General features: G+C 36.1%; 10 protein-coding genes and 2 pseudogenes across 16 annotated transcripts; 6 read left to right on the top strand and 6 right to left on the bottom strand.

Annotated features, from left to right (window-relative positions):
• Positions 1 to 11,711: 11,711 nt before the first annotated feature.
• On the bottom strand, positions 11,712 to 12,763 carry LOC127790366 (transcription repressor OFP15-like). Its single transcript, XM_052319847.1, has one exon. It carries the CDS (start codon positions 12,592 to 12,594, stop codon positions 11,896 to 11,898), a length of 699 nt encoding a protein of 232 aa, XP_052175807.1. The 5' UTR covers positions 12,595 to 12,763; the 3' UTR covers positions 11,712 to 11,895.
• A 16,008-nt stretch (positions 12,764 to 28,771) lies between these two features.
• On the bottom strand, positions 28,772 to 33,662 carry LOC127790162 (probable CCR4-associated factor 1 homolog 11; annotated as a pseudogene).
• A 4,303-nt stretch (positions 33,663 to 37,965) lies between these two features.
• On the top strand, positions 37,966 to 41,731 carry LOC127791128 (uncharacterized). 2 transcript variants are annotated; one of them, XM_052320916.1, is made up of 3 exons: positions 37,966 to 38,128; positions 39,016 to 39,103; positions 39,390 to 41,731. In XM_052320916.1, exon 3 carries the CDS (start codon positions 39,390 to 39,392, stop codon positions 41,529 to 41,531), a length of 2,142 nt encoding a protein of 713 aa, XP_052176876.1. In that variant the 5' UTR covers positions 37,966 to 38,128; positions 39,016 to 39,103; the 3' UTR covers positions 41,532 to 41,731. The 2 variants fall into 2 exon arrangements, with proteins under 2 accessions (XP_052176876.1, XP_052176874.1); XM_052320914.1 differs by lacking the exon at positions 39,016 to 39,103 and having other exon boundaries at positions 37,983 to 38,128.
• Positions 41,732 to 48,336: 6,605 nt separating this feature from the next.
• LOC127790468 (protein GL2-INTERACTING REPRESSOR 1-like) lies at positions 48,337 to 49,274 on the bottom strand. Its single transcript, XM_052319997.1, has 2 exons — positions 49,076 to 49,274; positions 48,337 to 48,955 (listed from the first exon to the last, which is right to left on the bottom strand). Exon 2 carries the CDS (start codon positions 48,951 to 48,953, stop codon positions 48,624 to 48,626), a length of 330 nt encoding a protein of 109 aa, XP_052175957.1. The 5' UTR covers positions 48,954 to 48,955; positions 49,076 to 49,274; the 3' UTR covers positions 48,337 to 48,623.
• Positions 49,275 to 59,481: 10,207 nt separating this feature from the next.
• LOC127789548 (40S ribosomal protein S17-like) lies at positions 59,482 to 60,199 on the bottom strand. Its single transcript, XM_052318453.1, has one exon. It carries the CDS (start codon positions 60,106 to 60,108, stop codon positions 59,683 to 59,685), a length of 426 nt encoding a protein of 141 aa, XP_052174413.1. The 5' UTR covers positions 60,109 to 60,199; the 3' UTR covers positions 59,482 to 59,682.
• Positions 60,200 to 62,431: 2,232 nt separating this feature from the next.
• On the bottom strand, positions 62,432 to 65,960 carry LOC127789674 (secoisolariciresinol dehydrogenase-like). Its single transcript, XM_052318621.1, has 2 exons — positions 65,805 to 65,960; positions 62,432 to 63,342 (listed from the first exon to the last, which is right to left on the bottom strand). The coding sequence occupies exons 1-2, from the start codon at positions 65,843 to 65,845 to the stop codon at positions 62,550 to 62,552; spliced, it is 834 nt and encodes a 277-aa protein (XP_052174581.1). The 5' UTR covers positions 65,846 to 65,960; the 3' UTR covers positions 62,432 to 62,549.
• A 3,973-nt stretch (positions 65,961 to 69,933) lies between these two features.
• Positions 69,934 to 73,374, top strand: LOC127789536 (IAA-amino acid hydrolase ILR1-like 3). Its single transcript, XM_052318428.1, has 5 exons — positions 69,934 to 71,157; positions 71,600 to 71,725; positions 71,865 to 72,179; positions 72,251 to 72,379; positions 72,870 to 73,374. Exons 1-5 carry the CDS (start codon positions 70,786 to 70,788, stop codon positions 73,254 to 73,256), a joined length of 1,329 nt encoding a protein of 442 aa, XP_052174388.1. The 5' UTR covers positions 69,934 to 70,785; the 3' UTR covers positions 73,257 to 73,374.
• Positions 73,375 to 74,540: 1,166 nt separating this feature from the next.
• On the top strand, positions 74,541 to 87,172 carry LOC127790404 (uncharacterized). Of its 4 annotated transcripts, none has more exons than XM_052319916.1 (5): positions 74,541 to 74,885; positions 82,525 to 82,613; positions 82,704 to 83,315; positions 83,384 to 83,768; positions 86,765 to 87,172. In XM_052319916.1, the coding sequence occupies exon 1, from the start codon at positions 74,648 to 74,650 to the stop codon at positions 74,834 to 74,836; it is 189 nt and encodes a 62-aa protein (XP_052175876.1). In that variant the 5' UTR covers positions 74,541 to 74,647; the 3' UTR covers positions 74,837 to 74,885; positions 82,525 to 82,613; positions 82,704 to 83,315; positions 83,384 to 83,768; positions 86,765 to 87,172. The 4 variants fall into 4 exon arrangements, with proteins under 4 accessions (XP_052175876.1, XP_052175877.1, XP_052175878.1 ...); XM_052319915.1 differs by having other exon boundaries at positions 74,545 to 74,895; XM_052319917.1 differs by lacking the exon at positions 82,525 to 82,613 and having other exon boundaries at positions 74,543 to 74,895.
• On the top strand, positions 82,460 to 83,748 carry LOC127790161 (UPF0496 protein At3g19330-like). Its single transcript, XM_052319458.1, has 3 exons — positions 82,460 to 82,589; positions 82,704 to 83,315; positions 83,384 to 83,748. Exons 1-3 carry the CDS (start codon positions 82,460 to 82,462, stop codon positions 83,746 to 83,748), a joined length of 1,107 nt encoding a protein of 368 aa, XP_052175418.1.
• A 616-nt stretch (positions 87,173 to 87,788) lies between the features above and the next one.
• On the bottom strand, positions 87,789 to 97,681 carry LOC127790022 (serine/threonine-protein kinase PBL34-like). 2 transcript variants are annotated; one of them, XM_052319235.1, is made up of 7 exons: positions 97,285 to 97,681; positions 97,011 to 97,206; positions 95,514 to 95,851; positions 95,277 to 95,412; positions 90,584 to 90,720; positions 90,387 to 90,510; positions 87,789 to 88,570 (listed from the first exon to the last, which is right to left on the bottom strand). In XM_052319235.1, the coding sequence occupies exons 2-7, from the start codon at positions 97,192 to 97,194 to the stop codon at positions 88,044 to 88,046; spliced, it is 1,446 nt and encodes a 481-aa protein (XP_052175195.1). In that variant the 5' UTR covers positions 97,195 to 97,206; positions 97,285 to 97,681; the 3' UTR covers positions 87,789 to 88,043. The 2 variants fall into 2 exon arrangements, with proteins under 2 accessions (XP_052175195.1, XP_052175196.1); XM_052319236.1 differs by having other exon boundaries at positions 95,514 to 95,848; positions 97,011 to 97,679.
• Positions 97,682 to 99,939: 2,258 nt separating this feature from the next.
• On the top strand, positions 99,940 to 102,311 carry LOC127789795 (uncharacterized). 2 transcript variants are annotated; one of them, XM_052318792.1, is made up of 3 exons: positions 99,940 to 100,509; positions 101,632 to 101,754; positions 102,177 to 102,311. In XM_052318792.1, exons 1-3 carry the CDS (start codon positions 100,120 to 100,122, stop codon positions 102,183 to 102,185), a joined length of 522 nt encoding a protein of 173 aa, XP_052174752.1. In that variant the 5' UTR covers positions 99,940 to 100,119; the 3' UTR covers positions 102,186 to 102,311. The 2 variants fall into 2 exon arrangements, with proteins under 2 accessions (XP_052174752.1, XP_052174751.1); XM_052318791.1 differs by having other exon boundaries at positions 102,146 to 102,282.
• A 337-nt stretch (positions 102,312 to 102,648) lies between these two features.
• Positions 102,649 to 103,985, top strand: LOC127789794 (uncharacterized protein At5g41620-like; annotated as a pseudogene).
• Positions 103,986 to 123,976: the final 19,991 nt, after the last annotated feature.

Raw genomic sequence — 123,976 nt, 5'->3', positions numbered from 1 at the left:
CATGTATGGGTATGGCCACTAAGAATGCACTACTTTCTTGGAACATTAAACATTATTCCATCTACTTTCTACTACACTTTTAACGTGTTATAAAAACCGACTTAAAGGAAACAAACAGCCCTTCTTAAACATCCCTTGAAAGGGTAACTCCTTGCTTCAACAGCATGTGGCTTACGTTCAGCATGAGACGTCGAGCTTCTACCATCTGATTCTAATCATCTTATTGTGATTTTAATACCAACAAAAACCTTTTAAATAATAAAAAATTAAACATAATATCCCCAATATTTAAAATATATATATTAAAAAACCTTATACACAAAAAAACCCATCTCTTGCGACGACTACACTCGCACAATTTTCGATATCCGTGCCATCAATTACATTAGAAAAAATAAATCAAATGTTAGACATTTAGTCCTTGCGCAGAACAAAAAATGAAGTCAAAAACTAATAAATTAATACTGACATATTACTCATTCGACCACTCAACCTATATTCTAAGAGTCAAAAAAATCGATCTCTTTTCTAGCCCTGTTCTTTATCTCTTTTTTCTTCCCACACACTCTTATGATTTTCCTTTTAACACCTTTTCCTTTGACCTTCACCCCTACTATCTTGGTAAGTTTCTCTTTCTTTCTTTTTTTTCTCTCTTTGTGCTCTAAGTTTAATTAAATCTAGATGAATTTAGATTTGAAAATTGTAGATCAAGGGTTTGTTCTTTATATTTGGGTTGATTTATTCAACCCTTGATCCAAGTTTGAACAAACTTAGATTGAACACAGATCTAAATTTAGGTCGAATCCTCAATTTAGGTTTGAACGAATCCTTATTTAGATTTGATTTAGTTTCAAATTAATAGAATTTTACTGAAAATCCCACTAAGAACCTAATAGTGTTTCTCTCTCTACTTTCAAATTTAAATTTGAGTTCATAATGAATTTAGGAGATGGGATTATTGCAAGCTGGCACAAAAACCTATTGGGTTCATTGTACGTCGGTTCATTATTTTTTATTTAGTCAAAATAAAAAAGAGAGAAGAGAGAAAATATATAAAGAATAAAATAATTATTTTAGTCCTTTATTTTAAGAAAAGAGAAATTATTTGTACTTTTAAAATAAAAAATAATTGGTATAATTACATCAGAAGTATATTTATTGTGAGATTTTTCCTAAATAATAATACGATTATGAAATAGTTTTGATATATTATATCATTTAAAAATAAAAAATAAAGAAGATAAGAGAAAAGGCGGGTGTATATGGCATGCGAGTGGGATGAATTCATTGGCTCCAAGAAGTCATGATCGATGATGTTGGGAGGTCAAGATTGGTATGTGTAGTTTGTGATGAGTTGCAAAGATAGGCGCTGGGATTTGAAATTTAATGCGAGGACAGTGATTTTAATGAGCTTTAATGATACTATTTAACAGCTCTTTTTGCGACTGAGACCGACTGACTTTTTCATTTCCAACACTCGTTTGTCATTAACGCTTGCCTTTCTTTGCTTATTACTGTGGAATTCCACAGTGTATCATCAATGCAGGTTGGTTTTCTCCTTCAATATTCCTTTTAGGCTTTAGCTAATATTTGAGGGAGTATATATTAGTTTACATATAAATTTATATATTTAGACATCAAAAATTTATATATTGTTGTTGTTGTTGTTGTTTCAATACAATAATTAATTTATAGTGTAGGAAAATGAGCCTCAACTTAAAATAATCCCCAGAGTTTCAAGTTTGAATATAAGTGATCCCAAAACCTGTAAATCTTGATGTATTAGGAGATTTATAAATCTGGATGTAAATGATAAGGAGATATATAAGTTTGGATGTAAATGATTATGAAAATCTGATGTAATCAGGTACCCTAATAATTGAGTGTCTTGTTAACAAGAACAATTGGTTAGGGGCTGAGTGAATGCCTCCGCATAAACTCTCCAATATCAAAGTTAGTTTTTGAGTGCTTGAGCACAAAAATGAAGTTTGAGTACTAAAATGAGCATACCTGAGGGGAGAGATGGTTCCGTTATTTATAAAGGAGGGAAAAAAAAAGGGACACATGCCATTCAACTTGTGTTTTTAGGATAGCATATTCTGAAAAATCTTGAAATATTCATGTGGGCTCCAGGGAGAGGCTTGGAGAGAAGTTCCTAAATTTGGCTTGAAGAACATCCCGAAAAGATCTCCTAATTGTGAGAGAGGCTCCAGGAGATGGCGAATCATGACCAAAAATAGAAGGAACATGACCCAAGTGGCATTCACTCTACTCAAATCATGACCAAGTGGAGTGCATGCCACTCGGTCATGGCCGAGTGGAGATCTTTCCACTTGGTCTTGTAGCTTTTTTGGTCATTCCCATTACTTGCATTCACTTTGATGACTTGTTCCTTGGCAAATTTTCTTTGAAAATGAGCTAATTGTGCACTTGAGGAGGTAAGGTCACTCATGACCGAGTAGCCTTACTTCCACCCAACCATGACCGAGTGAACTTGCCTCCACTCGATCATATCTAAGTCTTTGACTTCCCTTGGACTTTTGGCCCATTGAGTCTTGGATGTTCTTGTTTTTGGCTCATGTGTTTAACCTAGATCTATTATTTGGGTCTTCTTGTGTCTAAACTGTCTGCAGGGCGTAATGAATAGGGTATTCAATCAATCTAGTCTGGCTCTAAATTAGATCAGATTAAAATTGGAGTTGATAAAAAATTGAATAAAGGTAGAATCAAACTTCATGTAATTGGTCTAGTTAACGTACAACAGTACATACACTGTTATATGTATGTGTATGCAATATATATGCACTGGATATAGTATTGTATTTAGAAAAAATTTATTTGCAGCCAATTTTTTTACTCTTCGCAGTCAGTAAAAACCTATTTTTTCTCTTTTACTCTTTGCAGCCATGTTAATAACTTTTTATAACCAATATTTTTTAAAAATATCCTCTTCTGTTACCGTTGCACACAACCACAACCATCTTCAAGCAATCATTCTTGAAATACAAAATTTTAAAAAGAAATACAGAATCTTTTGAATGCTAAATATAGACCATGATGCTTGGGATTAGAAGTCAGTAACTCAAAACTCCATCCTCTTGATTCTAACTAGACCAATATCATAGTGGAAAATTAATGAAGGCTGGTTGGCTACCTTTAAATGTAGGTCTTAAATGCCAAAAATGATCGTCAATTCTTTACTACATAAGCTCTAGACAACAAAATAGTTGAGGATATTATATATGCATAAGTCAAGAAAACACACACATATAAATACACAGACATTCAAACAAACACACACATATATATATACACACACACACTTGGCGGAGGCGCCAAGTGTGTGTGTGTGTTCAGATGTGTGTTTGTGATTGTGTATCTATATATGTGTGTTTGTATATGTGTCCAGATACATCATCTTTGGCATGAATGGACGAGCACGTATAGAAGCTAATGGGCAATTTATTGATAGAGAAAGTGGCTGCAATAAAAAGAGTAAAAATAAATTTTTAAATAAAGATATTTCAGGTATATTAAAAGGTGATTGTGGAGAACAAAATAGATAACTGTAAATAAAATTTCCCTTGTCTTTATTCAGTCTTTGGTTTAAAACTTGGGTGGATCCACCGCGGGATTAAGGGCGACTGCCCCCTTACCTGGACAAAATTATAAAAAAATATATTATATTTATTTTAAATTTATATTCCCCCCACCCCAATCCCTCTCCTCCCCACCCATGACCTATCCTCCTACCAAAAATTTGGAAGAAATCGCCTCCTTGCGAGACAAAATTATTATATTTATTCAAAATTTATATTTTTATCGCCCACTAATCTTTCTCCTCCCCTTCTCACCCCACCATCGAAAATCTAGAAGGCCTTTCAAAATCTGGAACGCTATTCTCCTACACAATATCTCTCTCTCTTTTTTTCATTTTCTCTCGAGAATACCTATGCAACTCACTGATTTTGTAAAATTCAATCATCTAATCTTAAATTTGATCATATTTTCATCATGAAAGTGGCCCCAAATATGGATGATGTTTATGTTGTTTCAAGACGCTCAAAGCATAATGTTGAACATCATACTAATATGCATAATTACAGAGTTGGACTTTTTATTAGGTGATAGACAAATAACTCCATGAGTTCAATAATCGTTTCATAGAAATAAATACTGAGTTACTTCTTTGTGTATCATGTTTAAATCCAAATAATTCATTTCATACTTTTGACAAGGATATAAGTTGGTTCATTTTGTTCAGCCTTATTCATTAGAATTTTTTGTAGTTGATTTTATGGAACTTCATAATGAGTTGGAGACTTATATAATTGATGTACGATCTAATAATGAATTTTTTAAAGTTAATGGAATTGATGGTTTGTATATGCTTGTGAAGTTAATTTTAATTCTTCATGTTACTACAACCGTGAGTTTTCTCAGCTAAGAATTTTGTTAAGAATTATTTATGCAATCGAATTGGTGATCAATTGATGAATTATTGTTTGGTTATTTATATTGACAATGAAACATTTGATACAATTGACAATTAATAAAAAAATTATTTAGTGGTTTCAGAATATGAAGACTCGATGAGAATATCTATGATTTTGTAAAGACCTAAATATAAGTATAATATTTTTTCTTTTGAAACTAAAGAATTTTTGAAAAATATGAGTTTGATTTTACGTAGAAATACTATAATAATGTTTGATATGATATTTTAATGTTATATTATAATATTTTTTTATTAATATAGTTAATTCTTGTATAACTTAAACGTTTTCTGTCATCATTGTTTACTCCCTCTACTTAAATATCCTGACTCTGCCACTATTTAAAATTGAGACTAAATCAAAGACCAACTTTTTAAATATTTAAATTGAAAAGCAAATTAAATTAAATTGTTTAATCTTAAATCAGACAGAGCTTTTCAATCTAATCTAATTCAAAATTTGAACAGCCGTTACGTACGAAGGGCAAATCATACAAATATGCGCGTGTAATAATGTGCAGAAGGTGGGGGGCCTTCATTTAATTAATGTGTGTGTGTGTGTGTGTATAAATACTGATTGCTCAAAGTCAAGCAGGCAGTGCGTGCAATGTAATTGCAAGCACAGCAATAATGAAGTCCAAGTTGGTCTTCCATGATTTTAAACTATTTTTGCTCATCTGGGGATGAAAGCCTTTGGCCAAATTTTTCCTGGACTTCTACCAACATTGAAAACTAGGGTAAGTTAGGATCACCAACCCCACCCCACCCCACCCCACCCCCCCCCCCCCCCCCCCCCCTAAAAGAAAAAACAAAAAAACAAAAAAAACTAGGGTTAGGGTTTAGACTTTGCTGAGTTGTCGTTTGCTAGCATATGTTGAGATTAATGTTACACTATGCCTAGTATTATGATCCTGTCAAATCTTATATGGCTAGTTAAAAGTTGACTACTGATTCACATGGGTTCTGGAGGATTCATTTTAATTCTATATATCCTTACGGCTCTATAAATTTATTTAAAAGTCAAAATAAGTTTTTAATGAGCACTCACTCGCTCACTCACTCTCTAATAGTCTTGATTTGACTATAATACTAGCTACTTGTAATATTATGCATCTTCAATTGAATCATGAAATCAAAATAATATACAGTACTAGGGGATTTGTTCATATGATAAAATTTGAATGAATCGAATCCTGTTAATTTGCCAGACCTAGTGTTTATTCTGGATGCTGTTGGTTTTCTTCTTCTTTTTTTTTGACGTCAGACCTTATCCCCAGAGCAGAAAACCAGTGATCTATATGTTGTGTCCGAAGGGAAGAGAAGGTGAAGTAAAAGTTTGGGCACAATACATGAGATATCAATTTGAAGAAGAAGAAGACAAAGCACAGGCTGCTTTGTTTGGATCCAAATCCCTTGTAAGTGCAATAATGGGCCTCACGCTTCCCAACTCCAACACCTTGGACTTTCTCTACTCTTCCTTTTCACTGGTTTCTTTTTGGGGTTAGCAGCTAAATTAATGTGCGCGAAATCTTAAGGCCAGAGTGCAAAAGACAAGGTTGTAATGAAGCACACAGTACAACCTACTGACATGGAGACGTTGCTTCTTGTCAACCAATTTTAGCAAAATACAGAGCCATCCATCCTCTTGTTCCATAAAATATCGCACAATATTTGAAGCTTCAAACCTATAGATTCGTAATTAGCCAGGGTCGACTGCCCAAATTTACATATAAATCTTTTGATAAATTCTATCCGCAGCCAGTAAAATTATTCTTCACATCTCACACTTTGTAAAATTCTTCATTAATTTTAAAATTTTCATTTTAATTCCACAACCCATTATCTTCTCCGACCACCTGACCATCACCTCACCTCTCTCTTTCTCTCTCACACCATATATACACAAACACATATATATATATATATACACACACATGGATGACAACCATGATTGCTGACCCACCGCCATAGCCTCCCCCCCCCCCCCACACACTCTCTCATACTCTCACTCTGTGCATTAGTCACGAGCTATAGCAAAGAGAAGAGAGAGAGAGAGAGAGTCAACCCCCACACATATATATATAGACACATACAAACACACATATATATATACACACACATGGTCGTAGCCATGGAACCAACTTTCCCCGATTGTTGATTTCCCCGACTTTGAAGATGGTTTTATTTTTTTATTTTAATAAAATTTATTTTATTATAATAAAAAAAATTAAAAAATAATACAAATAAATAAATTCTAAATATCTATATTTTAAGTAATTATAAATTAACTAATTTTAAATTTTAAATCATTGTAATTAAGTGTTAAATTTTTTGTACTTAAATTTTTTTTAAATTAATTAATTTATCTTATTGAATTAGGTAAAGATACGTATATTTAAAAAAAATATTTTAAATGATGATAGAATTTTTAAATATGTGTATCAATAAAATAAATTAACTAATTTTAAATTTTTTTAAGTATTAAAAATTCAACACCTAATTACAATTATTTAAAATTTAAAATTATTTAAATTATAATTATTTAAAATGCAGATATTTAAATTTTATTTATTTGTATTTTTTAAAATTTTATTTTATTTTATTATAATAAAAAATTAATTAAAATAAAAAATATAAAAAATAAATAAATAACGTCTTCCCCTACTGCCAGGGGAAAATTTCTTTCCCCTTCTTATAGGCAGTTAGGGAAAGCTGGGTTCTTCGATTGCTAGGGAAAGCTGGGTTCCTCGATTGCCAGCAATCGAGGAACCCAACGTTCCCCGACTCGGGCCAGTCGGGGAACCCTGGGTTCTCGACTGCTACCATGGTCACGGTCATGCTTTTCGTGTGTGTGTGAGTATGTATATATATACAGGTATGTGTGAGTGTGTGTGGGGGGAAGGGTCGGTTAATAGCAGTAGGTCGACAACCATAGCTATCGCTCGTGTGTATATATGGTGAGAGAGAGAGAGAGAGAGAGGTGAGGCGACAATCGGGAGTACTCGAAGGAGATGCTGTAGGGCTAAAATGAGAATTTTAAAATTAGTGAAGAATTTTGCAGGGTGTGGGCTATGAAGAATAATTTTACGAGTTACGGATAGAATTTCTCAAATCTTTTATACCTGTGATGACCGTTCTTGTGCAATTCTCGTTCCTCGATTCCAATAAAGGAGGTAAATTACAAGTGTGAGTTTGTCTCATTGTGGAGAACGACAATCGAACTCACAATTTATAGATACGAACTCGACATATCATTTGTCTGACCGCTCAATCTTGTATACTTGTTTTATGTGCATGATGATTAAATAAAGGATATATATGTTAACAAGTGGTCCATGTTCTTAAGCTACATTTGCTCTTTACTAACCAAAAGCAATTGAATTTGAGACAAAGCTATAAGCCAGAATGTAAATGGTTATTAATTACACCTCTAAAGTACATCACGGGTCTTCCATAATTTTTAAAGGAAGGGTGGCCTTTGCAAATGGGGTTTGGAAGTCATGGTCTGGGCTGGTGCCAGAGCCCAACACTACTTGCCACCCTACTGCTTGGCCCATTGTGATCAATGCAACCAATAGAAAATACTCAATGACAGTATAGTTTTTAATAAATTTAATAATAAAAATGCAGCTTATCTATACTCACTCTCATCTATTAAACCTTTTATAGATTTAAAAGTACACCCAACTCAACGTCAAACACCAAATCGAGAGAGAAAATAAATCTAAATCGAATAAGCCCAGTTACATTTATTCATATTAATTCCCTTATCTGTACTTCAATCGTCGCATAGTGTATTTGCTGTCTCGTGAAAGACTGTCACAAGACACACATCCATCTGTATAAGTGCAGCATGATGAGGTTTTAGTTTTAAAATTATCAGAACATTAATATTAAATTATATAAAACTCTAAAATATATATATAAATATATAATTTTCCCAACTCTTTCTAGGAGAAGCAACCATAACATAAAGGGCCAATGTATATAGTTGAAATTATATGGGCCCATGGACCAAGTGACTGACAGCCTTAGGCCTGCCTGTGTTTGGCATTTATTAAATTGTCATGCCAAGGTTTATGATCATGATCATTATCGTCATTCATAACTCATAATTATGCATCACTGGTTTTAGTTTTTGATTATTACTATGCTTCTATTATTATCATGGTCGATCGAGGGAAGGTTTCTGGGTGTGTTAATAAGCCACTGATGCATTACTCCTAATTTCGGTTTTGGATATAACAATACAAACCGTCGTGAAAAAATCTAGTACATGTATATCTATCTCTACTTAGAACATACACATATCTTGGATGGATTGGTTGTTATTTTCTTTAAGATTTTTGTGCTCCAATCATATGTCGGTATTTTTCATTTGTAATTATCATCTTACTCTTTGTTGAAGTATGTCTTGATTTTCATATTTGAGTTCATTATTAGAATTTAATTCAACTTGAATAATTTAAGAAAAAAACTCGAATAAATATATATACACATACATACATATATATATATGGAGCTTTGGTTGGCCATTAGGCCTAAGATGGAGAAGCTTTAAACGGATAAGTATATATCTTTTTAGACAATTTTTTTCAGGATTTGGTGTGATCAGTAATCTGTATGTACTCCGATTTGAGAGATTCAACCATTGTATTGATTTAATTTTTACGTAGTGAAATTATTTTCTCTCCTCTTAAACATAGAGATTGCAGCAAATCCACAATTTTTTCTTGCTTTTCATCGTACGTTTTGTTTAAAACGGCCGTAGTTCTAACCTCTCTCTATTTTTGTAACCCTAAGCTCTTTGTCAGTACAATAGTAGAACTTAATTAAATCTTTATTATCTCTTGTGTATCTGTGGATCAAAGACTCAACTAATTAAATTTGACTTTAATTGAATCAGGTTTTATCTTATGATGATTGAAGGTTAGTTTAGGGTTTCAATTCCAAATAAAGGGGCTCACTTGCAAGTACAATTATTAGGTTGAATCTAAATATTTATAAAAAAAAAATGGATTAATTAGAAGCCAACTTCAAGGCTGCTGGCAGCAACTTTCAGGAAATTTAATTAATTAAACTTGAATGGAAAGCAACATTTATCTGATGGTCCAATCCAAGCAAGGCAGGCTTCGAAATTAACATAAAAAGAAAATGCGTTTGTTTACTTGAAGATTTTGAGAAGCTAAAAGCCTGCAGAGTGTTTGTTTGCTTGTCTGAGACAGTAATGATCAGATGCAATGCAATGGGTTGTGTGTTAACCATCTAAGGCAGAGGCAGACCCACCCATCATCAATCATCATGGAATGGAATGGAATGAAATGACTTCTTCAAACTCTTAAAAGCTCGTCAATTTTTTATTCAGTAAGGAAACGTAAGCCTAATTTGGGAGAATTACTTTAGTGGGCAGGTAGGTTATTGGGTTTAGAGGCAGGAAAACTGTACCATTGTTCTAACATCAATATGGGATACTTCGTTGAACCCAATATGTGAAAGGAAACCTTTTTGAACCGCTAATATGGGATGGAATGGGATAATCAATATTTGTTTGACAGACAATTAAGCAGTTGGTTGTTGTACGTGCAATGAATTTATTTAAGAAAGGTGTTGTTGGGATAAGGTTTAGAAGGTTCTTAACTGGCTGGGAGATTAAGGTTTGAAGATTATTGATGCTAATGTACAAATTTGTGAACGTTGAGAAGCGCCTAGGTTTTAGTACATTTTTCTTTGAAGTAATTAATGTAGTTCGTTTTAATAGACTTTATTTGATTAAAAAACTATGAAGGCAGCACAAATAGTGGAGCACATTGTGGTGGGATGTCTCCCCGAAATCGCTGCTGCTAGCTTTTGAGCCCCCAATCTAATATTATTATTATTATTATATGAATATGAATATGATTCGTTTGTTGCAATCGTAAGCCATAGTTATATATTTACCCAAAAAATAGTGAAATTAACTTTCAAAATCGCTCCTTAAAAACATCATTGAAATCATCTCCACTAATAAATGAATAAAACAGTCATAGCATAATAATAATAATACTATAATAGAAATAATTTTTAATGCTTAAAATTAGAAAAACACACATCCCAACCCAACTGGTGGAACTTGGAAGCTGGTCAGGTCAGGTCAGGTCCAACTTAATAATTGGGGATTGAACTTGAGTGCCATATTATTAATTATTATGTTTTCCTTGCTTTTAAAAATTAAACAATAGGTGGATCAAAGGCGCAGCTACAATGCAGTCTGTATGTCCCTTCTAGAACTAGAATGCGGCTCATCCTCGCACTCTTCATTGGCTTTTATATAAAGCTAATTACATGAGCTTGGTTTTGTACTCTTGGAATCCTACTTTGTTGGTTGCACTGGGATCTTGGACCGTGGGGCTTGTTCTGTAAATACCCTCCTGTTTCGTTCTTCTTGTGAACTTTGCCTCTATCTTCGATCATTAATAAAACAAAAAGGAAAATTGCCTTTTGCAGTGGCCTCGATCTTCTTCTTCATCCATCAGGACCACCCACCACTACATTTGCTACCATATATATATAGAACCATGAAAGCTTTTAATTTACTGGGATCTCTCTTGTTTTTCCATCTGAAAATTTTGGGTAGACAACAGAAATCTGAATGGCAGGGCAGGCGAATAATTTCCTTTTTGTGAGCTCTTAGCTATTTGACTCTTCTCACTTATTAATATTCCATCTTCCCTTCAACATCTCTCTCAACTGCTGTTGTGTATATAATAATGCTCATACATATATATAGGACAGGACCACTCCAAATTTCTGCAATGGACTCGTACCCATCAAATGAAAATGACTAACCAATTTAAAAAAAAAAACAAACGACTGTATATGACCACTTTGAAATTAATAAAACCATGAATCATGATCGATCATCGCCTGACTACGTATATATATGTTTATATTTCTTGTTAATTATTAATTCTTAGTTTAATCAACCCGCCGCTTTTTAATTCAGCAGCTTCTCTTGGAAAATAAGAACCCAATATGTAACGAACATATATATAGCAGAATGCATGCCGTTGAATTGAAGCAAACTCTTCTTAGCCTCATTATTCAAACACAATATTCAAATCAATCCCAGGATTCCTATACAAATGTCCCAGTGCTGCTGTTTATTTTTATATTAATTTCACTATTATCAAGCATTGTCGAACTCGAATGCAGTTAGCAAAAGAAGCTTAATTAGAATTAATGGCATTTGATATTTTTCATCAGTTTCAATTGTTCTTCGTTCAATGCAGATGACTGACTCAAAACATCAATATTGCAGAATCTCGGAGAGAGAGAGAGAGGGGGGGGGGGGGGGGGGGGGACCTTCTCAAACTAGAAATGTACATGCATATATAATTAATTTCAACTTCGCATAGAGTAAATCAAGAATCTGGAGATGGAGAATTTTCTGCTGCCTTTTCAATCTCATCCTCACCTTCTAACGAAGATAAGCAAGGACTAGTATAACAAGTACTGGAAGAAAAGAAGGACAAAGCAGAGGTTGGAGAGCGAGCAGTCGTACTGGTACTAGAACAACACCGATCATTAGGTTCAGACAAACAACAACAGCAAGAAGAAGAAGAAGAATCACGATCATCAGAAGAAAAGGCGGCGAGATCAACCAACAAATCAACAAAAGCTCCAATCACATACCCATGATTGTTCGGATCGTTGAACCTCAAATACCAGTTCAACAGCTCTTCAAGAAACTCACTTTCCCGCAAGCCCTGAGCCTCCACCATCTCCTCCATCGATCTCTTGAAGTCCACAAAAGGGTTTTCAGATTCCATCTCCACCACCACACTCTCCTTGAACGGAATTTCGCCTCTTTTGGGTTCACCCGTTATCGAGCTCGTCTCTCCCGGCTCGAAAAACAGCCTCTCCGCCGACCTCAGCCCCCGAATCACCGCCTCTATGGACTCCCCGCTGCCTTCGCCGTCGTCCTCCTCCGCCGGTCCCTCGACGGTGGCGTAGTTGTTGGCAGAGTTGGCGCGGAAAGAGAGGGTTCTATAGCTTCCGCAGGACTGCCACGGCCATGAAACTGTGCCCTCTGTTGGCCGGAAGAGAAACGGGAGCTTCATTTCTGTTGTTTGGATTGTGAGATGGCTGAAGGAAAGAGGAAAAGGAGGTTTGAATTGGATGGTTGTCTATATTGGTGTGAGATTTGTGGTTGGGGCATTAATGGCAGTCAAAGGATTCAGGAGAGGATTTTAAAGAAGCGGCGAGAGACGTTGGAAGAAGAAGAAGTTGGGAATACAGGGGTCCTTAGAATGTAATAAATATATTTTTTATTTAAAAATAAGATAAATTTATTATTAAGAGTAATAATCAGTATTGCTCATATATGTATGTATGTGTGTGTGCATATATATATGATTTTTTTTTGTAATTTTTGGAGCTTGTATATTAATCAATTAAATGTAATATTCCCAGAAAGAAAAAAAAATCACAAATAGGGGTTGGAAGTAAATGTTGTTTGGTGGACCAATTAAATGCAACGGAGGAACTTTTTCAAGCAGATATTTTCTTCCCCCTTGGGGCTTCAATTGTTTCCTCAAACTTCTTTAAAGGTTTACAAATCACAGTTGTGCATCCGTATGTTATAAACAACTCAATTTAAATCATTAACTTTCCATCAAAGACCATGCATGTCAGCAACTCTTTTTTTTTTTTGGTTTTTACAACTAAAAATAACATTAACATGGACGAAATGAAAAGAAAAAGTGCTCAAAAGATACACTCCTTTTTAACACCCCCTCCCCCCGCCCCCCACCAAAAAAAAAAAATGTCAATCATATAATAAAAAAAAAAAAAATCCCTACTAAGAATTATTCAAGAGAGACAGCTTCACCTACTCCTCCTTAAACCTAGAGCCAGTCTTAGCCACAACAGTTGGACGTGCCCCGCTAATTTAAGTTTTATCCAATGCCCCCGCCCCCGTCCCCGTCCATCTATCAAGCATGCCGGCACCTCAGACCCCACTGACCCAGAAAAAGGCCATTACCAGATGCCAAGATCTAATAGGAAACTGAAATCTAATTGAAAATCCAAGCATTATATGCTCTTTCTGAAATTCCAATCTCCGTTGCTGTAGACAGCTGTTCACAGGAAATCAACACTGTGCCACGTATTTGAAGGAACAATATTCGTTTCTTCAACCAAACACCAATCAAGACAGAGCATAGAACAAGTCTGAAGGGGCCTTGGATGAACATCTGATTCCTAGCTAAAAGCCTGAAGCCCTTGCTGTAACAAGAACAAAAGTTCAAGGATTAATATGCTGTAAAAATTGTGTGGCATAATATTTCAACATCTAAAGTTACACCTGAAAACCAGCTCCATTTCTTGACCTTTGTATTTTACTCGTAAGATCTGTCCTTGGGAAAATCCAAAGGTGTGCTTCAATAATTTCCTACAAACAACTGCATACAAATGAAACATCACAAATCATGATGCTCAATGCAGTGATATCCGTGTAGCCTTAACAAGCTAATCATTCTAATTTGACATTTTCCTCTCACCAAGATCAGAGGGGACCACCGCGGGAGGGTGGGGGCGCATATTCAGTGTTCCAAACGCGAGAACAAGTCACCTTCGTACCCATGTACGTACACCACCGCTGCTTCGCCATCTGAACTCTTCGACCATCAGTTTGGCATTAATTCAACGATCTCAATCTTATCATGAAGTACATATATAAGACAAGAAGTAGCCATGAATGAACTGATAGTTGATAAGAGAACAGAAAAGCACATTCACTCACTAAGTTGAGATGTAACACGATTTAACAATTAAAAAAACCTCACAGGTCTAGAAATCCAGATCAAATTGCCTGATATATAAATTACAGATCACCATCTTTTCCCCCCTTTTGCAATGACTTGAGCAATGCTTGTCCAGAATCCAGAAAACAGGGGCAACCTCTACTTCCTTTGCATGAGAAACCCTTGAAGAAAGAGGCTAACAAAAATCTAGAAAGAGGGGACCAATTTCCTAATTCTTCAAGGTTAACCAAATACGCTATGAAGTCCCCCATTTCTTAAGGCTCCTTGATTTCTTTTTACCAAATGCCCACTGCAACTTCCATCTCTCCTGACATCAACTGAACTCAAAACCAAATAAAAAAAAAAAACTTTGACAATATTTGATTATCAGTGGAGAGAGTGAATATTTGTAATAGCGAATGCAATCCAGAAGATGAGAATATTTGAAATAGCGAATGCAATCCAGAAGATGAGAAAGTAACTACCAACAAGATTGAACCAAACGAATTAAATTATCATTCAAAGTATTATCAGCTGGCATTTCAAGAAGCTAACACTAAAGCCAAACCATTGACCTCCAAGTACTAAAAATATTGACAGATTTTAAGCCTGCTGAAAACCACTTATTGCCATTCAGGAAATCTCTCCTAGGAATCCACAACTTATTGAATTAGGCTGCACTGCTTTACTCAGAGCAAGACCATGATAAGAAGTTTTCTCTGTCATAAACAAGATTAGAAGAGTTCTCTTCACTTACCACGTCTTATGTAATCAATGAGACAACTTCAAACTCTCAAATTTTCTAAAACCAAGTGATTTAGTAAAACCATTAGCATCCACAATAACTAGTTAAAGCCAAAGCTAAAACTAGTGAATCATCATAACAAAAACCATATCTTCACAATAACCACTTGTTAGAATACATATGAGTACGTGTACTAATATGTATACATATATTTGCATTGTTTTGTCTATAGTCAAATGTGGGATTCATGGTGAGGATAAGACCAAGTCCAAGTAATACATCCTCCTCGTTACAAGTATAAAGACCATCCACGTTAATTGGCTTGAAGAGGAATTCATTATGTTACGAAATTGGATTAACAACAAATTACAATCAAACCAATCAATCACACATGAACATAGAATTTAACGTGAAAATCCAAATCTAGAAAAACCACGGACATAAAGAATAAAATATCATTAACCAAATATTAGTAATACAAAAGTGATATTAACACATAGTCTGTATCACTCTGTGTCTGATTTCATGTGACCTAAGCACCTATTTATAGACCTAAAATCATCTATGGATGAACATATGAAATCATATTCTGATCAGAAAATGACGCATAAGAATATTCCTCCATATAAGATAAATCTTAGATAAAATCGAATTCGACAACATTGTAATCATAGTCAAATTCAAAGTTATAGTCACGGTCAAATTAAGAGTTCCAATCTCAGTCAAATTTGAATTCTAGGTCACAATTATAACAAACTCCACCTAGACACACAATTCAAATATGGAATTATCAAAAATTCTTTCTTCCAACAAAATCACAGAGACTTAATCTCCTGATAGATACCAACCAAAACTGCACTACAAAAAATACCACCCAAATCCATGCAACAGTTACAGTAGTGGATATCTTCAATCGCACTTAAAGTATAGCTAGAAATCAGCCTCAACATATCTTTGTTAATCTTAATAACTCTTTATTTATCAATATAAATCCCCCTTGATAACTCCACATTTATCTAAATCCATATCTGTCAAAATTGTGTGCATCTTAACCTACGATAGTGAGAATCAAGATATTTTGATCCAATAATGGAATATCATAGTTCAAGGTAGCCAATACAAAGATCAAATAACCCCAAATAATGTCAACCGATCGATAAAATAAATTCCAATAAAAACAAACCAGAATACTAGATTTGTGTAGTAAATATAGGCAAAAATAGATCTGGATCTATTGGATTTGGTTGATTGAATTTGGAGTGGGCTGGATGGGTTAGTGGGTCAACCCAAATTTGGGTGAGATCTGGGTGAAGCTTGAATGGCTGTTAATGGCGGAAACAATGACGAAAGTAGGTATGAAAGTGATTAGAGGCTGGAACGATGGCCGGCATAGCATGAGGAAAGCCGATGGTGGAAGGCTGAGGAGTAAGACGACAAAGGTTGGCCGACAATCGACTATGGAAGAGAGAGCAGATCTGCAACAAAAAGCTCAACAGTGACCGACAATGTTCCAATCGACAAATGCACGAATGGCGAAGGGTAAACGATCAATGAGGTGGAGAAAAACGATCGGATCTGAAGTGACGATAAGGGCAAGGGCAGTCGATGGTGAAGACGGGGTCGTCGGTGATAAATGAGGAGGCGGGCATGCGGTAGCAGCCGGGGCTGAACGTGACGAGCAACCTAAAACCAACTTATGCAGATGATGATGCAGATCCAACGATTGAGATCTACCAAATGTTGATGGTTTGATCCAACAGCTCTAATACCATTGTTACAACCCTCGGGTAGAACTCGCCCTCAAAAACTAGTTGTTAAGGGGAGGGTGCCCAAGAGGTTATAAACCCCACACCAAGAGCCTAAACTTCTAATATGGGACAAGTCACATACCCTATAGTAGACCATAACACACTACCACGCCCCGCAACTCGACGCCCACGATGGTAGGCTTTGCACTAGCCACTGCTAGTCCCAAGCGAACACTACAATGCCAGCATCACCTCCATCATCACTCACTTGCACTAAGAGCCATGGGGCCAGCTCTGATACCAGTTTGTTACGAAATTGGATCGACAACAAATCACAATCAAACTAATCAACCACACACGAACGCAGAATTTAACGTGGGAAACCCAAATCGAGAAAAATCATGGGCAGAAAAACCAAAATATCACTAACCAAATCTTGATAATATAAAAGTGATATTAGCACACATACTTTGTGTCACTCTGTGTTTGATTTCATGTGAGCTGGGCACCTATCTATTTACTATTTATAAAAACAAAAAATAGTTGTTATTTCATGTATTTACAAATATAGATATATGTTGGTTAATGTATTCCAATAATGAATCCTTCCGTTAAGGTGTCTACTATCATCCATGTCCATATTGTAACCAGATGCATGTTCTTCTTGGCATTTATTAAGTCTCCAGGATGATGCTAAGTGTCCAAATATGAGGTTTACCTATTATCTATTAAGGTGCAAGTCTTTTGACTTCCAAAAGGTGCAATTTTTCAATACAGTAAAAAATTGCTTTTTAACAAAAGTATATGAAACTGCTTAAGGTATAATCGCTTGTGCAAGTCTGAAGTTTCATTGTTCAACTCAAAAAATACAAAAGCAACCGCAAATGGACAAAAGATTGAAGATACGATATAACAAATCGCTTGAGGTAATAACCACTCATGCAAGTCTTTCGTCTCATTGATCAACTCAAAAAAAATATTGAAGCAAAGGAAAGCAAAGGGGCAGAAGATTGAAGATAGAATATATCAAGCACGAGTAAGCCCAGAGATGTTTTCTTACATGTAGGAATGCTTTTACAAATAGTGTAAGTAATACACAATCTGGTTCAATCAGAGCTCTACACCCTATTACAGGAGTTAAAGCTAAGTGAAAGTTATGCCTAATTGGCATGTAACCTTATTATTGTAGACAAATAATAGAAAATCATTTTGTAGATAAATATAATAATTAATCATTATCAATTAATATTCAAATGTGATCAAGAAGAGTCAATCTCATCAGGAATTAAATAAGATAAGGTGAGTCTCATCCTAAAACAAAATTATGTTTCAGTGAGATAATCTAATAATATTATCTCTAAGTGAGGTAATTTTGAAAGTAAAATTCTAAATAATCTTCATCTCTTTGTGCATTTGACCTACAAGTCCACGCAGGCTCATAGAATGACACATTTCGAAGATATAAATTTGTCACTAACTAAATATTTATCTTTGTAATATTTATAATTTATGCATAAAATGACTAACAAAATGGTATATGGAGTTTTAGAAATTTGTGAATTTTATTTGCATAAATTTTGTTGTTTATTTTATGTCTGCTTGTTGCTCATCTTGCCATAACCAGGTTTTATCATTGGCGGTCGAGTGCATGCCGGCCGGTGGGGCGAAGCCACTGCCGTCCGATCGCAAAGACTGAGGCTATGTCGTTGGTAGCCACATACGTCATGGCGGGTGGGACGGACCATCGCATCTGGGTTTGCCATGGCGTGGATCTTCTATGCAATCTCCATGGCTGTGTTCCGATCCATCATTGCCTTCGTCGAGTTGTATCCGACGTGAATGGGTGGTCGCGTCCTATTTGTTGCGTTGTCGGCGAGGGCGGGGCGATGTAGCAATAACCATTGATGACCGACGGTTCAAGCTTTTATCGTGGCTGACGGTTCAAGCTCCTTCTTCTTCATCATGCCCGTCGATTCCATTATCCATTCGCCGGCAACCATGGCTTGATGTGCGCGCCATGGTCGCAACCTTTTTTCCTTTCTGTTCATCGTGACTGTCTTCTTAGGCAAGGGTCGTCGGTCGGTCACTTCTGTGGCCGCCATTAAAGACAGCAAACTGCTGGAGATGAAGGGTGAAGGTGAAGATAAAGATGGCGGCCGACGGTGAAGGAAGATGAAGCGGCGACAGTGGCGCAAGCAAAAGGCAGAAAACCCTAGGTGATTTTTAGGGAAGATGATGGATCTTGACCCAATTAAGTATTAGGTCGACCCACTGGGTTAGATCTGGATCGGGTTAACCCGATCTGTAGTATCCCAAAAATTTGGAGATAAGAAATAATTATTAATTTTAGTATTTGAGAATATTTTGGAGTATTTGGAAATTTTGGAGAAAATATTTATTTGTGGTATATTTGAGGAATTAGGAAAAAAATGTTTAATTATGTTATTTTGAGAAAATGGGTAAATAAGGTAATTAATAATTCTTGTATTTATGGAGACTATTGGTTAATTGTGAGTTTAAAGAAAATATTAAATTATTTGGAGATTTAAGAAAAAATAATGATTTATGTTGTTTTGAGGAAATAGGAAATTAAAGTAATTAATTAATTTAATTGGGAGTATTTATGAAAGTAGTGGAATAAATTAATTTAGTGAAATTTCTAAAAATTTGGGGTGTAAGTGTAATAAGAGAAAAAAATTGGATGTGGGTGTAAGTGTCAATTCATGGAAGATCGGGTGTAAGGGTAATTATTAAAGGGGCGCATGTGTAATTAATGGAAAGTTGTGGGTGTTGGTGTGAAATCTAAAAAGTGACTGAAAGTCACTTTAAATTTAATTGAAAGCATATTAGGTTGAAGGTGAGCGCGCGCGCGAGCGGTAGCGCACAAGGGCGGTGCGCGGCAGGTCACGGGTTCGATCTGCGGGGGCATGCACGCGAGGCTGGGTTTTTGGCTGATTTAATTTGGCCAGGGGGACCAAAATGATGTCGTTTCGGCCCCAAAGACGGTGGTCGCATGCGCGGCCCAACGGCTGCCACGTGGCCGCGTCTCCTACCTTCCGTTTTTGCTAATTTAAGGCCAAATTTAGCCTTCTTCAACCCATTAAACAGAGAGAAAATAATGAGGAGAAGAGAGAGCTTGAGCAGCGCGAGAAAATGGAGGAAAATGGGAAAATTGGGGAAGAAATTCAGGAATCTTGAGATTATTTCGTGATTAAATTAGTCAGGTAAGTGGGTAAAATTATCAGAAGTATTATATGTTTAAATCACGAATTTTATATGGTTAGATTTAATTAATATATGCTGTAAACTTATTATTTTATGTTAAACATTTTACTTCGCAGCGAGAGTACGAGAGAAACTAGGATCGACTATTTACAGGCAAGCTCCCAACCCTCTCCTCGTGTTATTTATTTCTACTGAAAATCTCTGTGATTTTTTGTATTTTATTTTCTCCGTCACCGTGACTCGGTTTCATGCATTAATAATAATAATCCACGTGGTAATCACCCTATGACTTATATTTTATTAATGAGTTTATTGTTAATGGAATAAGCTAAGTAAGGATGTCATGGTGTCTTTCATTTCGACCGTCATGGAACTTCGTATCGCTCCACTTTCCTTGGGAATGATGCCGAACCCGTTGGGGTTAGGTTCTTAGAAAATTGGCTATGGTCAGGATTATGAGAATATGTTAAGAGTTTATTATGTATGTTGAGATGGTTTTCTACGAATGAGAATGGTATCATGATGTTATGTGGTTATGTACATGAAGATATAAAGTTAATAGTGTCAGTAAGTGTGTTTAAGGGTATGGGGTACAAAGTTACTGACTATCGATCGTGGGTCATGGCAGTTGATAGCTGGATGTATGGACATCAGTCATCGGTTGTTACGATAAGCGTTAGATGGGCTAGAAGAGCTAGTACTCCAGATTCCCACCTTGGTTTGTGCATATCATGATGTGTGTGCTACAGGGCTGGGTTGTATTCATTTGGGGAAGCATGCTTTGTGTGTGATGGGATGTGTGAGCATTTGCATGGTCTGGTTGGTCTAAGAGCCAATTTGGGTACCCTAGGTGAACATATGCATTTAGAGCATGCCGCATGTGTGTATTCCTATGTGGGCATAGCATGGCCTAATACTTGGTTTATGGGGGCCTTACCATCACGTTTATGCTATAGAAGCCATTACATTTCTTATGTGATGCATTGCATGGTACTATTGTTACTGTTATTCTGGGCAGGAGTACCATTCCAGTCCGGGTGTCGGGAGTAACGACTCGGGGGAGCTTCGGCTTGGCTTAGATATTAGCTCGGGGGAAACCCGAGGCCACGATCGCGGAAGGATATGACAATGTGATGAATGACAGGAAGAACATATGAGGGTATGATAGGTATTAGGAAGAGCATGTAACGAGTATTCAGGAAAAGCCGACTAATGTCAAGAAAATGCGAGTCTTTATGGATAATGATATGGTAGCCTATGTTAGGCTGCAACAGGTTTGTATGCGGGACTTGGGTGCCAATGTGTGGCTTGTGTGGGCCTCTAGTTCCTTTATGTGTAGTTAACTTTATGTTATGCATTTAGAAGTAAGGCACCTATAGATCATGACATGGTGTGGTTGCACTGGCATCAATTGCATGGGGTGTTATGGGAAGAGTCTTGTCTATACTCTCCAGTCTTTCTTTCATGAGCTTGCTGAGTCTCGCGACTCATGTTTGCTTTCCATCATTCTAGGTAAGAGAAACGTTTGTGATAGTAGGTACGCTCAGCAAAGTCGGGTCCAGATCGTCAAGTCAGGATAGCAAGTGCAGAACTCTCCCAAGACTAGGTCCTGGGTGTCATTGTGCCTATGTTAAGGTTAATGTTTTATATTTTTGAGATGAATGTGTATTATGTAAGCCCAAGTGGGCTCACGGTGCAAGCGCTTATATAAAAATAACTATGAGATGCTATGAGATTTGAAAGATATGGTTTTAATAAGGGCGGTGTCTGAGCTTATAGTTTGTGTTATTGTTCTATATTACTCAAATAATGACCCTGTCAAGGATCCTCTATGCTAACAGGGGCTCCGGGAGGCGAGCCGTTACACGATCAATCAAGTAATTCATTGAGTGGATCTGGATCAGGGTCAACCCAACCCATTATGGGCAGATCCACACGGGTATGGACCTTGCTCGACCCAGTTCCTGACCTATTACTGCAGATTCAGATCCAGTCCAGGTCCGATAACTATTTCCCCAAAAAAAAAAGGTTGAATTTTTTTTTTTCTAGATTTTTTTATAACATATCCAGAATTTCTTTTTGATAAGATATTTGAAATACTAATTTTTGAAAATTAATGATGCTATCTTCATCTCTATGACATGTTTTATAATACATATGGATGGATTAAATATTCTAGGAGAATTTTATTTTAATTTTTGTTTGAACCTAGAATGCATACTAGGGTGGTATGTACACTTTAATTTTTTTGTATAGTCATGAAAAATCATATTTGTTATAATAATTGCTTTAGTTGTAAATATTTATGTTGAAATTGAACATACATATGAGATAAATACGATATGACATTTTATGTGGATTGCGCAAATCATAATTAATTATATAATAGTCAAACATGTATATATGAATGATGATTGGAAGCATTGATGACCTTTTGATTCCAATATATATGTGACATTATTATATTATTATTTTTTTGGATTATACCCTATTATTAGCGTCCTTAGCCACCCCGCCCTTGGAGCAACATTAAAAAGGTAAATCAAGGATATGCCTCCCATGGCTAGGGCTCGAACACGGAACCTAGGGGCCCCAAGAGCATCACCCTAGGAAGTTCTTTCTTTTCCAACAGAGCTGTGCGCTAGGGGCGACATTATTATATTCTTGATTTGTTTTGTTACAGTTATAATGTTGTGATATAATATGCTAACTCATGGATTGTTATGTCCCTTGATTAGTTATCATGTCTGCTGCAATCGAAAATATAATTGTTGAACTGAATAAGGGTGAAAAATTGTCTAGAGGCAATTATGACATGTGACATCGAAATTTGCAATTTATATTGAAAGAAATCGAAGTTACAGAGACCTTGACTAATGTCATTGGAGATATCTGGAGGCATATAATGCCTGGAAAAGGAAAAACACCCTAGCTCCCATTACGTTGCTGAATTGTATGCTAGATGACATTCTTTGTCAATTTAAACAGTATGAAACTGCTATAAATATGTGGAATGCCATAAGAGAAAGTTATGGCAATACCTCGCTATCAAGGGAACGGATTCTCACAATCAAATTTGACGCTTATAAGATGCACCCAAATCATAACATAAGAGATCATCTCAGGGGTGATGTCAAATATGATTAGAGAACTCCAATTAACGGGGCACAATCTCACTGACGAGCAATAGGTTCAGGCTGTTATCAGATCTCTCCTTGTAACTTGGGAACATATGAAAGTAAACATGACACATAATGATAATATCAAAACGTTTGATGATATAGCATGTTATTTGGAGTTGGAAGATGAGCGCCTACAAGTTGTTGGAATTTCTAATTAGGCATATGTTGCTGAATCAAGCTCCAAGACCTCTTTTCACAAAAAAGAAAATGGAAAGGAAAAAGTTCTCAAGGCAAGAAGGCTAAAACATCAGACCAAGATAAACCTACGGCCAACTCAAGCCAAAGAGGCAAACAAGGTGGGAAGAAGGACATGTTGAAAGTAAAATGCTACAATTGTGGTCAAAAGGGTCATTTCGCTCGAGATTGTGCTAAGCCAAAAAAGGTAGTGTTGCATTCCACTCATATTGTTTTAGTCTCTAGTTGTGTCATGATAGCTGACTCTTGTCCTTTGTGGATTGTAGACTCAGCGACAACTGACCACGTAGTATAAGAGATCGTGGAGCCTTCGTGGAATATCGTCGAATACTCGATAAATCAAGATGGATATTAGTGGGGAACAATGTAAGAGTCAAAGTCAAGGGCATAAGCACTTGTCAACTCCAACGTCGTGATGGACAGACTCTACTTTTTCATGATGTCTTGTTTGCTCTAGATTTCCGACAAAATTTTATTTCCATTACAGTCTTTCTTAATTTAGGTTTCAGATTAAATTTCTTCAGTATGAGTATGGATTTTTTTTTAGAAACAATTTACTATGGTTCTGTTTTTCTTTCAAATGGTTTTATGGTTATGGATTGTGATTTTAGTAATAACAATTTACTATGGTTCTCTTTTGTTACATATCATGAAAATATAGATGTAAATGTGAATATTTGGCATGCTAGGCTAGGTCATATTAGGCAAGAAAGAATGAATAGGCTAGCTCGAGAATGTCTTTTATGCCCCCTCACTAAAGTTGACTTGCACACATGTGAACATTGCTTAGCTAGTAAAATAACGAGAAAACTATTTGGAAAAGGCAAAAGAACTGATTTTCCATTAGCTCATCTACTTTGACATCTATAGTCCAATGAGTGTGAGGGCAAGTCATGGGACCTCATATGTCATCACTTTTATAAATGATTTCACACATTATGGATATGTTTATTTGATTTCTCATAAATCTGAAGCACTGGGATGCTTCAAACGATACACTAATTTGGTGGAGAATCAAATAGAAAAAACAATCAAAACTTTAAAAACTAATTGTAGACGTGAATATCTATCTGACCTCTTTAGAGAGTTATGTGATGAAAAGGGGATTAAGAGTTAATTGACTCTCCCATATATTCTGAAACAAAATGGTGTTGTTAAGAGAAGGAACAAAACCCTTTTGGAAATAATCAGGTCGATGATGGGGCTAACAAATCTTCCAATTTCGTATTGGGGAGATACACTATTGATTGTTGCCTACATATTTAATTGAGTGCCCTCCAAATCAATGAATAATATTCCTTATGAGTTATGGACAGGAAGAAAGACTGACCTAACAAATCTAAGATCCTGGGGGTCAGCAGCATTTGTTCACAACCTTTCACATAATTTTGGAAAATTGTGACCGAGGGGTAAAAATGTGAGACACTCAAAACACTCCAAATGATATGTACTTATTGGAGAAAATGGAGATTGGAGCATTACTGAAATTGAATAATAAGATGCTATATTTTTGGAAAATGATTTTCCTAAAAAGGGTGAGGTCAATAAGGATTCCCAACTATACGAGTTAGGAGATCTTGGATGGAGTGTGCCTCCAATTGGATCTAATGAAAAGTATAATGCGATATCAACTCTTGATCCAAGTAGGAGTAAAGCACATGAATCAATTCCTCAAAAGGAATTAGTAAAAATGAGTAGTTGAAAAAACATTCCTCGTCGTCGTTTTGAGATTGAAGAGGAAGCTTTTATAGTAGCTCCTCATGACCTTAACGAGTTTAACAATTTTAAATAGGCTATGAAATCCCTGAATAAAGAAAAATGGATTAGTGCAATACAAAATGAGATGGAATCTGTGAAATCAAATCATATCTGGGACTTAATTGATCTTCCTCCTAACCGTAGAGCCATTGCCAATAAATAGGTCCTGAGGATCAAATGGAAAGCAAATGGAACGATAGACAGATTTAGAGCTCATCTTGTTATGAATAAGTGTATACAACAAGAAGGTATAGACTATGAAGAAACATTTTCTTATGTTGTAAGGATGACATCTATACATTTGATTCTAACCATTATCGGGCATATGGACCTTGAATTACATCAAATGGATGTAAAGATTGTTTTTCTCTATGGAGAATTAGATGAGGAAATCTACATGGATCAACCTGAATGTTTAGTCAAAAAGGGCCAAGAAGCAAAGGTTTGCTAATAGATTTGTAATGATTCAACAAGATTACTGTGTTTATATCAAAATGTCAAAAGATTTCTTTGTGATTTTAACCTTATATGTGGATGATATCTTATTAGATGGAAATAACAAAGAGTTTGTCTTAGCTATCCAAAGTTGGTCGGGTTCCAATTTTGAGATGAAGGATATGGGTGAGGCTGCTTATATTCTTGGAGTTAAGATCCATAGGGATCATTCAAGAAAACTCCCAGCATTGTCTCAAGAATCTTACATTGAAAAAATTCTTGATCGCTTCAATATGAGAAGATGTAAACCCATGGCTCCAATAGCTAATTAGGGACAAACTATAAGCCTAAAAATGTGTCCTTTGACTCCATTAAAGAAAGCTCAAATAAAAAAACATGTCATACTCAAATATTGCCATTGGAAGTTTGATGTATGTCATGATGTGCACTAGACCAAATATTTCTTATGCGGTTGGATTGATAAGTAAAAACCAAGCAAATCCAAGACCTAAGTAATGGAATGCAGTCAAAAAGATCCTTGGATGTGGTGACTTGGATGAACCCAACTCAACTTCAGGATATGCATTTTTGCTCAATCGAAGTGTTATATCTTGGAGTAACAAGAAACAAACATACACAGCTTTATCAACAATGGAAGCTGAATTCGACACATGTTCAGCTGCAATACAAGAAGCTGTGTGGTTAAGGAAATTTCTAATTGACCTTGGGATCACTCCTAACAATGCAAGACCTGTTACACTTTACTACGACAGCCAGGCTTTGATTGCATATTCCAAATATTTGAAATATCATAGCAAGTCCAAACACATTGAAACAAAGTACAACTTTGTGAAAGACATTATAACACAAAAAGAAATGGTGTTATAATATATCTCCACACATAAAATGGTTGTTGACCCTCTTACAAAGCCTATCACTAGAGATTCTAATAGAGATCATGCTAGATCTTTACGTTTACATAGATTGTAATTCATTTTTTTTTTTGTTGCATATGTGACTCTTCATTTATTTAATAAATTGAAGTATTGTCTAAAAATTTTTCAATTGTGTTTGGACTAAAAGAATCAAGAGCAAGCACAAGTATGTCAATCAAATAAGGATCGATTCCCTCACACAAATGATCACCTCATCACTTTAATAGTGAGTAGAGATGAGACAATATTTTTGGAACAAGTATACTAGAGGATACCATACACATAAATATTGGTGTCGCCTTGGATAGTTACCAAAATGAGGCTATCTTTGTATTAGCCGAACATGATAATTCCACAATCATGTAACTTTAATATGAGTCGGATCTAATACATAGTGGGAGGTGCGATTGAAAAGAGATCCGTAGAGTGATAGGAGTGACATATGCCTCTTAGTGAGAGGAAATCACCATAGCATGTAATTCATACTACATGTGTTTATGAGTACGATCAATAAGGGAAGTGAGTACAAATTGTGATATCCCTTATTCTCACTATGTGAGTCCCTTAAGACATTTTTTTGTGAATGTCTTATATTGTGACTTTTGGAATTCTTGATTATATTATGAAGTAACAAGTCAGTAAATGCTAATTTGGTATGTTTCCTATAGTTATGGACAAATTCGACTCATGAAACATTTATGGGAGAGCAATTGATCCAAAATAGACTAATATAAGTACAAAAAGAAGACTTAACCATTTTCATGAATATATGTATTCTTTAGCTAGGCAATTGTGATATCTTTGTGATACTTGAACAATTGTGATTACGTATATATGAAGTAATAATTTCTCCTTGAGGGAATGAAATAATGTTAAATCGGGACACAATGAGATGTTTCATCAGATTAGAGCGGAAGGCTCTCTAATGAATATTTTGCTCCTATTTTTCTCAATTATATCTCACAAGTCGCACGACCCATTTTATCGTATGAAACTCACTCTAATAAGAGATATTATACTCATACTTTGGGTATTAGTTGACCCATCATGCTCGAGTGGGAGATGTAGAAAAATATAATAATTGATAATTATCAATTAATATTCAAATGTGATTAAGATGAATTAATCTAATTAGGAATAAAATAAAACGAGATGAGTTTCATCCTAAAACAAAATTATCTCTAAGTGAGATAACTCCAGAAGTAGAATTTCGAATGATTTTCATCTCTTAAACCTTATCAGATAAGGTTTTTTCATCTATAAATAGAGATCCTTGCATAAGGTTTAGGACACACAAAAAAACACCAAGCATTATATATTGTGAGTGTTCTTATTAGTAGAGTGGGTATTTGGGTTGTGGCTAGAGTGCATTTTTCATATTGTGATTGTGCACCTGACGTGAAAGTCCAAGGAGGCTCATGGAACAACAAATTTCAAAGATCTGAATTTTCGTTGCTAATTAGGTATTTATCTTTGTGATATTTACAATTTATGCATAAAATATCTAATACATTCAAATACATCCCACCCCGTCTAGAAGATATCACATACTCAAGAAACAACTAAAGTTATTTGATGCTGGCACACATCATCTATATTGATCCTCGTTATATGGAAAGAAAAATAGAGACTCAACATATTCATCACATAATATAACACTTCGTAGCATTGTAGACTAGGCAATTTATAAATTGATGTTGCACTCAAGAAGCCATCCAAACAATGTTGCATATGCCCATCTGACTGAAAAGAAGAAAATGGGAGAAATGACAAGAGAAGAAAAGACACACACACCCCGCCCCCTCCTACAAATTTTGGACTTAAAAATGCAATTCCATTTATTAGCATTTTCCCTAATATATTTTTTAAAATATGATGATACTGAAAACAATACCTAATTTATCTATGGACATAGTTGCTTATCTCCATTCACATTATCATTTCCCATTTTGTAGTAATCATGATCATTCCAAGGTATTTACAATTCAGGGCTAATCCTTTATGCCACACCAAAAGTACACAACCCATCCTTATCACACAACTCTTGACTCTTGTCAAAACACAGCGCATCCTAACTTCATTCAACAACCATAAAAGACATACGATTGTACTCATGTGTAGGTAATTATACTTAAAATGCATATAGACAGAAATGCAAATAGAAGTATTCAAAAATCCAAATAAGAATGAACGAACTGTACTATTGATATTAGACCCACAATTTGTACAAATTTACTAGACGAGGTAAGTAAATTTTAGATGTTAGGTAATTCAAAAAACCTCTAAACCTTATAGAACACCAGCATACTTCTCAAGATTTTCTTTCTTCAAGTAAACCTCCTACATTTTCAAAAACATGTGCCAAGTAAGAAGGTTGTCAGAACTAGCTTGGTACGATTTCCCAACAACTCGTTCCACCTGAAGCGTCACGGAAACACGTTTTAACCCGCCATATAGGCTTTGGTAATACCTCATTAGATGTTTCAGATCATAAACCCTAAGCCCAAGAAAACAACCTGAGCTCATCTAGAAAATCAAGCAATTATTCTAATAAGGGCCGACGAGTAATGATTTTAAGCAGGTAAGCGTAATCATAAGCGTTCTGAAAAGTGAACCAACACATGGAATGATTGCAGATGACTTTGGACGTTATCAACAACTCGGTGAATCTCAGAGACTTGATCCCAAACTCTTGGTGTAATACCCAATAAATTTGGATTAGTTAAAAATAAGCGTTTTATTAGAGAAACAAAATTTTGGGGAAGATTGGTATCTAAATAGTCCAAAAAAATGACCAAATCGACTATAGGGAGTGCCCTAGAGTCGAGATACTAAAGGAAAATGATATGGACGTGATGAGTATTTCGAGGCATGATTTATGGCATCGAAAGAAATAAGATTGGAACAGTTTTCGATATAGCAAAAATGCAACTACCAATTAAGCTACAATACCGAATTATTATAAACGACTTCCAGAAAGTCAACAGAAGCTTGAGGGGGTTTCTATTTTTCATAAGGAACAACCCTTCAATGGTTTCAGGAAGAAACGAAAAGGTTTAGGGCCAAAACGAAGATTCAGGCCTAAGTACAGTTTTCTGAAATTGCTAGAGGGAGGTCAAAACAATAATTTCTTGAAATCTTCGGGGGTCAAATAGATGTTTTAGGACTTGAAGATCTTAAATGCAATTATGAAAGATTTAGGGACTAAGTGAAAAGGGCCATAAAGGTAAAGGCCAAAAGTTAAGGGGCCAAAGCGCAAAAAAGCCAAAAGTTTGGCCAATGACCAGCACATGGCCCGTCGGCCATGGCCGAAATGAACCACAGGGTTGCACGAGAGATGGTCGGGGGAGCATCTTTTGTAAAGGGCTTGGCCGATAACAACCAATGGGTTGGCCAGAAAAGTAAAAAAAAATCGGTCGAAAGTTGGCCGAATTTTTGCACACTTACAAGTGATGACGGTGGTCAGATAAGGCTTGCTCGAGGCCAATCTAGGGGAGGTTTAAGCTCCTAAGGGGTCAGGTAAGGCTGCCAAGGGCATTTGGTCGCTCAAAAATGCCTATAAATAGGCGTTGAAAGTGGCTGAAAGTTGCAAGAAATGGAGCTTCAAATCGGCCGTGATATTGAATGAATTGGAGCTCCAAAATAAGGGGCTTTTGTTACCCATAGCCTAAAGATTAATTCTGGAGAGTTTGAAGGATTTTCATGGAGGTTTGATGGCTATTCAAGCGTTGCCGGAGAAGAGAGACGGTCTGCCTGGCCGAGCCTTTGGCCGGAAAATCGGAGGCCTTTCGGCCATCCTTTCGAGGATCCAAATGCACCATGCTGATCGACTGGGAGAGAACGAACGAATGGCATCGATTTCCAACATCGCCGGCAAGGCCGGCGCCGGAAAAGTTGACCAGCACGTGGTCCACACGCGCAGCCCACACGCCAATGCTTTCGGGCGCGTGGCTAGTTCGAAAAATCTGGAAAAAAATTTCAAAAATAGAGAAAAATATTTTATTAAAGTCCGTGCAAAAAGATTTGGGTTTAGGCTTCCCGATGTCTTAGTTTTTGCACCTAAGAGTCTCGTTTTACGTGAAAACACACCATCCAAGTAAATCCAGTATTTTTTCCTTGAAGTTCATAGCCTATGATGAATTGTTGTGGAATTAGATTTGAGAAAAAAAGTCTCGATGGTATTTATTGGGATTTTTAGAAGGAAAAATGAAATAAATAAAATATTGAGGATATTTAGTAATTAAATATCATTTTTATGATTGAGATGTTCGAGATGATATGATTGGTGCAACTTGTGAGAGTTGGCACGAGCATCGAGGTCAGACACTCATATCAAGGTAATGCGCGCTTTTCGAGGTGTCATGGTCTTTGGGCAAAGGTGAGTGATTTTCTCACAAGAACTTATATTTATGATATGATTGTTATATTTGCATAGAAAGTCATGATAATTGCATGGCACAATATTATTAATATTTGTGCATGGGAATGGGATGTCGCCCCTAGAGTGTAGACGTAATTCTCCTAGGGTAATGATGAAATAACGTTAGGCTTATCCTGCAGAGGTTCGGGATTTGCCTAGAATTCCGTGTCGGGCTGGTGGGCTTGGGAAGTTATATTAAGGGCAAATATGGTTCATGTCATCGCATCATGCATCCATATATATGTTTTTAGACCCTCACTAGAAGTTTCATCTTTTAATAGATTATGCCCTTGAAACATTCAACGTTCTAGTTTAGACTTGCAGCTTAGGTAAGGAGCAAGTTGAGATGAGACGGCACGTGATGGGGTGGCCGATGGATTTAGCGAGCTAATTCGGATATGTTTTAGCTTATGCTTTATTGATGATTAGTCTTATTAGAATATTTATGGAATCTCCATGTATTTTATATTCGAGAATATGATGTAATATATGGTACGGATTCTTTATGATATAATATAAGGTGAATTTAGGTATGTACCATATCAGGTTTCGATTATCGCTTCCGCATTTTTAATGATATGCTGGGGGGTTTCCCTTTGAGATAAGGTATTTGATGTATGTGAAATGTAAGGGAAAAGATTATGTATGGATACGATGGGCCCCAGCATAGTGGCACGCTCGAAGAAAGCGGGGTGTTACACCCGGTTCTTGTTGAATCCATACCCAAACGCTTTAACATCCCAATCGCTTTGGGAGCGTGGAAGTCACGGTCGAATCGAAGTCACGAAAGTTGAATTCCCAAATATATTGCTTGTCGGTACCAAGATATGGAAGATTGTCATTTGCATCGGAGAAAGTGAAGCCAATCTGAATCAGATTCATCAGATTGACGTTGGCCTTTAATAGCAAGTAATGATTGTGAGGATTCCTATGCCATAAGCTATCATTCTTACCACTCTGACGAATCACAACTCCTAGGAACTTGGTGTCCATCGACACGAATGGGTATCGGTCGATGAATTTGCGGATTAACGCGATTTCGACTTCAAGATTATATGCCCAAACTTAACGGATCTCAATTGGCTTTAGGCTAGCCATTGGAGGCCGCATATTCAGCGATGGAAGAGGAGGTGACGATGGTGGTGCGTGGTTGGAAAACATTGCCCTTCAAGATCAAGAAAGACAAAAAGAGAATTCTAGAGAGAGAGAGAGGAGATGCCGTGGAGAGTTGGGTATTGAATTCTGATAGCAAGGCAAGCGGCTTTTCAAGTTGGGGTATTGAAACTAGTAATGTATCTCTTTTAAAATGAGGGACTATTTATTTATAGGTGAGTATGGAACTTTCCTAAATCTACTAGAATTAAGATTTTTTTTAATTATGTTTATTTAAATATTTATTGATAATTATCAATTATTATATTTATCTAAAGAATGATTTTCTATTATTTGTCTAGGATGATAAGGTTACATGCCCATTAGGCATAACTTTCACTTAGCTTTAACTCCTGTAATAGGGTGTTGAACTCTGATTGAAGCAGATTGTGTATTACTTACACTATTTCTAAAAGGATTCCTACATGTAAGAAAAGATCTCTGGTCTTACTTGTGCTTGATATATTCTACCTTCAATCTTCTGCCCTTTTGCTTTCCTTTGCTTCTATATTTTTTTTGAGTTGATCAATGAGACGAAAGACTTGCATGAGTGGTTATTACCTCAAGCGATTTTTTATATCGTATCTTCAATCTTTTGTCCTTTTGCGGTTGCTTTTGTATTTTTTGAGTTGAATAATGACACTTTAGACTTGCACAAGCGATTATACCTTAAGCGGTTTCATATACTTTTGTTAAAAAACAATTTTTTACTGTATTAAAAAATCAAAAGACTTACACCTTAATAGATAATAGGTAAACCTCATATTTGGACACTTAGCATCATCTTGGAGACTTAATAAATGTCAAGAAGAACATGCATCTGGTTTGTGTTAAAGGTTTATCCACATGCCTTTGGAAACTAATTCAAATTGGGCTTGTATAATGAGCGGATTAGAACAAATTTGTGCAACCTTTGATTTGTAAGTCTTTGTAGATTGTATTTTAACCATCTTTGCCTTTTGTTTATTTTTTTTTTTCAGATTTGTGTCTTCCCATTGATGTATACAGACAGACTTTTGTTTGGTTGGCATTTGATTTTTTAGGGTTCTTCCCATATTCATGTACATGATTTTTCCTCTTTAAGGCTGTTTTCTCCTACTATACATGTTTATCTATCAAAATGATAATAAATAAATAAAAGAAAGATAGCTCACTATCAATGAGATGTATGAAATAACAAGTTACCCTTGATTGCCCAATTTCTTTTTCCAATTTTTTGTAGTGATTGTTAAACAGGTCGTGTTTTTCATATTAGAATATCACCACACCAGGGAAATGCTTTATGGAAATTCCTTTTTCTTTTTCTTTGTTTTTTATTTTTCCAAATCAAAATATGCATGTTAATTTAGAAGTCCGAGCTATTAAATTGGGGAACAATATGAACCTTTTAAAGTTCCATTTTTATGTTCTTTGCTCTCATTTATTCTTCCTTACTGTCTTTCAAGTAGCATATGCACTTGATCAATTTTTTTTCTTGCTCAAGCTTACATTTTCTTCTAACAAAACCTTTTGGCCTTTACTAGATCTATAACTCGTTGCATCGGCGAGGAAGAGATCGACGGTGGCAAGAGTATTGGTGGAGTACGCCATGGAGACACAAGTACCCTAATCTGAAGATCAATGATTGCGTAGTGGCATGCTTGTTATGCAAAAGCAAACCCACAGTAGTGACCAAACCAGCCTCAAAGCCCAGCCCTATGAACAAGTACTCATGGCGTCCACCTCGTCCTATCCCCAAGGGTGCCAAGCCAGATCACGATGGACTCGACACCGTCGCAAACAACGAAGTCTCGGCACGCACACAATGATTCAAATTTCGATCTTTCTTTTGAAGTTAATATTCATTAATGTTGAGTCGAAGGATGGTTACGATGATTTGCCTAAACTTTCATGTAAAATTACATAAAAAGAGAGATGAGGGGTTTTCCTGCTATATGATTTGTGTCTGTGGGACAAATTGGTATTTGTGTTAAAAAGCTTTGTACGAAGCCTAGCTTGTAAACAGAGTGAGATTGAAAAGAATTAAATTTTGTCTAGAAAACTGGAATCGAAATGCTTGAAACCAAGCGTACCATGTTTATTTGAGTTCCTATATATGTCCTGCTATTTGATTCCAAATTTTGATTTTGCATGTTTTACATATATATTGTTTGTGTTCATATATATAGGCATATGGCTGGCTGAATGTTCCCTTCATTTGAAATTATAAGTTTATGTCGACTTTTATAGTATAAAAATGCTAAAAATTGCCCTCAACATCTTGGCTGATTTTATAAATTATTTTGAGGAAAAATACTTTGATAAACAATCGGGTGTATGGATTAACGCATATACTCAGAAGTTGAGGTAGTTGTTTTGTATCAGATGTTATTAATTTCATCAAGTATGTAAGTCGTCTCAGATATGTTAGAAAATCAAACTTGCCAAACAGAAACCTAGAAAGTATTCTAACAAGAAAATCCAAGATAGAGTCTTATATAAAAAGGGGCATCATTTTCTCTCTATACTCTTTTACTTTTTGATCTTTTTTTGTACATCTTTAAGCTAAAAACAAAAATTAATAACAAGTTACTTTTAATTTTTTTGAACAAAAAATTAAAAGTACAGTGGTGATGTTTTAAATTACACCATTAATGCTAGCGATGGAGGCGTTAGCAACAACTGCAACAACGACGAACAACGATGGAGATGTTGATGGCGACGACGATAGCAGTTGCGTCAGAGATGAATGACAACGGGTGCAACGATGACTAAAAGAAGAGTAATAGACATAAGCAAGAACAAGAAGAAAGATAAGGGTTTTATGGGAATTGGGGGCAGTGACACATGACAATTTCTCATTGGCGATTATTGCACAATCAGAATATAGGTTTTATTGTTTGCCACATCAATGTCACGTCACCAATTTCGGTGAGGAACTTGGCAAAAAATCTTAAATGTTACCACATTGTAAAAAATTTCAAAATTTTGTGATCACATTACAAAAAATTGAAGTTAGTTATCAAAATAAAAAATGCACCAAAGTTTTGTGATCCTTGATGTAATTTGCCTAGGGAACGTATGTTAAAATGAGCAAGATAAGAGGTATTAAGATAAGGTTGGGAAGCATTCCAAATTTTCTATCAGACTGTTTGTTAAATTTTTTGAAATCCATAGATAATTATACTTTTTCTTTCTATGTGTTTGTTAATGCATATATGATAAACACCGAGATAAGAGTTTTTTTACTAAAATATCTCTATTATCAAATTCATTTGAAATTGTTTGTTAATATCAATAACAAATTTATTATTAAAATAATATTTTATAATTAATATGAATTGTCAAAAAAATAAAATTAAACAATAATGTTTTATTTTCTAAATTCATGTTCAGAAATAGGTTTAAAAAGTGTTGAAAAGTAAAAATAATTATTGTTGGAATTATAATAATTCCACCTAAATAATTAAAAATGGCCAAAACATATTTTCATAATATATAATAAAATATAAAATTGAATAAAATAATTTAAAAATTGGTGAAAGGAATTGTAGTAGTTAATAAAATATATATAAAGAGAGAAATTTAAATTTTAAAAATTGATAAAAGGAATAATGTCATTTAAATTTTAAAAATTGTCAAAACATATGATAATTTAAAAATGTATTAAATAGCATTAACTATCCTACAATAAACATATAAGTAATTAAGTCTTATCTAAAAAATGTAAGATAAATTTATTTGAGGGAAGGTCAAATAAATTTATTTTAAAGAAATGAGATAAGAGGTCACGTGAAAGATTTTTTGAAAATAGTTAAATAAATTTAACAAACACGTTAGAAATATCAAATATTCAAAATACTTTCTATATATAAAATTTTCTTCCTCTTATCTTGGCTAACAAACACCTCTTAATGTAATAAAATAAAATCACATAATGTGTAAACTAGATAATTTAGATATTTAAAAATCCCTTCGAGAATCATATAAAAAAATAAACATTATTCATAAAAAAGATCTAATTTCAATTCTAAGAAGGACTTAGAATATTAGGATTAATATTATTCATAAGAATCTTAATAGCAGTTGATTTCAAAATGTCAAGATAGATATTATTCTAAAAAATCTTAATTCTAGCGAATTTAGGAAAGTTTCATTCTCATCTATAAATAAACAGTCCCTTATTTTAAAAAGGGTATATTTTTTTTATACTAGTTTCAATACGCCCTACAAGTCTTCATTATATTCAGTATCTGACTTAAATATCAGAATGTTTGCATAGGGACTTCCATGTGCCCTCTATAGTTTGTTTTCTTGTAGATTCTAAATGAGTTGATGACAATGTTTTCACTCGATAAATTTATTATTGTGTTCGAGCAACAACAATTAGCGCAATCTGTGAGAAATGTTTAAAAAGTCTAAAGATAAAATAGTTCTAACATGATCTCAAATTGCAAGTAACAAACACGATAAAAATAATCTTGTTGTCAACAACCTTCCTAATCTCGAAGTACTAGAGACTATAAGCTAAAATTCCAGGAGCTCGAATTGCCGTGACCAAGACAATTTTTGAGAAGCCAAAAGGTACCTTCGAAAAAATGACCACCAAAAAACATCAAACTAACTTCTAAAAAATCAAAAGTTAAAAATGACAAAGACTAAGAGATGTCGAAAAATATTATCCGAGAGATCGTGATATGCTAAAAAATAGTCTCTAAAAGACCGTTAGACTAAAGGGAAAAATGAAAAACCTTGATGATTTAAAGGCCGAGTCAAATCAGTTCAAAGAAAATAACAAGTCTACCTTCAAACAAGCACATAGTTGAGTTATTAGTGAAATTGCATTTTGGAAAGGTTAGAATGCAACAAATTTTGGCATTGATATTCTCCTTTTATATTACACGTTTAAGTTCTTGATCTTTGTACATGTCAACATTCTCGATAAGCATACATAACACAAACAAACACATAATTGTCTGCTTTTTAGAGACATCACCCAAAAAATAGCAGCAAATATAACTGGGCAACTTAGGGATTAAGTTTTTTTAAGTACCTTTACAACTAAAAACAATCACCAAAATTGACTAGTTAAAAGAAAATTTTTCTCTTTCTCCGCTGCTAAACTGTTCGTTTCCTAAATGTATATTTAGGAAACGAACTGGTTATGTAAATGAACCCGAGTGAATAACATAACAGTTCCTGTTATCCAATGGGAAATTACTCCAAGCCTCCATTTATTTTGACTTAAAATGGCTTTTCCTAAAATAATTCACATTATGTATTCTTTAGCAAAGATATACTACAAAAATATGTAAAATATATTAAACATAAAATAAAATAAATTCATTTTGTTCAAAATAAACTCTTGCTGGGCATTCAAACATGATAAAAGCCCGTTTAACAAAGCCCAAACTACCCAACCCAAATTCAAATCATAATTAAAGTTCATAAGAGCATATTTGATAGTAATCCTTTGTTTAGGATGAGACAATGTGATTTTAACCCATAAAATCATAATTATTAAAATTAAATTGACTATTGGATCGATTAGGCTATTGGCTTGCTAGTTCAGTCGGTAACATAATGGTACAATCACTGGTTCAAAAATTTGTAAATAAAATAATCCTTGTTTAGATATATGAATCACTAATTAAATATTTAATTACAAATTAGTGGTAAAGCCATGGGTTCATAAAGATGACATTTGTAAAGAAAGAGATTAGGGATTTAAAGTGAACATGGCAAGTCTCTTTCTATATTCTCAATCAAGCATTTTTTTTAAATACTTTATTGGGACAAATAAATTGCCAAATAATTTGGAGGAGATAAAGAAACTCAAAAATATTAAACCTCAAGACAATTAAATATAGGGGAGTTAGTGTGATATTTCAAAATTGAGGGGTAATGACCGAGCACGCGGCTTACTTTAGGGTTGCCAGTCGAATTTAGCCGAAATAACCCGAAAAACCTTCATCGGTGGTGCTTCTAGAGGGCGAGGGGAAGGTAACTGGAGAGGCAAGAGAGAAGAGAGCAGCGGATTCAGGCTACAATCCTTCTCCAAGTCTACTTAGTTACAGGTATATAACCCTTTGTCATTTTTATCCATCTGCATTATATACAAACGCAGATGTTTCCTTTCTGTGAATGTATCTTAGTCTAATGAATTTTTCTTTCGTTCTTTCTTCTCCAATTTTTTTTCTTTCCCTTTTTGGTGGGATAACTACCGTCTTGAAATTATTGGGTTTTGATCGGTTAGCTAGTTACGAATTTGTGGAAAACGTTTCGTTGAAAACGGGGTCAGAGAATAAGTTTATTAGTTACCCTGGAATCTTGATTGTGAATAGTTTGCTGTACGCGTATTAGGTGTTCGAGGAATTTTCTCTGAGATGATAACTTTTAACTATCTTTTGGTGAATTCTTGTTGTCGTTTGGAAATGACTTTTATCGATTGTGGGTAAATTTATATGTCCGATTCTTGGCAAATTTGGAGCTTATGCTGTTAAGAGTTTCATGGGTTGTTTTTGTGTTGAATAATGATAAAAAGAATCATTCTTTTTTAGATGTCAACAATCTAAGATGGCGTTTTGGAGAAATTTAAGAATTTATTTGATGTTGTTTTTCATGGGGGTTGGGGGAAGGGGGAGTGTCACATTCTTGAGCATTAGCAAGCTGCATTACTTACTGGACATTAGAAGTTGTTTGAATAGCCCATCACATGATTCAAACTATAATGCTTACAATGAGTATTCTGTTGCACATGTTTGGGATTTGCATAGATACCCACCGTTCTGAACCCCAGGCCTACTTAGAGTGTGTGTTGAATGCTCAACATGCTCAGTGGAGTGTGGTTTTATTTTAATACCAATAAGCATATTTTCTTTACATATTTAGGTTTAAAAAGTTTCAGACTTTAAATTTTAGCAGTAGTAATTTTCAGTTTTATCAAATAGCCTCATTTTTGTAGGAAACTCCTGCTCCATCAGCAACTTGGTAGTTGGGGTTGTTCCCCTTGGTGTTCACAGATGTAACATACATGCTTCTAAGTCATTTCCGTGAGTAGTTCTATTTTTTGTCATTAGGTTGTTATTGTTCTATTTCTATGTTCTATTTTTCCCATTGCTTTCTGACTTCTTGAATATAAATTTGTTGTTGTATAATCATCATCTGTTGCCTCATTCATTGATTCTCGAACTATTTATTTATTTAGTTATTTTTGCCTTTTGTTTCCTATTGAGCTTTTGAGCATTTAGCAATTTCTACACGGTAAATCAGAGGCCTTGGTTATATATTAAATTTGCAGCCATGCTCTCTTGTGTAAAAGGTTTTACTTTATTGCAGATGTCTTTGCACTTAGGCAATCTATCAGCCCATGTTCATAGAGATGAACTTGAACGTGTTTTTAGGAGGTACGGGCGGTGTAATGTGCAGCTGAAAGATGGTTATGGGTTTGTGGTTTATGACTTCCCTTCAAATGCAGAGAAAGCTTTGAGAATCCTTCGGGGAAAGAACATCTGTGGGGAACCAATTACTCTTTCATGGTCAAATAGACAGCCTAGACCCTTGCAGAGATTTGCAAGAGGTAACAGGTTCAATGACATGCAACGTGGAAGAAGAGGAGAAGATTATGTTAATCGAATGTTGAGTGTGAAAGCTCGACGAGATTACAAAGTTGGTTTCACCCATCAAGATACTGATGGTGGAAGGTTTAATCCTCCTGACACGGTTGATGAAGGGACGAGCTATGGTCAAAAAGATATTAAAGAAGTTGTAGATGAGAAACCATACAACTTTAGGGAAGATTTACTTTATGAAGGTAATATTGTTCAAAAGGATATCATGGACAATGACAGATGGGGGGAGAGAGTCAGTGCCCCATCAAATGAAATTGGGTTTGAAGCTGGGCTGGAATTCGACCGCTATGAACCATACCGTGATGATGATGATGAGAGGAGGGATGATGATGGAAAACAACTACTGACACATTCAGGTAGTTCACCAACATTCAGGAAATCTCAAGATAAAGCAGGGAGAGAGCAAATAGGAGCTCTGAGTCTGAACCATCCTGATGGTCCAAAATCTCACCAGGCTTGCTACATTTGTGGGCAATTGGGTCACAAAATGCGTAGCTGTCCTAGGGAAAATGCATCTCGGAGAAATAAGTTAAGGACATTTGATTACAGGCATGACAACAACATCAACTTTGGAGATACAAATCAAGGTGATATTAAAGGGCCTGCATCTAAGTCCCAGGGAAGGCTGCACTTAGGTGGAGATGCTGTATCTATGAGGCAACGCGAGAATGATAGAAAGGCATCTAGATCAAGGCAACACCATAGGTTGTTAAGAAGTGGTAATTCCAAGTTAACAGAAGAAAGACCTAGAAGATCATCGAGAAAGGACTATCTAGAGAAGAAACGGAGGAGAGAGAATGGGTCTGCAGAGAGACATTCATCAAAGAAACCGAGGGGTTTGGTGTCATCATCCATTCACTCTGATTATACCATGTCTAGATCACGTTTGTGTTCGGAATCTTCTAGGTCAAGTTCTCCTTCAAACTCAAGATCACTTTCTTCTGGAACACGCTCACAATCTTATAGGTCAAGATGTGAATCATTGTCCCAATATTCTAGATCTGAAAGTTCTAAGTCCAGGGCAAGATCAAGGTCTAGCTCTCCTACATCATTGTCTCTATCTGTATCCCTAGGGAGGCCTTTACCAACCTCTCCAAATAAGATGCAGATGAATCAGAAGGACTCATTGGTACATGCCACTTGTCCACAAACCAAAGAGACTTCGGTTGATGCCCAATTGGCAGATGGGGATGCTGGATCAGACAATTCTAAACTTGAAAACATGACAATTATTTGGGACAATAGTAATTCAATGGCACCGTTCACAGTAGAGGAGGATATAGAGAAGGGCCACCCTCCCCGGAGTAGTGATGAAGACAATTGTGCCATCACCAAGGTTTCATCAGGGATGAAGAATACTTGTGTCTCACTGTTAGAGAATGATGATACAACTATTAAGAGTCTGCCCCAACAAAGTCCAGAAGGGATCGACGACATTCAGAATTCTGATGTTGTTATGGAACAAATGCTTGCACCAGCTAAGAGGACAGATTCAGAAGCCCTCTTACCTGAAGATTTTTCTGCCTCAAGGAAGAAGCTAGATGCAGAAGCCTCTGGAAGCTCCTGTGCTAATACTAGAGACATCTCTTCTGAGGAGTTATATACGGTTCTGAAACATTATGGCCTGGATCACCCAGAAGAGAAAGAAAAAGATTTACCTGCAGGGGAATATTTTGGCAGTGCTCGTTTTTGGCCTTGGGAGATCATTTATTATAGGAGGCTTAGGAAGGGCCCTATTTCGACTGAGAATTATGCCCGGAGGATTGCTCAGAATCAAGAGTTTGGTATTGTTGATAAGTATATAAGAAGCAGCAGTGGTTGGGGAGAATTCAACCCAGATAACTTTTGAATGGTTTCATATTCTCACCTGCAACTCATCTGTTTTTTCTGTAGAACCTTGTTTCATTCAGCCAGGGTACTAGTGCAGTTTGCTGTTTACATGTGATCTTCCTTCAAGATTTCTCATAATAAAACTTTGAGCAGGTAAGCTTGCAGAATATTTTTGATTTGGTATGTCCTAATCAAAATTATGGGATTTATTTCAGTACAGCTCCACCCCTTAAGAATATTCAAAACAATAGCACAAGGAAGTTCAACACTGGATGTAAGTTTATGTTGTTAATCAAGAGGACCAAAGATTTGGTGGAAGCGTGGAAAACATTTTGAAATTATCTTGGTTGCTCTGATAATTACTAAACATCCAAGTTTCTTCATTCCAAGGGCCGGACTTGGTAGATAAATCATTCTTATAGATTTCTGAGGCTTTATGCACCCTCATTTTTGCTTCTAAATGGTTACCAATTAGGTTATACCATTCAATTATTTGAAAAATGTGCTCGATATAGAGCATCTGTTTTTTTCTGACAAATATTATTCCTTGCCATTAGGTTTGCATTTGCCAAATGTTTAAGAGGATTTTACCGACTTTGGAGTCTGGAAGACAGTTCTTCAATTAGCAAATAAGTTATCATCATCATCACAAAGCTTACTCCTACAGAGAAAAGATTTTTGGGGGGGGGGGGGGGGGGGGGGGGGGGTGCAATTTTGTGTTTTAAAAGATGGAGTGATAGAGAATAGAGGCAAGTTTTATTTCCCATCATTCAATCTCCAATGTTAGAATGAAATTAGGACTCAATTTCGTGTTTGAAATTTCACTGATGCTAATGGTTTCCTAACCCATGAATCTGTTGATCATGAAAATGAAAGATGCTTGGCTGTGGTATGAAACTAGGGTTTGACATCACTAGAATATCACAATAAATATTGCAGGTAGTATTAGTGGAATTGAAGGGAACAGTTGCTTGGTGTTATGCATTTTTATTAGCAAGGTAGGAGGTGTACAAAGGAGCAAACCTAGTGTGTCATGTAGTAAATGTGTTACATGGCGATCAGGGTTGCAAATGAACCTAGCCAATTCTGTGAACAGTGCAGTCTGGCTTGTTAAGTTGCTTGTTTGTGCTTCTTTGTAAATAAAATGTGCTGAGTTCTGTTATGTTAAGCAAGCTTGTCTATTTAATGAGTTGAGGTTGAGCAAGAGAAAGTTCATCTCCTTCCATGAACACAGGTGTCAATATTGTCAATTTAAGTAAACAAAAGCATAATATATCTTAACCTAATAAACTAATAAAAAAAAATAGAATTTCTCCTCCATCTTTAGCACGTCAGTTTTGGGGGGATTCAATATCAATTCATGTTTAACCTTGTTTCCATTGGGTCTGTAATACCCGAGAGTAATTTGAGGACAAAAATGATATTTGGTAAAGGGCACAAATGGAATTTTGGAAAAAAATAAGACTATAGGGTACACTAACACAGCTTTGGACGACTGAATTAGTTAGAGGGAGTACCCCGGACCCTAGATAGCCAAGGAAAATGGTATAGTAATGACAAGTGATTTAAATTATGATTTTTAGTTATAAAAGAAATGAGATAGGGAACAATTTTCGATACAGCAAAAATACACCTGACAGTTAGGTCGTATTACCAAATTGTTATAAACGATATCCAAAAAATCAACAAAGTGTGTCTAGGACTAATATTTGATGTATAGAACAACCCTTAAGTGGTTTCGGGTTGAATCGAATGGATTTGAGGTCAAATCGATCAATCGGATTTAAGTGTAATTTTCTAAAAATGCCCGAGGGAGGTCAAAACGGTAAATTTTCAGAAATTTCAAGGGAGAAATGAGAAGTTCTAATCTTGAGGGTCTTAGTGATGGTGCTAGAAAGATCAAGGACTTGAGGATAAGGGCCAAAATGCAAAAGAGAAATTCCAAGAGGCTAAACTGCAATTTTCATAAAGTTGTACATGCATGGCCGATTTGGCCATAGATTTGGCCGAAAAATCCGGCGATTAGGCAGCCTAGGTTCGTCAGGGCATGGCCTAGGGTAGTCTAGGAGGCGTGGGGATGAAGCTTTGGCCAAAAATTGGCCACGTAGGGGTCGGATTTTGGCTATAAATAGCCAAGGGTTTCGGCCGAATTTGAATAATCAAATCGCTCAAGTTTGAGAGCGAATCGAGGGAAACCAATAAGGGTCTTTTGATCCTTGAGGGAAGAGGATCATTTCTGGAGATTTTGGAAATTTTTGGAGTAGTATAGAAGGTGTTTTCGCATATATATACATTCGGTCGTATATATATATATATACATATTGCGTGAAGTTTCAAATCGGGTTGTAGAGTGATCGATCGAGGGATCTAATAAGGGGCTTTTGGTTGCAAGGCTATGGGTAGAAAATCTGAAAAGTTTTGTGTCAATTGGAGTTCGAATCGAAGGCCAATTTGATTCGCCAGAGTTCGGTGGCGGAATAGCTTCGGCCGACTGTTTTCAGCCAAATCGGAAGGCTTTCGGTGGTTTTTTCTAAGCAAGATAGGTACCATTGGGATCGACTAAGGGAGAGGAACAGCCTGGTGTCGTCGTTTCAATTTTTCGGTGTGCCGTCGCCAGAGAAGATGACCGGAGGTATTTTCTGTATTTTTTTAAATGCTGAAAATATAGAAAATTCGATAAAAAAAAATAGAATTAAAGGGATTAAAATTATGGAAAAATATCTAGAAATTCAAGAAAGATGAATAGTTTATTTTGATAAATTTTTATCTTGGAAATTTCTTGAGGAGATAATTATTTTGGATTTTTGAAAGGAAAGGTAAATGGAAAATAAATAGGAGGGATTTTTATAAAATTCTGAGAAAATTCCAGAAGGATAAGGGATTTATTTTATGAGTTTTGGTGATTTTTCTTGGAGGAGATTCGAAGTAAATCAAGAAGAAATAAATTTTTTCAAGAAAAAGCAATTATGAAAATTTGAGAAAATAGGAGAAAAATCTGAAAAATTTCCAGAAAATTCCATAAGCTTATAAATATTGTTTTATGAATTTTTGTGGAGAAAAATTTAGAAAAAATGCTTGAAGAGGTATTTACTTGAAATTATCGAGAGAAAAATAGGAAGAAATTAGAGAAAAATAATGAGAAAATTGAGAAAATAGATATTAATTTCCCTTTGAATGCACATGACGTCTAGGGTATCGTTGAGGCTCGAATTTGAACTATAGAGCGCCTGGCACGAGAATCGAGGTCAATTGGGTACGCATTTCAAGGAATCTTGAATTTAGCCCAAGGTGAGTGGTTCTACCTGAAAAGACTTTAAGTGACATGTGAATGGTTTATTGTGAGTGTTCATCCTTATGGCTTGGTTTATTGTGATGGATTGTCCAAACGATTATTTACACATGCATTAAATTTCGTACGGTAAATTGCATACATCGAAATGTTGATTTTAAGCTATGCATGTTATGATTTTCGACATTGGCTTGTTTTGTGTCGTCCATGTGGGACGTGGGTTGGTAACTTGTGACGTAGCACAGAGTGACAGCACTCAGGATGCATACCTAGGATTAATGCTAGGTGACCCACTTGGGACGGAGTTGAGACGGACTTCACCCTACGGGACCCAAGTGGCGGAGCTGAGAGTGGACACCACCCCGGTTGTTGGCTCAAGTGGCGGGACTGCGAGTGGACACCACCCCAGGTTCCTTTGAGCAATAGCATTAATGCCGAGGTGACATCAATTCCGAGGATAGTGCTGATGTGACACTCTTGGGGCTAGGGTTGCGTTGGGTTTTGGAATGCTTTTGAGTTGGAGCGTAAAGCCTAACAATGACAATTGGGTGATTCTCGGGTTCATATGTCGAGGTGTCCCTCTTAAGCAGGATTGTTTTGTCAATGGGCCGAAGTGGTCGTGTCGCCTTTAGAGAGATTTCATTTTCCCCGGTTAGGGTTAAGTGCTATATGGGATTCTCTTAGGCTGGTGCATGTCGGGATTTATCGATTTTGTATATGATTTTTCATATCTGCATGAAAACGTTTTTGAACTCTCACTTGGATGATTCAGCATCTAATTTGGACTATGTCCCTGGAATATTCAAACGTTCCAGGTGAAAGCAGTGGCGCCAAGGGAAAGAATGTCATCGAGATGTAGCTGCTATGTTTAGTTTTCGTAGGTTTTGTCTATGATTACAATGTTCAGAGGTTATGTAATATTTTGATATTTTCATGTGAAACATCGATTTGGTTATTGTAAAGGAATTGTCGGTTATATATCATTGAGGTTTCGATTTTGCTTCCGCTGATGTGATTGTTAATACCTGTCTTAAGTTTATTTATTATTAAATTTTGATATGCTAAGAAGGTACGATCGGGATTGACGGGAAATGATTATGATGAAAGTATATGTATCGAGAGACTTATGTTGTGTGTTTGATATTGAAAAAAAATATATATATATTTTCAAAATCTCGAGATAATGCACGTTGTGGGAAAACGAGGCGTTACAGGGTCAAGGTGAACTTGTTTACTTTTGGGATGCTGTGTTGATAATGAAGCCAGTGTAGACAAATTGCACCTTGTGGCATAGCTCTTGGTGATGCCAGTGTTAAAGGCTTTCAACATGGTTGAATTTGGTGCAGAGGGCTGCTGTTTTATGAGATATATACCAGCTGCCAGGTATGAATTAGTTTCTTCTTCCCTGCCACCGTGTTTGTATGAAACTGGAATTAAGGTCTAGGTGCTTGAAGTTGTAGGTGGGAGTACTTAGTGGTCCCTCAGGCCTTAGCTCATTTTTCTTTTACTTGCATGGTCTGCTCCCTGTAATGCAATGTGATGAACACTGCTATTTTCTATTTGGCTGTACATGCCTTCTGTTTACTTTCTTTCTTGACATTTTGCTCCTGTATATAGGGGCTTGGGCTGGGTCTCACCATGTCAAAATAAATTCACACAGATAGCCAAGAATGAGATGGCCCAATTTTTGGGTCCAGGCTGAATGTTGTGTGAATACTGTAAGAATGGACCACCTATATAATTATTTCTTTCAGTAACTAACAAACAAATTAGTCGTAAATGATTTAGACATTTAGTAGTAACAAATAATGAACTTCAATGATTTAGGGGGCCTGAAGGAGAATAGGGAGTAAAAACTGAATTGAATGGAAGGGTATGGAGTGGAGGGGGAGGAGAAAAGAAGAGGGTTTGCCAAATAAAGAATGGCAACTCACGTAGGCAAAAAGAAATAAATGAAAGGCTGAGAATGAAAGAGAGAGCCAAGGGGGAGGGTTGTGAATTAAATTTCGTATTTATCAGGTGATGTAATGGCCCTCATTATTCTCAACTGTCTCAATTACTGTCTGCATTTATTTGTTTTTAATTCTCTCTCATTCTACATACAGTCTTCTTTTTATGAATGCTCGAACTACCCACCACAACTTCCCCCCCCCCCCCCCCCCTCTCTCTCCTTTCCTCCGTCTTCATGCTTCTTTCTTGCAATTTACCCAATTGCCCTACTCTCCTCCTTTCACCGTCCCAACCTTCTCTTGAGGCTTGAGCCATACAAAAATTCATAATATAGCTTGATTTTTATTATAACCATGTGTTAATTATTTATTGAGAAATTGTGTACAAATTCAATTTTTTTCGTTGGAATTGTTGAGTAGAATGATGATGCAGCTAGGTGCTGTTCATTTGTTTACAACAGGAATAACCACTATTTTACCTTGAATTTTCAAAGCTGTTATTGTTGTGTTATTATTTTGGTGAAGTTTTTGTTTAATTTTTTGGTTAGAATATGTTTATTACTGTTAACAATCAATTTTGTTGGTTTATGATAATTTTATTCAATTTTACGCCATCCCGCAAAGCATCTACTCCAGAATATCCTTGATTTAATTTAGAAGTCCAATTTGAATCAAATTTCTCTGCAGTTCTCTGATGACTTGTGCAACAGTGTTCAAGTATGAGTTGCAATGTCCTGATCAGGCTGGTGTCTCTTATAATGGCAATCATAAAAGCTTGTATCGTGCATCCATCATATGGTTCGCTTTTGACACTTTACTTTCTTGCTATGACTTCCAATCTCCAAATCTAAAAACAAAAATACACCATATAGTTTTGAGCTTTGCAGTCGGTCTTTTATTTATGCGCGTCATTTGAGTTACTGTGGTAAAAATTAGTGATTGTGATATATCATGAAAAAAAAGATAATTTCTTTTGGACAGAAATTGTTATTTGGAACTAGCAAGCCAACGAGCTGTCTTAAAAAAGAAGACTGCGTGCTTGTGGGTTGTGGCAATTTGATTCTAACACACACACACACATATATATATATATATATGTAATATATAACAATGGGGGCAGGATGTTCACGTGGCCTAAACCCTGTAGGGCTATTTGATCTTTTCATACAACTTGGGAGGGGTTGTGGACCAATCCATGGGCCATGGCTCAGCAGCTGCAGTGCTTTTTTTTTGTTTTTACTGAACCCCCTCGATCTGCAGCGTCAACCGTGATGCAGTACTTCTTAGAGGTCTTTAACGAACCCCTCTAAAAAAGTATACAAAAATATACCGTGCCATTTGTCGGCTGGTAAATAAAAACTTCACTCACCGTCAGACGGGTATGGTGGTGAAAGAGTATGGTAGTTTTGTCTGTAATCGGTATTCAAATCTAGTGTCTTTTGACACCTTGGTGCAAGAGTGATGGTGAGGCTTCATTATCGAAAAAAGAGTTTTCACTTTCACCGGTCCTTTTGCACTTCACCTGCAACTGCAACCTGCGGTTGTCGAGCATAGAAAACTAATAGATTTGCACAGTATTGTTCTAAATATTACCCAACATTTTTATAACAAAATTTGGGACATTTGGAGTTAGCTATTAAACCCACCACTACTGTAGTAGGGCCCTTGAAAAGAAAAAAATGAAAAGGAAGAGGTAAACGAGAAGTTGCCTAAATTCCACAGATAATAATAATAATAATAAAAGGAAGAGAGAATATTCTAATTTGCTACCTTTATTTTATATATTACATTTAAATATAAAGTAGGGTAATTCCGTCTCCTACTAACGCTAGAATTAGGAGAAAGCTTCTTCAAAAGAGTCGGGCAAATCTAGCTAGCTTTGTCTACTCTTCTTGCGGCCACCGGAGGCGGCGTTGTGGCGGACGATATCGAGCAGAACGGTGCTCTTGCATTTGGGGCATCTGGGATCCTCCTCGGCCAGCATAACGTACATGAGGCACCTAGGGCAGCCCGCCAGCATCATCGAAGTGACTTCTGGGCTTTCGCAGTATCGAAGGCTCTCATCCTGGTTCAGCTCCGACGACAAGCACGAACTCGTCTGGGACGTCGCCGGCGATCGGCTAGGTGATTCCACTCGCCGGGCCGCCCTCGGTGGCGACAAATTCAGCTTCAACTCGAGCTTCGGCCCGTTCCAGCTATTCATTCCTGATGTTTAAAAAAGATGTTACAAAGTTAATAAATTTAACAACATTTGCTTTTGCATATATATATATATATATATATATATATAGAGAGAGAGAGAGAGAGAGAGAGAGAGGGCTGTACCTTTGATGTTGAAAAATTTTTGGCAAGCAGAGTGGGGTGGAGATGGAGTCCGGCGGTAGGAAAGCAAACAGGGGGAAGCGCCGCCGGTGGGAAGGTGTGTGGGTGAACAGGAGCTGCGAGGCGACAATTATATAGAGGGAAGAGTCAAGAGAGAGATGGGTTCTCTTTAAAGCTCAATTTAATTGTGGGAAGAGAGAGAGAGAGACAGAGAGAGAGATGAATAGAATGGAATTGAATTGAGGTGCAGGAAATGTATTAATGGGCGTGGAAAATGGAAATGAGGAGGAGGAGGAGGAGGGTAAATTTTGGAAGCGGGTAAGTCAGTGCATGCAGGCAAGGCAGGGGAGCATTCATTCTCGTTCATTCATTAATTAACATAGAATAGAATTGAGCAGCTACTCTCCTCCTTATAATAAAATGAATGAATTCTTGTTTATACGCAGGATTATTTAATATTCAAATAAGCTTAAGATGTACGTGTGTGTGTGTGTGTATTTTTTATTTTTATTTTTATTTTTTTTTTTGTAAGAGAAGTGAAGAATAATACTAAAATTGCAACTTACATAATAATAATAATAATAAAAAATATAATGTCCAGTCCAACAAAGAAAAAATAATAAAAGCAAGAATAAAAAAAAGAAGCATGCATGGGCACATCACATGGAAGATGGTATTGGGGCTTTTAAAGCTCAAATTTAATTCCCTAACAAATCCAACTACACCCACCCCTATGCATTTCTTAATTGCGCTCTTAATGAATGCCCATTTGGTAAAACGTTATCAAATAATTGCAGTGGCCGCGCAACCATATTTGTTAACCAACTATTTAATTTAATGTATTTTACGTCTATTAATCAACCAATCAATAATAATATGTTTGGGTTTGACGAATTTGGAAGTCCGAGCCAATTAACCGACTATTTTGCCTCATCTTTGTCTACCTCTACCAGATAATGAAGTCAACCTTTGACTACCATGTTTAACATAAATGGCCTTTTATAATGATTTGATTTGTGCAACTACTAACTAGGAAGTATAACTCTCCCCCCCCCCCCCTCTCTCTCTCTCTCTCTCTCTATATATATATATAATTAAAATACAAATTTTATATTAAATTTTTAGACAATATAACCTTATTTAAGAAAATATTTCATAATTTTATAATCTTGCTTTTTAGGTGTGTTAGCAAGGGGACTTTTTTTAACAATTATACTTTAATTTTTAATTTTTAATTTTTTTTTTTTTTATCTTTTTAACATAACAACGTCAATAAGAATAAAGACAGACAATTAATTAAAATAACTTAGTCTACATTAAATCTAAATTAAAGCATAGAATTTTTAATAAACAGTGTCTATATATACATTTGAGTTGATTTCAAATAACAGTCCGCACTAATAAAGATTGGGATCAAATTGATCCTGTATATACATTTTTTCTTAATTTTGAATATAATCAAACAAAAAATGAATCAGTGCATTTAAATGAACCGGACGAACCGATCGGACCATGTCTTATCATTCTATATTTTGGTGTGAAAAATATTCAAATTTTATCTTGATACCTTTTATCTTATTCATTTTAACAAGCATTCCCTTAAATGAAATGTACCATCATTATCATTAAATGAAATTAAAAAAAAAACATATATTGAACAATATATGATGATGGAGGGGGGAGAGGGGGGGTAAAGTATGAATAAAGTGTTTGAAATAATATAGCATTATTACTTTGTACGAAATGATTTAATGGGTGCCATCTTCTAGTCATGAAAGTGGGAATATTTGAAATAAAAACTGGATGCTACCGTTGGACATTGGCAAAATATTTAGTGCTGAATTAAATGGTCCTCAAACTTAGCCTAAAATAATTTAATACTTTTAAACAATTAAGAATTAGAAGTGGTGTAATTTATAAGCTGCACAAGCAGTAGCGCGTTGGATGTGCGGAATGGGCAGGGGATTTAAGTGCGGTGGGGTCCAATCCAAGGATTTAAATTCACTGCCCCTCCCTTCTGAATATCGTTTCTGGAATTTAATTTCCATCGTCTGCAGCAGCAGTACCGTCTAATTTAATATCTCGACCAGCTATTAGCTTTAATGTCGTATTTATTTTTTTCAATTTCTCTCGTCCACGCTTAAAATTCATTCATCGTACTATTTGTATTCATTTCCTAAAAGTCTTCTTTTCAGTCAATGTAACGGTTTTGTAAAGGTCGAATAATAAAATATTTACTAATGTGTGCCATCACCAAAATTCATGAGGCCAATAATAGCGTTTGCTGCTTTTTTTTAATAATTTAATAAGGCCTGAGCCCCGCTGCTAGGTTTGCATGGTTTAACTCCTGTAATAGGCTTTTGATTTGATCAATGAAATTTATTGTGAAAGCAATGAGTGATCACTTTTGATGGTGTTAATAACTCATGATTATTTATGGATATATCAAACAACTTATTAACAACAATCCACTTCTTAGACTCTCAAAATCACTTCCAAAGCTGTTTCCTAACTCGTTTGAGTGTCTCCACTAACATTTCGTTTTTTTTTTGTTTTTTTTTCAATTTGGCTTTTATTTAAAAGATTTGTATGTCCTTGTTCGTTATATATATACGTATATCCTTTTATATATAACACCGTTGGTTCTAGACTTATATATATATCAAATAGGTACATCTCAAATTCTATCTTAGCGTGTAATTATTATACATATTGTATGTATCATCTAATGTAGTTATTTTCATAATTATGTTTCACTCAGTAGTATAATGACGATCCCACTCAATGTTTCACTCAATAGGCAACTAAGGTAGTCACTAGGGCCCCTCACCCAAGGTCGGTCCTAAGCCTATTTCATATTAAATTAATTTTAAATTAAAAATTTTAAAATAATAGAAAAGAGGGAGATGACTTTTATGGGAGAAGAAATCACAATTAATAGACAACAGAATGAATTTGATGTAACAAGACAACATACTGCCACTTATATATATATATATAATAAAATATATAATAAATAAAAAAAACAGTCAAGAAGCCCCTATATAAAATTTTAGAAATCCCCCTTATATATATAATATCATATAATAAAATATATAATATACTCAAATTTTAAAGGATTATATAAAGTTTCGTTTAAGAACTTCAAAATCTCAGGCTGACCCTGCGATTCTATATAACTTTGTGAAGTTTTATTTTGATCATTATCACCAATGTACTATATTTAATTGTTCTCTTAAAAGATGGTACAAATTGCATATTTTCGAAAATGGATAAATGCGTCATTTTTTACGAATGAACAAAGTAATGAAAATTTAATTTAATTAATGGTACTGTAATAATATGTAAAAAAAAGGGGCGAATAAGCGACCGCGGGTGGTGACAGGCGACGGGCAAAGCAGGCCGTGATAGGTGATGACGGCTGCGGACAACGCAGGTGACGGTGGATGCGACGGACGACGCGGGAGGCAGCGATGGCGTGCGCAGAAGACAGAGCGGTCTCGATGACGGCGAGGAGCGCGAAACTGGGAGGACAGGTGGCTACTTCGAAGAAAGACGACCGGAGACAAAACTGCGAAGAGGAGGAAGGACAGCTGGCGCCGTGGAAAATGGGAGGGAAAATGACAAGTTTGGTAGAAAATGCTTTGCGAGAAGAGAGATGAGACTGGAAGGCGATGTAAAATATAGGGTAAATTTAACTTTAAAAATGTAATATAATTACTTAATCACTAAATTTTAAATTATTACTACTTAATTAACCATGCATCATCTTATACATTATCGTTTGATTTTACATAAAATTATTATGAATTTACATATATCACGTTAATTTATAAGAATTATTTATTAAAATTATTTATAAGTATAGAATTTTTCTATACAACGTGTAAGCACATATTTTATTCCTTTCTCTCTGAATTATTATTAGATTTTGTAAGTATTTTGCAGATATTAAAGTTTAAAATTTTAGGAGAGGAGTGTGTGTTGAGGCAATTACCTTTAGGGTACCCTTTAAGATTTTAAAATTGTGGAAAGTCTAAACTTTTGAGGTAGTGTTGGGAACAAACTCAATCAATGTAACAAGCTAAGTTGGCAATACTAATTATTGTTTCAAAGACATCAATTAAGAAGTATTAGGTACACTTGTTTTTATGTTTAAATATTTTTATTAGTTAATTTCATTATAATAATAAATGCACTTATTTTAACACAAAATAAATAAAAAGTTTTTAAACTTAAAAATATAATATAATAAATATTATCATTATTGTGATTTGAAATTCAAATTTTATTGTAATCGGAATTCTTAATGCGATCATTATTATGATTTTAAATTTTACTTTAATTAAGATATTGTCAAATTTGATTTTAATTAGGATTAATTTTATCTGAATAAATATATTTATGAATCATTTTTTTATAAGAATATAATTTTATAATATATATATATATATATATATAAATGAGATTTTATGAATGTGAAGCACTGAAACGCCGCCACTGACGGCCTAACGGGGAGGGGAGGGGACCAATTTCCCAGTATAGTATTAGACGACCAACTACCAACTCTAAGAGCCTCACAAGCTGCCATTAAGAGCATTCAAGTTTTCCCTAGTTCTTCTCTCATCTTTGGACGTTTAATTTAATGCATACAGGGTAATGTAATAAGTGTACGTCATTTTATTTATTATATATTATTTTTAATTTTAATATTTAATAAAATTATTTAAATAATAAACAAGATATAATAAATACATCTCATCTAAAAATAATGTACATTTTATTTGAAAATAATATTATGAGTATTAGTTATGTATCGTATCTTCGTTAAAGAAAGTGTTAAGCAGTGACAATGACATATACGTCACATAACTAATGATACCGCCATCAACCATAATTTCTAATATTATTCTTTATTTTATTGCAACTTTCGATACATCAATTGTTGTTGCAACTTTCATGGAGTTGCTTCAATGCCCAATTTATATTTTTTAAGGCAAAGAATTATTGAGACTAGTTCTTTCAGATTTAATTGGTTAGACAATTAGTTTGGAATAAAATATTTCAAACCTATCATTATTATTGAAATTAACTTGGTATGAGTTACAATGTGATGAAAGATGGATGGATGCTTCTTGTCACACGACTCGTGCTGATGTCAACAACTAAGTATTTTTCACAGAAAGAGGCAAAAATAGCCAGTCATTCCACATGTTTGTTGGGTGTTACTGCCCAGTAGTGCCTATAAAAAGTAATCGACAACTGGACGTGGACTTCCCATCAGGCTCCTCATAGTGAAACCATTTTTATTTTTTAGATATTAAAGAGGATAAACACACGAAAAAAGTTCTATTTGATCCTTGACCCAGTTAATTAATTAGGTGAGCAATCAAGTTAGGCTACAAAATATGTTCACATCTCAATTTACTGTTTGCTTGACCAGATCCTTTGTCACATAATTCCTTTCTCTACTGCTATGCACATCTGAAACCCCTTTATGGTATTTGATATTTTTGTTGAGCTTTCCCCTTTCACCATATCGGCATTAAACATGAAAAATATGATGGAAATGAAAGGTCTGTTGCTTTTGCTTAAACCATTATGACATTATTATTGTTATTATTATTATTATTGTTTGGGTTGGAGAATGTGTTATTAGTTAGTTTTGTCACTGAAACGAGAGAAGCATTATTAATATCTCAGGCCAATATATTATGTACACGCTAGGCCCCCACCAAGCGAGCCCATTAGGTTTTTAATTTTAATATATTGCAATGTGGCAAAATAGAGCATGGGGAGAGTTGGGATGAGCCAAGCCAGTGTCAACAAGTCGTGCATGTTACTCGGCCTAGTACAACACAGTTGACATCCCTAATCATTAATGATTATGATCAATATGATAAGATTGATAATAACGAATAAGCGGTCGCGATTGATTCTTCTAGAAGAACATGGAGGCAATTTGGTTGAGTGCGGAGATTGATCACTTGTTGATTTTGATTTGATTTGATTTTAGAGGGGAGGGTTTGGATGGGCCCATGTGATATTGAGGCCGCCAACTACTACAAATGTAATTGCATTTAGGTCTACAGGCAAAGTTGTTGGAAGTCCATGTAACAATTTATGGTTGATGGGATTCAAGAGATGAGGTTTATCATGACTAGCTAAGCTAGCTGACCTTATTAATTGAAATCAAAACGAAAGATAAAGGAGAGATCAACCAGTCTCTATCTTTCCCCAGCAAAAGCATTAGTGATAGTTGCATGCGTCTCTTGTCAACTTTAGAGCATTATCTCATAGTGTCAAAATAATATATTTTCTTGATGGAATGAGAAAAATGCAAGGACAAGAAGGTATAAGTAATTCTAGATCAGAAAACAACCTGTGTTAAAACATCAGCGATTGTCATTTCCATTCCATTAGTTGAACATTATTGATTATACAGGGCCATTAGAAAATGGCGTGTACGTAGGGCATCTTGAACATGAACATGGAAAATTAGGTCCATGGTTCAAAGATAGAATAAGAAAAATGTCTTTTTCCTAGGAACATCCCAAGCTGAACCAGCCCTTACTATCAGGTTATTAAATGAAAGCGAACACTTTTGTCATTATCTGGTCCATGTGTGTTAAGTAAACCCTTGTAAATAAACCAGTATGCACATATGTAGTAGCATTGCAAAATACATGTTTCCAACTTCCAACCAATGGCAATTCAGAGGCATGGGTTAGGTGCCCAGATGGATTCTGACATCACGGTGCCAAATAAAGACTGTATTGTGGTTAACCTAAATTAACCAGTATGCCGGGGATGCTGAAGATGGAGAAGCAAAATTATATCAATATCATCATATAGATACTCTATATGATTAGATATTGGAAAATGGAATTTCCATGATGCCGTCGATAATTAACAAGTATGATCCCTGGCAGCTTTTAGTTCTCAAGTTAACATAAATAGATAGATATACTGGAGAACTAAAATTCATAAAACCAACCCCATCAAATGAAATTCGAACTTTTAACTGTGATCATGCAATTCTTCTAGTTCATTATTCCGTTAAAAGAACCTTGTCAAGGAAGTCTGCTATGAGGTATATAACCCGGGCTGCCAATAGTTCATATAGGATTCTGTGGCAGATCCTGTCCCAGGAAGTTGACTTCTAGTAGAGTTTGGGTAAATTTCACTAGTCATAAGGGTAACTACAGTTATAACAGTAGACACTTACCAAAATGTCATGTCCTGAGTCTCCTCAGTGCAAAAGTAATCGCTATTATCCTGTAGCCGTACACCAAAAGCACTCGCTACTATGCTGTTGATACGCAGATACATATCATTGCAGGATGCCTGTTTGAGACATTGTCACAGTGCTTGTCAGCCAATGGGTAAGCCTGACTCTACTCTTCGGCCTCCACTGGGTGGCGCGCCGCACAGAGGCAGAACATCTAGGCCGTGACAAACAACTCCCTTAAATGTCATTATGTAAATCTTTTTTTCCACGACTATCCTACTCTTCATCTTGTCGTTTCAATGATATTCACAATTATATTTGCTTATCAAAAAAATAGGCATTCACAACTTGAACTAAAACAGACAATAAACTACAATGATAATACTTCCAGATACGATGCTTTCCACACCAAAAACTCCGGAAGAAACCCACAAACAACATCACCAAATCAACCAAAGCAAGCCAACAATTATAAACCATAACATATATAGGACCTGCAACTTATTCAAGGAAAAATTTGGATGAATGCAAGATCCTTCTCCCGGAATTGATGCAAGTTTGTTTACATATAAAAACATGTTCAACCTTTTCACAAGGTTTTCTATAGTGTAAACTGAAAACAAACATGGAGCTAAAGTGAGCGTGCAAAGAATTACAAACTTCCGGTGCATTTTTTGACCAACCAACCAAAAGTTATCCGAGTCATGCCTTTCAGCAACTAAACACCAAAGATGGCACAAAACCACAACAGTAAAATGGATGTCTCAAAATGAAGCTATAAACATCTCCATCTTAAGCCAAAGTCCAATTTACCCAACAACTTCAACATATAACTGTTCCCAAAATACTTAGAAGTAGAACACAGTAGGAAAAATCTCCATTGTTTAAAGCAATAACGAGCACTATTGGTTATGCTGCCATCAATTGATGTTAGTTTAATCAAGATTTATACTGCCCAAGCCAAAAACAAGTATGGAAGTATGGTTATGAAACAACTGATAATGATAACTATTTACTATTCAATTTCCTGGCCAACTCAAAAAACAGTTGAGCTTTTAGGAACAATAAGATAAACTGTTCATACAATCCTATGGTTCAACTATACTTAGAAGCATGATTTGAGAAGAACTAAAATAAAATCACGTCAGAAAAATTTTGCAATGAAAACATGCCATTTGAAATAGTTGATATAAGGTAACAGCAACATTACAATGAAATTTTCATTTCACTTATCCAAAAGCTAAATGTACTAATCAACTTTGACATCAAAGTGTCATGACCCAAGGACATAGTAGTAATTAGGTAATAAATGAATTTCTTTTAGTTGTATTGTAGTAGCCTTCAGCTGCATTGATTTGAATAATTGGCAGCCCTATTGGCCCAAACCTAGTAGCCAGATCAGTATATAAGGCTGATCCAATCTGATTCAAGATACAACAATATTATTGAATGAAAATCTGATTTCAAACTCTCTCTCACTGTTTCTGTTCTTCCCTAATTTCCTCACATTTCCTCTGATCTATCTTCCCTAGATTCCTTCCAATTATCTCTCAAACCCTAGGTTGAACCCTAGGTATGTGACAATTTGGTATCAGAGCAATCATTCCTCAGCGGTTCCTTTGTCAATTAATTTCTGACGGATATCGATGGCTGCTTCCAACAGTTGATTATCGGAATTTGAAGGCGAGTATGAAAATCGGTAGCAGCAGGCGAGTTCAGCAATATAGGCCAATTCCTCAACCCTGGTGATCTCAGTTATGAAGGAGACACTGGCAGCCGATCGCAAATTGGAAGCGGTTTCATAGACAACAGCAGCGATCAATTCTCACTTCTGACAAATTGAGGTTAGACGATAATCAGAGTTATGCATTGGAAGCCATTTGTACGAAGGCGATGTACAGGCAACATCTGTCGACTCTGCCAAAGCGATCGAGCAGTGATCTTTCCATGTTTCGATCTAAGTTGGAAGGAAGCAAGGATTGATCGAAACCGAGAGGAGCAAGCGAATCTCGACTCAGAATTGTAGGCGGCTCGACAATGATTTTAGGCATTGTGGCAGTCAATCAAAGAAGGAGAAGCAGATTCAAGAGCTGTCGGTGGAAGCCCTTATGACAAAACACCATCTCCTAACTGAAATTCATCCTGTGAACAGTCCGCAGCTGGAAGGAAATCCAAGTCATAGGGTTTATACTAACCCTAATTCAGCCAAGTCTATCGATGGAACAAAGGAGGCAGGCAGGGCTGTGCTACCAGTGTGGAGAACAGTTTAGCCCAGGTCACATATGCAGGAAGCAGTTACTATATATGGAAGGACTGGAGGACGGAAAAGAAGAAGAAGAGCAAATCGGGATTGGGTGAGAAATGAGACCAATTGCAGCAGGTTATTGGGGACAAGAACTCTCTCTAAGGGGGGGAAATTGTCATGACCCAAGGACATAGTAGTAATTAGGTAATAAATGAATTTCTTTTAGTTGTATTGTAGTAGCCTTCAGCTGTATTGATTTGAATAATTGGCAGCCCCATTGGGCCCAAACCTAGCAGCCGGATCAGTATATAAGGCTGATTCAAGATACAACAATATTATTGAATGAAAATCTGATTTCAGACTCTCTCAATTTCCCCCTCTTCCTTGGTTCTCCCTAATCTCACTTAACTGTTTCTGTTCTTCCCTAGTTCCCTCCCATTTCCTCTAATTTGTCTTCCCCAAATTCCTTCCAATTATCTCTTAAACTAGGCACGTGACATAAAGTTGTTTCGGATGCTTGATATTCAAACCACAATCTCCATATTAAACCAAACTGAGTAGCATTCATTACTCATACAATCAAGGAAGTCCGACACCAGGCAGAACTCATAAGAATTCAGCTCTTTGGTACCTCAAATCAATAATAAGGTGAATTTCCTTTCAAATTATGACTTTTCACATAGATTAAGAGAACACAAAGCATAAGCAACATTAACATGAAATTCTGTTCCCAACTAAGCCAAAAATAAGCGTAGCAAACAATTTTGACATCAACATTGTTACGCCTTTAATCAACATATATTTCAAACAAAAACCCCCATTACTCTATCTACCAAGCAGTATCCATTACAGAATCCGGGAAAAGTGCCCAACGTCACACAAAAACCATAACTACTCATCCCTGCCAGAACCTTCTAGAAATGATAACACAAATTTGTTCCAAATTAAGCTGTAGATATTGCAATAAGTCAAATGTACCAAATAACCTTAACACCAAAACTGTCCCAGAGTACTTGAATCGAAACCACAACAGCAACAATCTCAATTATCTAAACAAAACTAGGCAGTACCCGATACTGATACCATCAAAACAGAAACAAACAAGTAAAATCCAATACGATGGACGGAACCACATCAGTACCTCCTGCCACCACGTCCCGCATACGCCGGCATGGCAGGCGCAGCCACGCCGATATCCTCCTTGACGACAACACCGGGCATTTCGGACATTCCGAGAGAAGCGAGGAGATCAATGGTCTCCTTATCGACCTCAATGTGGTCGATCTTGATGGCAGACTCGTCGGGGACAAAGTCCATGCGGCGCTCGCGCTCCTCCTCCTGCAGCTTGAGGGAGATGCCTCGGACGGGGCCCTTCTGAATACGCTTCATAAGGTGAGTGGAGAAGCCGGCAATCTTGTTCCGGAGACGCTTGGACGGGATGATGGCCACCTCTTCCAGGATCTTCTTGTTGGTGTGGAAATCGAGCGTCATCTTGGAGTAGTAGCGCTCAATCACTTGCCGCGAGGACTTCTTCACGGTTTTGGTGCGGACGCGACCCATGGCTGAGAGAGAGCAGCGGCGGAGGGAAGCGAGGAGGAAGAGGTGGTACTGGTGGCTAGGGTTTTGTGCAAAGGAAGGGACGAGCGCGGATAGAGTTTGGTATTTATTTCGTCTTTTAGGGGGCATGAAATGTCTAAATTAGCCTCGGAGTTTTTGGAATAAAACCCAAAATTATAAATAAATAAAAAATTCCAGTTGCTTATGATAATTTTTTATTGGGTAAATTTCACCAACAGTCCGTGATTTTCATCTAAATTGTACTAATCATCCGTATCTTTTTAGACTTAATATACATTTTTTTGAGCTTCATGACCATAAAATTATTTGTCCTCTCTCATTAATAAATGGTTGTTAATTCTTTCTAAAGTAGCCACCAATCACCTTTTGGATTTGATTAGAACCCAAATGTGATCTTTGATTTTGATTGAATCTCAAAAACCAAGTTCAAAATTTTAAGTCAAAAAACATAAAAAATTTTGATTCACCTAATAAAGAGAAAATCCTACTATTATCTTTGCCTTGCCTCTACTTCTGTTATTCTATCATCATGGTGGTCCCCAAACCAATGCCTAAATTTATTGTGATTAGGAATAGATTAAGTGAAAATTAAAGTCATCAAACCAAGACTAGAAAGAGAAATGAGAAAAAAATAATAAGTGATAAAAAAAAGATATATAATAAGATTTAGCCATCATGATTATTGATGCTTAAACAAGTCATTGCATTGATAATCATGATAATAATTGTTAAAAGATAAAAGAAAAAAATAAGTTCTATTAAAGATTTATGTCATATGTGTCATTAAACATATTTGATTACGAAAGAGAATAGGAGACGAAAATAAAAAATAATGAAAAGAAAAGTGAAACTAGGAACATAGAATTTGTGCAGAGACAAAATGGTTACTTTTTGTATTATGTAATGAGAAAGATGTTGCATATTATTTTTAAAATTGTAAAGGTATCTGTACAATTTAAGTAAATCTTAGGGGTCATATGTGAAATTTACCCTTTCATATTTGAAATCACACGGTCCTCCTAATGTTTATGATAATTCTAAAAATTACCCGTAATATTTAAGAAAAATGTAACTAGTAATTGATGTTTAATGTTACGCAACAATTTTCTCTCTTCCGTTATAATTTAGTTGAACATTAGAAGATGACAAAAATGCATTTATAATTTAAAGGTATTTTGTTTTCTCACTTATTTGTCTCATCATTTTATTTTATTATGTGTGTTTTCTCGCTTATTTATCTTATTATTTTATTTCGTTTTTCAATAAGCCAGCGACATTAGCTTTTCTCAACAATACTAATAATATTTATCTATCACATTGTCTTAAAAAAAATTTTAAGGTTCATAGTAGATGAATCCATTTGGGTTCATTTCAAATATATCATTTGCGATAATTCATATATTTGAGATGATCCTTTTTTTTTTTTCTTTGAGATCGAACTCAAAAGAGATAAAAGATAAAAGGGAATATAATATAAAATGATCATTTTATTTTTTATTTAATAAGAATGATTTTATAACGTGAATTGTTTATTAGAATTGGTTCCAATTTAAGTCTACCACTCTAGATTTTTAGACCTAAGACACACTGATTTATATAAAAATAAGTAAATAAATATAGTGTATAACATAATATTCTTAATTAATATAGTCAACACAACAGTTTGGTTTTTGGATTGACATGCAAACAGGACAGCGGCTAATATTATGTTACGTTTATGCTATTTTGAGTGATATATACATTTTTCAGTCAATTCAATATCAGAAAATATATATAGCTCGTAGACTTTAAAATGTGTTATACGACGTTAAGTGGCAGTGGTGGGTACAGAATTCTAAAATAATTAAGTTGCTTTGTCACACAATCACTCCAATTTCGTTTTTAATTTTCAATTTTTCTTTTTAAAATTTTATAAACGAAATTTTGTTTATAAACATTTAAAAAGGAAAACAAAATACCGAAAATGGAACTGTAGTTAAACAAGCTGTAAACTTTTTTTAAGGAATTCATATAATTACAATTTAAGACTATAAATTGAAACTGAGACTCAAACTAAACCGACCCGACATGACCCGACATTTAGTTGGATGATTTAATTATGATTATGATCATCTTTTTTTCAGATTAGTTGATTCCATTGCAGTTAGTGATTAATTTGATGTTGGATCAGGGGGTTACTATAAATTCCAAACCAACCCGACCCAACCCAAAAACACACTTAGTTAGCTCTATCATAATTCACAGAGTAAATCACTTTCTCCTACAAAATTATATTCTTCTATCCCGTCTTCTGCATACTTCAAAAAAAAAAATAGTGACAGTAAATTTTCATAAATAATCAAAGAAAGAAAAAAGAGTAAATTGTAGCATCAACATTTCCTTCGGTGGGATCCTCTTCCATGAAGTTGAATTGGATAAGAAGATCAAGCCTCAGGAGGATACTTAAACAACTGGAAAGCAGAATTATGAACGCTAAATCCACCATCAATGAAGAGATTATGTCCACTAATATACTTTGCTTCATCGCTGGCCAGAAACAGGGCGGCATTGGCCACGTCCTCTGTCTTCAGCGTCACCCCCTTAAGATTCGCCAAATTGTTCATCGCCATCTCCAGCTCTTCATCCGGCAGTCCCACGAACCTCGTCGCCAGCGGCGTCGCCATCGCGTACGGCGACATGCAATTCACCCGAATCCCGAACTGCCCGAGCTCCACTGCCAGGTTCCTCGTCAGCCCCACCACGGCGTGCTTTGCGCAGCAATAGGCGTGCGACGCCGCGCCGCCGAGGTTCGAGCTGATGCTGGCGGTCGAAATTATGCTGCCCCTCCTGGCCGGAACCATGACTCGGGCGGCATGTTTCATGCCCAGGAAGACTCCGGTCACGTTCACGGCGAGGACGCGCTCGAAGTCGGCTTTGTGGTTGTCGATGATCCGGGCTTTGCTGGCGTCGACGATGCCCGCGTTGTTGAACATTATGTCGAGTTTGCCGTAGGTTTGGACTGCTTTGTCGACGGCGTTTTGGACGTGCTCCTCGTCTGTGACGTTGCAGTGGACGTAGGTGGAATTGGAGGAGCCTATGGCGTCGGTTACTGAGTGGCCCAATTCGTCCTGTATGTCGGCCACGACGACCTTGGCACCGTGTTGGGCTAAGAGTTTGGCGGTGCACTCGCCGATGCCGCTCGCTCCGCCGGTAATCAGCGCCACTTTTCCCTCTAGCCTGCGAGACATAGAGAAACAATGTCGTTAGTTTGTTGCTAATTGTTGATTAACCTATGATACGCAGCCAAGATACGAAATCAGAAGTCAAAATAGAAATGAATATCACAACACAATGCACCCAAGCCTATGATACGAAATCAGAAGTCAAAATAGAAATTAATATCACAACACAATGCACTGAAGAAAAAGAGATATACGTGTTCAGATCAAAAGATTTTACTTACAACAAAGGCTCTACTTGTAGTCAATTCACTAAAATAATCAAAGGATTTACAGAATACATTTACGCACAAGATCATCACGGCAACTCACAAATTAGAAACCATAACAACAAGAAATGTAACAAAGTACAATGCTCAAGATTCCTGAGTAACTCAACACTCACACTTTATCAATCTCTCACAAAAACCACCCCAAGTGATACATACTGACTGCGAGACAAGATTGGAAACGCTTTGTGGTTCGTTTGTCCGTTCTGATCGTCGAGTGCCTTCTTGATCGTCTCGATCGAGCTCTTCGCGTGCAGTGTTCTTCTTCTTGCCTAATTAGGGCTTTCTGTTCGTGTGTTTGTGTCAAGCAAAAATGAAGCTTCCTTCTAATTTCTCCAAATCTCACTCATATATATATGTGGGCCAAATACATGGATGGGATAAATGACTTTGACACAATAAGTTTGGGCTTAGACTTGTTGGGCTGCGAACACCAACGGCCCAACCTAGCTTATGTATACACAACCCAAATAATAAATTCACATGCAAATGAAATTAAGGCCACATGCAATACACATGAAATTCAAATGTAGATGACATAGAAATATAAATGACAATATTAATACATTTTAAATTGCAAATCATAACACTAGTAAAGTACTAAACCAAAAAAAAATAATAATAATGTAATGATCTATATGGTTTGGCGTTGTCCCGTTATACAATACATGGGTGGAAAACATATGATATTAGTTAAGATGCAATAGTCTTTAGGGTACATGTTAAGTGTTTGAATCACAATAAGTTAGAATTTACACTAATAAGTTGTAAATTCAATTTCTTACCCTACATGATGAGACAAAATCTCCACATGTAATTTACCTTATTTATCAAAATCGAGAGCACGATCGACGCAAGGGGGTTAATCCCAAATTAAGATGCTTTAATAAAAAATTTTACTAATCCACTATAAATATACAAACCCGAAACGAGCATGTAAGAGGGTGTGTGTGAGTGAGGCCCACAATCCTTTTTAATTTTGACCGCATCAAATAAATGTTTTGTTGTTAACATTTATCTATAGCATACAACATAACAATTTCAAACATATAAAATCTCTTCCTATAACACTCAATTATCTACCATCAAAAATAAAAATCTAAACCTATTACCCTTTTTGTTAACGCTAAACTAAACCTGTTACAGTTTCCAAAACTCATGGGGTGTCCCTATTTATTTATTTTTTTGGGGGGGTTAAATGAGAAAATAACGAAATGATTCCTGAAATGACATTGTTGCCTGGACCCATGACATTGTTAGCTTGGCCGTGGACAAATAAATAAATAAATAGTTTTGCGTGGCCTCGTGAATCGTGATGTGCCTTGGCTGCGTGTAACGAAATCTACATAATTGTCGAAAGTCCTGTGCAACGCAAATTTGACGCTGAAATACCTCAAATACAGATTAGTATTTTTTTTTAATAATAAAGGAACATCAAACAGACAGGGACACTTTGATAATATTTTTTTTACATACATTTTAATTTAAGTTGTACTTTAACCTGAATTTAAACCAATCACGTTCCAATATATAAATTTAAACCTAAAATTAGCCTAATCATAAAACAAGACTAAACCGACCAAACCCAATTAAATTCTAAAATCAATACAAGTGATATCAAAATTCTATAAGACAAAAACATATGATATAATAAAATAATATTTATAAATCCAGTTTTAACAAGTCAGAGGAAGAAAAAACTTGTGTGAAATTGGTTATTCAGTAAGCATATATATATATATATGTATATGTTTATCCTTTGTTTGTAAATATCCATTTTCTTCTCTCCCTATTTTTACCATCTATTATAAGACTATAACATAAATGGTTCTTACTTTAGTTTTAGTATTTTAATTTAATAGTATATTATTATTACTTATACTGATCGGCAAGCTCAGACAATCAAATTGAGAATCGAAGCAAATAAAATTAAAAAAAAAAGAAGAAGAAGATGAAAACAGGTAAAAGAACGGAAATCAATCTGCAAATCATATATATTTATACATATATGCAAAAGTCTGAATTTAGCTATCTCAATGACAAATTCATGCTGCAACTACTGCATCTCTCTCTCTCTCTCTCTCTTTCTATATGTATATATATATATACACACACACACGCAAAAACGCATAGAGATGGAGATGGAAGAATATATTGTGAATAACCAGTAGAATCACTTCGATTTGCTTACCTTCTTGTCATGGCTGAGAGAAGCGAACCGGTGGCTGCCATATGTATATCGCACAGAGAGAGAGAGAGAGAGAGAGAGAGAGAGAGAGGAGGAGGAGAAAAACTTGTAGATCTAAGACATCGAGCCCTAAGGTCTATATAGAATAAAATTTTAAAGAAACATGGGGAAGACAAGTTTTATCTTTAATAACTGAATAAAAGACTTACTATGAAAAGCGTAAAAACAAAACAAAAAAATGTAGACCCTTGGTGACAGCGATTAAAATTTATAAAAAAAAAAAAAAATAGAGTGATTAAAATAAATAAAAAAAGTAAACTACAGCAAACAACTTGGTGTGATTTCTCGACTTTATCAAATTCAATAAAGTAATCTAAACGGATATAATTATGTCAAATGATTTTAATATGTCATTGACAATTTAAATGTAGCTGTTGGACCACATGGCGATTGTCAATTATAAGACTGAAAGGGATGTGATTTTTAATTTTAATTGGGGATGAAAGAAAATGGCTAAAGTCCAAAGATCAAGTGAAAGAGGGCAGGGAGAGCATCCAGCTGTCGAATATTTGGCTACAAGTCAAGAGGCTGCAGCTGAGACCATGGATGCCGTATTTGGTTTGGCATCTTTCTTTTTAATTTTTCCTTTGATAATTTATAATAATAAAATAAAATTAAAAGAAAACCATTAATTCCAGCTCAAAATAAGTAAATAAAATAAAGCCCCAGTTATAGAGGGCATGCATTAAGGAGAAGCACATCTTCAAGTCAACCTTCAACCATTAATTCCAGTGGCATATATATATATATATAGTCCCCAAAAGCTTGCGAACCATCCAAAATTATTCCACCCCCTAATGCCCAGATCACCCATGAACCCAAAAATTTACGAGAGCCTGAACTAGCCATGGATTAAACAAGGGATGCCCTGCCCTGCCCCAAAATAATGGAAGATTGATGCCCAAGAGTCAACATGCAACCTCTTGGTAATTTGATCTTGTTAAAATATTATCCAAATGATTAGTATCAACCTATTTCAAAAGTTGTGGCTCGACAATGCATATCAAAGACTTTTATACATATATATGTATGAGAGTCAACAACTCTCAAAAGAAGATAAACTAACTTGAACTTTTATAGAGTTAACAATTCTTGAAGACTCTTCCAATAATCATCAAATATATTGTCAACAATATACAGCTACTAATATCTTTACTTGCCGTGATGAGAAAGGTTGGAGAGGAAAAAATATAAAAACTTATATGAACTAAAAAATAAAATAAAGTTGAAAATAAATATGTTAATTTCTATTTTTAAGATGAATAAAAAAACAAAAAAAAAATTAAAAACTGAAAATTGAAGGCTGAGTCACCCCTTTATCTATTCTCAATTTGTCGTCTCTTTCTTTTGAGATGACAAATTTGATCATAAATAATAAAAAAAATAGTTAATTATAGAGAATTATCGCATTTCTCATAAATAAATTTGACAAATAATTTTACAAATAAATTAATTAGATTACCACCCACAAACACACAAAAATCACTAGTGGATTTTCTATTAACCAGGCAACCTACATAGTCAGCATTAGTGAAGACTTCTTGTGTTAAGTGTGTAGCTAGCTTAAATACAATACCTCTTGTAATATTGCCTTTGAGGTATCTAATTAAGAAGTCTATTGCAGGCAATCCAATGTGTCCCTCCCTATAGAAGCTTTGAGAAACTAATTGAGTCTGTTCACAATGAAAGAAATATTAACTCTAGTATAACACAAGTATAGTAGAAAACCAATAGCTTGTCTATTTAATGAAGGATTTGATAACGAAACACCACTATTCAGAATGAGAAGTTTATAACTTTTACTAATAGGTGATGAACAAGGTTTGGAGTCTTTCATACCAGTCTTAGTGAGCAAATCAAAAGTATATTTAGACTAAGGCAAGTAAAGACCTGGATAATCTCTAAATGCTTCAAAGCTAAGAAAAAAGCTGACTTTTCATACCATATATAAGTGCTTGCATTAGATCTCATGTTAACTAGTGATAAGCATATCATCCACAAAAGCAAGTAAACAGAGAACACATTGAGAGGTCTTTTTAATGAACAAAAGAGGCATTCGAATGAATGGATGGAGAGTTTATTGCTATTACCTACAAAAACTTGCCTAGTGTCAGTCTAGGAAGAATGAATGGAGAGTTTATTAAGCTCAAAAGTAATATGATTGGTAGCTCTACTATCCATATATTGGGATGGATCATTAACAGTTTCAGATATAGCTAAATATCTACTGTTGCCTGACTCGAGACAAAAAATTAGAGGAACTAAACTGGCTAGTATTAGAATTCTCAGAAAAATTAATTTCTTTTGGAGAAAAACCATCTCTTGAAGTTAATGTAAATACCCTTCCAGTAGAATAACCTTGTGAATAAGAAGATTGATTTGATTAAAAATTACCATGCCAGTTTCTATCAAATCTAAAATAGTATTGTATTCCCTAATATTCAAGCTGTTGTTATTTTTCAAACTTCATAATTGATTCTGATTTTTGTGTTGGATTGTTCAAAAATTTGTCAAAATTGAAGTGTTGTTGAACAAAGACTCACTTGGTGGGACAACACTTCACAAATTGTAGATAATAGTCAACATAAAAGCCACTTATAAGCTCTTTTATTATTTAGATATTCTTCATTTAAAAAAAAATTGAATTGCAAAATTGTTGTGAGAAACAATTTCTAGAAATTGCATTGGAGGAATATAATAACCTGAGATGTGATGATCTATTTCTAGGGCATTAATTGCTGGTAAGATCTATGTTTTTCAAAACGTCTAATTGTTTCTATTCATATCAACTTTTCTTCGAATCTGCCGGCTTTAATTCTGTTTTCTTCGGATCGTGAAAATGACTGAAAACATAGAGTATAGCCGCACCCGCACAGTTTGTCAAAGACGGGAATCCCACAGCCACATCTGTTGAGTATTGATTTGATCATCAAAGTTGCCAACTTAGGGGGTGTTTGGTTTACCCTTTTTTTTTTCATAATTTTTAAACTATTTAGTTTTTAAGTTAAAAGTTAGATAACGTTTAAATTGATAATATATTTAGATAAATATATTTTTAAATTATTAATTAATAGTTATGTATTTAATTTAAAAAGTGGATAAGCTATCAAAATTTAATAAAAAAATTAAAATACATATCATGTTGAATGATATAAAATTTTATCATTAAATATTGATAAATTATACATAATTATTAAAAATATATTAATAAAATATTATTATGTGTATCATATATAATAATATATATTATATATACATATAATATATTGTTACTGTTATTATATATATATATATACATACATATATACACTCAACGGGCGATGGAGGCACAGACAAAAGAGATTAGGGTGGGGTAGTGACGGAGCCACGTTATGGCTAGCTGGGGCCTTGGCCCCAGTTGACTTTTTTATTTTTTTATATATATTACTATAGATAATTATAATTTTTATAATTTGGCTTGGGCTAAAATTATAATTTGGCCTTAACTAAAAATCTTTCTTGACTCTGCCACTAGAGTGGGGACGGTGGCAAGTAGCTTTCGATGAGGCGATAGAGGAGAAGTTGAAGTAGATGGGGGCAATGGCCAACGAGAAGCGATCAGTGAGGGCGACGATGACAATGGCGACGGCCAAAAAAGCTGGGGTGATAGGCGAGAGGAGGCAGAGATTGAATAAGAAATGCATTATTAGAAATTAACAAAAATGATGAGGATAAAATGATAAATTGATCAATCAATGTAGCTTATATATAAGCAGTGTTGTGTTTTGCAAAAACTCCCTCTTACCAGCTTTTGCAAAATGCTGTGTAATAATGTTTAAGCGACTTAGGGCTAGTTTAGCTATGCGTTTTGATTAGCAACTTTTAAGTGATATAAAGCTTTTAAGTTAGGTAATGTTTAAGTTATTAACGTACGTGGATAAATGTACTTTTAAACTATTAGTTAATAGTTATGCGTTTGATTTAAAAGAGCTGATAAGATATTAAAATTTGACAAAAAGATAAAAATAGATGTATTGTTAAATAATATAAATAAAATATATAAAAATATTAATTTTTAATAAAAAAATTATAAAATAATGTGTAATGATAAAATTTTACCAAAATTATATATAATTCTTAAAAAAATACTAATGACAATATATATAGTATATGCTAAATATATATTACATATACATATATGTTACATATATATTCTTAAATTAATATGTTACATATATATATATATAGACCCAGAGAGGTAGTAGCGGGTGATGAAGGCTAGAGATGGTAGACGACGATTGACGGAGGAGGAAACGATAGACATGGGAGGTAGAGGCTAGAGGCAGTAGCCAATAGTGACGGTGGAGCTGGAGGCGACGATCGATAGGGGTGGGGACGACAATGGGGAAGAGATAGTCAGACAGTAGGGATGATGACAACGTCAAATGATAGGGGTGATGGCGATGGTCGATGGTGGCAGTTGGAAAGGTTGGGGCAACTGGCGACGAGAGGTAGAGAGACAAAGATTGAAGAAGATAAAGAAGAAGCGTATGGTTGAAAATTAGCAAAATGTATAAGGGTAATATGATAAAATACTTAGTACACATAGCTTATTTTGTTGTAGCATTTTACAAAAGTTATCCCCATAACGTTGATTGAATAGCAAATCAAATACTTTAATCAAATAATTTAGGTAGCTTAAAAGTTATACACCAACTTATAAGCAGTCAAACTGTCCAGTCAAACGAAGTCATAGTTTAAACGCTCGTTTAATGCACCAAAACATCTCATCAATTTTTTCTTAATAGTTTATAAGCTGTATCAATACTGCTAATAAGCGGTCAAACCGATAACCCAAACACCCACCAAGAATCAATACAGCTAATAAGTGGTCAAATCGTATTTTAGCAACTTTTTGGCCGCCAAATTCCAAATTCGCAGGCAAATGAAGCACGCGATCTGGCCATACGCATGGCTTGCTCTCTTCATTTTGTCGACGAGTTCCCACAGTTTCACCGTCTGGGCTTCCGGCGCCGAGCTTGACTCGCATGCCGGGTCACTGACCCAGGAGCTCCTGGAATCGGCGAGAGACCCCGAGTTCTTCGACTGGTTGAAGAGGGTTCGGAGGACAATCCACGTGTACCCGGAACTGGCATTCGAAGAGCACCGGACGAGCCAACTCATTAGAGCGGAGCTCGACTCGTTGGGAATCGAGTACTCGTGGCCGGTGGCCAAGACAGGCGTGGTGGCTACCGTTGGACCCGGGTCGGGGCCCCGATTCGCTCTCCGAGCTGATATGGATGCTCTTCCCGTTCAGGTAGGTCTCTCTTTATACATGAAAGGAAAATGATATTATTGCGTAAAAAAATAGCTTAAAACTTATTGATTGCGTTGTTGAATAGATATAAATTTTAATATTGGGAAATCATTGTGTAGAGTATTGTCCGTGTAAATATTTCAAAGTTTAAATTAGATCTTCATATTCAAAAGAGTTAGTAGTGTTCTTTTTTGGATAGCAGTAACTTATCTTTGAGGAATGAGAGTTGTCTATTGATTATAATTTTTGGCAATGATTGTGAGTGATTAGGAGTTTTGTATGCATGGATTCTCATTGATTGAACAAGAGAGTTTGAATTTTTCATTGCATATCCTTTTTAAATTTTCGGGGTAAGCCAGCCAAACTTTTCATTCCATATTCAGTCCTCTAGGTGTTTGTTGAGTTGTCTCACTGGAAGCCAACATTATTATGACTTTTGAAGGAATTGGTAGAATGGGAGTACAAGAGCAAGAACGATGGTAAAATGCACGCTTGTGGCCATGATGCTCATGTAACAATGCTGCTTGGAGCAGCTAAATTACTTAACCGGAGAAGGGACCAGCTCAAAGTAAGTTTATTGTTATGCAATCTCTCAGAAACATGGAATCCAGAGATAAAAAATACTTCTTTTTATTTTGTTGGGTATTTTGATGTTCTCTGTTTCAACTAGTAAAATTGTTCAAAAAGGAAAACAAATTGTCATTCAGGGCACTGTCACACTCGTCTTCCAACCTGGAGAGGAGTCATATGCCGGTGCTTACCATGTGCTTGAAGAGGGTATCCTCGACGGGGTCGAAGCCATCTTCGGATTACATGTGTGGCCAGCTTTGCCCACTGGTGAAATTGGTTCAAGACCTGGTCTTATCCTCGCAGGTTCTGCCCGGTTTCTGGCAACAGTGGAAGGGAAAGGCGGACATGCTGCTGCACCACATGAAAATAGGGATCCAGTTCTTGCCGCATCCTTTGCAATTCTTGCACTTCAACAGATTGTATCGCGGGAGACGGACCCTCTTGAGCCCAGAGTAATATCTCTTCTTCCAGGACAATTATTGCACTTCAACAAACTCCTCTTTATAGTTTCAATCTTATGTAGGTTGTCACAGTCAGTTTTGTGACGGGCGGTGAGGCAGACAATGTAACTCCAGAGACGGTGAAATTTGGGGGCACTTTTAGAGGCGTGACTCCAGAAGGTCAATCCTACACTCAACAGAGAATCAAAGAGGTATATATTTCTTCAGGAAAAAGCAATGGCTGCAATTGATCTATTTTGGTAGTTCTTGTAAATTGAACAGAGAATCAAATTGTTTTCAAAATCAAATCATAAATTGAACAAAACTTTTAAAGCTTTGTTATTTTCAAATCTTTTATGGCCAGTTACAATCTTTTAAAAATCAGTCTCAAATGTGTTCGAATGTGGCCTTATTTTGCACAGCCGGCACAATGTCTTTTTGGTTTTTGTTTTTTGGGCTAAACAGTAAAACTTCATCTTTGTTCAATTGCTTCTCATATTTCTATCCTATTTTCTAACAGTTATAGTCAGCAACCGCACCATTTTTCCAGTATTGAAATGGATATCTGGACGGATGTATATCAGTAACTGGTTTTCTGGGGCTTCTTTTCCAGCCATTTTCTTTCTGCACATTATCATAATCCTTGGGGAAATTGCTTTCTGAGCAATGGAAGAAATTAAGAATAATCCGTGTTGGTCGCAGATAATTGAATTCCAGGCAAAGCTGCACAGGTGCACTGCTACGGTGGATTTCATGGAGGATAAAATGAGGCCTTATCCGCCAACCGTTAATGATGAAGCGATGTACGGACATGCCAAGAGGGTTGGCGAAGCTCTGCTGGGGGGATCGAATGTGCACGTTCTTCCTCAGTGTATGGGAGCCGAGGATTTCAGCTTCTACTCGCAGAAGATGGCGGCTGCATTCTTCATGGTCGGAATCAAGAATGAAACTCTAAAATCAGATGCGCCACTGCACAGGGGAAACTTCTTTCTGGATGAGGAGGTTCTTCCCATAGGAGCAGCTTTCCATGCTGCTGTTGCCATTTCCTACTTGGATGGCGGCCATGTTGCCACACAACTAGCAACGTAGGGAAATTGGAGATTGTTAAAAATCCCAAAGGCAAATGGGAAATAAATGTTTTGCCTAAACGTAGTTGATATGAGGTGGGTGTGGTGTGCACATAATATGGTATGTCTTGTTCTCTCTAGACTGTGTGAAAAGTAGAGGTGTCAAAAGGGCCGGGCAACCCGCGGGTCGCCCTGCCTAGCCCGTGACGGGTCAGGCTTTGGCCCGGCCCGTTACTGTTCATACGGGCCGGGCCGAGAAGAAATTGGGCCCACGGCCCGGCCCGACCCGGCTAAGGGCCCGGCTCGTGGCCCGTTGGGCCCTTATGGGCCGGGCCCATGAGGCCCTTATGGGCCACTAAGGTTCTTACTCATTTTTTTTTAATTTTGTTATTTTTTAGTAATTATTGATATTGGATACTAAAAAATTTAATTTCATAATATATATAAATAATAACCATCAATTAATTTATTTAAAATTTTTAAGTTAAATTTTTTATATATTTAAATTATAAATAAACATTCTCCTTTTTATATGTATATTATTTTTCATATAAATTCACAAGAAAAATTATAAGGCATATAGAATTTTGTAATATAAAATAATGAAATAATATTTAAAACTTAAGAATTAAGATAGAAAATATTTTAAAAAGAAACAAATTAATTTTTATATATGTAATATTTTGATATTTATATATGTATATATTATATGTATTATTTTTAAAAAATTATTTAAAAAAAAAAAAAAGGGCCCGGCCCGGTCCGCTAGGCCCTGTGGGCTAAGGGCCTGGCCCGGCCCTCTAGCCCATGGGCTGGCCCGGCCCCTTTGTAGGGGGGCCGTGGGCCGGGCCGGGCCCTATCAATGACAAAAGGGCCCGGGCCCGGGCCGGCCCTTTTAGTAAAAAGGCCGGCCCGACCCATTTAAAAAGCCCGTGGACCGACTCGGGCCGGACCGAGCTGGCCCTTTTGACACCTATAGTGAAAAGGTCTCATTAAAGTTATACTATCAATATAATAATATCATGGAATACCATACTGATATTACTCATTAGTTAACATTATCAATATAACTATTAACAATTTTTTTGGTAGAAAATAGTTATTCTTTAATATATTATTAATAAATAAATGTTATCACGATACAAAAACGATAATATTAACTATATTATATTATAATGATAGTAATTAATTGTTTTTTTTTTTGTAAATATAATATTGAAATAATTGATCTCAAATGAGATTTATTATTCTTTTGGTAACCATCTCTTGTGTTCTTCATTTTACCCATAAACTAAGCTGGGACGAGTCTTCAACAAATTGGGAAGAAGAAATAACGAGGGACGCGTAAACAGCTGAAGACAAGTCAAACCCTCCCTCTCGCTTTGTACACATATCTTCTTATAGGTAAGGGACATGGTGCTATGGTCGTCTCCCCCAACCCCCAGGAAGCTGATCGCCACCGTCGGCTGCTTCGTCGCCGGCGCTGCCCTATTCGCCGTCGGAGCCCACCTCTCATTCACCAACGTAGCCCCTCAGCAAGCTCGCACCAAAGCCCGCAACGACTTCATCAAGGACCGCCTCCGAAAGCTCCTTGGAGACTGACCTTCTCAAGCTTCCCACCCAGTTGCTTCATCGCAATCCGTTTTTCATTGTTCGTATGGGTATTAACTCATCTGCTTCACGTTTTCGTTCACCGTGCGAACTTATGTGCCGATGCTTGCATTTTTATGGGTTGCGTTTTAATTTGTGTTCGACTGTTAATTTGTATTGGTTTCTTCCGATCAATACGCTCTTTTCTTGCGATGAGGGTAGTGGGTTTTAGCTTTCTTACTTTCGCGAATGTTACTCTAGCGCCCTTGTTTGACAAAACGTCTGAATCACCTAGGACTAGATTTGCGATTTTCTCTCTTTTTTTTTCCTTTACCCAGTCCAGTTGGTTCGTGAACTTCTTTTCTCATATCCAGTCACTTGTTTAACTTAATTTCCAAATGCATTTGGTCTTTTGGAATCAGGTTTCAGGTATAGAAATTGAACCCCACGTTGCAAACTTGATAGGAATTATGTCCCAACCAGTAGCATTTATTTTCCTACAACCAGAAAAAAAAAGAAAAGAATTTATTTTCCTATAACTAAAAAAGTTTGATTAGAATAGTAATTGATGAACTTGTTGTAGTATCTATCTATTTTTGTGATTATATAACAAGAATGTAGATATAAATTGCTGTTATAAACATCCCTCCCTCCTTGTCCTAATCCTCATTCTAAACACCCATGCTTACCTATGTTTGTGTTAATTGGCGTGAAACAAAAAATAGTTGGCCTTGAACTTAGGGCAAACCATGGTTTGTTGTGAATGTTTTCAATCAAATATATTTGGTTTTTGAAATATTTTATGAAACTGAACAACCCACCATTTTGGATGTTAGAACTGGAAAAGGTTGCCAGCAAAAAAGATCTCTTGTACAATTCTTTTTTCTCTATCCCAATTCATCTCCATGTTTGTGTACAATTTGAATTAATAAAATAGTGGATATTTTTACTTTTACATGAAGTTTCTTCAGCATTTTGTATCATACAAATTGCCCATTCCTTTAATTAACAAATACATTACAGATCAGGACCCAATCCCATATTGAGAGTCTACTTTAGAGGTCATGGATATATTATGTGGTTTTAGTTGTCCAAAGGTTAATTTTAGCTAATATTTTTGGGTGAGGACTGTTACCCACTTTGGATAAGGGTTTGTGGTGATACAAGTGGTGTTAAGGTTGACCTAGAATTGCTATCATGTGGGTGTTGGCTAGGAGATTGTTTGAGATCGAGTCAGATTTGTTAGCTTGGTGGGGCGATAGGCTCTAAAGGTGATGGAGGATGTTAGAAACATACAAGAAGCATCCTAAAACTGGTTCTAACTTTTAAGGCCCAAGTGTTGATTTGGATTCTGGAATAAGAATGGCCCTGTTGGGAGCCTTTTTGGGCTCAGTTTTGATGTTTTATGCATTGAGGTATTTTTCTCATTCTGCATAATGTTTCCTAAGGTCTTTTGTTGATTCTGCTTATGTCCTTAGGTTTTATTTATGGTCTTTCCCTAGTTATATTATTATTATTTTCAGTTTTTTTTTCCAAATAGGAAAATGATTTTGGTAATCCTAATAGGAAGAACATTCTAGAGTGTTCAATAATACTATTGTCATCTCTCTTTTTTAGTAGTAAATGGAATAATTAACTATAGTTTTCTCTAAGCATGTTGTGCTGTGTGTCACTGTCACGAGAAGAGCCCTCTGAGCCTATTTTTTTAAAATTTCTGTTGTTGCTATTTACTGTTCTGTTGTTGTAGTTCTTTAGATAGTAATAGCCTCTTATTTTTACTGTTGTGAGTTCTAGAAGAAGGTAGTTTCTGCCATGTGCAGAGATGGAGTAGGGCCCACCTGGCAAGAGAATCTGTCCTCCCAGACACTGGGGGTATATCTACCTACACAAACGAGAGAAATGATAAGAATGAAAATCGGAATTCCTATTGTTCTCCCATCAAATTCTTAGGTCTCTCTCTCTGTTCTCTCTCCCGTTCTTCCTTCTAATTGCTCTCACTCTTCTTTTCTCTCTATTAATGCTTCTTGTTCAGGTATTGGGTTCTCCTAATTCATATCGGAATTGGGAGATAGAATATTGTCAGACTAGGCTATGACAATCTTGGTATCAGAGCATCGGTTCTTGGCCGAGGTTGTAAAATTGGTGTAATGATGGAAGGAACCCGCATGAAGAATTTTGAGACATAGTTGTAGCAAGTCAGCTCAACTGTGTCGGAATTCCAGGGAAGGATTGACCATCTGGAGATTCGAGGGAAAAGGAACCATGCGGCGATCTTAGCGATGGATTGCAAGCTGGAAGGTTTGTTGGAAGGATGGAGTAGAGATTGGAAGGGTCCATGACGAGGCTACAAGAGGACATGGGGGCGCAGATGCAGCAGTTTATGCTCATGTTTGCGTGCCAGAACACGATAAGGATGGCTCCTAACTTTCCCTCACGCGAGAAGGACGACCCCATTTTACCGAGAAGTAGAATGAATAGAAGGGAAGGTACTTTCGAGATTGAGGTAGAGCCTGAGGAAGGGTTAGAGGGAGTTGTGGCCAGAGAAAGGATTGAGCAGCCTCACGGCCGTCCTTCGGGATTTCCCATGCCTTGGATGGAGATACCGGTGTTCGAAGGAACTAACCCTTGATGGTGGTGGAGGAAGTGTGAAAGGTTGTTCAACTGGCATAACATACCCAGAGGATAGAGAGTGTTGCTAGCCACCGCTTACTTCAATGAAGTAGTGGATGCTTGGTTTCAGGGGTGCCTTAGTGTGAGGGAAGATTACACATGGGAATAATTTTCTGAAAAAATGTGTGAGTGATTCGGGGAGAGGAGTATGGCAGATACGATAGAAGAGTTCAATAAGCTCAAACAAATAGGGAGCGTTGAGGCTTATTTATAGAAGTTTGAGGAGTTTAGATCATTTATGATATGCCACAACCCACATTTATTAGAGGCTTATTTTGTGTCAAGCTTTCTGAGTGGTCTGAATGAGGAATTACGACCAATGGTCAAAATGATGAGGCCGAGGACGGTGGAGCAAGCCTCTGAAAGCGCCTGATTACAAGAGATGTCTGTAGAGGTACTAATGAAGAAGCAGAGGCAACAACAGAGAGGGGTGACTCTGGGAGCCAACCCTGTTGGGGGAAGAAGTTACCACCAAGATGTAGCAAGAGGTAACCAAGGGGTGAAGAGTGTAGGCGGATCGAGCTTTGTTCCTTATGGGGAACAATTAAGGGAACAAAGGAGGTTGGCTAGCCTTTGTTTCCGATGTGGTGACAAATACCACCCAAGGTAGCCTTGTAAGAGGCAGATTCTCTTGTTAGAAGGGGATGAAGAGGAGAACCTAAAAGAGGAAACAGAAGGAGACAACGGGGAAGACAGAGCAGAGGACAATGGAGAGATCTCCATTCACGCTTTGAACGGAGTAACTAATAACAGGATCATTAAGGTGGAGTGGCACTTTAAGGGCAACGACCTCATGATCTTAATAGATAGTGGGAGTACCCACAACTTTTTGGATGAAAACACAACAAAGAGACTGAAGTGCCAACTAACAGGGACCCCACCTTTGAGTGTGATAGTGGCTAATGGCTAATGGGTGTTAAGCAAATTGGCCTGCAATGGCTTTTGCTAGGAGATGCAAGGAGAAAAATTCGAAACAGATTTGAGACTACTGTAGCTAGGGGGCTGTGATGTGGTTTTAGGAGTAGATTGGATGAAAGGGGTTAGCCCCATCAGTTTTGATTTTAATAGAATGGAAGTATTATTTGAGAAGGAGGGAAGGAAGATGACATTGTTCGAGGGAAAAGAGGTGGGAATGTGCAAAATGATATTCGAGAAGAGACTGCAAAGGGTGATCAAAGGGAAATGGGGACGGTTGGCACACCTCTTTTTGATTGTGGCAGTTGAGAAGGTCCAGCACTGCAAGGGGAGATATACCTAACGGTGAGTGCACCCCAAGGGAGGCCCGATCAGGTACATCACTTAAACCTCCTTAATAAACTGCTATTTGAGTATGAGGATCTCTTCCTTGAACCCTAATCACTCCCTCCTACTCGAGTGCATGACCACTCTATCAACTTAAAACCACACATTGAGCTTGTTAACATTAGAGCTTACCGTTACCCTCTACTCTAGAAAAATGAAATTGAAAAAATGGTAAGGGAAATGCTAAAACAAGCCATCATCAGACCAAGCCAAAGTCCCTTTGCTTCCCCTGTCCTATTGGTTAAAAAGAAAGATGGGACATGGCGGTTTTGTGTGGATTATCGCCAATTAAATGCTATAACCATCAAAGATAAATTCCGTATACCCTTGGTAGAAGATCTTTTGGATGAACTACACAATGCTCAATTCTTTTCTAAGCTTGACTTACGCTCGGGTTACCATTAAATCAGGATGAAACCCGAGGATATCCATAAAACAGTCTTTAGAACTCATCATGGGCATTTTGAATTCTTGTTGATGCCCTTTGGACTCACCAATGCCCCAGCCACTTTTCAATCCCTTGTGAACACAATTTTTGAACCCTATCTTTGAAAGTTCATATTGGTATTCTTTGATGACATACTCATTTATAGCCCTTCTTTTGAACTACATCTACTCCACCTTAGAACTACCCTCGATATCCTCTAATCCCACAAGCTATTTATTAAGAAGTCTAAGTGTGCATTTGGTCAAGGGTAAGTGGAATATTTGGGGCACATTATATCCCAGGGAGGAGTGAGTACCGACCCTGGAAGGTGGAGGCCATGGTGTCTTGGCTAAGGCCAAATTTGGTGAGGGCCTTGAGAGGGTGTTTGGGGTTAACTGGGTATTACCGCCGATTTGTGAAGAACTATGGGATAATTACCAAACCTTTAACTGAATTGTTGAAGAAAAGAGGTTTCAGTTGGGGCCCAAAGGCAGAGGAGGCTTTTGAGAAATTGAAAAGGGCCATGAGTAGGGTACGAGTTTTGGGACTGCCAGATTTTGATAAGGTCTTTATCTTGGAAACTGATGCTAGTGGAATTGGAATAGGGGCGGTTTTGGTGTAGGAGGGAAGGCCTCTAGCGTTCCTAAGTCAAGTGCTAAGTCCTAAACACTCGTGGCTCGGCATATATGGGAAGGAGTTCCTAGCAGTATTGATGGCTGTCGACAAGTGGAGGCACTATTTGGAGGGAGGAAAATTTATAATCAAGACTGACCATGAGATTTTGAAGTTCCTATTACAACAAAGACTTCAAACACAACTGCAGAGGAAGGGAATGGCCAAACTCATGGGGCTGGACTACTTTATACAGTATCGAAAGGGAAAAGAAAATATAGCTGCCGATGCACTCTCAATGTGCCATGAAGAGGGGAGTTTTGCAGCCATGATAGAAGTGGTACCCCAGTGGTATCGAGAGGTGATTGATAGTTATGAAGGGGACGAAAAGCTTAAGCCCTTGCTGGAAGGATTAATGTTGGGAGCCGACGTGGGAAATGGGTATACTTTAAACAAAGGGATGCTAAGATATCAAGGAAGGGTAGTGATTGGGGATAAGGTAGACCTGAAGAGGAAGATATTTCAGGCCTTACATGAATCACACCCATGGGAGGGCATTCATGGGGGCAAAACACATACTTGAGGGTGAAGCGGGTTTTTTATTGGCCAAGAATGAAATAAGAGATTAAGGAGCTAATGCAAGCATGTGACACCTGTAAGAGATGCAAGTCAGAAACAGTAGCCTACCTTAGGCTACTACAATGCTTGCCTATTCCTGATCAAGCTTGGTCAAGTATATCTATGGACTTTGTGGAAGGATTGCAGAAGTTAGAAGGCAGGGATAACATCCTAGTAGTGGTGGACAGATTGACTAAGTTTGCCTATTTCATTGGATTAACTCACCCCTATACAACTCAAGAGGTGGCTAGGGTTTTCTTGGATTGGGTGGTTAAGTTGCATGGGACTCCCAAGACCATAATCTCAGATAGAGATCGGATTTTTACCAGCACGATGTGGCAGGAATTGATGAGATCATTGGGAACGAAGTCAAGCATGTCAACTGCTCATCACCCTCAAACGGATGGCTAGACCGAGAGGGTGAACCAAAGTCTTGAGACCTACCTAAGGTGCATCTGCCTAATGTAGCCTAAGGAATGGCACAAATGGCTGGCCTTGACCCAATGGTGGTACAATACTTTCCACCACTCCTCCATTAAGATGACCCCATTTGAGGCCTTATTTGGATGCTAGCCATCTGTTCTGCTTGTGGCAGGAGAAGAATCCAGGGTAGCGTCAGTAGATGATTACTTGCAACGGAGGAAATAGGTAACACAACAACTGAAGCAAGAACTGGCCTCGGCTTAGAACCACATGAAGCAGTTTGCGGACAAGAAGAGGAGCGAGTGAGAGTTTGAAGTGGGAAGCAAAGTATACTTGAGGTTGAGGTATCCTCACCTTAAGTCCATCACTCGGGGAAAGGTGACCAAGCTCAGTCCTAAATACTATGGGCCATTTCCTATAGAAGCCAAGGTGGGGAAGGTGGCATATCGACTACGGTTGCCCGTAGGGTCACTTATTCACCCTATATTTCATGTTTCTCTCCTTGAGAAGGCAGTGGGAGAACAACCAGTGAGTGCTGCTTTACCCTTCATCGCTATGGAGGTTGGACAAGTAGAGGAACCTGAAGTTATTTTGGAGAAGAGAGTGATCTACAAACATGGAGCTCCCCTCATGCAAGTGTTGGTCAAGTGGCAGGGAAAACCCTTGGAAGACAACACCTGGGGGAGTATCTACCGGATCTTCTCAAGCAATTTCTAAGAATGGCTAGTCTCCTTAACATTTCTTGAGGACAAGAAAATTGTTAAGGCAGGGGAAATGTCACGAGAAGAGCTCTCCAAGCCTATTTTTTTAAAAATTTCTGTTGTTGCTATTTACTGTTCTGTTGTTGTAGTTCTTTAGATAGTAATAGCCTCTTATTTTTACTGCTGTAAGTTCTAGAAGAAGGTAGTTACTGCCATGTGCAGAGATGGTTAGAGAATCTCAAGTTTGTTAGAAGAGTAGGGCCCACCTGACAGGAGAATCTCTCCTCTTAGACACTGGGGGTATATCTGCCTACACAAACGAGAGAAATGATATGAATGAAAATTGGAATTCCTATTATTCTCCCCTCCAATTCTTAGTTCTCTCTCTCGTTCTCTCTCTTGTTCTTCCCTCTGATTGCTCTCACTCTTCTTTTCTCTCTGTTACTGCTTCCTGTTCGGGTATTGGGTTCTTGTAATTCATATCGGAATTGGGAGATAGAATATTGTCAGGCTAGGCCATGACAGACACAATTCTAACCCTAGGTGTGTTACCTATGGAACCTTCTGTGTGCTGCCTAGAAGGCCCCCCCCTCCCTCCCCCCCGAGGCACTTCCAAACCCAGTTTCAGCCCCTAAAATTAATTTTTCCAACTTTACCACTAATTTATTCAAATCCTGCTTCTTAATGGGTTGGGTATGTGTTATGGTTTCCCCACCCATACCCAACCCATTGCCATCCCTGCCCTTGTAAAGCAGTGAGTCTCATGATTTGGGAACACCTTTAGACATTGAGCCAAGCATCTTTGTTCAAAAGACTTGAAACTAACATCTTTCTTTTAGATCATCCATTGTGTTTTACTGTTTTTAAATCAGCCATAATGCTATGAGTTTTTCACTGGATGCCCATGCCAAAACTTATGGTTCATTGATTTTTGCTATTCCCCACAGTTGGAGGGACAGTCTAATGATACAGTATGTGATGTCATCTTCTTCAGCAAGAAGACTACACTCCTGTTTGTGCTGCTTTCATCTACAGGGTAGATTTCAAGTTTTCACTCCCTGATTTATTTCATATTAAAGATGGGCAATTTCTAATGTGTTTTTGTAAATGCATGAATAAACTGCAGGGAGTTCAGTTGATGTTACACCAAATCCAAGCACTCAACCCTCTACAACTGTCAATATTACTCGTGAATACAACCGTGTCTTTAACCATATCTGCAGTGAGATATGGCCTGTCATTCATCCTGAAAACTTGTCTTGTGAAAACCCAGACTTAGTGCAAGGGGAAGTCCATGAAGAACAACAGATATTGGTGCCGGTCCTTAAGCCCAGCCGAGAGAGTGCCCAAGAGGCACTTCAGCATGTCAGACCTAGCACCCCTACTCAACTTGCCTCTGCCTATTTTAAACAGAGTGAAGACGCTTTCCATCTATGCATCCTACTCCATGATAGTGCACGCCGTGCTCGTTTCCTTTACCATGATATACATTACCTTCTCCACAGTCTTCCCCTAGATTCGGATCCTAACTCCCTCTCTGAATCTCAATGTGAGAAGGCTTTCGACACTTTCCTTCAATTTGATTACCTTGACAACCCCTTCCCAGACCCCAATTCCCTCAACTTCGAAAACATGCACTGCTTCTCCCCACTGAATGAACGTCATAACCGGCTTGCCAAGTCCGCCTCTAGGGCCGACCTCCTTTGTTGTCCTGCCTCTTGCTTCATTTGTTTCAAAGGTACTGTTCTTGGTGTGTACATATGTTCTGTGGCCATAGATTCTCATGCTTTCATTCCTTTGTTGCAGGACCATTACTCTCTGTAATCCCTTTCAAGATTGCTAAAAAGGAGCAGGCCCATCTGCCACAGCTTGATGCTGCTGCCAAGGGCACATACTTCCTGCACAATCACCTCAAAACAATTGAAATTTTGGTTAAACATTTGTATGATTCTGTTGAAAGTGATAAAAATCTTGTTCGGCTTGGATTAAAAATAGGCAGGGACAGGTATCTCATCAGTGAGGTTGCAAAACAGCTTCAGAAGGACCATCGTATTTTCTTTAGTGACCTTATGAGTTTTGAGAAACACCTATGTATATGCTTTGGTGAAATCAACAGTGATAGATCTCTCCTCCTTGAAGAGATCAGTCTTCATCAGTCACATTCTCTCTAACAAATTTGCTGCATGAACTGGTGAGTTATTTATTACTATTTATAGCATGTTTCTATTTTATTTATATTGTTTGGTACATTCTTACTGCCTCTAAGGAAGGACTGAAGATAAACTTTTGAATTAGCCTCCTCTAGTGGTTTTTTAAATGATTGTTGCTATGTTTATATCTTCATGACCTAAATATATTTGTATATATTTGATAGAGTTAATTACACCAATGCTAACTGAACTTTGCACTCGGTTACTACTTGGTAACTGAATTTTAAAATGTTACCCATTACTTATATTTCAAAAGCATTTCTTATCCCTCACTCGTTAGCTCATTGTTGGTTGGGGCTAATGGTTATGCACACGTGTCAAACGGAAAACACACGTGATGTTGATGTGGCAAACAGTAAAAGTCATAGGCTGATTGTGTATTAACTGCCAATCAGAAGCTGCCACGTGTCACAACCCCAAATCCCCATAAAACCCTTTCTCCTCCCCCCCCCCCCCCTTCTCTCTCTCTCGCCTTTGGTTGTCGCTTGTGTCTACTACCCTCCTTCAAGCCACCGTTGCACCTGCCATCGTTCGCCTCCGATGCAAATGCTGCCGCCGCTGCCTCCATCGACATTCGCCGCCATCAGCGGCGGTGGCTGCATTTCAACTACAGTGAACATCGATGGAGGCGGCAACAACGACATCTGTGTTGGAGGTGAATGGTGGCTAGAAAGAAGGTAGCAAACGCGGGTGACAACAAGAGGTGAGAGAGAGAGAGAGAGAGAGTGGGGGGGGGGGGGAATTTGAGGTTGTGTCATGTGGCAGCTTATGATTGGCAGTTAATACACAATCGGCCTATGACTTTTACTATTTGCCACATCAGCACCATGTGTGTTTTCCGTTTGACACGTGTGCATAGCCGTTAGCCCCAACCAACGGTGAGCTAACGAGTGAGGGATGAGAAACGCTTTTGAAAGATGAGTGAGTAACGGGTAACATTTTAAAGTTTAGTTACCAAGTAGTAACCGAATGCAAAGTTTAGTTAGTATTGGTATAATTAACTCATATTTGATAGAAATGTAAGTTTAATAAAAATGTAGAAGCTCAAAGATATGGAGGCACACCTTAGAGTATAGAGGTTTTAAGTTAAGTAGATTGAAAACTGAATATATGGAATGTAAATTTAGTAAAAATATAAGTATCAATGGTATTATGGTAAAATCGAAAAATCAAGTAGTTAAGAAAATATTAGTTTAGATATCTTGGAGCAATTATCCAAAAAAACAGGGAGATTAATGAGGATGTTACGACAAGATTTAGGCATTTTGCATTTTATGTATAGTAAGATTCTATTAAAGCTAAAAATAAATTTTTACAAGACTAGCTTTGTTTTATGTCATAGAATGTTGGGCAGTAAAATAGCATGTGCAAAATATGAGCATACTGGAGATGATGTTAAGATGGATGAATGGCTATACAAGAAAAGATAAAACTAAAAATGAGTTATTTGTAATAAGGTTGAAGTAACTTATATTGAAGATAAGATGCCTAAGACTCGATTAGAATGCTTTGGTCATGTGAGAATCAGTAGAGGCTTTCCTGTGAAGAGTAGATGGAAAGGAACAACTATCTAGCAAAAGAGGTATAGGAATTCCACATAAATCATTCTCCATAAATTACATAATTAGCTAATACCTTGTATTGAATGGTTGGGACTAGACATGTCAAATGGGTTGTGCAAAGACTGCATGACCTATTTTTTTGAGCCAATCCACACTGTGCTGCTGTGCCAGCATGTTCCATTTGGTCCCTTTTTTGAAAAAACAATTCTTTATAAACAAAAAAAAAATGTTTTAATTAAAAAACAATGTTTAAATAAACTCCCTAGACCACAGGCCTTTTTAGGAGCTTCTTTGGCAGTCCATATGTGGTCTGAATACCCACAAACAAACAAACAAAGAATGTGATTTTGAGGTACTTGATGGCAATTGACTGATTTCCAGTGGACTTGATGTGCATAACTAGTTTGTCTTGTAGGCTCTGCAGGTGGTTTTGTTTTCTCAACTTTGGAAACTCTTGATACCCTGGATAAATTCTCATGAGTAGGAAAAAAATATATCTTCCTCTAGAATATTTTGTCGTAATTGTGCATTATACAAAAGGGATGAAACTTTAAACTAGACAAAATCATTAGGTATGCACCTTTTTTGTGTTTGTCATATATTTAGTACAGTGGAAAGGAAAAAAATAGTGGCAATCCATTTGAATGTACTTGTAGTTAAATTACTTGTACATTTTTGTGACTAGATAGGTATAGTTGACCAAGGATTTTGGTATTGAGAGTTATGAGCTTCATAATTATTAGAATTTATAGAAGTATGCTTCATCAAATAAAGGCTTAAGTATTAATACGGAAGTAAAATTTAATGCACATTAATATGTTTTTGCTTTGGACCATCGAAATGAATGAATATTTATAGCTTTGCTAGTTTAATTTTTTATCAATAAAAAATTGTTGGAAAGAACCTGAAAATCATTCCTTCAGTTATCTTTAGGATATATTTTTGCCCAAAAAATTAGTAGTTGTTCAATAAAACCCTGAAAGCAATATGTTTAACAGTATATAGTGGTCGACAGTCAAATCTTCTAGGTTCTGTAAACAATTTTGCATGCCTTCTGATGGGCGTAACAAACACGTGCAAACTGAATCCTGTGTAATTTTCATCTTGGCTTCCTACAATACCATGCCAATTCCTCTTCTTTCACTGACGTCACGCATAAACTTTTTTACTCTCTTTTATATTCTTATTATTTGTTTTCCCAACGATCTGTGAATGCTTTAGACTTTTAACATCTCCTTTTGTATCGCCTCACCTGACTCATCATATTGAGTTGGAAGGATGCTTATTGTCTTGAATAGTATTCACATTTCAATTTTCCTATTTGGTTTGTGTAGATAAGGTTGTATTTTACTTTCATTCGCAATCCTTGCTCCATGCTGACCCCATTTTCGTCACTTTTTTTTTTCTCGTTTCAGTGAGCTAGAGAACCTCAGTGGTATATCTAATTGGCCTATGTTGTTGCTCTGGAGCATAAGTTGAGGTTCCAATAATGCATTGCCCAGGCTTGAAAGATGGTGGCCGGGCCATCGCCAAAACCGCCACATACTTTGAAAATAGAACCCACCCAATGGAAGGAATTGGGAATTACTTATTGCTAAGACAGCGGGATATTCATATCTTCGTCAAATTCAAGTGAAACCGACAGATGAACTTTGTTTCTTTACGAACATTGTGGTGAAATCTTAATTTGTATGCACCCAAGCTATTTGATGTAGCTAAAAGGAAGCTTGTATGGTTGTAATTGCTGCAAATATTAGTTTTCAGCTGAAGACTTATGAATTGAATTGTGAAAATAAATAAATAAAGGGAATAGTTATATAGAATTTGAAACTATCCAACTATACATTATCAAGTGCAAGACTGGGGTAGCAATATTGTAAATTCTAAGTTTTTATTTGTCAAGATTTTGAAATAATAAAAATAGATTGAGATATTATTTAAATTTTTGTGCATTATAATCAATTCTTTAAATTCTAAGTTTGTGTTTCGTAACTTTTTTACTTGTCAACATTATCTAGACAATAAAAATAATTTGGGTATTTAAGAGTTTTTACAGTTTTCTTTACTAAATTAAAATTTTAGATAATGCATTTTTTTTTAAAAAAAAATTCCTCTTTCTAAAAGTTTAATTTTTTACATAAAAATAAAAGTTAAAAATTTTATAGAAAAATTAAAGATAAAAAAACCAAATAAGCTGCCCCTTAAGATCCTATCCCTTTTTTTTTTTTTTGATTTCTCTTCCGCACCTCATTTAACTTCTATTCGGTAACCCTAAACATAATATGGCTTAGTCTGACTAATCCATACATTACACCATCATCATAATCCTCACCAAACGTACTCATTCACCATCAACGACCATTTTTTCCCAATCTTTGAAGAAATCTAAAAAGAGAAAAGAAAAGGGGGAAATACATCACTCAGTTGAAGATCACTTACTTTGATAATAATAATGAAAACCTTTCATTTCATATGGAAACAAAGTTTCTGTTGTGATGAAAATACACACATCTGGGGAAGAGATTATCTCACTCTTTTTAACATTTCTGAACAGACAAGTAGTTGTGATGAAGCTGCAACTCCCCTAAGCCTCTCATATTTCTGGGAGACAACAATTAACTCTTCAAAGATCACAACACAATCCACGTACGGTTCATCTATTCTTCAGTTTCCAGACAATGAACAATCCGAATCCTAAGTTTTACCATTGGGTTTTGGCGAGTTATGGGGGAAGTTTTGGTGATATGGAGATGCATGCGAGCCATTTGGTATCGATAGGCTCCTTGGATGTTGCTGTCCGTTCCTCGATGAAAGAGATCCGGCCTGCGTTCTTAGCCCATTCCTCACATTCGGGCTAGCGCCAACACGCTCGGCTTGCACTGTCTGGAAGTAATATGAGGAGCTGGCCATGTCCTTGAGGCTCGGTAATGGCTTCAAGGCTTCAACAACCTCGCTCATCAGAGGTCTGGCTTTGGGATCACGGCTGAGGCAGCGAGCAGCCAGTTGTGCAGCTTTCTGGGCACCCTTTATTGAGAAATGACCCTCAAGCCGGGGGTCTATAATGCGATAAAACCTTTTCCTCTCCCCCAGATGCGGTCTTGCCCACTCGACTAGATTGTGTTCCCCATTGGGGCGGTTTTTGTCCATTGATCTTCTGCCAGTAAGCATTTCAAGCAGGACAACACCAAAGCTGTAAACATCACTCTTTGATGTAAGATGTCCTGAAGAAGAATAAGAGAAGATGGTCAGAATAAAGAACTACGATTCCAACTCGTGCATAATGGGCAGTCATAAATTCTTAAACCTGATTACTAAAGAGAAATCAGCAAGACAGCACAAAAGGCCTGAGAGTCCCCCATCATTATAATGTTAAACATGGCAACCAAAGATAGAAGCGATACATGGATAACTACAAACAAGTCCTCATTTCCTTTTCATACTTTAAAAGGCCAATCCAACAAAATGAAGTCAGAAAAGAGCATTTATGTTTCCAGCGTTGTGTTTGAGATTGCATCGACCACAAATTATTACCGCTATCCCTGAAAACATCTGTTCCTAGGGAAAATTAATAGACAATATCATGCACTCCAAATCAAACCCTGAACTCTAATGAAATCTAAACTACAAGTCCGCGACAAAATAAACTCATTCAGGGACCAGAAATCTAAAGACAATCTATATAATACAAGCAAAATATGAAATTGCACCATATCAGTAGTTGGACAGTTGAGACTCTTTTATACAATACAGAATACTCAAGTCGCAGAATGATCATTGTTTGAATTCCATGGCCTATTAGAACAACAGGATTTACAGGCCAAACACTAGACATTATTTACCAAAGCAAGTTCAACAATTGAGTTTTTACTCTTTCAAGCTGCCTCATAAGTTACAACTACCAAAGGAATTGGGCACCCAATAAAACTCAAGATGCACATGGGCACTGGCAGCAAAAAGCAAAAGAAAAACATGCTTAACAAAATTCCAGGTAACAACACGCAATTTGATATCTTTGTACGAGCAGATCAGTTAATTGGAATGGAATTCTACCATTACAACATTCACAATACAGCTTTTAACAGTAGTCCTAGGAGAAACTATGCAATCCTGCTACTTGCATGGGCAGCGAATAAGCATGGATATGGCAATATCACCTAGAAATGACATGACACGCATGCCAACAAGATTAATTAAAAGAGGTCCAAGGTACAACGCAGAAAGAGCATGACAGAAGTATATAATCGTATATGCTTTTTACAACTATATTATTAATTTTGATTCAAAGAAAATAATGCAAGATAATACTAATTAAAATTAAAAACATATAATGCATACCTCATTAGTGAGCATAATAGTTAAAAGATGATTAAGTTCCATAAAAATAATTTAGCATCTCAACAAAACATAACAAAGTACCATTTTAAGTTCACAAAAAACCTCATGTGCATACTTCTATGTCTAATGGCACAAAATCAGTATCTACATTCTTCACATTGGAAAAAAAGTATGGAGTCGTCCAAATATATTTTTGGAAAAGCTCTATTAATATTAAAAGGGGATAAGTGGATTTCAGATATAAATCCGCAATGGTTTTATCTTATTATTAGATCAATTTTCATTTCTTTTTCTCTCAACTTGTGACGTGTTTTACACTTGCCTATTGATGAATGAATCTTAGAAAATTTTAAATTACACACTGGTCATGCCTGTATAGATGACTGACACAAACACAATACGTTTTAGAAGAGTCTACTTTTTAGATGAGCAATAAGCACACCTAGTCACCAAGTCAACACTGTCACCAGGTGGTAAATTCATAGGTAAATTCTAGAAAAAGCAGACAGAGCTAACGAATTTACTTTTCACTGACATAGCTTTCTTCACCACATCTATTTTTTCCTAACATTTGAAGCAAACAATGCAATCCACAGAAGGTAGATAAACAATCTAAAAGTACCATTGGATAGGGAAGATGCGGATTTTACCCATCCAAAGAGGGAAGAGTCCGTATAATCACCAAAATTGATAGAAACTTACCTGTCATCACATATTCTGGAGCTGCATAGCCATAAGTTCCCATTACACGAGTAGAGACATGAGTCTTGTCTCCTTCAGGACCATCCTTGGCAAGACCAAAATCAGAAAGTTTTGCATTGTAATCCTGAAATGACAAGTTATTAGAAAATGAAGAAATTAGTGAGAAATATAATCATCCCAGAGATTTTATTACATACGGCATCTAATAGGATGTTGGATGTCTTAAAATCTCGGTATATGACTGGCCTTTCTGCTTCCTCATGAAGAAAAGCCAAGCCCTTTGCAGCACCAAGAGCAATTTTCATCCTGATAGACCATGGAAGAGGCAGAGACCCTGCACATAATCATTATTATGAGAAAACACTGAGCAATCATGTTCTAAGTGAAAGTGTCAATGCCATCCCAGATGCAAGTCCAAAAATAGCAAACTGATAACAAATATTATGCCTCCACATTTAAGAATCCAATGTCCTGTTTCTGATAACACAGATTACATTGCTAAACATGTAAAAAGGCTGTGTATAAATAAGAATAACTTATAATTATTAATGACACCAATGGATTGGACAATCCCCTCAAAACTTCTAATATTGAATATATTACTTCTTTTTATAGCCAGATCCAAGCTTGGATGAAGGAGAATGGTTACACTAGGTAGCTGACAGTCAATGTTAATCCATCAGATCTTTCTAAACAAAATAGGTGAGCTAGAATAGCTGATCCTACCTGGTGGGATCCTGGTGTAGTAAGAGGATAAACTACTCATTGAACTGAAAAGTGAGTAGACCTGATGATTTTTAGCTGTATCCAACAGCTAACATTCTTTGTATTTTCTGAAAAAATAGCTCTGAGTAGGTTGGTTGATTTTAGCAAAAGACATACCTTCGCAGGCCATTACACCACACTTATCCTCGAAATATGGAATTTCATTATTCTTTTAATAGGTAAGTAAATGAGACTAAAACTAGAGTCTCTTTATTGTGAATATGCAGCCTAAGCCAATAGGATGCCCTATAAAGGACAAATCTTTACATTATAAAACAGGTTACCTAACCCCCTTTCTCATGCACAACAGCCAGAGCTTTTACTATGGCTTCAAGCAATGGCTCCCACAATGTAAATTATTGCCAAATCGGAATGTACCTCTTCCATTCAAAATGGGAAAAAACATGAATTTATACTTCCCTCCACTTTATAAATTATAACTATTTCAGATGAAAAGAATTAAATTTTGCCAGGGGTTATCCTATGTTATCAACTTTAACATGTATTGCCCTCAATAGAAATGGCCCAACCCCTTATGCAGTGAGCATCCAGTTTCCTCTCAATTTTATATTACACAGGTCGCAAACATAAAATGATAGGCAAATGTGTTTTCAGAAAAAGGAAAACAATTATGACATATCTCATGTTCCTAGCCTTTAAGAACATTGTTTTTGTTCTAATGAATAAAATAGGATTCAGAACACAAATTCTATTAAATCATGCAGAGGCATCTCAAATTTTCTAGCAAGGCACCTCCATCACAGGGGATCGTGTGTCTCCCACCACTGTAAGCTCCAGGGTGTGGGGGAAGGGGAATATAACAACCAATTCATATTTCACTGTGCCATCAACTTCGGGTGTTATTTAAATTCAAAGCACATAGACTACCATCTGAAACTGCACAATATTCCATTGGCATCCCCTAACCTACACCTCCTCTTACAACTTTACACATTCCATTGAAAAAGTTATGAAACAATATTTCAGATAGGTCATCAATGCACGTCCATGGTTTTGAATTCTCAATTCAATCTACTCCATTCTGTGTGTACCATTCCTTGCAGATCATAATGATGCCCATACATACACAACATTCCAGCACAAGTTGACATTGTACTGTGCGGTACATTCCTTTTCAACTTGTCCCATCCCACAGCAATAGAACTTGACATCTTTAAACCAAAATGCATCAGTTCCAACCCACTATATGACCCAAAATGATATCACCAACCAAAGATGGATCTTGCTATTCTCACCTTAAGTTATGCACCATAGTTTCCCACTGTCTATTATGATCTAACTTCCATTGCCCAAACTGCCAAGCATCCATAGAAAATCCAAATACCTGTCAGTTTATTGCCCTTTTAAGTGTATAATGTTCACGCCCTCCCTTGCTTTGTATGATGGCCATCTACTGCCAAACCATCATTTAATCTGTCCCATTACTTGACCAACTTGCATCTCGAACAGCATCAGTCAATGAGTTAGCTTTCTGCACAGGAAAAAAATCATTTTCTGTAGGTAGCCTACGGGCACATGTGCCACACCGTGGAAACTACCTTCAGACTCTAAATACTGGCACCACTTATTTAGTGTTGCTAAGTCAATTTGCCATATATTAAAAAGTGGAGACCCCTTTAGCAGGCTTTTAATGGCCTTTCCAAGAAATTGTACGAGCAAGGAATAACAGTATTGTCTTTCTGTAGCATTATTGGTCCTCACCCAAAAATACTAGTGTAGCTTTGGACTCCAATGACCAAATAATATACCAAGAATAATCCTAGAACACAACACGGATAGTTAGATCATAACGAACTTCTCCATTTTAGTCCTAGCATTCTTGACAGGTCATGAATTTAAATAACTATACTTCTAACTGACGGTCAGCCACAAACACACCATTTTTACCCACACCTACATAATAATGAACTTAGATTGGGTTTAATTGGTTACATCAAATGCCCTCACCCGAAAGTACTGATGTAATCTTTGGACTATTATGGCCAAGCAATGTGCCAAGATCTCCCTAAGTAGTATATCCTTCAAAACTGTGAGTAAATCCTGCAATAATGACTTGCAATTAATGTTTTCATGCTCAAAGCAAACAGAACTAAACTATACAAGTAGAAATGGCTTCACTATCACATGTTTCCTTGGATCAGTGGACTCATTTGCTTGAACACCGACAGCACAATGTATTATTTACTCTCACACAAGTGGAAGACATCCTTTCAAGTCCTTCCAGAAATGTATGACAAATATTGACATCTTAGGTGAGATGAAATGCAAGAAATAAGACCTTTCTTTTGTTCTTTTTGTTTGGAAAAGTGAACAATTAACAAAGGTCTTCTACTCTATATGCTTGCACTTATTATTATTAATATGGTTTTGTATTCCACTAACAGAACTAGTAGCAAAATGGTTTCTTATCAACAACATATCAAGCCTTTATCCCACTAAGCAGGATTAGCTACATAACTTCTAACTCACCAATCATTCTATTTATGACCTTATCTTTTGTAAGGCACACTAGTAATTCATGTCACATCTAGGTATTTCCCATTTAGTTCCTCTGAGATTTCTGCTACCTCTTTTGCTAGATACTTGTTCTATCCCCTCCACTCTCCTTACAAGAGTCTCTATTGGTCTTTTTCTCAAATAACCAAACTATTTTAATCATGTCTCGCAATCTTATCTTTAATAGGAGCCACTCTAACCTTCTTACCAATAACTTTATATTTAATTTAATTTCTTTTTGTATGACCTCACATCTATCTTAACATCCTCATATCCTCTATGCTCGTATTTTGGACATGTTGGCACTTTACTGCCCAAGCCATGCAACAAAGTTGGTTTCTTGTCATTTTTGTTAAAATATCTAGTTTCCAACATAAAGCATGCATATAAAGTTTCTACAGTTCCTCCTTTAATCAACAAAGTCAATTGGGAACTCCTTATTGTAAATTGAAAAATCAGAAATGTTAAAAAACAGCATCTATATCAGGATCACAGCTCATACATTTGAACCAGGTTCTCTTAAGTTGAATCCATGTATAAACATTATCAGATACAAGAGATTAAGTCCCCTTGCCCTAGGAATCTTTTTTAAGAATACACTTTTGAGTATAAGTGAATGTGTAAGCTAATTAGCGAGAGAAAGGGCTTCTGCTTTTTGTGCAAGCTACAATTTTTAAAATTAAGCAATGAACTCAAAAATAAGCACACTACATAGAACAATGTTTATCTCCAAATCAAAAATCAATTTTAATAGAAAAGAAAAGGCTCAGAAGCCTCAAGCACCCTCCTTTTAATAGAAAGTATCTTTCATCATAGGAAGATTAAATAATATAAGCTGATCAAAGAAACACCATGGTGATATGAATTCCCATGTAAATACATAGACACAGTACCATATATAACTTTGTTTATACATGTAGACTGTTACTTCCCCATCTTAGATGCAGTAAGTTTATGTCTCGGAATTTAAGGAGATCTCTATTGACAGCAACATCATCTATAGTATTTGCATTTACATGAACTGAATTTAATGAAGTCTCATCAAACTAAGTTGGTACTTAATAAGACACTCTAAAAGCGTATGTTTTAACAGAATGCCCAATAAATGCAGCCCCAGTAAACATGAGATGAGATTCACAAAACCTAAAAGAATAATACCTGAAGCTGAAAGCCAGAAACTATATAACGGGGATGTTTGTATGTGCACACATGCATGCATGCATTTCCCATTTAGGCATAGAAGTTGTAATTAATTCTCTCTCTAATAAAATTAATTGCGTTCATAAGAAGATACATTTTATGCTTCTTTCTTCTCTTGGGGCAAGTAAAAAAGGAATACAGATAATCACAGCCATAGCTTCAATGGTTCAGGCCTGAACGCTCATCAGTTACAAGCTGGTGGAAGAAGAGAGTGGGTTTCATGTGCACCCAGAATTAAATAATCAACTATCTATGTTACCTAAAACATGGGAAACGAAACATTGAACTGCCATTTCTTTTATTTATTTATGATTTCCTCTTTTTTTGGGGCAGGGGTTGAGGGAATTGTGTCTGACATAACAAGGAAATACAAGGATCAATTATATCAGAATAAAGGTTGCTGCATACTCCTAAAAAGGTGGTTCTCCAAGCTTCCTCGAGGCATGAACTCATATACTAGCAGCCGTTGATCATCTTCAATGCAGTAACCAACCAATTTAACCAAATTAGGATGAATGAGGTCACCAAGAAAACTTATTTCAGCCTGGCACATGAGATGAGAGTCATGAGACTTGAGAACAAACAAGAACAAAATAAGGAAAAAAAAGTGGTCAATAATTAAAATGCATCAGTGAAGTATCAAACCAGCCATTCTTTGTGACCCTGAAGCCCATCATGGTTGAGAGTTTTCACAGCAACAGTAAGACCTGTGCCAGGCTTCACTGGTGCGGTTCCATTCTCTTCAATCCATCCCTTGAAGACACAACCAAAACCACCTTCACCGAGAAGACTATCTGGTCTGAAATTTCTTGTTGCCAACTTCAGATCATTAAATGTGAACTTTCGAAGCTGGGAAGAAACTTTGAGTTCCTCTTCAAGTTTGGAAGTTGATGAATTGCTTTCGGCATTACTTGTTGTTGTTGATAAGACTACTGGAGCAACAGGGTGATCTCTGCTTGTATCATTTGTAGATTTACTTTCTGCTGACACAAAGAAGAATAGTTGCTAAAAAGATAAATATAGCCCATAGAACAGGCAAGTCCTAGTTGAATGGCCTTATCTACCATGATACCATCCCTCATGCATTAGATACAGATATAAGAAAAAGTTTAATGGAAACAACTTTACAAATATAAATACGACTACTACTGCAAGCTGTATCCATAGATTAACAGAAAGTGGGAAAGATGACACAAGCATGGTCAGACTATAACAGTTCAAAGCCATAACCAAGACAATTATTTTGAAGACAATATTTGAGTGATGATATAATATGGTCAGAAGAAAAATGAAAACAATTATTTTGAATACGAACATGTTCACTATAATCTGAAAATTTTCTATGTGAAAAAGAAATGAACACATTCCAGTTTTCTGGCTTAGAAAGTTATCTTCAACTTTTTAGTAAATGGATGCATTCTCTAACTTTTCTATGAAAAAGGAAAAACTGGAAATAGAGATGAAAACTAGACATAGAATACAGAAAACCATTCTCTACAATTAAACAGCCCCCACAAGCATTTTAACTTATGGAAGCAACTTCTGGAATGAGCAGGAGCTGCTGAATTCTCTGCAGAAATTCAAACAGGCCGCTTTTTCAAGGTTGGAAAAATAAGAAAACCAACAGTTTTCTAGAATAAGATAGCATGAATCTCTTGAACTTCAAACTAGCCTTCTAAAAGTTGGGACCCAACTCTTCTCAACAGGTAACAGCTAAAGGATCCATAGGATCGCTTCATTTCACTCTACTTATTACGCGGAAAATTTCCAAGACACTAGCATGCCAACAACGATCAAGAAATTTCAACGAGTGAAGTTATTCAGATTATCCCTACTGTCATCCATTCTTTTCCATAGATGCAGGATCAAACTTTCTTGCTATAGTAGTATTTACGAACTGCAACTTGCCCCAATTTTGAATAAATTAGAAACAATAATCTTGCAAAGCACAATCAGTTCTTGTAAAAGAAGATGCTGTTTGACTCTTTCCAGTTCAAATTAACAACACAGCAAAGGATAGGAAACATTACATAATCACAAGATATGCAGATAGATATAACAATTATAGTTAATTCCTTCAGAAAAGCAAATGAAATAAATCTAGGAAATAGGAAGCATGTAAATATCAACATAAAAGATTACCACAATGAGTACTGAGGCCACTGACGGAGCTATCCACTTTAGATCTCGAAGAAATACAGCTGCCGATAAATCTCAACCTAACCCAACACCCAGCCTCCTCCACCTCAGGTTCTTTCTTCTTCCTGCTCTTTGATTTGCCCACATCCCAAGACTCTCCCTTTACACCATCGCCAATTAATCCCATCTTTTACAAACCCTATAATCAAACCCAGATTTCATCAAAAGTCTCCAAAAACAAAAAAAATCCCCAAATAGTCGTTCACTTCAGAGCTACCTGCTCAAAGACCTTCGATAATCAGACGAAATAAGACGAACCCACTTCGGAAAAAGGGTTTTCCAAGCAGTCCTTTGCTTGACAAAAAACTCCTCAGAAACCCACCAAAAATCAGATGAAATAGCAGAAACCCACTTCAGAAAATCAGCCGAAGATCACATTAGAGGCTTGAAAGAAAGTGATTCAGATCACTGACAAAGCCCACACACAGTGCGTAACTGTATCAGATAATCTCAGTTCAAAAAGTCTGCACCTTGGAGATACTGATAATCTCAACACAAGCTGAGCTGTTGAAAATTGAAGAAAGCTCAAAAATCGTATATACAATCATCTCCATTACATATACATAATGGGGTGTATTTGGAAATGAAAAAAAATATATAAAACGTATAAAATTGCTAAACTGAATTATCGGTTGCCCCCCTCCTTTTCAAATAGAATCGAAGACTAGCAAAAGCCAAGGGAGCTGCCCGGAGAATGCGGGCAGACACTTTGAGCTGCCCGCGAGGCAGCTGACGGTACGAGTGGAGGGGTAGTTTGGGAAAGAAAAAAAAGACAGTGAAAAGAAAGATAGAGAGGCGGGCAGCTGGGGCAGCGGGAGAAATGGAAAACGTGGGTAGCCCGGGCAGGGCAAGGTGGGACCCACCTTGGCGGTGACGTGTCGAGCAGTGGTGTCCAGACGCAATTGCAAGCGTCAGGATTGATCTCAGCTGCGTGCCCTTTCACTCAGACTCAGCTGTCTTTTTTCTTTTACTTGTTATTTTTAGATAAATTATAAAATAAAATAAACAAAATTTAATGTTCTTATGTGAAATTTAATATAAACAATAACTGAATTTTATCACTAAATTACGACTTTGCATGATTAGAATCCCTATTGACTAAAAGATTAAGTTCCACATAATTATTGGGCATGTACAGCTAAGTCATGCCTTGTGTCAAATTTTATATATTATCACACAACCGCCAATAAATTCCATACTATTCAACTATTATTATTATTATTATTATTATTATGAGGATGGTTGCTTATTTACTCGGCATCCGTACCATGTATTATGATATTGAATTATTGTTAAACAATAGAAGCAAAAGCAATACCCCACCGGGTTTTAATTACTGTTTAAGTATAATAATAATGTGAATTATAAATTAAATATTAAAATAAATTAATAATAATATTATCAACCTAGATCTAATTAAGTTAATTTCTTGTGAAGAAAAGAAAAATATTAATATACCCTGCATAATATACATATATATATATTTTTTTATTTGGTAAAAGAATTATGAGATTAAATCATCTCATCTCATCTCGTCCCTTCTCTAATTATGAGATTAAATTTTATAAGACTAATTTGACTTAGAGTATTCCTGTTCTCTCTTTTATTATATGAACTGTCACACTCCTTAGTCTTATCACAGAAAGAAGACAAAACTAATATATAAAAATATGGATGCCTTGAAGGCATTATATAATATGAATGATTGGTATGGATAAAAAATGTGGAGTTATTTTTTGGGATTAATTTGATGAAAAAGTAAAATTAAAATGAAAATAAAATATGTTTGTTTTTGTTAATAAGAAATTAAAAAAGTAGAGTAAATTAAGGTTTAATTGGGAGAAGATAAACAAAAGTATTTTGGTTTGGGGTATATGTATGTATGTATGTATGTATGTATGTAAATTAAGGTTTGAATAACTGGGGGATTGAGGAAACGACAGCAGACCACCACCCACTTCCATCTAAAGTGGACATGATTTCATTCCACCTCACGTTATCTCTTCTTCTTCTTCTTCTTCCTCTTCTTCAAAGCCTTTTTTTTTTTTTTTGGTTGGCCACGTACATTCTGTATTCTCCCCCAACTCCAAGTCAAAAACCTCCTCCTACTACTTACAAACACACCCACCACACTCATCCCTCCACACCCATCAACTCAAACACTAAATTATTTACGCACAAACGACAATTAAAAGCTGCTAGCAAAGTGGATCAAAAGGATTTCCTAATTGTTTCTTCCAGCCAAGACTTACTGCCAAATTCCACCACCGCTTCAAGAGGATCAGAGCAGGGCACGGAGAGAAAGAGAGGTTGGCACGTCACCTCATGACAAGGCGGAGGAGGAGGAGGAGAAGCATTATAACCCCCACAAGGAGCGGGAGGTGAATGTGACAGCCAATTAATGTTAATTAAGAGTTTTATCTTTTGAAGTTTCAAATCACCTTTTTTAAATTAAAAAAAAAAAAGGATAAATAAAAATGCACGTTGTTGAAAAGGTGCGTAACTTTGATACCATGTATTGTTGTTGTATATTCTATTCTATTCTTTTTATATTTGACTCTATGGATATGCTTTATTTTTTTTTTGACTAATTTAAATATATAATATGGATCAAAATAAAAAAAATATTAAATATTATTTTAATAATAATATTATCAAAATATTTTAACACATGGGTTGGGAAAACAATTCAAGGTTGGTACAGTTAAAAAAAAAAGGGACACTGGAATCCATCGACTCCAATTCCACATTTAATGGAGAGACTTTTTATAAATTTAATTTTTATATGTTAAATAGACTCAACTAACTAGATAGAAAATTAATTTTAAATTTTACTTCCAAAACCACCCAATAATTTCACGCTACGTCACCACATCTCTGCTCTTGTCTCCCTCCCCCACTGGTTACGGCAGCCACCAGTATCCCCCCCCTCCAGACATGCAATTGTCCAAAATTCAAACCTTTGATCCGTCGAGGGTTTGAATGAAAAGCTGAAACTCGTCTTGCCAAGGTATGGGGAGAGATTCGGCCGGAGGGTGGGGGGAGTGAAAAAATGCCAAGGCAGAACCGCGTTGGGAACGGATTGATTCTCGGATCCAGCAAGATCCGGAAGAGGACTTGCTTCTTGTCGGCTTCGCCTGCGCCGCAGAATTACCGGTTCAAGCGGGCAGTTTTTGTGGGAAGGACCAGGGAATCGTCAACCAGGTTCAGCACGCCGGTGCCGGCTTGGAGGACGGCGGCGAATGTGGATTCTCTGATGGGGGACAGGTCGGTGAGGAAGCTGGTGGCTTCCCTGCGGGAAATGAACGACGTTCCGTATCCGATGGTCAGAGAGAATTTGGAGGCTACGAAATTTTTTAGGAGAGGAATTCGGGTCGGGTCGGCGCGGTCAGGTTCTCAACCTTGCCATTTGTCTGATCCGTCTCACAGGCCGGTTTCGGAGGTTGGTCTATTGTATCTTGTTGGAGTGAGCTCTGTGGCTGCCGAGAAAACGGTGGAAAACGAAAGAAAATCGCATTCTGGAATGTCTAAGTGTTGTTTCTTCATGCTATTGAATAAATTAGTCCTTAAAACATTTGAAATCTTTATCAAAAAATTGGTGATGAATAATTATAGCTTTCGAAAAATCAGAAGACTATACAATTTTCATGAATTGCCTCATCTGAGGAGAATTTGTGGACAGTTTGTTGTAGTTGTAGAATAAGATAATAATCTGTCTTGAAGTGTGCATAACAATGTCTTAAAGGTAGATTTAATCGGCTACTTCCGAGGATATGACGGGCCTTCAAAGCAGGAACAACAAAATAATTTTAACTAACAGACAGAGAAAACTAGACGGCACGAGGAAGACGAAAGAAATGGCTCGTTAGATATGTCCTTGGAAGCTGGCAGGAACGGGTATTTATAGGCTTGTGGGCATTGAAGGATTTTTCAGTTACAAAAGAAGAGTTAAGAAGAGAAATAATGCTATAATTTTAAAACCTGTAACATCTTTGATTTAAAAATGCTAACAACCATAGTGTCAAAGCTGTAACTTCTCTTTTTAAAAATGCTAAAAGCTACAAAAGAATCTTGTTTAATTTTCAAACTTCTGTAACTGATAGCTGTATATCACCCTCGGGGGGGCTATCAGCCCATTTTGCATTTGATTAGCCTCCTTCGTGTGCGCGCGAGCCCATATCGCTTTCTTTCTTGTCTCAAGCCCATGAGGAAGGATCACTCTATTTGAAGTGGTTTGAAGGTCTTTCTCCCAACAACGTCGAATTGTTAGTTTTTTTGAAATACCTTACTCAACACAATACAATTTCCGAGAGAGCCACTCATATCTATAAATTGAGTATTACATGTTTGTTCAAGCTTCATCTCCATTTCTACTCACAATGGCAGACAATAGACTTGAAAATTGCATAGAAGGGAGCAGTATTGCATACTTCTAGAGTAGTGGAAGCTTGGCGTTTCTTGTGCTTTGCAGCTTTGGAAATTGTACTTTCACACTTTTTTAATTTTCTTCTCTTTGTTATTGGGTGCAAGTTTGATTATATTGCTATTCTTCTGAATATTGCAGAAGATGGATAGATCAGGTACCGGTACTCACCATAGAAGAACTACGTCGAATTCTCATAGACTCAGGCTTTCGGATCATAATGTTGGTGCTGTGGATTCCCTAAGTTGTGCCAGTTTAATGGAGGTACATCTATTTATATATCCTTGAAATATTGTTATCATGAGTCCGCATTGACTTATATAATTGATTCATATTCAGCTTTATTTGTTTATGATGGCGAGAACTCGCACACACGACCTTTTAAACCGATCACATGTCTGCAAACTGCACATATTGGCCTAGAACATCCGATACCTTCTGGTAGATGTGTGACTGATATTTAGTCCTTCATCACCAATATGTTCTTGGTATCAATTCTGAGCTTGATGTTAAAAAAGAAAAAGAATTGAACTCTGTTTTCCCGTGAAAAGGCTGCAATCTGTCAAAAAATTTAGATGGCTATATGTTGATCATGTTTTACGCTCTTTAGGAGATGTAGAGAAAAGAGCTTGTATAATAGGAGTATTAATTGTAGGATTGTGCTACTTGTACCAACGGGATGACAGGTTCAATGACCAAATTGGACTTCGTCATCGATCATCAAGCCGCTGTGGACAGAAGAAGCCCGATTGGGCTCGGGCTTCATCTAGGATGACAGAGGCAGAAGCAGCGAGGCGACGAGATGGTGTAGCGGCAGTTGGCACAAGGCATTGTGGCGAGGCGACGGCAAGATGCAACGGCGATTGCACGAGGCCCTACAACGGGGTGACAGTAGGATGCAGTGGTGATCGTACAAGGCGCTGCAGTGGGATGACAAGAGGATGCATCAGCGGTCAGCGAGACGAAGGCAGCAAGGCGATGCGGGGTAGCGGTGAGGCAAGGGGAGGCAGAGCTTGTTGGAGGAGCCCATAGCAGAGGATAGAGGAGGCCGGCAAGAATAGGGGTGGTGAATCTGTAAATTGGGTGACGGTATTTTTTTCATTTAGTGCCTTCAATCATCCTTCAGCAAAGTAGCATTTTCGTTCATGTATTTGGACTATGCAGATTGAGACTAGATTTAGAGGTCAGACTCCTAGAAGCTCTGTGGCTGGAGGTGGGATGCGTTTGAAGGATGTTAGTAATGCTTTGACCACATCTAAGGAACTTTTAAAAATAATCAACAGGATATATGGGCTCGTGACGGTCTGCCTTCATCGAGCATGTCCCTAATCTCTGCATTACACGCTGAGCTCAAGAGGACACTATTGCAGGTCAATCAACTGATCCAAGAACAGCGTTCAGAACGAAATGAAATTAATTTTCTCCTTATATCTTTTGCTGAAGAAAGGTCAACATGGAAAGATAAGGAGCAACAAGTAGTTGACGCTGCTATTGAGTTGGTGGCTGGTGAACTTGAGGTAGAAAGGAAGCTGAGAAGTCGATTTGAGAGGTTGAACAGAAGGCTGGGGAAAGAATTAACCAAAACAAAAGCATTGCTGATGAAGGCAGTTAAACAACCTGAGAGCGAGAAGATAGTTAGGGATATTGGTGAGGACAAAGCCCAAGTCGAAGAACTGAAGAGGGAGTCTGATAATGCATGAAGGAAAGGAAAGGAAAGGAAAGTGCTTCTTATAGCCGATATGTTTCGTGAAGGAAGAGTTGACACGAAACTCTTGGAGGCTAAACATCCGTTCGAGGAGAAAAGATCAGCTGTTGACGAGCTGAGGAATCGAGTTGATGCTTTTATGAGAAAAAAAAGAAATAAAGAAAATCTCATGGAAACACTGGTGCTGCTGCTGCTGCCTACTTAAGTGGAACCCGCTTTGGTTCCCATCATAATGAAATAAAAGAAGAAGGGAGAAGTGGATAACAGAGTTGATTGTGAAGAAGACTTGGCCGAAAGCTATCTTCATTCTATAGAGCTGAACACGGACAACACTAACAAGAGCTACAAGTGCACAAATTCCTCTAGGGCAGCTTGTGAATCCGGTAGAGTTTTTATTCATGATGAATCCAAAGTGAGACACTCTGCCTCGGGGAGAGCCACACACGGAGAAGCACTTATCTTCAAAGGAGCATATATGATGGAGTTGAATGGGTCACTCAAAGTACGAGCATTTGGAAAGTGGAAGATGGCTTCAGCTGGGAGAGACTCAATGACCTGGAGAAGGACCCTGGAAGACAAGGCTACAAGGATGATGTGCAGGCATATAAACCCGCAAGGAACAAATATTGTCTGGTGGGATCCGAGGAAGACTTTGCTAGCTCGACCAAGCAATGCCGCCAAATATGGCCTTTGCGAGATCGATCCTTGCAGCACTACTGTTGAGGAGAGGTCGAGTACAACACTTCGGCTGGCAGATTCCAGATTCCAGATTCCAGAGGGGAAGTCCTGAACCCTGAAGGTGAGCTTGCTTGTTTTGATCGTTAATCCGTTGATTGAATCCATGAATTCGTTGTCTAAACTTGCTGTTGTGAATTCACAATGGAAGGGTCATCCCAGGTTGAAATGGGAATCTTGAATATGATCAGTTGTATCCTATTGAATGTTGTTGATTGATTCAATACTTGCCTTGATAGCAACGCTAGAACACATGTTGATTCAAAATTTGCTGTTTGATCAGCTACTCTTTTTGAAAAATAAGACGGGACCCCTAAATTGAAATCATATTATATAAGTAATGACGTGCTAACAATTCAAGCATTTTTTATTCATTTAGTGAAATTATTTTATTGGAACTAGTCCTAATTAAAAAAAAAAATAGAAACGAAACTATTATTATTCTCCAAATTAAGTTTTGTTGGGCAAACAATTTTCATATGGAGTCTCGATAATTTGTGTGTTATTATTACCCAAGCTTAATCTTGTCCACGGCTGGATCTATTAGCAATGAAGAATTAACGGAGCCAATTAAGGTCTCTAATGAGTGGCAGCTGTTAGCTTTGTTTATCGTTTGAAATGTCACATATTCTCAGAGATAGTAATTGGGTCCCTCATCATTTGGTGAAACGGGGTTCATCTTCGCAGTGGTCGAAATGTTTGGGTTTTAGATTTCCCTTCGAATTTAGTTACGAGAAAAAGGACCTAAGAGTTGGATTTGGAGGGCCCAGGTCCATGCACTAGGATTGAGAGGTGAAAAAGAATTTCTATGCACCACACAACACCATATATTGTGGACTCTATTAAGTTCTAAAAATTATACTAATATTGTTTTCATTAAATGTACGAATTTAAAAATAAAAAATCAAGAAGCATATAAAATGATATAGAATTTTCATCTAACGTAAATCTAATGACCTGTGAGAGAGGATGATGTAGTTTACTATTGTACCTAGTGGCAGAGTTAAGAAAAAAAATTTAGTGCTGGCAAAAGTATAATTTTAGCCCTAATCAAATTATAAAAATTATAATTATTTATATTAATATATATAAAAAATAAAAAAAATAAAAAACCAGGCCTGGCCCAGCTGCCCAAAACATGGCTCCGCTACTGATTGTACCCACGAATTTATTATGATCCGTACTCGGTTAAACAAGTAGAAGAGGGTGGCGGTGGGATAAGACAAGAGGGCCATCCAGCGCATGCGCAGTAGTAGCCTGCAATAATAGTGAAGGCTCCACAGCCGCAGGCAGCGTCACATGCGCACCGCACCTGAACAGTAACTCAATTGCATAGGCTACCCCTGATGATAATACAGCACCTGTCTGGCTGGCTGGCTGGCTGGTCCTTTCCCTTCCCTTATGCTTCCCTTGCACTACCAGGGAAAGATCCAAAGTGCCCTAAGATATGGGTGCTGCATACACATACGCTTAACACCAGTTATATGTACTACGTACGTACCCGCTTCCACTGTTCTGCAGAAATGGACAACTAGTAGACAAAATCATCACCTTACAAAATCCCAAATGGATTCTTCCCTTTCCTCTTTGTCAAACAGCTCCTGACGATCAATACAGATTCTCTTTTTATCAAAAGAAAAAGAAAGAGAGAGAGAGAATCTAATCTTTTGCATGGGTGGAAAGGAAGCCTAAATGTAATGTTGTGTGCCCAAAAGATTCTTATTTGATCAAGGTGAATGAGTTAACGAGGAGTGAAGACTCAAAAGGGATACTTATATGTTAAAGAGGTGACTCAAAATTGGTTGAGTCCAACAATTAGTATTGCAATTGTCGACCATTGTGTAGAGTTGACAGATAGAAGTATCCTGTTGACTGGCAAAATAAGGTTGGCCGTTAGAGATTGCAGTCTAACGGCCACATCCGATCAATTTTCTATCTTCGTTTATGTTAGTTAATCTTGTTATTAACGAATGTCTTATAAATAGAATTAGATCAGTGATGAAAGGAGACATGTTATCGTATCAGTATTTTTCTCTAAGTGTTGATAATTGGGATTAAGAGAGAAAAAGAGCTTTTAAAGGCTGGGTTGCTCGGGTAAGAGCTTGTACTTTGAGAAGAGATTTGATCTTGTTAGCGTTCTATATTGAGTGGGTTGATTAGAGGAAGAAACCCCTGCCATGAGTATAATTTATTTACGAATCTAAAAACGTATATCGTGTGTTCTCTTGTATATTTTCTTTCTGTTTTATTTTTTATACTTTGTTCTTGGTTTGCATTTTGTATTTTGGTCTTGTTGATTCGACGCTTGGAAGATCCAACAATATATATGCCATTCACGTGGCTAATTACAAGTCTTATTCCTTAATTCATACAATTTTAAATATGTCATTGACGCGGCTTATATATATATATATATATATATAAGCCTTGGGCTTGAGCTTGAAGGGATCTGGTTTTACAAGGATCTCCATGAAAAATGTCAAGTGAGGAGCAATCTTAGTATCAGTTTCTTCTCCACACCGTACTTCTTTGACAGTACATTAGTCTTATAACAATATAATGTCATGTATATCCACACACACACACACACATGTATATAAACATATAGCAGAAAATGGCAGCTGCTTTCATTCATTAAAATAATTTAGGAAGCTGCAATAAGTTATTGAAACTGCAAATGAGTTGGTGATATCATGTAAATATATTACATAATATGCTTTTGTATAATAATTAACGAACAATTGTCGTGTTCAAAATGTTAGAATGTCATATTTTTTATTCAAGAAAATCAACTAATCTGGATCCATGTTAATTGTGAAAAATCGGTGAAGAAAGATTTTTCTCCCTTAAACCGTTGCTTGATGACGGAAATAGCACACCCCTTTCCAGGGGCGGATTCAGGAATTTAGGTTGGGGGCTGAAATTTAAAAAATTAATGTAATAAAAATTTTATGTAACCAAAAAATTAGTACAATGTTGTTGTTTCATCCTAAATTCTAACAATGTTTTTCCTTTCTTCATAGAAAGTTGTTGTTTCATCTTAAATTCTAAGATACATAAACAAAAAATAGCACAATTCAATAATCGAACAATTAAAATATTTAACTCAAAATTTGAGTCAAATGCAAGGCAATACAATTGTATTTCTAGAGTTTAAACAAGAAAAGACAAAAGTATGGTAGATGCAAATATTCAATTCAAATATTCAATAACAAATTCATAATAACAAATTCCAAGCTTCCAGCCACGCCAATTCCTAAGTTCCTAACTAAATGCAGTAGTAAAATAGGCAAACAAACACAAAATTAGCAGAAAATCACTTAAAAGATGCTGAAAAATGCTAAGATTTCAACAACAAATCAAGCACAAATAAGGAAAAAAAATATGGGCGAAAAATAGAAAAACTATCTAGATTTATCTGTCAATCAAGAGAATCAAAGAACTGAAAGAGATAAAACATACCTAGAAAAAAATGAAGCAAATCTAGGTTTGGGGGGGGGGGGGGGGGAACGAAGACCTGAATCAGAGGGCAGCGAGCAAGAGGGCGAACCCGACCGGCCGAGCGAGCGTGGGGGCGAGGGTGAGAGGCAGCGAGAAGGGCCGAGGCCGAGCTCGAGCGAGAGCGAGAGCGAGAGTGGCAGAGCGCGAGGGCGAGAGAGGTAGCGAGAAGGGCCGAGGCTGAGCGAGAGCAATAGAGGCAGAGAGCGAGGGCAAGAAGCAGCGAGGGCGAGCGAGAGCAAGAGGGGGCCGAGGTTGAGCCCGAGCGAGAGCAAAAGAGAGCCAGCGAGGGCGAGCGACAGTAAGAGAGAGCCAGAAAGCGAGGCCAAGCACGACCAGACGAGTAAGAGAAGAGGAGGCAGAGAGCAAGAGGCAGCGAAGGGTGAGTCGTGAGCGAGAGCGAGAGCGAGTTCGACAGAGGAAGAAGATGAGAAGGGTTTGCAGGCAAGTGGGTTGGGCTGGAAAAAAATTAGGGTGGGCTAGACTGAGTTTGGGCTGGGCTAAAATTAAATAATCAAAAAATTTACTCTAGCAATTTAATTTTTGCTGTGGGCTTCAGCCCAGGGCAGCTCACACGTGGATCCGCCCCTGCCCCTTTCTCATAATCTTAACTGTGTACTTTTGTTTTGGTTTTTGTTTTCAAAGGTTGGAGAGAGGATCAAACTTTATATTTATAATGTGTCAAACATAACCTCCAATCAAAGTATATGTAAAGTCATGACTCTTCGTTAATCAAAAGGAATTAATCATTTATCATCTCACCAAAACCCCTTAATTAAGTTTGACAAAGTAAGCAATAATATTATATATATGTGCCATAATAATTCTTATATTCATATATATGATATTACTTTCATGATTTAATAAGAAACATAATATGGACAATAATGTAATGCTAACTCATCCTATAGTACTGGTTATAATATTACATCATGATTAAGTAAAAAACTAATGTGAGTCATGACAGTTGTATGTCATTTTTTCAACTTAGTCCCTCTCATGGACTATAACATTAATCTCTGAAAATTCAATAATAGGAGTGCTCAACCAAGAGGGGGTTGAATTAGGTGTAACTTTAAAATTTTTTAGTTTGATGAAGAATTGAACAAAAGCTGTTTGAACCCTTTTTTTTTGCTGTAAAATGAGAATCAAAAGTGCTAAAATAAAACTTACTGAAATAAAGATCGAAGTAAAATGCAGCATACAAAATTTATAGTGGTTCGGTACAATTTGGCCAACTCCACTATCTTGACTCTTCACTAAGGATTTTTTAACAGTTTACTAACTATTTTAGTTTTTACATATTTAGTTATAATCTCAACTTTTTAGATTTAGCTGTAATCTTTAACTTCTTTACAGCCTAACCAATGACCTTTTACACAATTTTTATAAAGGGTAGTTAGAATCTTTACAAGTGTTTTTTAATTGGCTCAATCACAAACCTTACAACTTAAATATGGTAGGAAGATATATATTTAAATCACTCAAAGAAATTTATATAATACAACACTCAATTAAGAATGGCTTCCCACAAAGAAAATGAAAGATTTGAAATATGTAAAATTAAGAACACTCTTTCTCTGATATAATATGTATACTTTTAAAGTTTTTTAGCTCGAGATAAGTATTGAAAGAATTCAAATCGGTGTCTACTTCTTGAGTCTCCCCTGCCTCCTCTCCCTTTTATAGTTTTTCCCTTTTTAATGCTATTAGCCTTTTGTCCAATGGGTAAAAGTATATTTCTTAATTTCCGCAGAAACATTCTTTCATTCTTTGCAAAATAATGGTTAGTTTAAAAAGCATTTGGGTTGGTCCATATAAACATTTTCTTCTAAATTTCCATTAAAAAATACAATTTTAATATCTAGTTGGGGTAACTCTAAATCATAATAATGCTATAATGATTCTAAGTAAGTCTTTCTTAGAGATTGTTGAAAAAGTTTCTTTTTAATTTATACTATTTTTTTGAGTAAAACCTTTACCAACAACTCTCGCTTTATATTGTTTAATATTATCATTTGAGTCACGTTTGGTCTTGAAAACTCGTTTATACCCAACTCTTTTATGTCTGTTAGGCACTTCAATGACATGTCAGACTTGATTTTGATCCATATAGATTTTGACTCCTCTTCCATAGCATTGATTCACTTGATAGAATTATCATATTCTATCGCTTGTGAAAATGAAATTAGATCGTTTTGACATCTTAATGTTATTTCTTGTTGTTCAACATTTAGAGGTTCATTATCAACATTTTCATTATAAAATGTTTGATCATGTAACTGTTATCCTTGATTATTGTTTGGTTGAACAATAACTTCAAGAACAACCACTGTAGATGTTTTGGAGATGAAATCTCTATCTTTACTTCTTGAATGCTAACTTTGTGTGTTCCTTCACTCCTACACTAACTTCACAATTTTTAGTGAAGCTGCCATTTTTAGTTTCAACAATCCTTGTTCTATGGTTGGGACAATCAAATCTATTGTCGACGTTCAGAATTGGTCGACCGTGATTCGTTGGCTCGCACTGATAAAATAAACACGAATGCAAAGAGAAGAAACGGATAACACAAATAACAAACGATACATAAGAGAATTTTTTATGTGATTTAGCCAGAATAATGCTTAGTCCACGACTGTTCTCTGATAATTTCGACAGAGTAACAGTATGTAATTGATCATGCCTATATAATGGTTTTCGACCCCTATTTATAGAGTGAGGTGTTTACAATTTGAATGATTTCTAAATATAGAAGGATAATATTATGGGGATGATATGTCCTTATCAGCTTCACAAAATCGAAAGTAGATTCCTGCATTATCAGGGATTTGGTTTGCTCCAGATAAGGCAAGTGAATATCGCCTCCGATTATTACATGATCTTTTTGTTTTATGAGTTGATCGGTTTGGCCAACAAGCTAAAGACATTGTTGAGAGCTCACTTACTCTTGCGGTTTGGGCTCGGGTTTCAACGATATGCGACCTTGTTGAGACATCCCCGGCTTTAAGCCCATTGGGCTTTAAGAGGTTGGGCCGACCTGCTTGGTCGAGTCCGGTTCATAAGAGGTGGTTCAGAAATTACCCATAACACTAGAAGTCTGGAAGACGGGTTGTGTTAGAACAAGAGGTGCTATGGCACACACCAAGAGGGGGGGTGAATTGGCTATTTTAAAAAACTTGATAGGACTTGAAATCTTTTTGACCCAATTGAGGTTTTAGTGATTAAAACATTAAACATATGAAATGACAAATATAAAACTCAATTAATGTAAAAGCAGGAAGGATAAATGACACAAAGAATTTATAGTGGTTCGGTTTAAACCAAGCCTAATCCACTACCTTAGCTCCTACTAAGGATTTTGAACCAATTCATTAAAACCTTCTACTTACACAAGTAGGCCCTCTAGCTACACAAGCTAGAAATACAACCTCCTACTTAAACCAAGTAGGTCCTCTACCTACACAAGCTAGGAAAACAGCCCATTGCTTCAACGAGTAAGTCCTCTAGCACAAAGATAGGAAAATAAGAATGATACAAATATAAAGAGAGAAGCTAAGAGTTAACACTCTTAGTTACAAGTTCTCTCACAATGAAAACAAGGCTTAATAATAAATTTACAATGATAGAACAACGAAGCCTTAGAAAAAAATACAACAGTGAAAGCGCAAATATTGTAAGCTCGAGTAAAAATGATTTGAACTCTTTAGATCAACTCGTTCCCATCCATTAGTTTTCTCTTGATCATCCACGACTTGTATTTATAAGCTTCCCAAGAGATTGAAGAGAAATGTAGTCGTTTGTGACCATTGGGATTGAAAAACTAGCCGTTGGAAACTTTCTGCAAAACACATAGTCGACAGAAGAAAATGCATAGTTGACTATTTTTACAAATAAAACAAAACATAGTCGATAAACAAAAACGCATAGTCGACTATCTTATAACACAAAAATCCCATAGTCGACAGATACATATGCACAGTCGACTATTGCAAAAATGTGAAGAAAATTTTGAATTTTATGAACAAAAATAGTCGACAGATGAAAAGCCATAGTCGACTATCTTTACTTGATAGTCGACAGATTAAGAAATAGTCGACAGATGCCTCACATAGTCGACAGATCAAACCAGCATAGTCGACTATCTTTATACATAGTCGACTATCCTTATAACATAGTCGACTATTTTTAGGCATAGTCAACAGCATTAAACCACATAGTTGACTATCCTTTTGAAAACTTAATAAATCCTCATTTTGATCTTTTGAAAGCAAGTTGAGATTATCAAAAGTATATTTTGAAACAAAACCTCACTCAACCATACTCAATATTTCTTCCATAGGATTTCATACCTTGCTTCAAAAATCATATATTACAAATTTGTTTTCTCATTCATATAATCCATAGAGATTGATTTTCATATAGTCATTATCAAAATCATTATTTTATTTTTCAAGAGTAAAATATCAGGTTGACAGTTCGCATAGCCCAATCCGATCAGCATACATCAGCTCTTAGTCCGAAGATTGCATTGTGCGCTGAGGGGCTAGTGTTATGGGATTGACTAGTTTTTCTTTGTAACTCTGAATGAATTTGAACGATATAGAATTTCATTTACTATGAAAATACAGTTCAATTATTTCTGAGTATAGTTTGACATTTATCATGTTAATTACACAGGCTTTGAATATTTAGAGATTAATATTTCAAATGTATTTGCTATTTTAATTCACATCTATCCATGTGTAGATCTAGTTGTTACTTAAGTAGAAAGCATTTGTTGGATTTTCCATCATATTTCTTTGTCAGTGGCATGAATAGCATTGAGTGGGTATGCTTGTGAAAAATCATGCCGATTTTGATGATTCAACTGCTTTATATTGGCATAATTGAGACTATATTTTTAATTCAAAAATAATTGATTAAGAATATGTTGTATTTTTTTACAAGAACAAATGATGCAGCTGAGGTGAGATAATCCTCCAGATAAAATGACTGATAAGGATATCTTAGAAAAGGTCATTTGACGACAATTTGTCCGTTTGTTTGGTTGGGGGCGATCTCCTAGTACTTTCGGGATGACAATCGTCCAACTTACAAATAATTGGTTGATAATTTGAACCAATTCAAGTCTTTTTTTCAAGAGCTTCAGAGAGACGTAAACATGCTGCGATAAGTGTTGATTGAAAAAAATATTATGTCTTATCCGTAAACTCCACATGTACCATCGGATCATAGTTCAGGACGATCTCGCCTCAATCCATCCCGTCTTGATCCATCTAGTTCTAGCCTTTCCTTCCATTCTACTGAAGAGGAGTTTGGCAACGAGATCTAATAATTTGTTTTTCCTTGCTTTTTTTTTCAAGAATGTTTGAACTTTTTAGGTAACTTTATGCTTATTTTGTGACTTTATGACTTTTTATGTGCATATATGTTTGAACTAAATTGTAATAGATGTTACAACAATTGAAATTTTAAATATAATATTTTAGTTTTGTCCACACATAATATGTTTTTTAGCCACACATGAAAATTATCCTTTCATACAGAAATTATTTTTTATATTATTGCCCACACGTAATATGTTTGTTACCCACATTATATTTTTTTTAGCTACACATACTCAAAATCTTTTTAAATTCTTACCCGCACATAATATTTATTTTTACCTACACATAACGTTTTTACCCACATATAAAAATTATTTTTAATATTATTACCAGCACATAATCTTAACTTTACTTATACATAAACAAATACATGTGTCATGCCACATCATCATCTAATTAAAGCCACATCATCAACCACGTCACAATTACAATTTCCTGACATAAAAATACCTACACATACAAATATATTTACCTACACATATATGTGCGGGTAATATATTAAGATTTACCCACACATGAATATATGTGCGGATAAAAGTTATTTTCTAACCCTCATTTACCCATACATCTTGACATTTACATATTATGTGTGAAGAAAATTATAATTGACACATAAGATAATTTTTACCCACATTTATGTGTGTGGGTAAATCCCTCAATTTCTTGTAGTGTTATGATGAATTTCTGTAAAAATTTTATTTAGAACATATAAAAGCATAGGCCTTACCTTTCTTCTCAAACAAAGTTTTATGTTTCATGTAATCTTTGTTTTAAGTGTCAAATTTTATTACAAAAGTAACGCTTAAGATTCCTACGTTACTTCTTTTGAGCATCTATAGAAGATTCATTATGATTGTGCAAACCTTAGGCTGCATTCTCTTTGCTTTTCAATTTTCAGTTTTGAGTTTTGAATTCATTTTTAGTTTTTTGTTTTGATAATCTGTTTTTAGAAAATTGAAAACGCGTTCTCTTTATCATTTTGAAAAACTATTTTTCAAAACAGAAAATTAGAAAACGCGTTCTCTTTGAAATTTTGAAAATATTTTTTTAATGATATTTTATTCAATAAATTTGATTATTAAGTAAATTATAAATATTTAATGTTAATATATTATTAAAAAAATACATACATTTTAAAGTTAATGAATTTTGTAATATTTTTTTCCATTACAATAATAAAATATGAATAAATAAATAAATAGATGTATTTTGAGTTTAGAGTTTGTTTTGAATGAAAACACTCAAAACAACTTTTTGTTGTTTTGAGTTTTCTTTACAATTTTTTTTTTGTTTTCAAAAATGCATTTTTAAAAACAGCAAAGAGAATGCGTTTTCATTATTTTAGAAAATTGAAAACTAAAAATGACTTGAAAACAGCAAAGAGAACGCAACCTTATTTTTTGCTCTATTTAAGATTTCTTTTATATTTCTTTTCAACTTCTTTGTGACTTAAGGAGATGAATAGAATGAGCTATTTTATTCTTTAGTTTTGTGTTTTTTTGACAAGCATATTGGTTATTTCATTTACATTACACTTATTTTTTATAATGTTATAATTCATTTAAAATGAACTAATTGTTCACGAGGCAAGAAGTTTGACTTGTACTAGCATTACAAGAAAATTGATTTTTTACGACGATTTTTTTGCGGCAGTTCTAAAAATCGTCGCAAAACATGGTATTTTGCAGCGGTTTTGAAACCGCCATAAAATATAATTTTTGCGGCAATTTCTTTAAAATTTTGCGGCGGTTTCAAAAGTCCTTAATTTTGCTATATGTGAACCATCAAATTTCATGATGGTCAATTTACTTGTTAGCATACCAGTAAATGATGAATCAATAGTTTGAGAATGTTCTTTAACAAATTTTATAAATTCCCTAGCACAGTTTTGGGAAAAATAGACTTTAAGTTGTTTGCAATTATCATTCATGTAAACATTAAGCTCAATCTGCTAGATTTTTCCTAAGCTTTATGGAAAGATTGTTCCTCATTGTTGCTCTTGTTAGTAATAGCAACAGTTTCTCAACTTGAAGTGCTAAATTAAGATCCATAACATTTAAGTTAAAATGGACTTGCTCACATCAATCAAAGAAATTCAATCCATTAAATAAAAGAAATAGACAAGCATGCAAATGAATTGAGTAATGGGAACAGATTTTGCAAATAAAGAAAATGCAAAGACCAAATATTAATTCTTTGAGTCATAAATTTTAACACAAGCTTAGATTTATACATTAAATAATCATAAGGTATATCAAAGTTTAATACTTAGAAATACATGCACTAACTAAAATTATTTTGCTACCTTTGGTATGCAAAATAAAATAATAAACATACTATCTACTAACAATTATGTTTGTTAACTATAAGAACCTTTAATCAATCTTTGGGAGATTTCGAAAAATCTTTATAATAACAAACTTTAATTTACCCATAAATAATCATAAAGATAATGTCAATCATAATTCTTAAATTTCATGGTAATTGAAATTACTTGGCAATTTGAAATTTATTTCCTTTTAAGATTTGACCACTTTTAGTGACTAACCACTACAACAAATTTTAGATCAAAAGACATTTAAAAATGCCTTAATAGATAGTTTATTGGGGTATTTGAACTATTAGGGCACTAATAATAATACCGCGTGCAATTGTGCCCCCAAAACGTATTGAGACACTTATAAATGCCTCAAAAATAATTATAAATTTAAGTTTGTTGTGACACTTAAAAATGCCTCAAAAATCACTATAAATTTATTTTTCATATTCCCCACAAGCCCTTCTCTTAATTCTAACTTACTTCTTCCTCAGTTCGAACTTTAAACCTTTTTTTCTTCTTACACACGCGTGACCACCTAATCTACACATCACCTTATTAATATATGTGCTTATGTTTATTTTATAGTATATTTACGTTTCATTATAATTATTCTATTGGGAAACTTAAGATTTGTCTATTAAAGCACTCCATCAGAGTGTTTTGTTAGAATTATTTTAATGGGGCATTTCAAAAATTTTGCCCTATTAAATTTATCTATTAAGACACTTATATTTGTCTATTAGGGCATTTCATTGTCGTGCCTCATTAGAATTGTTTTATTGAGACATTTCATTAAATTGTGTCATAAAATGGTATTTTATAGGGCACTTAATTGTTGTGCCTCATTAAAGTTATTATATTGGGGCATTTTTTTAGATTGTGCCTTAAAATGGTATTTTAGAGAACATTTTCTAAAAAATGTCCTAAAAAATATATCTCAACAAATCATTTTTGTTATAGTGAACAAATCATCTATAATATAAATTTCAAATTATAAACATAATATGAAAAATCAATGGTGCTTTATGTAAATAACTACAAAAAGCATGTAGATAGAACAAAAATTCTCTGTTGCCCGATAAAATTTGCTCGACGAACGTGGACCCATTGGGGGGTGGGACCCACACACCCACCACCCCTACAAGCCCGTGTCGGGAAACAGTATGTTGCCCGATAACAAATAGAAATAATTATTTAAAAAAAAACCATATATAAATTCCTTCACGTTCCATCATGTCAAAATTCCACCATGCATGTATAAATTTCACCAGGAAACTCTCTCGGAATTGCAATTTTCTTTTATACTTACTACCATGTATAAATGAAAAGTAGGGCGAACCCCCTTAGATGTTGAAAAGTGGGTTTCAACCGATTTTTTTTGAACCGTTCTATACATGAAATTTCAAAATTCTGGTTCATTGATCATTTTGCATGTTATATATAAACGGGTCTCACATATAAGTTTTGATATTTTATCCATTCATGCGATCAAATAATTAGAAGTTCAATATTACAAGAGAGATCAATACTCTTGATGGAGAAAAGATGAATTCCTAACCAAGACTTTGATACCACGTGTAAACATATTTGTATAATATGCTTATGTATAATTAACAAACAATTATCATAACAAAAATCTTAAAATGTCATATTTTTCACACAAGACTATTAGTGCAAAAGATATAAAGGTGTGTTTGATTGCATTACCTAGAATTAATATTGCCTAGAAAACAAAACTCATCTCACCCCTTGAAAAATGAATTTTATGGAAAGAAACTTTAAATGGTTGTACCATACATATTTTTTCATGAAAAAATTAAGAGTGTTTGATTGTTTTTCATAAAAAATGTGTAATAATTATATATTTTTTATAGAAAATATGTGTAATCAAATACACTTTAATTGTGTTTTAATCAGCAAAAAAAAAAAAGAAAGAGAAAATAACTGTGTTTTCACGAGCATTTGTTGCTTAATTAAATTTCAGGAAGGCGAATGAATAAATAATAAGAAAAACTATGGAAAACAATGCCAATCAAGCGTCCATATGCCCCCCAAAAAACAGCCCCCTTTGATACTTTAGTCTTAGAAAGAGTGCATTGAAGGAAAAAAAAAGAAAAAGGAGAGCTATATATACATATATATGGAAAAATATTTTTTAAAATAATTAATGATGAGATTTTTTTTTTTAATACAGAGGTCCAAATATGGAGATAGAAGAAGGAATTTTACTCCTTATACATATAACTTTATCAATAGGTTCACACACATGATACATCGCAATATTTTGACAATCAAAATATTGTGATTAGGGATGGCAATTACAACCGAAATTGTGGGGAATCGAACCGAAACTGAATCAGTCAACGCGATTAAAAACCGTTTGACTGGATAATGGCTTGGTTTGGGGAAAAACAGAACACTGTTTCAATGGATATGGTTTGGTTATGGTTTTCACTAAAACCAAACCAAAACCCGAACTGAAACCGAACCGAATGGTAGGTAACCGAACCAAACCAAATATATATATATATATATAAAATATTTTATATACATCCTAGCCCACCCCAGCCCAATTGTCTTGCTTGCAAACCCTTCTGCCCTCCTCTTCTCCTTCATCTCTCAACCTCGCTTTCGCTCTCGCTCTCTCTCACCTTCGCTGCCTCTCGTTTTCTGCCTCTCGCTCATCCACGCGCCCTCGCCTTTGCTCTTTGCATCTCTCTTGCTCTTGCTCTCGCTCGCCCTCAATCTCTCTCACATTCGCTGCCTCATTTCTTTTGCTTATCCGTGTGCACTTGCCCTCGTTCTCTGCATTTCTCTTGCTCTTGCTTGCCCTCGTTGGATCTCTCTTACTCTCGCTAGTGCTAGGCCCCTCTTGCTCTCGCTCGCCCTCGATCTCTCTTGCTCGCCGCTAGCACTCGCCCTCGCTCTCTGCCTCTCTTTTCTCGACCAGTCGGCTTTGGTTGCCATTGCTTGGTATAGGTCTATCTTCTTTTAGTTCTTTGATTCTCTCGATTGACATCTAAAAAACTACTAGGAGAATCATAATCATAGAATTTCATTTCATTATTATTCAACTCTTTTCGTTCCAAATGACAAACTTTGAGTTCAATCCCCAAATTGAATAATCCCTAAATTTGCAGGGAATACCCATACTCTTTTGGTAATGAGACCCAAATTATTTACTACAGTAGAGCTTTGTATGAGATTATGCTAGGAATCTAGGACGATTCATTAAATCGCCAATTGCCCTTTGCCCATACACTTTCTCATATTACTAAAAGAGTGTGCTTCGTGCATGTGCATTTGATGAGAACCAAAAGATAAACAATCCCTTTGCAATCAATTTACGAAGAAGATATTAATGTTGTTGATGAAGGTATTAACTTTTGTAACTAAAATGTTTTAGCTTAAATTATAATTTAATTATGCAAATATTAATTTATTGATATTAACAAATGTAGGTTTGGAGATGTGATTTTCTATTTAAGAAGTTTTGTAACTTTATGCAAGAATAAAGTAACTTTATTAGAATTTATCTTTATTTGTTGTGAAATTATCAAAAAAATTTATGAATACTATTTGTATTTGTTTGCTGGTATGGATTAAACTAAAAAAATCACGGTTAAACTGAAACCGAATGGTTTGGTTATGGTTTTACTAGTTTAAGTTTGGTTTGATTATGGTTTTGGCAAAAACCAAAACCAAACTGAACCATTGCCAACCCTAATTGTGATATATCGTAACATTTTGTTCACCCCTTTCTCTCTTTTCCATTCCCTTGCTCTAGCAATCGACAACCCTTTAGCTGTTGTTTTTCGCCTCTCACCGCGTTGCTGCAATAGAAGGAGGGGTGTGCAATAACGGCAAAAATGAGGATGCAGAGATGAGAGGGGGTCGACGGTGAGAGAAGGTTACTGGAGTAAAGGAAGGGGAGAAAAAGGTATTTTGTAATTGAGTGAGATATTTTCATTATTCAAATTTTGTGTGTGTGTGAATTTGTCGACAAGACTGTATGTACAAGTAATAAAAACTAGAAGAAGAGGCGGAGTGGCATATACATCGAGGATACAATCATTGAATTTTTCATCATATGTTACCTTGAGCTTGTTCTCAAGCTATCCTTTGCTTGGATCTCTCTCTCTCTCTCTCTTTATTTTAGTTCTTCCCACGTAACAAAGAGCGTCCAGTATCTCTGTATCTGTAAGTACTACAATAATTAAACTCCCTCAGCCCCTCTTTAACTTAGTTTCCACGTTAGGAATTGATATCTCTCTCTCTCTTCACACAATTTTTCTCATTTAACATCACAATGGTGTTATGCAAAATATCTTTTTTTTTCACAAATTTTTTATATAAAATGACGTAAATGCATGCTTCATAATTCTCCCCATGCGCATATCAAAAAGAAAAAGAGAGAAAGAAGAAAACAACGTGCATGTATTATAAACCAAAAGTTTATTCACCATATATAATTAATATGTATCATTCTTAATGAGATTTCAAGATGCAGAATTTATGAATTTTATTTTCTCTGCTGTGAAATCATCTTAAAACAATATCATGTCATTTAAAACTATGTACAAACATAATTTGTCTGAATCTGAAATAGGTCCTACTGTACAGCACCGCAATAAAATATAATTTAAAGGTCCCATTGTCCCAAGGACAGCCGCGCAGAGTTGCAGCCATAAGAATTCATGGATGCAAGCCACTCATACATTCATAATATATATATGTGTGTGTGTGTGTGTGTGTGTGTGAATTAAGAAAGATGGTGCATATAATTCTCTAATTCATAAGTAATACTGAATATTGTATTTACGTTATTCTATAATAAAGTAATTTTATTAAAAAATATATTTTTATATACAAAATGGTATGCATCTAGAATTTATTTATTAGGAAATAAGTTATAACAGTGTGCATTATTTAGATAACAATGAGAGGTATAACAGATTTTTATTTGGCTAAAGACACTTCCATGCCCCTTAATTTACTTTGTTCGTTTAATCATTTGTCCTTGAAATTGAAAAAGGATTTATTGTGCCCCTTAAATTTTAATTTGAAACCTATTACATCCCTCAAATTCCAAAATCTTGCACATGATATACATGCATTTGGATAAAATTTTATATTAATACAATATATATATATATTAATGTCTAACTGATAAAATTTTATCATTAGATATAGATAAATTTTACGTAATTATTAAAAAATTTATTAATACAATATATATATATATATTACATATATATATATATACAGAGAGAGGCGGACGATATGAAGGCGCAGGCGACGGATGATGGTCACGGACATGGAGGAGGCGGACGACGACGACAAACATGGAGGAAGGGGCAATGAAGGCTGAAGGTGGCAGCTGATGGGTTTGGAGACGGCAACTGATGGCGACGGAAGAATTAGATGCAGGGACGACCAAAGCTTGAGGGAGGTGGTGACAGTGAAAGCAGTGAGATGAAGAAGATGAGTTGATTGAAAATTAAATTGTGTGGGGGCAAAATTAGTTGTTGGAAAGACCCATTTCATCTCTCATCTTTTTTAACCGTGCATGATTTCACGCGTGGTTGGTGACTGAAAAATAAGGTGTATGGTCTAAAATTAAAACTTGAAGTGTTTAACAGATTTTAAATTGAAACTTAGAGATACAATATGTTCCTCATCAAATTTAGAGGCACAAATGATTAAACCGGAGGCACAAATGATTAAACCAGAAAAGTTGAAGGGCATGCTTGCGTCTTTAGCCTTTTTATTTCCGCATAGAGTTGGGACGTGGGACATGGCCTCCGCTCCTGCACTGCCACTCGTCCTTTTTCCACAAACTTTGGGACCATTCATAATTTCCCTCTCAAACCTTTTAACTTTTCTCAGCCCTTTCCACACTATTAATTACTACTACTGCTGTTGCAGTTAGCTAGGGATTAATTAAGTACAACGTACTGCTTCAAGTCCACGAGCTTTTGAAAATTGTGTAACTACAAATTCTGTCGCTGAAAAGTTCAACTTTGAAGATGATCATCATCTAGTTGAGACCATCCATCAAACTAACTTCTAAAAGGAGGAGTGAGTGAACCCTAACCTAACCATATCTGGTGGTTCAATTCATTCTCACACATCGATCCCTATAGCGTGAACCGAGGCCTTCAACCATGGTAGCATCAATTAGCTAGGTTCTTTTAACCCTACAGTTGGAGGGGTCGTCATGGCCTGAACAAAGGGACCACCCTGAGACACCAGTATCCTTTAGTGGATGGTCACAGACCTACGTGCCCAAGGTCTGTCCAACCTCAGCACATGCCACGTGGCAGCAACCCAGTTGCCCCGGCATCTTCTCCTTTTTTTGGTTTCACTTGGTGCACAGAGATGGCAAGATAAGGGGTGGGATGGGAGCTAGCTAGGGTTTTGCAGTGGAAACAAATAGAAGAAGGAATGAGCAAGAGAAGATATGGCAATCAGAAATTAGGGAATGGTGCGTGTGTGGGCCCCTTTAGGAGAATGGAGTGTCGTTGATCTGGTGGGGGCCCCATGTGATGATTCCATGCACCCTTCTGATCAGAGAGCTGGTGGATTTGTTTGCAAAGGCAAGGCAGGCAGGACCATGTACATATACGGTATATATATAGCTAGGCTGGCAGCCAGGAAAAAAAGAGGAGACGTGGCTTCTTCTGTGTAGCTTCGGCCTATGCTTTTCTTTAATACAAAGTTATCTCTCTCTCCATCCACCTGCCTTGGGAACTTGATGTTTTGGCCATTCTGATTCTTGATTGATTTGTTTACTATTAGTTTGATTGCTACTTAATTATGGTTGTATTTTTGCATGTGACCCTCTAGGTGGTCCTCTTTTTCAATGCTTCTTTCTTATTATATATATAACCTAAAGAGAAGATACAGTGTTTGACCCCAAAAAAATGAATATATGATATTTATATTGATTTTTTTAAAAAAATAATCTGATTAATTAGCAGTAAAAATTTGCCAAGAAACAAGAAGGGTACAAGCAAACCATGGCACAAAGCCAAGTTCTCAAGGGGTTGCGCGCAATGAAGATTTTAAGGCAAACAGTCCAAGGACTAGGAGCATGGGCAAGGTTAACAAAAAGCTTCCAAGCCTGACTTTAATGGACCAATCAACAAGCACTATTTAAACTAAATTTACAAAATATAACTAAGAAAAAAAAAGCCATGACGGCAACACACCCTAGGAAACCCTAGAAATAGGAAGGAAGGGATGAACACGATCAACGGCCGAAGAGCAGCGGCACAATCATCCTGGAAAGAGAAGCTTGAAAAAAAAAAAAACGCCCTCTCAAGGTTTTTCTATATTAAACCTTTTAGAAAATGAACTTTTTTCTTTTTGGTGCATGAAAATTAATAAGTCACATTAATTATTATTAATCCTATATAATTAAAGATTGTGTATAAAAATCTAATTGATATAACATTATCTAGTTAGAAAGAACTAATATTTGCCGAAATTTTCTGGTATATATATATAATGTCTTTCAGAAATTTGTTTAACATGAGTTGAGGTTAGTTTTCCTCTTCAATGTATCATTCTTTCTCTGCAAGATAAACAAAATTCGTACAAAATTTCTAGATAAACTAACAATGCTGCTCTTACATACCCTATCACGCTGGGCAGGGCCAACCAGAAGCTCATCTTCATTAATTGATCCTAATTAATTAACTATTCTCTTTAATTTGAAAGCCTCCGATCCCCTGTTCATCTTTAATTTTTCATTCATTCCTGAGAAAGCTGCGCAGTTGATCCTTTCCTAATCAAGCAGCCCTAGTGGTGACTTATGCTTACTCTGGAAATGGAATTAAAAGAGCTAATTATCTACTTAAATATATCATCTATTCAAAGCATGCATTATTGAAAGAACTTCCATTAATGCAAGAAAAATTTAATCATCCCATTCAAGGTCAGGCTGACATTTGAAACGATTAATTGTTTCAACAGACAGTTGCTGTATACTTATTTTATGAACTCACATATATATACCGTACGATCAAATTTATTCGACTGTCCTGATCAAAGTAATTAATCTGGACTAGGAGGAGAATTGAGTTACCATCCAAGTACAAAGATAATTAATTCATGAGCAAAATGATCGGTCGATGTAGCCGACTAGCAAGCTGGCTAGCTAGATGTAGCCCCACCCAATATTAAGTCCAAGATAACGGCTCCATGATTGTGTGTGTATATATAGGTAATATATATTTAGGTACATGAAAGATAATTAAGTGCGTCGTCCATATCAAGTCTTGTAATTTCATAAAGGTCCCCCATCATGCGATGTATATAGAGAGATGAAGAGACATTCGAGAGTTTTTTTTTTTTTTTAGAAATTAAGCTGAATTTTGTCATTGTTTTCTTTTGCTGTAAGCTGTTCATGATGTTCAGCCAACTGCTTTGAGTAAATGTAAATTTTTTTACGAAATGATAGTTGGCCACTAAGGGAAATGGGATGATTCGACTCTACAAACAATTATATATTTAATATGAGCTGTTGATCACTTGAGCCACACTTAGGAATTAAATTTGCCACCTTTTCAACTTTTGAATATTTAGCATGAAGATCTCCAATAAATTAATAATCCTGAAAGCAGCTGCAGATTCCAGTCCAAAATAATAATAACAATAATTAAAAATATTGCTGGCTGCTAGTAAGTTATCTTCTCTTTAGTTTTTATATATGTTTGTTCTTTCAAAAAACAGTCATCCTGTCTACATAAATATACATCAATTTCTGCAATATGAGCCCTGCATGCTCATGAGACAAGGCAGATGGCTAACTACATTGCCCATATGATTGGA

Source organism: Diospyros lotus, chromosome 14 (genome assembly GCF_014633365.1).
Source record: "Diospyros lotus cultivar Yz01 chromosome 14, ASM1463336v1, whole genome shotgun sequence".
In the NCBI taxonomy this organism is placed as follows: Eukaryota; Viridiplantae; Streptophyta; class Magnoliopsida; order Ericales; family Ebenaceae; genus Diospyros; species Diospyros lotus.
The sequence above is the reverse complement of the archived record's forward strand: the minus strand, read 5'-3'. Positions and strand labels throughout refer to the sequence as shown.

What these genes read in the sequence shown, in the direction of transcription:
- LOC127790404 (XM_052319916.1), top strand. Translation starts at nt 74,648, where the DNA reads ATGGTGCTATGGTCGTCTCCCCCAACCCCCAGGAAGCTGATCGCCACC.
- LOC127790161 (XM_052319458.1), top strand. Translation starts at nt 82,460, where the DNA reads ATGAGTTTTTCACTGGATGCCCATGCCAAAACTTATGGTTCATTGATT. An exon ending in AGCAAGAAGACTACACTCCT is followed by an intron (nt 82,590 to 82,703) that starts GTTTGTGCTGCT and finishes AATAAACTGCAG; the next exon opens with GGAGTTCAGTTGATGTTACA. An exon ending in TTGCTTCATTTGTTTCAAAG is followed by an intron (nt 83,316 to 83,383) that starts GTACTGTTCTTG and finishes CCTTTGTTGCAG; the next exon opens with GACCATTACTCTCTGTAATC.
- LOC127790366 (XM_052319847.1), bottom strand. Translation starts at nt 12,594, where the DNA reads ATGAAGCTCCCGTTTCTCTTCCGGCCAACAGAGGGCACAGTTTCATGG.
- LOC127791128 (XM_052320916.1), top strand. Translation starts at nt 39,390, where the DNA reads ATGTCTTTGCACTTAGGCAATCTATCAGCCCATGTTCATAGAGATGAA.
- LOC127789795 (XM_052318791.1), top strand. Translation starts at nt 100,120, where the DNA reads ATGCCAAGGCAGAACCGCGTTGGGAACGGATTGATTCTCGGATCCAGC. An exon ending in CTCACAGGCCGGTTTCGGAG is followed by an intron (nt 100,510 to 101,631) that starts GTTGGTCTATTG and finishes TGAATATTGCAG; the next exon opens with AAGATGGATAGATCAGGTAC. An exon ending in GTTGTGCCAGTTTAATGGAG is followed by an intron (nt 101,755 to 102,145) that starts GTACATCTATTT and finishes TATTAATTGTAG; the next exon opens with GATTGTGCTACTTGTACCAA.
- LOC127789536 (XM_052318428.1), top strand. Translation starts at nt 70,786, where the DNA reads ATGAAGCACGCGATCTGGCCATACGCATGGCTTGCTCTCTTCATTTTG. An exon ending in TGGATGCTCTTCCCGTTCAG is followed by an intron (nt 71,158 to 71,599) that starts GTAGGTCTCTCT and finishes TGACTTTTGAAG; the next exon opens with GAATTGGTAGAATGGGAGTA. An exon ending in CTCAACAGAGAATCAAAGAG is followed by an intron (nt 72,380 to 72,869) that starts GTATATATTTCT and finishes TGTTGGTCGCAG; the next exon opens with ATAATTGAATTCCAGGCAAA.
- LOC127789548 (XM_052318453.1), bottom strand. Translation starts at nt 60,108, where the DNA reads ATGGGTCGCGTCCGCACCAAAACCGTGAAGAAGTCCTCGCGGCAAGTG.
- LOC127790468 (XM_052319997.1), bottom strand. Translation starts at nt 48,953, where the DNA reads ATGAATAGCTGGAACGGGCCGAAGCTCGAGTTGAAGCTGAATTTGTCG.
- LOC127789674 (XM_052318621.1), bottom strand. Translation starts at nt 65,845, where the DNA reads ATGGCAGCCACCGGTTCGCTTCTCTCAGCCATGACAAGAAG. An exon ending in CTCTCAGCCATGACAAGAAG is followed by an intron (nt 63,343 to 65,804) that starts GTAAGCAAATCG and finishes TATGTCTCGCAG; the next exon opens with GCTAGAGGGAAAAGTGGCGC.
- LOC127790022 (XM_052319235.1), bottom strand. Translation starts at nt 97,194, where the DNA reads ATGGGATTAATTGGCGATGGTGTAAAGGGAGAGTCTTGGGATGTGGGC. An exon ending in AGGGTCACAAAGAATGGCTG is followed by an intron (nt 95,413 to 95,513) that starts GTTTGATACTTC and finishes CTCATGTGCCAG; the next exon opens with GCTGAAATAAGTTTTCTTGG. An exon ending in CCAACATCCTATTAGATGCC is followed by an intron (nt 90,511 to 90,583) that starts GTATGTAATAAA and finishes TTGTCATTTCAG; the next exon opens with GATTACAATGCAAAACTTTC.